Here is a 106,654-nt window from a genome sequence, read left to right as displayed (position 1 = left end):
TGATTATGGTGCTTTTTTACATGGCAGTTTATAGCCCAGCTAATTTCTCCTTCCAAAATTGATCATTTTCCATTTGATATTTTAAGTTTTTGTAGTCTTTAAATTTTTGAATGTTTTAATATCTGATAATTTTTCTAATTTCTAATGTATTCTATGAGTTCATTTCCATTTTTATTTTAAAAATTAATCTCCTTTTAAAGAAATTAAATTTGCCAATCATCAGTTTTATTCTTTAAAAATATCTAATTGCATGATATTATTAATGATTTCAAGTGTCCTTTGTTTTTCCATTTTAATCATTTTTGCCTTTCTGTTTTTGCTTAGTATATTAATTTAAATTCCTTTCTATTTTCCTTAAACACAATCTTGCTTATTGTTTCCCCTTTCCTCTTGTTAAAGGGATTCATGGCTATAAATTTGCTTAGTTAACTCATTGACTTCAGCCCATAAATTTTGCTATATTTCATTTGTGTTGTCAGTGATGAGGTAATTTATGACTTTTTTAATTTATTTTTTAGCCTGTGCATTGTTTAATGAAATATTTTATGATTCCCACATAACCTTATAAATTTTGATGGTGATACTGTTATCTACCTTTTGTTTTACTGTGTTGTGGGTCTATAAATGTAGTATTTACAGCTTCTACCTTCTAAATATTCTTAGGAGTGATCTGAGGACATGATCAATTTTTGTGAAAATTCTGTGTGCACTTGAGAAAAAATGCGTATTTCTTGCATATTCCATTAAGTTATTTCCATATGTATATCATATACATATATATTAAATCCAGTTTGTTCAGCACCCTTTTCAAGTCTAAAGCTTCTCATTTATTCTCTTGTTCAAAATTTATCATGCTGAAAATAGAGGCTTGAAATAATCTATTATTTTAATACTTTTCTATCAGTTTCTTCTGTCAGCACTGGAAATTCTCATATAGATGTATGTTCTATGCTATTTGGTGCCTAATGTATACAGACTCAATGAAATCTCATTTTAAAAGGTACCTTTAAGAATAGTATAATTTTCTTGTTTCTTTTTTCTATTAATATATATTTTTAAATAAATACCTACTTTCTGTCTTAGAATTGATACATAGCATCTGTTACAAGGCAAAAGGGCAGTAAGGGCTAGTCCAGAGTTACATGGTAGGAAGTGTCTGAAGAACTCGACATCCCATCTCCAGGCCTGACACTCTGGCCCCCACTGAGCCGCCTAGCTACCCTTTCTGTTTATATATTTGACTTTTCAGGTATTATCAAAACAACTGCAGATGTTCTTTAGCTAGACAGTCTGAAAATTTTAACCTACCTTTTCACTTATATATATATATATATTTTTTTTTTGCATGACACTTCCTATAGGCAAAATATTTGTTATATTTTTTTCATCTATCATGTGATTCTTTTTCTTTCCATGGGGTAATAATAATAAAAGACAGCTAAGTGGTATAGTGGATAGATCACTGGACCTGGAGTAAAAAATCTGAGTTTATATCTTATCTTGAATCCTTATGAGTTGTATATCCTTGAGCATGTCTCACAATGTCTGTCTGTCTCAGTTTCCTCACCTTTAAAATGGGTATAGACCTCCCAGTGTTGTTGGGAGGATCAAATGAGATGACATCGGGAATGTGCTTTAGAAACCCTCATAGTGAAAGCTTTGCCCTGGGATAGCCCAATTTACTTGTCTTTTATTTTTTATTTGACATCTCTGTTGAATGACTTATTCTAATTTATTATTATATAATGTTACTTTTCTATGATTTTTCTTTTTACATACATAGTATATGGTATACTACAGATATATGAATAGAGTACACCATAAAAACATGGGTTACTAATGGAAATGTCGCTTGGAGGGAAAGCTCTGATGTAGTCAGTAGGTTTGGATTTGAATCTTAGCTCTGCCATTTACTCCTTGGACCTGGGAGAAACCTTTTTTTCCCCCTCTCTCTAGTGTTTCTTTAGCTTCATAAAAACTCTTCAGTTTCCTCTTTCCTCATTTCATAAAATGAAGGGCTTTTTTAGTTTAGGATAGATGTGCAGCTTTAACTATATTTCCTTATACTGAACCCAAATCTGTCTCCCTTTTACTGTTTAGTTTAATTGTTTTAGTTGTGTTGGACTCTTCGTGACCCAATTTGGGATTTTCTTTTTACACCTTATTTTCTGTCTTTGAATAGATGCCAAGTACTGGTCCTAAAGCAGAAGAGTTAGAAGAACAGGCAATGGGGGTTATTTAAGTGACTTGCCCAAGGTCACACAGCTAGGAAGAGTTTGAGGTCATATTTGAACCCAGGACCTCCTATCTCTAGGCCTGGCTCTCTATCCACTGAGCCACCCAGCTGCCCCTTAATTGGGGTTTGCTTGGCAAAGACAATGGAGTGGTTGGCCATTTCCTTCTCCAGCCCACTTTACAGATAAAGCAACTGAGGGAAATGGGGTTAAGTGACTTGCTCAGGGTCATACAGCTAGGAAGTATCTGAGACTGGATTTGAAATCAGGAAGATGAGTTTTCTTGACTCCAGACCCAGTGATCTATTCACTGTGTCACCTCCCCCCCACACACACACTTTTATTCACTGGTTTTTATGTTGCCATCACCGTCCAAGTAGAGTAAATCATTCTTCTGTGTGGCATCCTGCAAAAAAAAAGTAATCATCTGGGATGTTCTTCCTCCCACCCTCAAGTTAAAAATATCTTCAGTTCCTTTAAGCCAAAGATGGCATGCTTTTAAGTTCCCTCAACATTTCCTACTGGGTCAGGACCAGATTGAGGTAAAGATGAAATGAAGTCATGGGTAGAGAGAAAGGGGAGAGATTGGTTTGCCCTCTTCCCTCTCCCTGGCAAACCCCACTCTGGTTGCCTTCAGGATTACAAAGTTCTGTTCCCTCAGAGACTTGTTGTAACAAAGAATAATACAGATAGCTTCTCCCTCTCTGAGGAGAGAAATATAATTTCCTCCCCCCAATCTTCAAAGTCTCCTTTCTTTCTTAGATACTATGAAGCCAATCACTTGCTCTTATGAATAGCTATTTATTCTAAGGGAACAAACGAAGGGTAGGGCAATTGAACTGAGGAATGAGGTATGGGGAAAGAGGGAGTGGGAGGTCCCTAAAAGTAACTGAACCCCTTCTCCCCAGGCTTTGCCTGCCTGACCCTCTGAGGTCAGTTGGGAAGATGTCCTGACTTTCTAGCTGCTCCAGCTATTGTAACAAGTTCAAGGACTCTGAGGGGATTTAAAGGAGATCTTCTTATGGTGAATGGCTTTAGCAAGGTCTTCTTCACTCTGTCTTCACTGGATACTGGGCCACACAGGAGGATGGTGCCGGCTCAGAGAACTGTTCAGGTCAGCCTCTCGGGTGAGCTTCCGAAAGAGAAGTTCCTTCCAACTGTCCAGATCCTCTTGTAACCTCTCTCCTTCCTTCAGAACTCTCTCTCCTTCCTGCCCTTCCCCATTTCAGTGGGTCCTTCAGACTGCCAAATCTGCTTCTCTCTTCTGCCACCTCCTCTTGGCATGCTTTAGTTTATCAGTGCCCCATGGTAAAGAGTCCATTGGTGACAACACCAACATTGCTCTAGCTATCGCCACTACCAATTTAATACAATATTGCATTCATTTTTTTACTGCTGTGTCATGCTGGCAACTCACGATGAATTTGTACCCACTAAGATCTTTCAGCCTTTTGCATAGTATCTAGCTAATCCTGCCCTTCCACTACCCATTCTGTACTAGAACCACCCAAGATAATACATACCAAAGTACTTTGCAAAACTTAAAATGCCATATAAGCATAAGCTGTTATTAATTTTTTTAACCTTAGAGCAAGCAGGATTTCACATTTCCCCCTCAAATTTGGCCCTTTTCTTCTGCCTCAATTTGTTTTACATCCCAATGTTGGTATTTTATGGACTAGTTTGCTCATTTACCCATCATCTCCAAGTAAAAATGTTGAACAAAATTGGGCCAAGTTAAAAAGTTATATCACCAAAAAAATCAAAGAATGGCGATTTTTATGTTTATGTTTACATATGGGAAAAATTCAAAACCAGACTAAAAATGGAATAGATTATACATCAAAAATAATATATTAAAAAGGTTTTGCAGAAATAAAAACAGTATAAGCCAAAATCATATGTACACATACATATATGCACTTTTCCACATAATGATGTGTAGGTGAAAAATCATCATATTAAATGTCTGATAAAATCTGATGTTCACAGTTTATAGGAAACCCATACAAATGTATACAGTTGTTATTCCTTTAGGATATCTATCTATAACATACACAACACATACGGCAAAGGATATAAGACAGGACCTTGTTTTCCACTAACTTAACAGATGCAAATTCAGATAAACAAAATTGGCAATTTAAAAAATTGGCAGAAAAATACATTAAAAGATTTTTTTGATTGCATCCTAAATCCATAACATTTCCCCAAGGCCTGGAGCAGTTTGCCCAATCACATTTGGCCACCAGGGAGCCATTTTTGAAAATCTGGGAAATCTGGGAGTTCATTGTACTGGATGTGGAGTCCCAGGGCTGCCTAAAGATGAGGGGCAAAGAAGATCAGCTCCATCCAAAGACTGTTGAAGCAAGAACCAGAACTGGGCTCCGAGTGAGTCATTCCACTGTTTTGTACCAAATTTTGGCTCCCTCCTCAGCCTTTTCCTCGAGTTCTCACTTGCAACAAGTCCTGTCCCCATTAGAGCAGTGCTTCTCTTTGTTTCAACAATGCTATTTAGTTATTAATAATGTCCTCAAAGTAAAGAGTAGTGTTGTTAGTAGCTCTGATAAGTCTAAGAAAAGTAATAAAGTGCCTATGTATATTCATATAAGAAATATTTATTAAATAATGGGGTTTGCTATTATACATCATTTTCAACTTGCAAGAAAGATTTTGTGTAGTGGTTGTGTAGTAGTTGTGTAAAACAAAATCCTATGGTATATCCTAATGTAGACATACACACACAGTTTCCAAAGGTAGAAATAATAATTGGAAAAAAATGTTCAAGATTAGTATTAAGTAAATAAGTGAATGAAATTTAGGTTTCATATTCATCAAACTCAAAGATTCCAAATGGTGAGAAAACTCATTGATGGAGGGGGTTTTGGAAAGATGAATCTACTCAGTCACTATTCAGATTGCATTGGCTTACATATTTTGGAAAGTAATTTGAAATTGTGAAAGAAATATGAAAATTTTCACTTTCTTTGACTTGATGTATCACTATTAGGACTAGATCTCAAGGTGTTTAGTTGATGATAAGAAAAAAAAAATCCCCATGTACAAAAATGTTCATAAGAGCACTACTGTAATGATTAAAAAAAAGAAAAAAACATGAAATAAACTCCCAGTAATTGGTTATGTAGTCAAACAAATTATGGTATATGATTGGAATGGAATTTTGCCAAATGTAAAAAATTTAGAGGAAAAATGTGTAAAAGACATGCCATATTAGGGGGCAGCTGGGTAGCTCAGTGGATTGAGAGTCAAGCCTAGAGACGGGAGGTCCTAGGTTCAAATATGGCCTCAGATACTTCCCAGCTGTATGACCCTGGGCAAGTCACTTGACCCCCATTGCCTAGCCCTTACCACTCTTCTGCCTTGGAGCCAATACACAGTATTGACTCCAAGATGGAAGGTAGGGGTTAAAAAAAAAAAAGACATGCCATATCATCCAACAGGTAGGCACCCCTGCCACTTTTTCCTTGCTTATAGCTGTGTGTAGCCTCTTTAGAATGGCTGCCTAGTCTATCCAAACTGAGACAGCCTCTCTCTTTCCTGAAAGCTCTTTCCCATTTCATTTAAAGGGTGAAGATCACAGTTCACACACAATTCAGAACCATGAACTGAACTGTAAGGGGGAAAATTTTCCCTACCTCATTTATCTAAGCTCCAAGAAATGAGCCACACATGAAAATAGTGGTATAAAGTGCTTTAGAATAAGGGAAAGAGCCAAAAGAGGCACATGCATCACTACAAAAATGTAAAAACCTAGGATGGCAATAAAATTTGAGCAGATGAAACAGTATGTAAAATAACTGTTAAAGATACATTATTAAATGTATATTTCCCTTAAGAGTCAGACTTCTGTCCTTTTCTCTCTAGACTCTCATTTGGTGATCTCATTAGTTTCTATATGTTTAATTATCATGTCAATGCAAATGATTCCTAAGTCTATATAAACAGTTCTATACTCCTGGAATCCAGTCTTCATCCTTAATTGCCTTTTGTATATCTTGAACTGGATATCCTGTAGGAATATATCCAAAAACAAGATTCATTATCTTTCCCCTCAAATATTTTCCTCTTCCAAACTTTCTTATTAATTAACATTGTCCTGTACCCAGGTTTCATAGCTTGGTGTCATCTTGTACCCACCCCATATAGCCCATCAATTGCCAAATATTTTTCAAATTATGTTCCTTTATCACCACCCACAGTCACCCCTAGTTCAGGACCCTATCATCTTTCTTGGATTATTGCAATAGTTTTCTAATTGCTCTTCCTCCCTCATGTCTCACCACACTAATTTGTCTTCTTCTCAACTGCCAAAATGATTTTCTTAAAGAGGAGTGTTGGTCATGTCACTCATATTCAAAACTATAGTGGCTTCGTATTGCCTTCAGGACCAAATGTAAATGGCACTTAAAAAAAAAGTTTTATTGATGTCTTTTTTTTTAAACAATTTATTTTTACCTGTGTTTCCTTTACTCCCAGAGAGCCATCCCATATAAAAATATTTAAAAAAAAGAAAAAACTAAATTGATCAATAACTAAATAAATCAATAAACAACTTGCTGTACTTGAAACTGATATTTGCTAGATCTCTCTGAAGTAGTTGGCAAAATATAGAGGCTGACTCACAATATCCTTGAACAAGCCTCTTGTAGCATAGCTGATTTTGTCCCCATTGGAAAACAAAAATGTTTGGGAGTCAGGGTGCAATGGTATGGTGAAATATGCATTGCTCAAATCAATCACTGTGTACCACGGGGTATCTGGTGGAATTTGTGTGATAATATAATTTGAAGAAGGTGACACTGTGTATGTTTTCTTTATAAAGTTGTTCACTGCCCTAAGATCCTGTACGAATTGCCAGCATTGTGTCCCATCTGCATTTAGCTTGTTCTTCTTAATAGCCCAAATTGGACTCTTAAGTTCAGACACTGTAGGTCTTAAAATGCCTTGTTCTAACAAGCTGTTGATAATTAGCGTTATGCCTTTTATAGCTTCTTTGTTCAATTTGTATTGAGGTATCTTAGGAGGTATACCATCCCTGACTTCTATCTTTAGTGGTGTGACTGATCTTATTCTACCCACATCATTCTGATGTTTAGCAAAAACCCCTTGTGGATTGTAGTTTGGTATTTCATACAACGATATTTTTTTTTCATCTTTTAAAATTATTTTTATTTTTAATTAAGTTTATTTAATTAATTTAGAATATTTTTTCTATGATTCCATGATTCATGTTCTTTCCCTCCCCTCCTCCCAGCCCCCTCCTGTAGCCAACAAGCAATTCCACTGGGTTTTACATGCATCGTATTATCAATCATCTTTGTCTTTTCCTGTTGACTGATAGCTCATTTATGTGAGCAACCAGTCACCTTTATACATACAATGATATTAAAGTTTGTATCTGTTCAGGCTTTTCCTCCAATTGCTCCAGATATAGCAATGGGTAATGCTTTAAAGAATGTTTGGATAAATGCAGGTATATATTCCCTGACTGTTCGCATTGCAGGATTGCCCCAATCTTACATAAAAAGCCGCATCCTAAAGGGTTATCTGAATATCCAGGAATTAAGAGGAATGTATGATCAATGGTGAAAGGACCTAGCTTAACCATTGTGCTTTTGAGCTCTGGGACTTGATGTATTATTTCTCCAGTAGCTCCAGACATTGAAACCATACCCTCTACAGTGGTATCTCCTGGGAATTTCTTTAGGACTGATTTTGAAGCACCAGAGCTTTGTATTGTTTCTTTCCCACCTTAATCCATACATATGGTTCTGGTTTTTCTGTGGATATTGAATTAATTTTCAATTTGTCACTTTGCATTGCACTTTCATCCTCTTCCATTTGTATGGTTGGATCAGCTAAATTTTCTTGGTTTAATTCATTTCCTGACTGATATTCATTTATATTTGAATGTATATTATATTCTCCTACTTTGAAATATTAATTTAAACCATAGCTATTTGTGAGTTCATATACTTTGACTTGGTCAGACCTCCCCCCTCCATTTAGAATGTTGGCCTGTCAAATTTGCTCCAAGCATTGGGCTTGGAACAAAAGGACTTTATTGCTTGCAGAAGATCTTCCTTGCATTTTCTCAGATATGCAAACTAGTGGGATTGGCAAAATCAAAATCTTCCCTTTCCTCCTCTGTGGGCCAACTAGTCAGGGAACTATCCTTACTGGTCTTATCTATGAATTGTTTGTGTTTGTGTGGGCTAAATAATTTGGACAAAAGAAAATCTGAATCCTGAAAATCTGTCTCAAAGATTTTAAAGGCCCTTTTCAGCTCCTTTAGAGCTCAGTAAGGCTCATTTAAAATTTTTGGGAACCTCTGTTTTATGGAATCAATTCCTGGGTGGAGAAGTGTTTGTGTATTTTGGAATGGACCACACCAGCGGAGTCAGAAATCTTAGCAATATCCCTAAGAGGCAAGATCTTTTAGGTGTCTATATCTTTCTTATCTTTCCCTCAGCCCCCTTCTTATTCTCTTTAGATTTCTTGTCCTTATCTTTGTTTTCTTTATCCACCAGCCCTGTTGGTTTTTCCCCATTCTCATTCAGAGCCTGTCCTTGTCCTTGCTTATGCAGATATTCCTCACATATTTTCCTGACCATTTGTTCAAGGTTGGTATCTACCACAAGAATCTGGGCTGCTTTTTTAGGTGTCATGAATTTAATGACATTTCTAATGTATGTCAATGTCTGGATTGCAGCCATAGCAAATACATAGGCTTGAGTTATAATTTGCCATACCACTGTGTTGGTAGTGAATGGCATAGTTGTTATGAAAGCCGTAGTATTAGCTATCATTCCTATGGTGTCCATAACTATACCAGTGACAGCACTATACACAATGGTGTACATCCAGTAGCAGGCAAAAGCAGCCAATACCAATACTCCACATACTATTTGTAACATCATCTTCTTCCCTTAAAATATTTCTCTCAGCCTGGGATGGTTCAGATTTTTCTTGGGGTGCCAAATTGTAATAGGTACCACTATTAAGGGAATTATGATAATAGAGAAATATTAGAGCTTTAACACTAGGAAATAAGCTAGGGGAAGACTGGATCTTGAGCACCTCCCTTTATCCTACTTCCGGTTCCCTTTTTCTTGCAGTATTCTCTGTAACTTAAAGATTTCCCCTAATAATTAAATCCCACAATCAAATGTTTAACTAAGAGGTATTTTATTCTTTTGGGTAGAGGAGGTAGGAACAGGGGAAAGGGTGAGAGGAAAATAAGTTTCCTTAATCTTATAAATTATCCCTGTTGATTGAAGATTTGAGATTAAATTTGAATTTAAGAAACAAAGTTAGTTTCCCTAAAAGAGAGATGTTGACAGCAAGAGGCTGACAGGTTTCTTTGGAACTAAACCCAAGTCTTCTCAGCACTCAGTCTCATGAATGTGCAATGACCAAAGAATTTGTTTTCTACCTTCCCTTCAAAACAGCCAGAGAAGGAAGTTCAAAACAGCTCAAGCTGCTTAACTGCTTCCTTCAAGATTCCATGGAAATGTGACTCTATCTCAGTTGATTGGCAGTTCCCAAAATTCCAAACCTCTTGCTTTCTCTGCTGATCCATCTTGTAGTTCCATTTCCTCCATTACACCATCCCATATAAAATATTAAAAGAAAAGAAAAAACTAAATTGATCAATAACTAAAAAGTCTGAAATATGGGCAGTATTTTTGTAAGATTTCTTCTCATATCTCTTTTGGAAATTATACTTTCACTTTGTAATTTTATAGAATTCACTTTTGATTTGTATAGGTATTGAGATCCATGCAGCAGTCTCTCTGAGGGTCTGAGGTTATCTCTGTCTAGGTGTGGCAATCTGGTCGAATAATGGAGACACTATGAACACTATGTGTTCAAACCCATGTATGCAGGCATCACACACAGTGCTCTGCCATAGTACCATGGTTCATTTATTATATAGGTTTTCAGGTACATACTTCTTTGACACACAATCAATTTTCTACATATGTGACATACTGCATTCTGATTGGATATTATCAAATCACCTAAACAACATTCTTGTGATGTTACTACAACAAAGAATTCTGTGATAATTTACTACAAAGTGTTTCTACAACACTTTGTGATGTATAGGAATAACATGAATAAAGTTGTTTGTACGTTAGTATCTGTGGACTTACTGAAAGGATCATGGTGCTTTTGATCAGCTTTCACTATAAATCACAATTGCTTAGGAGATGAATAACAAAACATTTTCATATGCAAAGTTAAAAGGTGACTTAAGGCAGACCAGTTTTAGGGTTTTCCTCAATTTACAAATTCTGTTTTTCTTGTGTTACTTTGAAGTGCCTAGCAATGCTGCCTGATTTCTTTGCATCAACAAATTCATTGGAGTGTGATAACTCTAAGGAAGGATTTATTATGGTGCTCAAGCATTTGGCCAGTGTTTATTGTAGGGCCTTGGAGAATATCTGTGCTTGAGAAAGGGTTATGGGCAATAATCTTTGGGCTTTAATTCTGTAATTTCAATCTTTTGGGGATAATAATCTAGGAGGATCAAAGTGAGATATATATATATATTTTTTTTTCTTGTAAGTATTTGCTCTTATATTATTTCTCCTGTACTGGGGAGAGAATAATAATCATGACAAGTCCATTAGTAGGGAAAGTTGGAGAGAGAAGTCACAGAAGGGGGATAGAGGGGGGATTTTGTTTTGGAGGGACTGCCTTGCAGTTCCTGACTTCTAACTGTGACTGTGTCAACCAGTAGGGGTCTGTTGGCTCCCTGTATATAGGTGAGGGTGTGTCTTTCTGATTACATTTTTGGTTATTATATACATTGTTTTCTTAGATCTACTTCATCCTGCATCAGTCCATGCAGAACTTCATATGCTTCTCTGATTTCATCACATTCATCATTTTTTACACCACAGTAATAGACCATTACATCTATGTATTACAATTTGTTTTAGCCCTTCCCCACTTGATAGACATTGACTTTGTTTCCAATTCTTTGCTATTACAAAAAGTGCTACTATAAACATTTTATTTTATATGGTGACTTGTTTTATTAATGGCCTTCTTCTTGTTTAAGCCCAGTAATCAAGTCTATTGTCAAGACTATGGATGTTATAATCACTTTATTTCCATATCTTTATTGCTTTCGAAAATGGTTGTACAGAAGCACAGCTCCATCAGCAATACATTTATTTGACGAAATGTCTTTAGCATCTGATAATTTGTTTGGTTTGCTGTGATTTCACTTGTTTATTTGCTATTTAAAATGTTTTATTTTTGGACTTCTTTAAAAAATCAGATTTGCTAAAGTTTTATCAAATTTATTAGTCTTTTCAAAGAACTAGCTTTTAATTTTATCATTTACAAAGTGGCTTTTGGGGGTTTGATTCCAGCTAATCTAGTCCTCTAATTTTTAATACCTCCTCTTGTGTTTTAAAAAATTTTATTGTCCTAATTTTTAAATGCACAGTTATTAATCCTTTCCTATTTTGTGAATGTATATTTGTAGGGTTATAATATCATCCAAGAAATTTTGTTTCGTCACTATAATTTTCTTCCACATTTGTTCTTTTTATTCTGATTTATTCCTTGATCCATTCATTATTTATGATTTAATTGCTAAATCTCCGTTTGTCTGTCTTTTGCTTGTACTTCCTGATTACTGTTTTTACTGTGTTATGAGCTGTAAAGAAAATGCTTTAAAATTTCTTCCTTTTCACATTTATTTGTAATATCTTTGTGCACTAAACTATGATCAATTTTTGTTAAAAGTTCCATGTGGTGCTGAGAAATATGTATCTATATATACATATGTGTATATATAGATAAATATAGAGTATTCATTAGCCATCCATTTAGAAACCATAAGCCCTTTAGCTCTAGTTTGCCCAGTGCTTTCTCTAAGTCTGTATTTCTTTTTATCTGCCATTTATCCAAAAGTAAGAGGAACATTAAACTATTCTCCCACATTATATTACTATGCATTCTTGTAGGTTAGTTAATACTTCCTTTATTAATTTGGATACTATCTGAAGCATATGTTTGCTATTCATAATGGTTTATTGTCTATAGGTTCCTTTTAGCATAACATAATTTCCTTTGTTAATTTTTGATTCTGCTTTGTCTAATAATGATTGAAGCTCCTGATTTTTTTAATTCATCTGATGACTAGTAAATTTTGTCCCAGCCCCACATTTTTATTCTATGCCATTTTTTATGTTTCTCATATGCAACAGATTGTGAAGTTGTTTCATGTCTATACCATAAATTTTTCATTTTATTGGAGTAGTTAATCCATTTACATTAAAGTTATGAAGTAGCTTATCTTCAGTTATTTCAGCTTAGTCTACTGCAAGGTAACCCTCTTCCTATACTCTTCTACTCTTAAGCTCCTCTAACTTTCCTAATTTCTTTTTTTTTTAACTTTTCCCTAGTTTTGGAGTCTCAATCTTCCCTCTCCTTCCTTTTATCTTATCTAATTTTTTCCTTTTTTTTGTTTTCATTCAGTTAAGTAATCAAGTAAAATCCCTCTTCTCTGCAATATTTTGTTATTTTTTTACTTTAATTTCTGTGCCTTTTCTAAAAAAGGGGTGTCTTTATTATTTTGCTTCCTTTTCCTACTCTAGAAAGACTATTTTAGACATATTCTTTTATTTATGGCCTTTTTGTGTATTTATTCCTCCTTTATTCTCTGTATTCCTCATGGAAATGAGTCTAAATGGGAAGGAAAAATACCATCTCTGTCCTCTGAGGGAACAAAAAACTCTAGGGTACATATTTCAAGTTCCCTCTTCTAGACAGTTTCAGTGTTATTTCCTAATAGATCTTGCTGCCAAGCCCCTCTTTCTGTTGTGTCTTACTTTTAGAAATCCCAATTTTTGCAGATGATAGAGGTTATAGAAATATTGCCCCTGGGTAGGGATTTTTCTGTGTCCCTCATTGTATAGTTTATTACCCTTTGTCTTTTTGATAGTGTGTTCTAGGAGACATATAATTCTTAAATTATTGCTAAGCACTCTGTCCTGTAAACCTCAAAATTTCTTAGACTTATAAATGTTGGAAATTTCACCATTGGGAAATTTCATACTTGAAAAATTTCCTATTGATAGTGGGTCTTGACTATTGGAATGTGAACCCCATTGGCATGGGAGGTTCCTTCTCTACCCTTCTTAAGATTACTTTAGGACAGAAACCTTTTGCTGAACAATGGAAAGGACTTTGACCTATGCTTAAGCATAGAACAGGAATTTCTTTGAGTCATGATTGATTTTAGAATTGATACAATGGAGATACTTGGAATCAATCTCCACCCTATTCAGTCCTAACAGGATTGAGTAAGGGCTGCAACCTAGATCAAAATTTAATTATTCCAATCTCTACCCTACTCAGGTTAACAGGATTTAGAAAGGGCTGTAGCAAAGGATCAAAGATTTAATTATTTGAAAATATGACCTTCAACAGACATGTGCAAAAGCCAGAGACCTCTGGGCGGTCCTGGGTTAAGCTAGAGCCTCCATTGGCACAGGGAAATTGATGGACAGGTGATTGGTAGATGTGAGGACTGAGGGGAGGGAACTTGGATGGTTTCCTTAAGGATAGGGGGGTCGGAAGACTCGAGGGGGGGGTTGAGGAGTTTGCCTGGGTGGTGGGAGTGTGCTCTGAGAAGCTTGCTCTGAAGGAAGCTGAAGGTGGGGGCCTCTGAGACTGTTTCTCCATTTTGGTCACGTGAGTAATAGGGACTGATCTCTTTTCTTTGCCCCAGCTATCTAAGGGCTTGGGCCTTTTGGCCCAGCCTAAACAGAAGGGGTATTTAAGCCCTATTCCCTTCTCTCCCTTTTTCTCTCTCTCTATCTCTAATTCCTTTCTTCCTCCTGTTTGTAATTAAACTCCATAAAAGATTGACTGCTGACTTGAGTTTTCAATTAGGAATTACATAGCTGAATTCCTTGGCGACCTTAAATTAATATATATCAGTCTTTTAAAGTGATTTCCTTGTCACAGTCCTTGAGATTATTGTTTTGCCTATCTGATGATCTTAAAATAGTTTTTTTTTTTTTTCTGGAGGTGATGGGTGGATTCTTTTGATTGATATTTTGGTTTGTGTTCAGAAATTCTAGGGAGTTTTCTTGTATTATTTCTTATATTATGATGTTGGTTTTTGATATGTGACCTAGGAGACATAATCCTGAAATCGTTGCTAAATAATATGTCTTTGAGATCAATGACTTATCTATCTGATGAATCACATTCTTTTAATATTGCTTTTTTGCTTTTCTTCCAAACTGTTCTTGACTTCCAAATGTTTATATTCCCAGTCAGTTGTGTTTTTGTTTCTTTGGTGATGCTTGCCACTGTGGATTCGGTTTCCAAGGTTGGAAATCAGCTTATTTGTCCCTGGCATTATTTTGCCAAGTGAGGGAGGGGTTTCTGAGAGATTATATTAGAGATTAGCCTTCTATTGATGGTTTGCAAGATTGTGACCTCATTAAGTTTCTTAGAGTCAGACACCAGAGGCATTAAACATGTGGCTACAACAATCCCCAAGTGCACTCAGACCAAATTAAAATATCATTGGTACATATTTAACAATTTTTTTAAAATACAAGAGAATATAATGTTAACATGTTGTTTTCTAAGTCAGTATGTGGCCTGCAGAGATCCTTATGAATGACTTTATGGACTCCATTTCTATTTGATTTCAGCACCATTGTCAGACCCTAGAGATGGGTAAGATTGTTTTATCTCTTGCAGATAATTCCTACTTTTTAAGTTTAAGAGGTTCTATCTGAAAAAAAAGTGCCTAGTGCTCCATTTTGTTGGTCACAAAGTTTTCTATAAGGCAATGAAAGTTCTTCACAATTAGGGCCTTTCCCAGTTTTCTTACATTTTACTCTCCTGTACACAATCTACATTCCTGCTACACTGACATTCTTCACTCTCAACTATTAAGTTTCTCTGGTTCCTCTCAAGATTTGGCTCAGCTCTACTGTTCTGCAGGAGCCTCTTCTGGGTCTCACCCCGTCTCAGCTGCCAGTGACTTCTGGCCTAAGGTTCCCTCTCCCATTGAACAGTCTCCCTTGTTAGAATGTAGCCTCCTTAAAGACAGTATTTCTTTGTAATCCTAGCAGTTTAGTTCAGTGATGGGCATAATAAGTTATTAATAATTGCTTAAAAGTCTGGAAAACATTGTGAGATACAGAAAGACAGAGGCAAGTGCAGTGAATAAAAGATGTACAGAATGTAGTTTATGGAAAGAATGCCAGGAATGAGGTATTTGGATTAGTGGGAGTGAAGGTGGGTAGAGAAGAGTGACTTGAATGCTAGGCCAAATTTACATTTAATTGGACAGGTAGGTTTTTGACTTTGGGAATATAAAACATAAAACAAAGCTCAGGGGAATACTATATCATGCAGAACCAATTGGTCATAAGAGGAACTTGCTGAAAATGCAGGGAATAGTCCATATCAACCTAGATCACGGGTGGAAATGGGGATGGAGATAAGAGAGAGAAAAGGAAAGAATGGGTTCTTGGGACTATTAGGCAGGCTTCCTCGGGCCTGACACATCAAATGGCAGAATAAAGTTATGAGAATCTTTACATACTTTGATTCCAAGTTATTAGGAAGTGATGTATAGCAGACACAGGACCAAACAATAATACCCTTACTCTTACTATGTTTTACCATCTTATGAACTTTAAAGAATCAATTTATTTCAAGAAATTAATTTCCCAAGTGTAATTGAGAGAAGGTTAAGTTGTAATTGAGGAAAGATTAAATCTTTCAGTATAGAGAGCAAAAGAGTGGAGACCTCCCCCTTCTCAAAGCGGGGTTCAGGGAAGACAGCTGATGTAATGGAGAAAAGGTTTGGGGATGGTAAAGGGAACAGGATCTAGGAGAGGACAGCTGATGTTTAGGGTTGGCTCAGAGAGAGGAGACGGGGTTTGAAGATTTCCCCCCTCAGCTATGGCTGCTCTCCCAGATTTGCTCTTGTCCCCCCTCCACTATTTGAGACCAAAGGGTTTCTTCTTAGGAAGATGCCTCTCCCCTTGATCTGTTCACTTGCACTTGATTCACAGCTGTAAACCTCAAAATTCCTTAGACTTATAAATGTTGGAAATTTCACCATTGGGATATTTCATACTTGGAAAATTTCTTACTGATAGTCTATTGGAATGGGAACTCCATTGGCATGGGAGGTTCCTTCTCTTCCCTTCTTAAGATTACTTTAGGACAGAAACCCTTTGCTGAACAATGGAAAGGACTTTGACCTATGCTTAAGCATAGAACAGGAATTTCTTTGAGTCTTGATTGATTTTAGAATTGATACAATGGAGATACTTGGAATAAATCTCCACCCTATTCAGTCCTAATAGGATTGAGTAAGGGCTGCAGCCTAGATCAAAATTTAATTATTCCAATCTCTACCATACTCAAGTTAACAGGATTTAGAAAGGGCTGTAACAAAAGAGTAAAGATTTAATCATTTGAAAAATATGACCTTCAACAGACATGTGCAAAAGCCAGAAACCTCTGGGCGGTCCTGGGTTAAGCGAGAGCCTCCATTGACAGGGAAATTGATGAAGAGTGATTGGTAGATGTGAGGACTGAGGGGAGGCAACTTGGATGGTGTCCTTAAAGATAGGAGGGTCTGGAGACTCAGAAGGGAGGTGATTGAGTTTTTGGTCGGTGGTTCCTGGGCTCTGAGGAAAGCTTGCTCTGAAGGAAGCTGAAGGTGGGGGCCTCTGAGACTGTTTCTCCATTTTGGACACGTGAGTGAAAGGGACTGATCTCTTTTCTTTGCCCCAGCTATCTAAGGGCTTGGGCCTTTTGGCCCAGCCTAAACAGAAGGGGTATTTAAGCCCTATTCCCTTCTCTCCCCTTTCTCTCTCTATATATATCTCTAATTCCTTTCTTGCTCCTATTGTAATTAAACTCCAAAAAAGGCTGACGGCTGACTTGAGTTTTTCATTTAGGAATTACATAGCTGATTCCTTGGCGACCTTAAATTAATATATATCAGTCTTTTAAAGTGATTCCCTTGTAACATTGTGGCGACCACGAAGGGATCAGAGAGGGGAAAGGGAGATCAGGGGGGATTGTAGTCCTGTATTCGAGTCTATTTTTTACACAGCTTAGGGGAAAGATGCCAAATAAATCAGGGTAATACAAAGGAATAACTGGCAGGGAAAAGAATGGGAGAGGATAGTGGGGGAAAAGAGGTCCCTCTCTCTATCTAAAACCCTTTTCCTTTCCTCCTCGAGTTTGGGGGGAACTTGGGCTTTGGCAGCCTGAGCCCCCTGAGAGAAAGTCAGGTTGACCGACCCTGGGTCACAGTTCAGACCCAGGGCAACAGGAGCTGAGGTAACGTCTGACAGATTCAAAATGCCTTTTCTTGGGTTTCTCCTCAGTGAGTCCCTTCAATTGGGAAATGTTGGGAGGAAAGATTTCCAGTCACAAGCAGGAAAAAGTGGGTAACCCTCAGGAGAAAGTTTTATTCCACCTTCTCTAACTGAGAGATCAACTGTTCTTCCAGCCAGAATCTCCTGCTCCTCAAGACTCCAATCTCCTGGGGCCCCTCCCCCATTGAGATGATCAGTTCCACACACTGTTCAGCTTGGCACTTTTTCTTTATGTGCCAGCCTCTATCACAGAAGTAAAGATATATTAAATATTCAAGAACTTAAAAAAGTAGCCTTCTATCAAGAAATATTCTGTATATGATTAATGCCAATAAAATTTGAGTGCCAAAAGCAAAATAACTTTCATGTTTAATACTGCAAGAAACCAAAGTAAAATTACACTTAAAAAAACACAAACAGGACTGAATGGAAAGTAACATTTCATCTGTGATGCTATAAATGTATCAGGTGTAATCTTAACTAAATATCAGTTCTAAAACCATAATACAAAATAATTTCTGGTTTGTTTGAATATTTGTGAGGAAAATTTAAGTTTTGGGGCAGTAATGAAAGGTTATGAATATTCAGGAAGCAAGTGGGGATAAGTAGAAAATGTTCAACATACCATATATACCTATATTTAATTACATAATTGTACCTTAAGTCAAATTCTACATAAAAAAGATGGTGTACAAAACATTCTGTTAAACTATTAAGTCAGATATTCTGAAAACATTTCACAACTGCTTCATTTTTTGTATAAGGAAACGCCTCAGAGGGTTAGGCATGCAACTTAGGCCCATGAAATGGTATGTGCCTTGTACCCAAACTATTTGATGGTCCTAGAAGTTAGAGTAGTGGGGAATAAGTTGCAACTCACCAATGGAGAGAAGACTTGGTTTTAGCCAGTCTTTCCTTGGGGCCTATCCATTACCCATATCTTTCTGTACTCAGGATGTGATAGAAATAGCTCCTATATAGTGATGATCCCAGGAAAATAAAGGTACATAATGGTCTCTATGGAAAACTCTTCTGGGACGATATTGAATGGGAATTAGATTTCTGTCAGTTCTGGTGTTACATCATCCCAGGCTCAGGCCCTACCTTCCCTGCTAGCCTATTCTCTACTACTTTGTAACTTGCAGATATTTCTCATGTTTAAGTTGCATGCCTGTCTCTTATCTGTGCAAAAAAGGCTAAGTGATTTGTGAAATGTTTTCATTATCCCATTCTTGACAGGACCCTTGACTGGTCTTCATCTATCTTTTTCTGAACCGATTGTGTTGGTGAGTATCTAGAAAAGTCGCATATAAATACAGTGGAAGCCACACAGATTTTTCATTAAAAACTAATAAAATATTTTAATGGAGTGTGAAAGAAAAATAATATCTGTGCCCTTGAATAAAACATTTTAGCAGTATAGAAATAAATGAGAAAACCTATAAAACTCTAATGAATATTTGAGCTAAATTATGCCACTTATATTGTTCTGATCTTTCAAATGATCAAGGGCTCTTTTAGATTCAAATTGATCAGTCATGAAAAACCAGACAAGTTGTCATTGCGTTCCGATAGTTTATTGGTGCTTCCACAGAGTATGGTCAAAGAACATTAGTACAAATCACACTTCCACGCAATAGTTTCTCCACTTCACGTCCTCTGCTAGAGAGGGCAAGTGCCTGCCACAGTGCTGTTACTGAGTTTTAAATACCATCTAAGCTCTTCAAGTCTGTAATTCTAATCAGTTTTGGACTTGATGGCCTCTTCTTCTTGCTTTCTCAAAAGAGCTTTCCTTTCTAAGTTCAGACTTGTCAGGGTCTCATGTCTTTTGACAGCCTACAGGGAAACAAAACAGAAGGGCCTCACATCAGTGACCAGTCCCACCTGAAGACTTGACTCAAGCCATTCCCTTTCATATTTTCTCTACTTTAGCAAATGGGTCTTGAGGCCCATGGCTAATCCACTCAGACATAGAAGAACATTCCCATCTTCCTCCATTTCTTCTATCTCTTATCTCTTTCTTCTTTTTTAACTCTCCTCAGCTTCGTTCTTCTGACCCATTTCTCAACTGACAGGTCGGTGGACAAGTCTGAAGTCCCTCCACCTCCCCACCTTGATCCCTAGCCATTTCCTTCTTGTGGATACCTAGGTCCTAGCCTGTATCTTGCCATCAAACTCATTCACCAAAATATCTGTGACATCACATTCTCCAGGGGTCAGCAGCAAAGAGATACCTCCCGCTCACTGACTGAAGCTTGAGAATGTTAACAGCAGTACCAGTCTATACTAGTCTGTTGCTTTCTTCCATAGGCCAGCATAGACTCTCCCCCCATGCACAGAACTCATAGAAACCCATACACAAATATAGAAACCCACGAAGCACTCAGAACAGTTTTCTTTGGAAGGAACCACCGAGACAAAATTCTGGCATTTGAATGAACTCCTGCCTCTCCAACAGGTTCGAACATAAGCCTCCTAAACTCCTTGCTCCCTTGTGAGCTGCCTTTCTCCTAAAACACAGACTTTGCATCTTCTGCATTTCTGATGGAGTGGAATAAAGGATATCCTTTAATCGTCCCTGATAATCATCTTGTGGCCTGCCCAAGTCATGGAAACTCAATCAGAAGCCACTCCCTGTCCTCTTTATAAGTCAGCCGGTGGGTATTGAAGTGCTAATCAGATGCCCCCAACAAGTGCTTGGAGCTCAGGAAGCTCTTCAAGGTGATGAGGGGAACTTCTTGATTCCTTTGGACCTATCATTGTAAAAGTTTCTCCTTTGAAGGACGGGTCTGTTTTTTAATACTCTCCTAGTTTCAATGGGAACAGTACTATTTATTATTCTTTACCTGTTTTATTCAAATAAATTTCTGTTGAGTATGTAACTCGGCTTTGGTGTATGCCCAGATCACCTATGAAGAAAGCACCCTTGTAGGAGACGGTAGGGACCCTCTTCTGGGAAAAGAAATTCTGTGCTGTGGAAGGGAACAGCTTTTTCCATTGGTTGTGTAGGACATGATGCACTGTAAAGAGTATCAGACTGGAACAGTCATTTCCTCCCTTTCCAGGAAGGTTCAGGGGAGATGGTGGTGTATACCCACAAGCCCAAGCACTAAGATGAGGAGACTTGGGTAAAATCCCTAAAGATTACAGTGTATGCTCGGAAGAGGCATAAAGACCTTCCTGAGGAGTAATTCCATTTATCTCAAGGACTTGAATCCAGTCAGAATAATCTAGTATGCAAAACGAGTGAGGCTTTTTTAGGGAATTTCAGACTCTGCCTCTTTTCGTGTCTCCTTATTTTCAACAGAACAAAAGGGGCTAATAAAGGAAAATAGTGTGCAACATAAGTAAATGCAGCCTTTGACATGTGATGGCCCTCTTCGAACCTCTCCTTTCTCTAGGCTTTCTTTTGGTCTCCCCAGCTGTTAATGCTTTTAAATTCCCTTGTACTCACTCATCTGTACATATGTAGTCCCCTCAGAAAGTATACTGGAGGGCTGGCACTGTATTGCGTTATATTCTCTAGTGCCCGACATAGAGACGTGGGGACAGGAAAGTATGTGCTTAAATGGCAGCTTGAATCTATAAAATGAGGATAGTAATACTTGCTCTACACCTCCTTCAGAAGGTCACAAAATAAACTATGACAATGTACACACAGCAGCACCGCACCAGTTATATAACACATGAAACAAGTCATTGTTCCGGGCCCCAGTTTAGACTGTCTACTGTCCATGGTCTAGCTTACCTCAATTCAGAGGAGCTTATCAATGAACTGTTTGCAGGGTGATTGGGTTTTGGGCCATAACTCTCAAAACACACCTAAGAGGTCAGGCAGTCAGGTGGCTCAGTAGATTAAGAGCTGGGCCCAGAGATGGGAAGTCCTGGGTTAGAATCTGGCCTCAGACACTTTGTAACTGTGTGACCCTGGACAAATCACTTAATCCTCATTGTTTACCACTCTTTTGCCTTGGAATTGATCAATACACAGTGTTGATTCTAAGACAGAAGGTAAGGGTTTTTAAATTAAAAAAAAAAACCTACAAAATTAAAGAAAGGTTATAGTATTTGTTGGTAGAAGGAATGCCCAGATGGATGAAATGATAAAATTCCTACAATATTTAAGAATTATTATTACCAAAGACATAAAAGGCCTGATTTTTAAAAATATTACTGAGGGGAAATTCAGAAGATTCACAGCAATGATTACAGAAGTGTGGAAATAAAAGGGTCACTTAAATACTGTTTGTATTTAAATTGTAAAATGTTTGAAGTCTTTTTGGAAAGCAATCTAGCAATTTGGTTTAAGGACCACCAAACTGTTAATGATTTCTGACTTTGCAATTTTAGGAAAATGCACTAGAAAACCAAAAATATAGGGAACATTCTAAATCGATAGTTGCAGCACTGCTATTTATAATTGCAAAAAACTAAAACTATCCCAAATAGATCACACTTGGAGAAAAGCCATGTCAACTGAACGCAACAAAACAACTTAAGACTTCTCAAAAGGGCAAGCATGTGGATTTTAGGGATACATGAAAGTACGTATATGAAATGTTACATTAAAAGAAAGAAGAAAACACACTGATGACAACTGTAAAAAGCTTGTTGTTCAGTCATATTCAGTTGTGTCCAACTCTTTATAACCTCATTTGGGGTTTTCTTGGCAAAAGTATTTGAATGATTTGCCATTTCCTTCTCCAGCTTACTTTACAGATGAAGAAACTGAATCAAACAGAGTTTAGTAACTTAACTAAGGTCACCCAGCTACTAAGTGTCTGAGGCCAGATTTGAACTTAAGAAGATCAGTCTTCTTGACTCCAAGCCTGGCACTCTATTTCAGCAAAAACCAGTTTAAAAAAAAAGATTAAAAAAAAAGCACATAAATGATTACTAGGCAAGAACTGGAGGTATAGAAATGGTTTGAAATGGTTTGGAGTTTAAAGTAGATTAGGTTCTTTCTTTTCCTGCATGAAGTTAAGTTGTTTAAAAGGTCAAATCAAACAAGTCTGGAGTCTCTCTACTGAGATGATGAAATCCAAGCTAACTGATGCTTGCCTTTGCTATCATTTTTCAACTCTTCTGTTATTTCTTCCATCAATTCTTGCAGATTAGAAAAAAATGGCTCTATAAAGAACCATACAGAGCAGACTGTTTCTGGATCCTTGTTCTACCCCAAAGAGAAGAGTACAGGGCAAACAGGAGAGACTTAATTGGTAAAGAAGTCTAATGTGTACCTTCAGATACACTGGAATATGCAACATTTAGTGGACCAATCTATCATATTTTTTTAAAACCTCTTATAACATAGTAGACACTTATAAAGTTCCTACTATGTGCTAGGCACTATGGAAAGCACTGGGGATACCAATTAAAAAAAGAAAAACTCTTTAATCTTAAAGTAACACAAGTGTTCAATTAAACACATAGCCCTAAGGATTTTAGGTTCTTTAAGTGATGAAATGTTAACAGCTCTCCTTTAAAATCTTCAAAACATTTACCTTTTAGCTACTAAATGAACCTAATTTGGAAGGATAAAGCACCCCGACAAAGAAAAATGAATTGGAATATACTAGAGAGTTTCCCGAAGTAATTTGGCCACGGGACACTTTGGGGACAGAAATATATTAAACAAAGGTATACTGAAAATGCAGAGAACATAAAGAAAATACCAATAAAGGAAAATTTAGAGAAAATGGAGATTAAGACAGTCAATATATTAGAGCAGTGGATCTTGAACCTTTTGGACTCAGGACCCCTTTGCACTTTAAAAATCATGGAGCATCTCCAATAGCTTTTTTTTTATGTGGGTTATATCTATTGACTTTTACTATATTAGAAATTAAAAGTGAAAAGAATGCTAATTTATTTTAAAACAATAATAATCCCCTTAGAAGTTAACATAAATAGTATATTTTTTTCTGACAAATAATATTCTCCAAAACAAAAAAATTTAGTGAGTAGAATGCCACTGCTTTACATTCTTCTGCAAATTTCTTTAGGTCATGTTTAGTAGAAGATAGCCAGATTATTCTCCTATCGGCTTCTCCATTCAATCTGTTGCAATGTTATTTTGTTTGAAATATATGAAGGAATTCCAGCCTCAACAGCCATGTAATTGGAAAAGGGAAAAATATTTCAGTAGGCAAATAACATTGTAATATTATAATGAAAATAGTTTTGATCTCTTGGACCCCCTGAAAGGGTCTCAAGGACCTTCAAGGGTCCACCGAGCACACTTTGAGAAATGCTTTTTTAGAAAGGAAAATATTACCAGCAATCTTCTTGTCAAACACCTATGAATCAACAAAATTACATGAAACAGTTTGGGGAACTCTAACCAAGGTGATCTCTAAGATGCCTCTGGTATAAAATCCTAGGAGTAGGCTGAACTCACAGCTCTGTGTTGCCAAAAGAATAAGATTGCAGTTTTCTCGCTCTGCCATGGTGAGCAGAAGTGAGTTATAAGAACAAGCTGAATCAATTTTCGTTGTGTGCACATATATAGTATGTATATAAAATAGTTATATTATCCAATTTACTTCTGCACACTTCTTCCTTTATTCTTTCCAAAGCTCTAAGAAAAGTTAGGTGAAGGGAGATGCATGTGTCTTGGTATTCTTGGGGTGGTCTGGACCACCAGGTGCTGGTAAGCACATTCAGGAATGAGGAAGGAACACAGAGAGCATAAACTCTAGCACTTGAACCTGTCTCATGTTCAAATCCTGCTGGGGATCAGAACTTTGGCTGATGGAAAACTGTGATCTTTACCTGTGGCTATTACAAGATAGGTCAATATCTGTTCCTCCAAGTCATTACAGAAAATAAGACAATGCAGAGGGGAAATCTCTACTTACCTGTTTTCCCTGAATAACCATAATCACACATCCCAGGATTGTTAGGGCAATCATGAGGTAACTGACCCTGACTCGAAACCTGTTTTTGGCAGCATCAAGCATCTCAAACCTATGAAAATAAGACCAGATAATTCAGTTTGTATAAAGCACCAGGCAAAATACATCAGGCCATTTTATACCAGAGAATCCTAGAAAACACAAAGCTAAAAGAGACCATAAACCCAAACTCTTGCTTAAAACATAAGTATTTTCTACAGCATGCCTGAGGTGGCCTTCCAGCCTCTCCCCTAATAACTCCAATAAAAGAAGAACTTGTTGCCTCACAAAGTATTCTATTCCATATTTGGATAGCTATCAGAAAAATGTTTCTTATATTGAAGTCACAGGAGAATATATTGAGAGCTAGAAGAGACCTTAAACTCTTTTATTTTACCGAGGAAACAGATTCAAAGGTGACCAGAAGTGCCCCAAATCACATCTGAAGTAAAAGGAAATGAAACACAGCTGGCATCTGCTCCATCACACTGTACTGCCTTTCTTTTTAAAGTCTACCTCCATATAACAGTTGATGTTTAATAATCATGGCATCTAGGTTTGGGAGAGATCTTGGGGGCATAAACTAATTCCTTGTCTAACATACAAATCACTTGTACCACATCTCTGGTAAGTAGTTTCTCAGTCTCTCCAATAGTAGGATATTATTTCCTACTTCATAAAGTAGCTCATTCCATTTCTGGGCTGCTCTGAAAGCTAGAAAGTTCTTATTGAATTGAAATCTTCTTTCCTGTGATTTCAACTCATGGTAGAATATATCTTGCAGAATAACTATTTCCTTATTCACATGCCATCCCTTCAAACATCTAAAGGCAGCTATTGTTTCTCCTGGCTCTTCTCTTCCACAAAGTGGCATCCCTGATGTTGTGGGGGACATAAAAAAGGTGAGATACATTTAAAATCTGCTTTAAAGGAGTTCCAGAAAGGAGGAAAAGATTCAGAGGCCTCTATTCATTTTCCAGTTCCAAAGATAAATAGAAGTAGTGTTTATATAGAAATATCAATAGCAAGACAAACTGAAACCTCTTTGGTCCATAGTATATTTTTCTAAGGTGACATGTTCTAGTATCTGCCTAGATAGAGATTTGTTTCCAGGGATCCCAGAATTATGCAGAAGGGTTAGTTATCTGTCAGCAGCCTCTACCCACACTGGGACCAAAGGTGTTTTCCAACCAGTTCTATCTATACCATGATATTCTGGCAGAATATAACAAAATAACAGAAGTATCAAAGTAGAATTATGAAAACAAGGATAGGTTTATTCTCATTTTGTAGGTAGTGTAAATCTTGAAATCTCTCAGACTTGTGAATGTTAAAAATTTCCCCATCAGGGAATTCTTAATTGGAACAAATTCCCTACTGAGAAACATTTCCCATTTTGATGTGAGAACTCGCCAGGATCAGAAATGGGAGGACCTCTACTCCAACCGTACTTAAGACTGCTTTAGGGGAGAAAACTCATTGCTAAACAAAGAAAGTACTTGGATCCATGCTTGTGGTGGGGCAAGGAGTTCTTTGAGCCAGGCCTGTTTTTAGAATTGATACAATGGGATGCTAGGTACCTAAAAGGGTCGGGCAAGTTTTCTCTTGATGAGATTAATTGACTCAGCTGTGTTTTCTCTTGTTCAGACTTACTGAGGATCTTGGTCAACTTAGCAGGAATTTAGATGGGCAGTCCTTTGGAAAGCGTCTACAGTGATTGGTAGATGTAGGGACTTAGGGGAGGTGACATGGGAGAAAACCCCTATATAAGAAAAAGCAAAATCTCTTGAAGATAATATCCTTTTGGAGAATCTCTGATGAGGACCGCTTGGGAAGAATCTCTTGAGAGAGGCTCTGGAGAAGGGAAGCTCTTGGAGGACAATCTCTAAGGAGGTCTCCCTGGAGCTCCTCTAAGGGGACTCTGTCCCTCTGGGGGCTCTGGAGAGAGGCCCATTGGAATAGTCTCTGGCTGGAAGACTCTCTGGTGAAGTCAGCTGAGATGGAACTGGCCTGGTGTTACTAGAATCCTTGTTTAGTCAGACCTTGTGGTGAGTGTTAAAAAACTGACTGATTTCTCTTTTAAGACTCAGGTCTAGGCCATATTGGCTTGAGGCCCTTCATACTTATTCCTTTCTTACTCTCTCTCTTTCTTTGATTACTCATTGTATTGTTAATTAAAATCTCTATAAAACCCAATTGACTTGGGTATTTGAGTAATTGGGAATATTTCCCTGGCGACCATCTTATATTTGATTTAAAACCCAAGACACTGTAGTGAAACATATTTCTGCGGTCAAAATTTACTCACCCTCTCTTATATCTAACACAATTTATATCTTCCACCATTTTAACTCACTACAGTTTAAAACCTCAACCAATTTAAATCTCACAGTAGGGAAATTGGGATTAGTAAAGAATTTACAAAATCTTGGGTAAGTCAGCAGTGAGTTTGGGCAAGAATTTACATATGTTTTATTCTTTCCTAGAGACTTACCTTCTAATGTCTTAACAATTTAGAGAACCCTTACAGAAAGTAGGATATTTCAACAAAAACTCCACAAATAATACAAAACGCCAATACGATATGATCTCAAAGTCTAAAAGAAAACACTTGGGTTTATATATCTCTTTACATAGATTATCCCATTTGATCCTACAACCTCCCCGTAAGGTAAGTGGGATGGCATCATTATCTACATTTTATAGAAGTGGAAGGTGAGATTTAATGAGGATAAGTGACTATTGTTCCTTAGCAGGTAAGTGTTAGGGCCAAGACTGAAGCCCAGGTCTTCTCACTGAACCTGGATATCATCTTCAATGGCTGATCCCAAATGACAAGGATTTATAAGATGGTTAAAGAAAAGGATAAACAGCAACAATGACAAAACTAGGATGAAGGGAAATATATAGTTATCATTAATGGTAAGGTGATAAACATACCCAAATAACAGAAGTAGATAGCAGAACGAATTAGAAACCAGAATCTAACAATATGTTGTGTCTACGAGACACAGTTGAAACAGGAACACACCAAGTTACCGGGCTGGAGCATGTGAAGTCAAAAAGGCAAGAGTAGCAATCATTATCTCGGACAAAACAAAGGCAGCCTCTAAGAGGTTAGTAGGCTAACAGACCTAATGAAAGGAGATAAGCAGGGAAACTATATTTTGCTAAAAGAGACCACAATGAAGTAATATCAAAAATTTTTACAACTTTCTCTGACAAGAGCTTTATTTCTCAAATATGGAGTGAACTGAGATAAATGTATGAAATTAAGAGCCATTCCCCAACTGATAAAAATGGTTGGTTTTAAGAAGAAATCAGTCATGTCAAAAAATGCTTGAAATCACTATTAGAAAAATGCAAAGTAGAACTCTGAGGTACCACCTCACATCTATCAGGAATGATAAATGCTGAAAAGGATGTGAGGAAAATATGTACATTAATGAAATGCTGGTAGAGTAGTAATTAGTCCAACCATTCTGAAGAGCAATATGTAACTATAGTCAAAGGGCATAGAACTGTGCATACTCTCTGACCTACCAATACCTCTACTAGATCTATATCCCAGAGATAAAAGGAAAAGGATTTATATATGCAAACGTATCACAGCTTTCTGTGGTGGCGAAGAATTAGAAACTGAGGGGCTGTTCATGAATCAGGGAATGGCTGAACAATCTGTGGTATATCATTGACATGGAACCCACCCTGTTGTGCTTTAAGAAAGAGAATGGTTTCAGAAAAACTTGGAAAGACAATGAACAGATGCAAAGTGAAATGAGTAGAACCAAGCGATCACTTAGATGCCATAACAGCAATATAATAATGATCAATTGTGAAAGATGTAGCTACTCTGATCAATACAATGATCTGTAATAATTTTACTTTCAAGGCAATTTGAAAGGACTCATGATGAAAAAAACTACCCACTTCCAAACAGAGAACTGATAAACTCTGAATGCAAATTCAGGCATAATTTTCTCACTTTCCTTATTTTTCCTGCCTTTTATTTTGGTGGCAATATAACTAATATAGAAACATCTTATATGATTTCATGTGTATAATGTATATAGCCTGCCTTCTCAGTGGGTGGGGAAGGGGCTGGAGAGAGAATTTGGAGTGCAATAATATTTTTTTAATTTAATAAAAAAGACTACCTTTTTGTAAAAGGAAGAAATATTGCTCCTGACAGTTATTCCATTAACTTTTTCTTTTACCAAGCAAGCTAGGATGAGAGCCTAGAGAAAGAAGAGATGTTCCCAAGTTTGGAAAATGCCAGCTTGTCTAAAAGTGAACATTTCAGACACTGTTAAGTTATTTTTGTAATGCTCAGGCCTCTTTAAGAAACCAGAATCGGGAGCTTTGAGAATGGATAGGTTTGCTGGTGCTTGTATGGTTTGTCACAAAATGTATTCTAGTGGAGGAGAAACATTTTATTTTCTTCTATCACATTTGAGAAATAAACTGGGATTCAAAGTGATGGATGCATTAATGTTGGCACAAAGCAGGGTGTTATTTATCACATAGTACACACAGTTTGGTATCAGCATACAGCAGAGATCAGTTAACTGCCCATACTAGAAAAAGGAGCTAAAAAAAGTGTAGGGAAACAGGTTCTGGCAAGTGACCTGGTCACTTGAAAGAAGGATTAGGTAATGTCAAAGAGGTACTTAGAATTTTTGCTGCTTAAACAGGACAATTCTGATACTGTATATGGCTGCACTTAGCATCTACCTAGATAAAGGATGTGCTTAAATTACACAATCTCAGAGAATGTTGCAATTTGAGCAAAGGACATTAGGAAACTCCAAAGGCTAAATCCATTCTATTTATGAATGAATACTAGGATTGTAGTTTTTAGAAGTGAAAGGGACTTTCTAAATAATTCAGTCTAAGGGTTTCTAACCATGGCTCCTCAATGCATCTGTGGACAGATTTCTGGAGGGTCTATTAACTTGGATGGGAAAAAATAATGCATCTTTATTTTCATGAACCTTTGGTTTTAAGTCACATTTATTTCCAAGTATATCCCCACCCCCACCTCCCTTACATCACAACCCTGTAAACCTTCCCTTGTGCTAGATTAAAAAAAAAAAGTTCAGCAAAACCAGTGTGATACTTTGACCCAATCTGACTCCATATGCAACAGTTGCCCACATTTCCAGTGAAAGAAAGTGGGAGATGCATTTTCTCAGCTATTCTCTGGGGTCAAGCTTAGTCAATACAATTAATTATACAGTTCTGATTCACTATATACCCCTCCCTGCCATTTATACTCTTGTTGTAATGTTTACTTGTCCTCTAATTTTGCTTACTCTAGTTTTTCATTAGTTGAAAAATATTCCTATGTTTCTATGAATCCTTCATATTTGTTTCTTATAGTGCAAAAATATTCCACAATATGTAACTCAGTTTGTTTAGCCATATCCTAAAAAAAAAGTTCCATTGTTTTATAAAAAGGAAACCGCAAATCAACAAGTATTTAGTAAAGACCTCTCACTACCTGCTCAGAATTGTGCTAGGCTTCATGAAAATTAAAAAGTATCTCATGATTCCTAGCCAGGATAGCTGCCTGAATGGAGGCTGACTGCCCAGTTCTCACATACACAACAAATTTCATCTGTGCCAGACTGAATCCAATTAGAAACCACGGTGCACAGATTTTCTTTTGAATGTGTGCTTATTCTTCTTTTGGAGTTTTTCTACAAATCTCCAAAAAAATATATTAATCTATGTTTTTTTCTTTGATTTGCTCATTTCTCTGTTAGTTCCTGAATTAATGGCTTCACGCCAGAGCTCTTGTCCTTGCTCCACTTCTGAGTGCTGTCTTCATCTCTACTAGAATCTCACTCTGGGTGCCTGAGTTCTTTTGCTGACTTCTACAGATCAAAAAGGAAGCAGGAAAGAAGAGCAAAGAACCTGAATCTAAGAGGGGTGCCTTAGATTGCTTCTCAGCTGGGGAATGGCTGAACAAATTACGGTATATGAATATAATAGAATATTATAGTACCATAAGAAACAAGTAAACAACTTAAATAATCCATAGCACTATGAAATGATGCAGTCAAGTGAGCAGAATCAGGAAAACCATTTGTATGAGTACAGCAACACTGAGCGGATGGGGGAAGGGGGTGAAGAACAACGAACCATCGACCATGTGTTCAGAGAAGTTTCTTCATGTTTAAAATGAAGTAAGTGAGATGATCTCAAAGTTCCCTTCCATTTTTGTAGTTCTGATGAAAGGCAGTAGGACAGAAAAAGCCCTTAATCTTGCCGATTAATCAGCTCAACAAAAAAACTGTCCCATCTGACTAGAAAGCTAGTCAGTTACGTACACTCTGTGAGCCTGTTTTATTGTATGTAAAGTGAAAATAACACGTATGTTACCTGCTACAGAGTTGTGAGAGTCATAAGATGTGAAAATACAGAAAAATATAAAGTGAATATACATGAAAGGTCTGATTGTTTTAAAAATAAAACTACCGCTTTGGACCTGGAGGAGACTTACATGAAATCATACATCAAATGAGTTGGCATAAGACTCACTCCCAGGAGTCTTTCTGCTAAGCTTTACACTCTATTCATCCATGTCTTTGCTAACTAACTTTTGGTAAACTAAAGTAACTGGACTGATGGTGTATCATAATTTCACTGAACCTCCATTGCCTCATATGTAAAATGGAGTAAATAATATCTGCACTCTGTCTCACAAGGTGGGTGTGAGAAATGTGTCATGTAAACCATAAAGCCTAAATAAATGAATTTGTTTCTATAAGGACTCGCTGTGAAGGAGTACAAGAGATTGGGGACACAAGGAGAGTTGGGAAGGGGAGAGAGGAGGCTTACAGAAAAAAGGGAGATAAAAATAGTAGGCTCTCGTTTCTACCATCAGATTGCCCTTCCAGGACCCATCAGGGATCTAGTTATAGAAACTTTTGCCTCAGAACATGGTTTAGATTGTTTTCCACAGGCCAGGGGAGCTGTGCTTTTTAGTCCACTGGTACTAACATTAGCAGATATTCAAATGTGTGATGTGGAGGATACTTTGTACAATATATGAGAAGGAGCCTTGTTGGAGAGCTGGGAGCTGGGAGTTTTATCTACCACCTTCTTATAATTCTGGTTCAACACTCACGAGATTGTCTCTGGAATTTCATCTTCCTTTTTGAAACGGCCTGACCAGACCATTATCTTCTTTTCCCAGGGAGTGGGCTTATGTAATGGCACTCTAGTTTTATAAATATCTGTGGAAAATAAGTTAGAAATCTCACATTACTCAAGTTTAAGGCACTCTAATTTAGTAAGACAGTGACAGATAAATGTTCAAATAATATTAGCTGTGCTTGTATATTTTAAAACATATAGACCAAATGTTAATTAGAAAGGACACTTAGCTTATCCAGAGCTAGCCCTTGGTTGAGAAGAATTTCCTTAGAAATAATTTCCTTCTTGGGGGCAGCTGGGTAGCTCAGTGGATTGAGAGCCAGGCCTAGAGATGGAAGGTCCTGGGTTCAAATCTGGCCTCAGACACTTCCCAGCTGTGTGACCCTGGGCAAGTCACTTGACCTAGCCCTGACCACTCTTCTGCCTTGGAGCCAATACACAGTATTGACTCCAAGACAGAAGGTAAGGGTTTAAAAAAAAAAAAGAAGTTAATTTCCTTCTTCGAATTCTCAGTGAAACAAATGGCCTATTTACCAAACAAAATGTCTATGTTATAAAAATGGAGGGGAGAGTGTCAGAGGGAGAGCAACAACAGAAGCTCAAGATCATGACTAATAAACCTCAGGTTAGACTTGGGAGCTCAGAATTAGAGAGCTATAGAAACTTGGATTGCTATTTAATTCTTCATGGGTTGATGTATTAGCTTCCCAACTAGACTGTAAACTCCTCAAGGACAGGGCCAGTGTATTACCATTTCTCTACATTCACCTTAACACCTGATGTAATGCTTTTATACTTGGCAAGCAGCTAGTAAATTTGCTGATTTTGTTACCGTGGATTTTGTCAAAAAAGTGGAACAGAAAAATTGTTGCTTCAATAAAATTAATTCAGCAAACATTTAGTAAGTACCTACTGTGTTCAGAGTATGGCATTAGGTGCTAAAGAGATACAAAGTTAAGTAAGATATCCTTATCATGATGAAGTTTATTTTCTAGTAGGAGGGCTAAATGCAGGCAGATAACATATAATACTATATAAAGATATATAAAGTACAATAAGAAGTACCAAATAACTATCTTAAAGAGGACAAAAGCAGACCTTTCCAGAATCAAGCAATAAATGCCAAAAGGATATAACATAGACATAATTCTCATTAAACAAAGAAACTCTTACCAGAATCTAACAAAAATTTACCTATCTCCTGGAGAATTTTAATATTAGCTTATCACAAAAAATATCTGAAAGGACGCCACTGGAGCTTCAGAGAATGACCAATTAGATCAGATCCACTGATCCTCCCAGCCCTAGGTGTTCTCTCTGACAGAGGACTAAGGAACATTTTGTGGAAGGGAATTGTCCTCTGAGGAATTAACCACAAAAAACAAAAAGTCGTCCCTATGATAACTTACTGTGGTTCTAGCACCCTTGTGGATTACCAAAATCTATCAATCTTTATCATCAACTCAAATCACTTATGGTGATGAAAAAGCTTTTAAGTTAGCCACCAATTGTGCTGAGAGTATTTCCCTTTATATGTCTTAAATTTATTCTGTTCCTACCTCCATGGACCATCCCTGCATCTTGATTTTCCAGGAGTTAGAGAACAAAACCGCAATAATCTTGATCATGCCTTTCAAGAGTTTTTACACTAGTCATACCCCTTTTCAGGTCAGGCCCTAGAATTAGTATTGTACGCCTTTGTTAGATATATTTTTATTGTGTCTTTTAACTACAGCTTCTTCCTCCCTCTGAACAATCTGATTGTTCTACTATGGCTTTTTTCAGGTAGGGCTCAGAGGACTGTCTATGGTCATCTTGACATGAAGACACAATCATTTGCACAATATAGGATAATGACAATCTGTTTGTCACAGAATGTGGCACATAATTGAAAGCACTAACAAACACTTGTTGGTCGTTTCTCGTGTACTTTCAGATGATTGCACGGCTGGCATGTTACAGTGAGGTGTAAATCTGCCTGGGACAATTAAAATTCAGAATAAGAGAAAGAATCCTGTTAGGAGAGATTCATTCATTTATCAAATTATTTAATAGTTTCCCACTATATAAACAGTTATGGGAGGCACTATGCAGGGAAATAAAAGACATGGTCCCTGCTCTCACAAAGCTTACAATCTAATTGAAAAGGCAAGCTACATATGCACATATGAAAAGTAAAACAAGTAGGAATCAAAGGTGTGATATGGAGGATCAATGAGAAAGTTCATAGGAAGAAGAAATCACTCTAGGCTGGGATGCAGGACCTGATGTGCAATTTCAAGTGTGGATAAAGATTTCAACTAATAAAGATAAGGGAAGCATCAATGGTATGTGTATTAGAGGGGAATAGTGAGAGATGAGGGGAACCAAATAGATGTTACACCAGGAAACAGTTTTGAAAGAAGGGGGCTGAATTCAAAAGGACACACCTTCCTTCCTGTTCTCCTCTGCTAAGCAGCCTAATGGAGTTTGCCTGACATATGGTGAGCCAGTTCCTCCCTCTAATTACAAAATCTTGAGAACAGTTTCTTTTCTTCAAAAAGGAAGAAAATTGACTTCCCCTGAGGGAAAAGGTAATAATCCAGCTGGTCTTTACTGGGCAAGACTCTCTTTTCTTCAGCTCAAGGTAGGTAGAGAAAGGTAAGAGCCAAGAATTTCTTCAGCCTTCCTCTTTTCAAAAAGGTCAGCCAGAGAGAAGTGAAGTGGTGTGGAGATCAGACCACTCCAAGCAGAAGTGTGTGTCCAAGCCAGCTAGGGTTAACTGCCTTTCCTTTCCCAACCTTCCATAGAATCCTCTCCTCCCCCAATGGGTCTGGGTTCTATCTGCTTTCTTGAGCTCTTCTTCTTTTGCATTGCATTTCTTCTGTCTGTGCCCATTTCTCTCAATCACATATGGGAGCAAATAAGTTTCAAGCTGTGGCATAGTATTCAATTCAGTTCCATAAACAATGATAAGAGTTCTGGGTGTGTATTAATTAGAATCTTGAACCCTTGAACTTCATCCCCCAGAAGTCCTTCAGTATTTCCCAGAATTCCTTTCCTCTCTCCACCATATTTGCCTGATCATGTTTGTATATAATTCGGTGTAAACCACAACCCCTCTCTTTTTCTCACAAAAGTGCTGGTAGTTCTTTTTAGTTGTTATTAATAAACTTTATAAAATATAATACTTTAGTTATTGTATATTAATTTTAAAACCCACAGGTGGCTCGATGGATAGAGAGCCAGGGCTGGAGACAGGAGGTCCTTGGTTCAAATCTGACCTAAGACACTTCTTTCTATATGACCCTGGGTAAGTGACTGAACCCTAACTGCCTAGCCCTTACCCCTCCTCTGCCTTGGAACAGATACTTACTATGGATTCTAAGACAGAAGGTAAGAGTTTAAAAAAAAGTCTCTAATTGGGCCAGATCTATGATTTAATTTGTTTCAAGGAAGTGTCTTTGGAAGGACTCCCTCTAACAGTACAGAGCCGCCATTGTTTGGCATTTCTAGTCTTAGTTGCCTCAACTTGTCCAGGGTTGTACAATCAGTAATGTGCCCAAGGTGGGAATTGAACCCACCAGGAGTACTCTATTCCCATGATATACTCTTCCTCCTAACATCAGAATGATCAGAATGGAATGTGAGCTGTTATTGCTATTACATATTCTTTTTTTTTTAAACCCTTACCTTCCATCTTGGAGTCAATACTGTGTATTGGCTCCAAGGCAGAAGAGTGGTAAGGGCTAGGCAATGGGGGTCAAGTGACTTGCCCAGGGTCACACAGCTAGGAAGTGGCTGAGGCCAGATTTGAACCTAGGACCTCCCATCTCTAGGCCTGGCTCTCAATCCACTGAGCTACCCAGCTGCCCCCGCTATTACATATTCTTAATATAAATGCTCAGAAACTCAGAGGAGGATGAAAGAAATTCAGAAAAAGGGAGATGTTTGGGGTTAGATGAATTATCTGAAATTTAAATATAAAAATGGCAAGTTAAGTAATATGCTGAATCTTAAAATTTGAGTTCTGAGAATAAGTCAAGGGTTGGAGGGAAAGCTCTGGAAATCACCTGGGGGGATAACTAAAATATATGAAAAATGTATTCTTCAAAGGAATTTTTAAAAAGAGAGCTAAGGACTGAGTTTTCAGAAATACTTCAAATTAGTAGATGGGAAAAGAAGCCAGTAAAGGAAAGAAAGTAACAATGGAGATAGAAGGACGGCTAGATTAATTAAATGCCAGGAAAGTCACGGTAGAAAAAGGTTTCATGAAAAAGAGTAGTCAGTTTTCCTAGAGAGGTCAGAGTAATACCTGGGAAAAGGTTGTTGGAAGTCCTCAGAGAACTTTGGAAAAGTGATTTTAGTAAAGTAGGTAAGTCGGAGAGGGCCTTGAGTGCCATTCAAGCTGAGGAGGTATAATTGTTGGAAGCCCTCAAACACTGGCAAGAGAGGTGAAATGAGTGAAGTGTTGTTTTTGGTTTAATCTAATAGCAATGTGCAGGAAGGATTTGAATAGAAAAAGATTAGAAACAAAGAAACTAGCTAGGAGACTGCTATAGGGCCTAGATTTGTTTCTGTGGTTCTGAGTTAATAGTTCTCAGTATAGCAAAATATGTATTACTTATATAGCCTAATCCAACATTACCTGCACGCTGAGATGATGCTTTTGATTCTTGTGGTTTTGAACAAAATCCTCTCGTCATCTTCAAACCTCCTTTTCTGGCTAGGCTGAAAGAAGGGAAAACTTGTCTCTCACATAACCTCAGATGGTTTCCTGGAAAAAGGAGGGGAGGAGATGTATCAAAGAACTGGGGGGTTTGGAATTGTCCTCAAGAGGAAAACGTCTATAAACAACATAGTCCATTAACAATGATGTATGAGTTTTGTTTAGTTTATAAAACATGGAATACAATGAAGTGTTTTTATAGCGTGTTTGCTTCTCAATATTCTCACCACATTTTATAATCCTTATATCCTTAGCTCTTTGCTATCCATGATAATGTCATAAGCCAACAATTTACATCTTCTGGAGAAGAGAATTGGAAGAACCCATCCTTCTCCAACTTCACTGACGAAGTTCGTGCCTCTCAAAATTTACAGCGAGGGAAACTGAGCATAAAATCCAGTCAGATATTCCTCATTCCAAAATGGCCTTTTCCATTGAAAGAAGTTTTTAATAGCCTGAATCACTCTTGGGGGTGTGGTCTTGGGTCCCAGGGCATATGATTGGAAGCAAGTGACCTAGTTTGGACTATAATTATCAAGCAGATGGGGCTTCAACATACAGATCCAGTAGCATTTCTCTTCTTCAACCTATCTCTTTTCTGCCCTAGCAACAAGGGCATAGCCCCCAAGATGGTTTCTGATAGCATGAAATTCAACGTTTTCCTGAGATCTTACTGCCATAATAATTACAAAACTGAAGATAATTTTAAAATATAACAATTACATTATCATTCTTGTGATGTTTGCTTTCACTTTATAGAATTAGGGAAGAGGTCCTATAACTTTCCCAAAGGAAATGATATTGTTTACCATCCTTCTTTGTAAACCTCAAATTTCCTTAGACTTATAATTGTTGAAAATTTCACCATTGGGATATTTCATACTTGGAAAATTTCTTACTGATAGTCTATTGGAATGGGAACTCCATTGGCATGGGAGGTTCCTTCTCTTCCCTTCTTAAGATTACTTTAGGACAGAAACCCTTTGCTGAACAATGGAAAGGACTTTGACCTATGCTTAAGCATAGAACAGGAATTTCTTTGAGTCTTGATTGATTTAGAATTGATACAATGGAGATACTTGGAATAAATCTCCACCCTATTCAGTCCTAATAGGATTGAGTAAGGGCTGCAGCCTAGATCAAAATTTAATTATTCCAATCTCTACCATACTCAAGTTAACAGGATTTAGAAAGGGCTGTAACAAAAGAGTAAAGATTTAATCATTTGAAAAATATGACCTTCAACAGACATGTGCAAAAGCCAGAAACCTCTGGGCGGTCCTGGGTTAAGCGAGAGCCTCCATTGACAGGGAAATTGATGAAGAGTGATTGGTAGATGTGAGGACTGAGGGGAGGCAACTTGGATGGTGTCCTTAAAGATAGGAGGGTCTGGAGACTCGAGGGGGGAGGATTGAGTTTTTGGTCGGTGTGGTTCCTGGTCTCTGAGGAAGCTTGCTCTGAAGGAAGCTGAAGGTGGGGGCCTCTGAGACTGTTTCTCCATTTTGGACACGTGAGTGAAAGGGACTGATCTCTTTTCTTTGCCCCAGCTATCTAAGGGCTTGGGCCCTTTGGCCCAGCCTAAACAGAAGGGGTATTTAAGCCCTATTCCCTTCTCTCCCCTTTCTCTCTCTATATATATCTCTAATTCCTTTCTTGCTCCTATTGTAATTAAACTCCAAAAAAGGCTGACGGCTGACTTGAGTTTTTCATTTAGGAATTACATAGCTGATTCCTTGGCGACCTTAAATTAATATATATCAGTCTTTTAAAGTGATTCCCTTGTAACATCTTCCAGAATAATTCAGAAAAGGTGTTTACAGTGTTGAAATGTAGGAAAAGACAATCTAATGGTCTTTTAGTTTTAAAACTGTGCCTTCTCAAGCCATTTCCCAATTGATAAATGGGAAAGGGACATGAAAAGGCAATTTTTAGATAAAGAAACCAAAACTATTAATAAGCACATGAAAAAGTGTTCTACATCTCTTATAATCAGAGAGATGCAAATCAAAACAACTCTGAGGTATCACCTCACACCTAGCAGATTGGCTAACATGACAGCAAAGGAAAGTAATAAATGTTGGAGGGGATGTGGCAAAATTGGGACATTAAGGAAAAAGACTTGTTAAAAAATATTTATAGCTGCGCTATTTGTGGTGGTAAAAAAAATTGGAAAATGAGGGGATGCCCTCTGATTGGGGAATGGCTGAACAAACTGTGGTATCTGTTGGTGAAGAAATACTATTGTGCTCAAAGAAATAATGAACTGGAGGAATTCCATGTGAACTAGAATGACCTCCAGGCAATCAAATGTAATGGACTTCTCTATTAACAGCAATGCAACAATCTAGGATAATTCTGAGGGACTTATGAGAAAGAACACTATCCACATCCAGAGGAAGAAATGTGGGAGCAAAAACACAGAAGAAAAACAACTGCTTGATCACATGGTTTGATGGGGATATGATTGAGGACGTAGAGTCTAAACAATCACCCTAGTGCAAATATTAATAATATGGAAATAGGTCTTGACCAATGACACATGTAAATCCCAGTGGAACTGCATGCTGGCTATGGGAGGGGGGTGAGAGGAGGGAAAGGAAAGAACATGAATCATGTAACTGTGGAAAAATATTCTAAATCAATTAATTAAATAAAAATAAAATAAAATGCTGCCTTCTCAACAAGGCCCACTGTTGATTACTACCCTCTGCTCCTGGATACTTTTTCCTTTCAAGATTTTCATGATATTACTCTTAGTTCTCCCTGTCTGACTGCTCCTTTCCAGGCTCCTTGGGATATTTACCTATGTTAATCCAACTAATTGTGGGTATCCCCTAAGACTCCATCCTGAACCCCTTCTACTATTCTGCTATCTCACTTGGTGATTTTATCAGCACCTATAGGCTCAGTTATCATCTTTATGCAGATGATCTCCTGGGCTACATTTCTACCTCTGGTCTCTCCTCTAAAATCCAGACTCACATCACCAACACCTTACTGGATGTATCTCATAGACAGACATCTCTAACTCAACATGTGCAAAATCCAACTCATTATCTTTTCCCCCAAACCCACTATCTTTTCCCAATTTACCGATTATTACTTTCGAAGCCACCACATCTTCCCAGTCATCTATGTTCACGTTTGATGTAATTAACTCCTCAGACTCGCCCCACATAATTGATCTGACAAATCTTATGGTTTCTACCTTCACAACACATCTTCCATACTATTCCTTCTCTCAATCCACAGTACCACCTTATGTTCATCATCTTTCACCCAACTAACTACACTTGTCTCTATGCTCCCCATTTCAATAATTTAGCTGCTAAACTGAGAGTCAATAAACTGGTTCCCCATTACACCTAGCATCAAATATAAAGCCTCTTGTGGCTGGCTATTCATAACCTGGCTCCTTCCTACTTTTCCAGTCTTCTTAGTACTTTTCCTTAACACTGTTTCCTTGTACAAAACACTCATCTCCTATTCCCTTGCCTTTGCACTGGATGGCCTCAATGCTTGAATTCTCCTTCTCTTAACCTCCATCTCTTAAAAAATGGCTTCTTTCAAGATTCAGCTAAAACACTGTCATTCCTGTAGGAAGTCTTACGACTCCACTCCATCCCCTAGTCATCATTTAAAGACTTACACACGTCCTAAGAATACCTTCTATCTACTTGTGTGAGTGTATGTGTCTCCTCTCCTTAGAATGTAAGCTCCTTCAGATAAAGTCTGGTTCTTGCCTTTCTAAGTGCTTAGAGCAGTGATTGGAACATAAGAAACAGACCTGATCACGTAGAAGTTTTACTTACCTGCTATGGATACATTTAGCATACCCTAATGACATGCTTTTAAAATTTAGCTTTGATTAAATTAGCATTTTCTGCGACAATGAGTCCCTTTATTTATACCCCAACACCTAGTTCTAAACTCTTAATCTATGTTTCATCTTCCTCAGGGAGAATGGTGAAAAAATAATATATTATCAAGTTAGGGATTATAGAAACAGATTTTCATCTGGCTTTCTGCTTCTCTTTCCCATAGTTGCTCTTACTTAGACATCTATTTAAAATGAATTAAATTCTTTACTAAACTCTAGCTTTTAGTTTGCCTACTCCTTAAGGGGGAAAAAAGCCCTTTTTACCTTCCAAACCTTTAAAAATACATCTGTTTAGTCCTCACTTTGGCAGCAAATAGACTAAAACTGAAAGGACACAGAGAAGATTAACATGGCCCCTCTGCAAGGATGACATGCAAATTCGTGAAGTGTTCCATTAAAAAAAAAACACTATTTCTTTAAAAGAAAAAAAAAGAACAATTTTCAAACATACATAATGATTTCTTCACCACCACTTTTCAAATTATATTAAATTAGTAATTACCTACAGACTGATTAATTTTATATCAGCTCTAATTTTCTTTAGCTCCTTGACCATATATGATCCCCAATTTATGTCTTGGTGGCATATAAATCAGAAGAAATTAGAATAAAAAGTCCTTTTTAATAAATTGAAGTGGAGTAAACCAAAAAGTAGAGAGATGAGAATCATCCTAAAGGGTCTTCTTTCTCACCAATTTCCCTAGAAGGGGGGGAAAAAAAAGAAAAGGAAATGGAAAGAACAAGAGCCATTCCAGTGTTCACCTGAAGTGACATAAGGTGCTAATAAATATAAATGCTTTAAGGGTGTTTTCTAAGTATTAAAAAATCTGCCATTCTATACTTGGAATGGATTCTCTTTTAGCAAATTAACATTGGAGCACTTTTAGAAAGCATTGTACTCAGAATATTTTGAAAAGATGATTGCTATGGTTGTTGTCATCACTTCCTTTTGACACTTAGTCATAGAATATTAGGTTCTGAAGCTGGAAGGAACTTTCGAGATCATCTAGTTCAAAATTCTCATTTTATGGATGAGGAAATTGAGTACCTGAGAGGTTGTGACTTGCTATGGTGACTGAGGTAAATAGTTGGGCCAGCAAGAGAATCTAAGCTCCAATTTCAGTGTTCCTATGCAAGCTTAGAAAAAGTCATCAGTGTATTCCTTCAGTGTAACTGTGATGAACTGAGGTTAAGTCCTGTTTAATCTCTTACATTTAGTTCTGCAATGCTAAAAAAAAATTATTTTAATCATTTCTAAAGGGATGACAATGACTAATCAAAAGAGATTCTTTGAAGCCTCCTTTAAGGCCCTTTACTCCTATCTGGGTGTTTGTAGCAATAGGGCAGAGGTCAGGTGGATTGAGTTAATTCAACCCAAGTGGTAAAACTCAGGAATTTAAAGAAGCAAAGTATTTCCTAATATATGTGCAGAGTTCTGAATCTATACATAATCAAAAGGGTCAGAGACTCTAATCATGTCCTGTATTCTGAAAGAAGCAGGGCAAAGGGACTAGGATTACAAAGTCGTATTCACATTCTCTCAAAGAAAAAAGAAAAACAAAACAAAACAGAACCAAATCTGAAGAAAACTCCCACAGTGACTTAAGGAAGCTAGGCTCACATGGGCATTGTATGGAAGTGTCAGTTCAACTTTTGAGAAATGGACTCCCATCAGAGAAAGATTGCAGAAAGAAATCTATAGTTTAATGAAATAACTCAAACTTACATAGTCTTTTAAGAATCAGAAAGCACTTTAGGCATAATGATTCCTTGAGACAGGCAACATGAGTACTATATTACTAACAAGGAAAAACTGAAGCTCAGAAAAGTTACTGGATTTGCCCTTTGTCACAGATGTTAGGGGTCAGAGACAATAGTGGAAATCAAGTCTCCCAATTCTACTATCAATGCTATCAGGGGTTTTAAAGCAAGTTAATCTTGGATGAAGAAAGTCTATGGACAGGGAGAAGAGAGGTGGACAGCTTACCAGAAGTATGGAAAGATAGCAAGTAAAATATCTTTTTATTTCATTTCCCTCCTTGTTCTAAAAATATAGCCTATTTACTGGATTTGTTTTTCTTTTTCAGAGTGAGCATCAATTTAGCAAAAAGGACACTAGATTTGAGCCAGGAGGTCAGGACACGAGTTTAAAGCTTGCCTCTTAAGAGCAAGTGAATTTAGCTTCGAACCTATTATCTCACCTATTTTCATACCATTCACTTCACAGGGATTTTACAAAGAAAGCATTCCATAAACTTTAAAAGGCTGTGTGAATGAAGGTTATTTTCTTAAACATTGGAACTGAGTGGCTACAATAGCTGTTTCCCGGTGAGCTGATCTATTAACTTGGAAAAGCGGGACTACCAAATATGGTAGTCAGTTCATATTTTCTAGAATAAATGAGCCAATGTGGAGAAGCTATCAGCCCTTTTCCTCAGTCAGCAAGACAATTTTATGATAGATAACAATATCTACTGGACCAGTGGAGTGTTTTGTTGTTGTTTTTTATCTTTACCTTTTTGGAAATATTTTATTTTTAGACAAATTTAATTTGATTAAATGAATCTAAACAAGCCTCTTTGTAGTTGTCCAAACAATCCTTCTAAGGCAGTTATGACAAGTCACTCCCTAGACTGAAAACATGCAATGGCTTCTATCATCACTAACTTTAGGCACAAGATTTAGCTTTAATCTAAATCTCCAGACTTAATTTCATTTTAAGAAATAGCCGTTTCAGGAGCAGCTGGGTGGCTCAGTAGATTGAGAGCCAGGCCTAGAGACAGAGTTCAAATCTGGCCTCAGACACTTCCTAGCTGTGTGACACTGGGCAAGTCCCTTAACCCCCATTGCCTAGCCCTTACTGTTCTTCTGCCTTAAAACCAATACACAACATTGATTCTAAGACAAATGGTAAGGGAGAAGAGAGAGAAAAAGAGAAAGAAAGAAAGAGAGAGAAAGGAAGGAAGGAGGGAGGGAAGTAGGGAAGGAAGGAAGGGAAGGAAGGAAAGAAGGAAGGAAGGAAGGAAGGAAGGAAGGAAGGAAGGAAGGAAGGAAGGAAAGAAGGGAAGAAAGGAAGGAAGGAAGGAAGGAAAGAAGGGAAGAAGGGAAGGAAGGAAGGGAGAGAGGGAGGAAAGTCCTTTCATATATTTTCTAAACTAGATTATCAAATGTTCACCAAAATCAATAGTCTATCTCTAAGTTCCAACAAATACTTGGACCAAACTTTATCATCTTCCCCCTTTCATATTTCTTCCTTTTAGGTACCCCACCACCAACTTCAGAACTTTCCTTTGCCTCTATCATACTTTACCTTGCTGCCTCAATCTGTTCCAACACTCCTAGGGACTTGAGGATATTTTTTAAAGCCCTAGTAATATAGAAGCAGCTAGATGGCGCCTTGGAGAAGGAAATGGCAAAACACATCAGTATCTCTGCCAAGAAAACCAAATGGGGACCATGAAGAGTAGGACACAACAAAAACAGATTATTATATACATAAATTACAAAGTAATATATAAAGAAACAATAGGTTATTCGTTATGCCATGTGTACCTCACATAAAGGGAGACAAAATCTAGCTACATTTTGTTCAGTTTTTTTAAACCCTTATCTTCTATCTTAGAATCAGGTAGATACTAAATATCATTTCTAAGGCAGAGGAGCTCTAAGGGCTGGGTGACTTGCACAGGGTCACCCAGTGGTCATGATTTCATAAATGGTAAAGCTATTGATCAATTTTCCTGAATTTTTTCTTCTCTTCTTCCTCACTTAAAAAAAGGTTTTTTTTTTTTTTTGTTTAAAAGGGTTGCTGTCAGGAAGAAGAAAGAAAAAGGAGAAAACCTAGATCATGGATCATCAAAGATTATAAATTTTAAAACCTCACCTTCCATCTTAGAATCACTATTGTGGTAATGGGGGTTAAGTGACTTGCCCAGGATCACCCAGCTAGGAAGTGTCACATTTGAAGGTCACATCTGAAGCTAGGACCGACCTCCTGTTGCTGGGACTGGCTCTTAATCCACTGAGCACCCAGCCACCCCAATAAAATAAATTTTTAAAAAAGAAATGGTAACATAGTCATCATTCCCTCCCCACTGTAGTGTTCAGGGGAATTAGGCAAGGGACAGTAAACCTAATGTCTTCATATCTCATTTTATAATTAGGGAATCATAATGACAGGAAGTGGGGTTCTGGGAATCATAGTTTTTGCTGGGGATAGTAGTTTTGAGGGTAACAGATTCTAATTTCACAAAAGGCAGAGGGACTCAAGTGGAGCTGCTCCCCTTTCCCTCTGCCTAACAGCCAAGGGGACTACACAAGGAGTAAGGTGGCCAGCTCACAGGCAGCAGAGCAAAGCCCTCAGGCCACCCCCCCCCCCCATACTTTCTGAGGACATTCCTCCCTTTACCTACCGCTTACCCAGAAGCCTAATGGGAGTTCTTCCTCCTCTGTGTGGGGTAAGGTAGGGTAGAACATGGCACTCAGTCTGGGGGGTGGGGCAGGGTCTGGCACTCCATCTCTAAAAGGGTTGCCATCACTACACTAGACTTTGGTTTCCCAATTTATAAAATAAAAGTGTTTGGCCTAGATCAGTGGTTCCCAACCTGAGTCTCAGAATTGTACCAAGGAGTTTCTGTGAGTCCACATTTTCTTAGTCAATGGATACTTACTGTACAACTATGATAATGTGAGGATCTACACAATTTTGGCCACTAAAAGGGCTTTTCATACTCATATAGGGAGGGAATGAAGAGACTAGATGATCTCTGAAGCTCCTTCCCCTTCTTCATCTATGATTCCATGACCTATAGCCTATAAACTCTATAGAGAAAGGGCATATATTCATATAATCATTATTATTTATGAAAGCCCTATGAAGCAGACCTACCAATCCCAATGCCCTAAGGCCAAGATAAGTTTTTAAAAAATAAACTCAGAGGGACAACTGGGGGGTTCAGTGGATTGAGAGCCAGGCCTAGAGATAGGAGGTCCGGGATTAAAATCTGGCCTCAGACACTTCTTAGCTGTGTGACTGAGCAAGTCACTTAACCCCCACTGCCTAATCTTTACCACTCTTCTGCCTTGGAACCAATACACAGTATTGGGTTTTTATGAAAATATTCAATTAAATTATAACTAGATTTAATATATATTTTGGGGAGTACTGGAAGTGAATATTGGAAGTCTTCATTTCTAAACCTTTCTAGTTAGTCACAGGACCCAAATCAAAATCCATACAAAAGAATTATAGGCATATTTAATTAGTTTAGATATATGTACTTTATTTATCTTTTGATGCTGTTTGCAGAAATTGACACAGTTCAGACAGAGGAAGCATGACCAAAAAGACCAGCAGAAAAAGAATTAAATGTGTGTTTTTGGGAAGGAAGAGTAGTCTATGAATATGTGAAAAAAGTTATATGACACTTATAGTTCATTTTGAAAAAAATAAAAATAGTTACATCTGCATGAGTAACTCTAATAACTGTGAATTACAGGTTCATAAAACCATATATTGAGAGGTAGAAGACACCATAAAGACACCAACTCTATTCATACTGAGATAAGGAAACTGTAAGGACACATAGGTAACTGCCAGAAATGCAATTGAAACTTGGCTTTGGTCACCCCAAATTCATTGATTCACTGTGCAATAGTGCCTCCTTGCCAGTCATCTAGGCACACCTTCAAGTTTTTCTCACTGAGACCATAGATTAGACATCAGAGGCTTTCTGTATCTAATTGTTTAAAATCACATTCAATGTGCTAATTACAAAAAAATTACATTAAAATTAAATAAAATCAACATAAAGGACTATATTCAAGAAATAATTTAAGTTCTATGTAATCAAAAAGAAAACCAAGGAGGGAAGGGGAAGGGAGATAAGTAGGTGGCTCAATGGTTGAGAGTCAGGCCTAGAGATGAGAGGTCCTACATTCATATCTGGCCTCAGACACTTCCTAGCTGTGTGACTGTGGACAAGTCACTTAACCCCATTGCCTGGCCCTTAATGTTCTTCTGCCTTAGAATCAATTGAGTCTAAGATGGAAGGTAAGGGTTTATTAAAAAAAAAAAAAAGGAAAGAGAACAAATCACTCAACATAAAAAAAAAGACTGATATACTCAACATCAGAACTTCTGAATTCGATTTGGGAAAATAAAAAAGTTCTTGAGGCAGTTTGAGTGAGGAATTTAAAATCCCATTAAAAACGGAACCTCTCCACCTTGAGACTGAAGGAAGGTACATCTTCAACTTGCCCTCCACTCCCTGAGTCACTCTGCTCTGAGAGCTGCTGTCTTTCTTCCTACAGCATGTTAAGAGTTCAGAAGAGGAACTGTCAACCAAGCATGTCCCTTACTGTGGTGACTGAGGAAAAGGAGCTGATCCTTTAGTGAGAAGTAACTGACTCTTCACCAAAAATCCAATACCACTCTGTATTTAGTCAAGAAGTTGGAGAATCTCTCATGAACTTTTGTGATCCCAAGCCTGGATTGGGACCAAGTTTGGGAAGAATGACTTACACTCAAGAAAAGATACAGAGATACATACGGAAAATCTGAGTTGGAAAGATCCTGAGTGAGTCAATTCAGAATTCAGTAAGCTTGGATGGAGTTTTGCAGGGAAAGGGTGAAGAACAAAAGGGGGAAAGAGGGTTCAGACTTGTAATTTCACTGGTATAAAGGTATACACAATGAAGAAACCATCAATTCATCAATTTGGCAAAGGTTCAGTAATTTATGTCTTTAGAGATTTGCCGAGGACCCTGGAGAAGTTAAGAGAGTTCACAATCTTTTCAACACACTTTTAAGGACTTATTACCTGCAGAGTCAGAAACAGAATGGCTCACAGAACAGAGGACCATTTCGGTGTCTGACACATACTAGCTATCTGACTCGGGCAACTAAGACTGATTACAAATTGCAGACCCTCCTTCCCTCAATATGCAGAATACACTTCAATGTGTGCAGAGGACACCAAAATGAAAAACAGTTGTTGCCCTCAACTTTACATTTTAGTGGGGGAAGAGAGGATAATCTAATATAATCCCCCAAATTAATCTGGCTCCAGAAAGTTGTGAAGCTTGAAATAATATATCTATTCAACTCATACATGTTGGTCTGCAGTACCGAGAGGCATAATACCAACCAGAATAAAAGGAAATAAGGAATATTTTGAAGCGAGGCAATTGAACGTATTTTATTATAATCAGTACTTTGGTACTTTCTTATAAACTCTTTTTCCCTACTGTATGGAAGGCCACAGTACCATGGAGAAATGTGGGCAATGCTGATCTAGTCCAATCCACCACTCACTCATGGATGACTCTGGAAGTCATTCTCGGTGCTAATGATACACCCTCAGCAAATGGGGTTAAAATTATAGTTGTGGCAGTGGCAGATCTGCGTGAGAAGAGGAAGTTACCTCACAGGCAAATTCTCCTCACCCATAAAATCAAGGGTGAGGTCAAAAAAGTCTTGAATACTCAGGTTATTACTTTTCTCCATGGCACAAGGTCAAGTGGCCCAAGTTAGTGAGTCAATCAGTGGTCCACTATGTGCCAGGAAATGTGCTAAGCACTAGGGACCCAAAGAAAGACAAAAGCCAGGCTCTGCTCGATTGGAGCTTAATAGTCTAATGGGGAAATAACCTATAAATGGCCATGTCCATATAAGGGATAGATTGGAGATAATCAACGTAGGAAAGGGGCACTTAAAAAATGAGATTTTAACTGGGACTTAATGGGAGCCAGGGAAATCAGGAAGCAGAGGTGAAGAAAGAGCATTCCAGGCCTGAGGGGCAGCCAGAGAAAACACTTAGCTGTGGGGGCAGTGTCTTGTCTGAGGAACAGAGATCTATGGCACTGGATGGAAGAGTTTGTGAAAAGGTGTGAAGTATAAGCCTGGGGGTGCGGGGGCAAGAGGGGGAAGGGAGGGGTAGAAGGGAAGAAGGCATGAGGTGTTTTGAACACAAATAGAGACTTTATATTTGGGAGGTACAGGAATTTATTAAATAGGGGAAGGGTGAGGGGAAGGTGTCATGGTTAGATCTGCGCTTTAGGAAGATCACTTTGACAGCTAAATAGAGAATAAACTACAGTAGAGGGAGCCTTGTGGTGGGGAGAACCAACCAGCAGGCTACTATGGTAATTTTGGAATGGGGTGATGAGGGCCTGAGCCAGGGTGGTGGCAGTGTTAGAGAAGTGACTCAATTTGAGAGATGTTATGAAAGTCAAATGACCAGATTTTGGCAACAAACTGGGTATGGAGGGTGAGAGTGAGGATTTGAGATGACACCTAGGTCAGGAGCCTGGGGGACTAGGGAATGGTGGTGCCCTTAATAATAATAGGAAAGTATGGAAGGGAGCAGAGAGTTTGGAGAAAAGAGCAAGTTCAGTTTTAGATATATTGAGTTTGAGGTATCTACAAGATATCTAGTTCAAGATGGACAATAGGCAGTTAGAGGCAGAAGAACAGAGGTTAGCAGAGAGGCTAGGGCATCAGTATATAGAGAACTGAATTCCTAAGAATTGGTGACATCACCAAGTGAAATAGTAGAAGAGAAGAGCTCTGAGGAACACCCATGATTAGCACGTATGACCTAGAGATCCAGCAAAGGAAACTGAGAAGGAACATCAGATAAAGAAGAAAAGTAGGAGAGTAATATCCTGAAAACTTAGAGAAAAGAGGTTCAAGAAGGGTGATCTTGAAGAGGAGTGCAATCCACAGCATGAAAGGCTACAGACAAGTCAAGAAATATAAGGACTAAAAGGCAACTACATTGCAAGAGTGTCATGAGCACTTTGGCATGCCCCTTTTTGTTAATAAATGTGTGGACTAACTCTCCTAATGTGTTCCTATCACATTTCAACTTGTGAATCCCCTGACAAAAGACTCTACTTCAGCTCTAGCTTCTGCACCTTGGAAAGTGAACAGCAATAGTTGAATTTCCCATGCTACTTATTAAAATGGAAGGTAACTATCTTGAGAGAAGCTAGTGGCAGAGTAGATGGAGTATAAGGCCTGTAGTCCCAGACTAATCTTCCGGAGTTCAAATCTTGTCTCAGGTATTTACTAGCTGTGTGACACTGAGCAAGTCACTTACTGCTGTTTGCCTCAGTTGTTTCATCTGTAAAATGAGTTGAAGAAGGAATTAAGAAAAACCATTCTAGTATCTACTCCAAGATAACCCCAAATGGGGTCAGAAAGAGTCAGACACAAATGCACAGCAACTCTGAAAGGTTTTGTATTTGTGTCCCTAATGCCTACACAGTACTGGCCATAAGGCATTTAATGCTCGTTGACTGAAAATAGGATTTCACCATTATTTTCTATGGATAGACACACACACACACACAATCCAGAAATACATACTTGAAAGAGTAGGAATTTCTATATACTTTGAATATCTCCTACAGTATCTAGTAATGCTAAGCACACAGTAGACAATCAAATATTTGTTGTGGTTAATACACTGTTAAAACATTGTGATTAAAATATTTTTCATGGTTTCCTTAGAGTAGAAAGATTAGATGGGGCAAAATAGATGGCTAAATAGGAAAAGATAAAAGCAGAAATAAATTAGGTGATAGAATGTGAGCAGGAAGATGGTAAAATAAGTGCCAAGATACTAGATATTATAGTACTTTTAAAAATCTTATGAATTCAGTGTTTTTATATAGCAGCTTACTTCTCTGTATATAATCTTCATGCTAGGTTGAAACAATCCTGGACTGACATTTCACTGGTTTGCATGTTGCTTGCAAATAAATGATTACTCCATGACTGGAGAGAAGCCAGTATAAACTGTGAGTCTTAAGAAAAAAGAAATCAGAGCGTGGGAATCACTGGTCCCAAAAGTAAAAAAAAAAGGTGAAACTACTAGAAAAAACCTCTAGACAATTTAAATGGAGAACCTATTAGTTCTAGTACTAGAAGGATATTGTTTCTTATACTCCCAGTCATCAATATGTAATTTTCTTCTTTAAAAAAATCTTTATCTGCTGTCTTAGAATTGATAGTAAGTATCAGTTCTATGCCTAAGAGCAATAAGGGCTAGGCAATGGAAGTTAAGTGATGGCCCAAGATCACACAAGCTACGAGATGTGTCTGAGACCGAATCTGAATGTGAACCAGGATCTCTCATCTCCAAGTCTGGCTCTCCTACCTACTGAGCCACCTAGCTGCTCCCATAATTGCCTTCTAACCACTAATAAACAGATGTATACAGTCACCAATACACATACTATACTGGAAAGGCAAATAAAAGTGGGAGCACATATCACTAGTGGTTTGATTACATGCCAAATGCAGATGTGTAGGAGACTTGTGAGCAGATTATGCTAGGTATTCTTACTTTACACTTATTTACTGCAATCGTCTTTACCACACTCATCTGGAGGTTTTAGTAAATGTAACTTTCCAGAGTGAAAACCACAGAGGGAAGAAAAGTTATTACAGAGAGAATCTTATTTTAATGAAGAGGCTTTTCACCATTCCCCACGGTAGCATGATGCTCTGTTTGGATCATAAAAAATGTAAATGAAACCTTTCAGAGACGTATTTATTTACCAATCTCTGTCCAAGGGAGGTTAATAGCCTTTATGGAAAAAACCTATATATAGGATGATATCATTACAGTTTTTAAAAAGTCACCTTGGCCTTGGCCTGCTCGTCCATTGTGCTGTACGAGATAGCTTCACTGGCCACATATCTGATGATCTCCTTTGGTTCCTTTGCCACTGTAACAGTGCATTTCTTTTGCTCAACTATTATACAGACGTGTGGCAGGCTGAACATCTTGTGATTCTGAAATAATAATGTTCAACCAATTCCCAGAGACTAGCTGAGCTTTACCTAGATGCCCAATTTGTGCCTTCATTCTTTACTTTAATTTTAAATCTCAGTGAGACCAAAAACAAAACAGCTCTTCAAGAGACTAAAGAGAGGGGAGGTTGGGGGTAGAGATCAAAAAAGTCTTCAAGCAGGAGGCAATAAGGAATTTCATAAGAGTCAATATTTATCTGTAGGAGTAGACGGAAATGGCATGCATAGGAACAACACCTAACTTTCTACTACAAAGTTCCACTACTCTTCTACAGAATGAGGTTGCCATGTGTAATGGTAAATAGGGTTGACCTTGGGAGTCATGGTGGCCTGAGTTCAAATCCTGCCTTGGACAAGTCATTGAATCAGTCTCAGTTCTTCAAGGGTTGAAAAGGCATAACAAAAGTCCCATTCTCCCTGTATTAAGTGAATATCAAATGAAATATCTGTAAAACACTATGTAAATGCTAGTTATTATCATTCAAAATGAGCCATTAAGGTTTTAACCTCATTTCAGGGCAGCTAGATAGAGCAATGGATACAGCACTTGGTCTAGAGTTAGGAAGACTCATCTTGGATTCAAATCCTGCCTCTGATACTTCTAGCCAGATAACTCTGGGCAAGTCATCAAATCCTGTTTGCCTCAGTTTCTTCATCTCTAAAATGAGCTGGAGAAAGAAAGAGCAAACCACTCCAGAATTTCTGCCAAGAAAACCCCAAATGGGGTCCCAAAGAGTGAGATATGACCGAAAAGACTTTGTTTCTAGCCGCTGTACCTTCAGAAAGAAGATACTTTATTACCACAACATCCCTGCTTTATCAGTAGCAGCCCCATTAGTAATATGGACCAAATAATTGTTCTACCTAGCAGGTCCTGAAAAGTCGGGGGTGAAGGGAATTTGAATTTTTGAATTCTTGGACTTCAGTTTTTTGCACATTCGAGCAAAGCTTACCGTTTTCCCATCATTCTAATTCAGTGGGGTAATTGATTGTTATCTTTCTCAGATGAGGGCATCTTTTAAAAATATCCAAACTCATTTAGAGAGTTGTCATTTCTAATTCTACTACACAGAATTATTCAATCAATCTCCTTTGACTCCTATAGGTCACAATGAAAATCTTCCCTAAAGCTGATTGCAAGACCTTGGATTTCTTTGGAAGAATAGGCATAACTGGGTGAAATGGGGCTGCTCTCTGGTTTTGCTCACATGCTGGGGGTGGCAGTGGAAGGAAATCATTGAAATTTGAGTGAGAGATTCATTGTTGATCTCCAGCTATTTCTTCTTAGATAGGGAGTCTTTAAAAATGTTTTATTAAATTATAAATAGTGAAAATCAGTACAACTCAAGTTGCTTAATAATAATTTACATTTAAATTCATTTCATTCATTAGTACATACATCATAAATTAAAAAGAATAAAAATCATTTAATTCAATTAAAGTATAAATTATCTTTCCCAGTCACTTCTTTTTAAGTCTTCATGAGAATTTGATCATTGTTGTAGTTTGTGTATATTTGTCTTTTGAAGAGCTTGAGAGGACCCAAGAACAACCCCATACACAATGAAAAGAAAACTGCCTGGGAGTCAGAAATCAGTGTTCATTCCCAGTTCTGCCAAAACAGTGACCATGGACAAGTCATTTAGTCTCTCTGGGTCTTAAGTTTCTATATCTGTAAAATGAAAGATTGGACTAGTTGATCTCTAAGGATCCCACTAACATTAGCCAAATGTTTTTGTAAGCTAAAGAGATTCAATTTTATCTTCTAGTCTAGACAATGAGAAGCCACCAGTCTTTTTATGTGACCAGCTCTCTGCTGTCAGGACTCTTGCCCTCGGTCTCAGAAGCTGAATGGATCACCTGAAAACAAGGACTCTGAGGATAAGGACCAGTGTTCTTGGAAAGATCAAATCCTGGGGGTAGGTAGGTGTGACTTAGTTTGAGTCACCTCAAATAAGAATCAGGCCTAGGGACAGGAGGTCCTAGGTTCAAATCTGGCCTCAGACACTTCCCAGTTGTATGACTCTGGGCAAGTCACTTGACCCCCATTGCCTAGCCCTTACCACTCTTTTGCCTTGGAACCAATACACAGTATTGATTCTAAAACTAAAGGTAAGGGTTAAAAAAAACAGAAAAATTACCAAAAAAAAAGAAGAAAAGATCAAGTCCTCATCTAAGGCACCTCCCTTTCTCACTCAAAAGAGTTTCTTTGTTAACATCTAGTTTTTCTGCCAGATACAGAGACCAGTTTCCTGGTTGATGACGAGAATGGATAATGAAGCCCCTGGAGATATGGCATTGTCATAACTAGTCAGGAATGGCCATTAAAGACAGGAGTTTGAGGGTAAAGCTCAACTTACTAAGCTCATTTTGTGGGAGGAAAAAGTATTAAAGTCATGTATTTATTTAGCAACTTATTTCTTAGAAACTCCTCTCCATGTTCACAACCTAATCTAATAAGTTTTCCTTGAAGCTGAAACCTGAACACAGGGGCATCTTGAGTATTGCCTAGTTATTGTATGACCTATACCAAAGATGGAGAACTTATGGCACAGGTGCCCTGTAGGCCCTTGGTTATCCTCTCTCCCCACCCTCCACCCCCAGAGTTTGTTACTAGAAAGGCAGAGGGACTCAAGTAGAGCTGCTCCCCTGCCTGACAACATTTTTTCACATCACCCACCCCTCTGCTCAGCAGCCAATGGGAGCACAAAGTGAGGGAGGGGAGGGGGAAGGAGGGCAGCTAACAGGTGGCAGAGCTGGAGGGGAGCAGAGAACATAGGCCACTCCCTCCCGCCTCTCTACATTTGCTGGGGACATTCCTCATGTGACTCACCCCTCCGCCCAGCAGCCGAATGGGAGCACTTTCTCCCTCTTCTGTGTGGGGTAAAGGCATTAAGGGAGTGTGGGGGACAGGGCACAGGCAGCATGTGAGGAAAGGAAGGGCATAGCACAAGGCCTCTGGGAGGACGAGAACAAACACAGTAATCACTTTGGGGAGTGGGGTGGGAGTGGGGCCTGGCACTTCCATTTCTAAAAGGTTCGCTATCACTGACCTACACCAATGATTCTACCACTATGATGTACTTCCTTGCCTGACACCAAGCCCTAGGGTCTAGCTTTATCCTATTATTGTGATCTGAATAATTTATTGCTCACAACAGGACAACTATTGCCTGAATCACTGTGTTACCTAGCACATTCCTGTTATCAGGATCTGTGCTCACTTGTGTTCTGATTATTGTGCGTATGAAACCCCCTGCCCCTTTTATGATTATAATAGTATTAGCCTTTATGATTATTTTCATAACACACTCATTAGTTTTGAGTTAATCATCAAATAATATAGTTTGCTTCATATGAATTAGCTAAGAAAAATACAGTTTAGGGTGGTATCAAATCTTGTTTACATCTTGACCTTAAACCTATAACCCAAGAGTTTCCACATAGCCCACCAAAACCCTCTTTTTGTATAACAAGATGGTCAAACAGGCACCCAATTGCTGACTCCTAGCATTTAATAATACTTGTCAGCAGAAAAACAACTAGCCCCCAAGCCCCTTATTGCAGAGGCCTTGAAAAGATCAGCTATAATAATAAACATAAGTTACCACCCATAGTGATTTTTTTACACTTTCTAGCTTAATCAGCACTTGCAACATTAATTAAGACATGCCCATTTGTTGATTGTATTTGCTGTCATTGTGGTTTCTTTTGCATAAAAAAAGGCTATCTCCTATGGTCCGGGGTCTCTGGTTCTGATGGGACCAGATCTAGCTTTATTTTGAGGTGGGCCTCCTCTCAATAAACCTTTTATTTAGCTTAGAATTCTGTATTGGTATGGTAAATTTTCACTACATAACCATGCTGACTTTTTAGCCTGGCTGGCTCTAAATGATGCCTACCATGACTTATGCTAACATTCTCCCAACCAGCCTATGACTGTTAAGTCTGAATTAACATTGGGGGAGATAACATCATTAAGATGGCTATCAGACAATTACTCTAGTGATAGCATATAACAACCTTGGTGAATGTTTTTCAATTTCATGTGTTCAAACTGCAATTTCAAGCTGCCTATAAGCCCCCAGCCTTACCCCAGAGAGCAGAGGGAGGAAGTGCTCATTTTGGGAAGCTAGACAGAGGGGTGGGGCATGCAAAAAAATGTCCTCCAGCACTGGGAAGAGGGGGAATGGAACAGTGCCAGCTCGGCACGTGTGCCAATACTTCGTCAACTCTGGCATATAAAATAGATGTAAGAAGTTATTTCCTCTCAAGCAGGAGATAAAGAACTGAACTAGGTAGTAGCTGTAGAATTAAAAAGGGATGGAAGTTAGTAAAATTGGAAAGAAAAAAATGGACAGAAGAGCTAGATTATGGGTTAACTTTAGAGAGTCAGCCTGAGAAAACAATCTTTTCATGGGAAAAATTTTTCAGAATTCCAAAATGACTTCTGCGAACCTTTGGAAAACAGCCCATTCCTAAAAGCTGGGGACTACTTGTACTGGAGAAAGTCTGTTAATTAAACATATCTGACCCACTAAAAGTTTAAGGAGTCAAAATACGAATCCAGACCACTACTTGGCAATCCTTTCTGGCTTCTTCATTAATGTCCAAGTTTACTTTGCACAATGCTAAAACTCTTTCCTACCCTAACCTCACTATTAATTCCTAACCCCTCAAGTTTGAACATTTGATTTACCTTTTCTCCTTCCCATGAGATAGCCAATAAATTAAAATAATCTAAGATCCTTCCTTTACAATGTCTTTAGGTTTGACTGCCCTTTAAATATTTCATTGGATTCATTGCCCTGGTCTACACTCTTGTCACCTCGTGTCTAAATTATTCTAATATCCTTGTTGTCCATTTCTAGTTTCTTCCCATTCCAATTCACCTTGTACAAAGCCACTAAGTAAATATTTCAAATACATTTATCACTCCTATTAAAATATGTACACTTGACTTCTTTATCAAGCAGGACTTAGGGAGGAATGGAGTTCTGTGAGGTAAGCATGAGGTTAAATGACTTGGGCCTAAAGTCATAAAGTTGTTAGGTTTCTATTGACAAGATTAGAAATTAGGTGCTCCTGAGCTTATTATATTCCTCTACCTTGGTTGATTAGTATTGGTCATTAGAACATTAAAAACAATTTTAATTCTGCAGGTATGTTTGCATTAAATGACTAGAGAATCCGTCTCATCTAAAACAAAAAGGAATAGGGACTTGTGTGTGGTCAAGGTTAGTGGCCTACTGTAATACTATAGAGGGAGCAAAGTGAAAAGAAGATTAGATAAGTGAATGGATTTAAGAGTCAACAATGCTTGTTGGACCCTAGACAAAAGCCTACATTTCTTTATTTTTAAAATAGGGATAATGCCAGGCTAAATTGCTGTTAGGCTCAAAACAGCAAATCACTTAACAAATCTTATGGGGCTACATAAATGGCAGCTATTAATACTTTAGAATTAGCTGGGGTTGGCAGGTAGATGTCAAAAAGGATATTTTGAGGTTCTCTATAAAGCCACCACTGTATGCCATTAAAACTTTTAAACACTAGTCATAATTGATTATGGCCTTATTTCTATGAACCAAAGGAAGTAATGCTAAAGTTTCATAGTAAGTTTGGTAGTACTTCCACTTTAACTATTATCGCAAAACAGATTAAATTTTAAGGGAGATTCTAGAATCTCTTCTAGAACTCAGTTTCTTCAGGCAAGAGAATGACCCATTTAATAGTTTTTAGTTTCTATATTTTTATATGTGTTTTAAGAAATCAAATTCCTGTTTCTTTAGTTTTTCTTAAACCATTACCTTCCTACCAGGAAAGCAATGACCAAATTATATCAATGCCAAAGTTTTTATTTTTTGAAAATATTCCATTTAATTCTTTTCTAGTTAACAACTTAAAGGTATATTTTCTTCTTTCTGTTTATACAGACATACCCAAAAGCAAAACTACTTAAGGGGTAGAAGTCCTAGGTCAAGAACAGCTATTTCTGAAGCCACTTACCAAATTTGGCACCTAAAAGTACCCACTAACTTAGCTTTTCACTTCTTTTTCATGAGACATGGTTTGGGAAATTCAAACATTTTGCTTTCCTTACTCTCTCATAAAATCTTGGGGCAATTACATAACCTTAAAAATCCATCTAAATATGGTCTCAGTCACTTCCTAACTGTGTGACCCTAGGCATGTCACTTAATCCCCAATGCCTAGTCCTTACCGATCTTCTGCCTTCGAACATGTTTTTAATATCAATTTTAAGATGGAAGGTCATCTATTTCAACCTCCAATCAAATGCTGGGATCAATTCCCTCTACAACCCTGACAAGTGGCCCCTGACTGAACAGTTAGTGATAAGCTCATTAACTCAAAAAGCAATTATTAATGAGCAGTTCAAGATTTCTAATTTAAAATGAACTGAAACCTGCCTAACCAATACTTCTATTCATTAATCTGAATTCTACCTGCTGGAATCATACATCATCATCATAATAATAATGGTGTTTAAATAGCATAGTAGAAACGCTTTATGTATGCTATCTCATTTGAGACTCACAACTCTGGAAATAGGTGCTCTTATCCCCATTTTACAGATAAGAAAACTGAGGCAAATGGCATGACCTGTCCAAGTCCTAGTTCTAGTAAAGTAAAGCTAAAATTGAACTCCAGTTTTCCTGACTGCAGGCTCAGAGTTCTTATCTACTTACCACTCTGGCTTCCCCCATAAATCCAATCTTCCCTGTGGTCCTGATATGCCCTACTACTTTTTTTTTCTTTTTCTTTAACTCTTACCTTCTTCCTTAGGATTGATTCTAAATATTCAGTCTAAGCCACTAGAGTGGTAAGAGCTAGGCAATTGGGGTCAAGTGACTTGCCCAGGGTCCTATAGCTAGGGAGTTTCTGAGGCCAAATTTAAATCCAGGACCTCTCCTCCCTCTCCAGGAATGGCTGTGCCCCACTTATTCTTGATGAGTGACGGTCTCCCTAAGTGTTTTCTCTCCTAGAGTCAACAAAGCAATTCTCTTATGAAATGGTTTGTTCTCTCTACCCATTTTCCTGACCATCTTCCTTTCTGCTGACTAGCTCTTAAGGTCTCTCTTAAAATGTGACACTGATGACTGGACAAGAGACTTTAGACTTGGTTTGCTCAGGGTTCAGCTGGGCTCTATCACTTCCTAGCTGGCTTATAAAACCTCTCCAGCTTTTGAGGGAACTGCAAATATTCACTTGATTATATACAGTCTTTATCTCAAGGAAGCCAAAACACTTATTCTCGAAGCTTCCTGTACATGCAAATTGTTCTTTTTTAGAAGCTTCAAGATTTACAAGGACCTTTTCTTACATCTCTATTTAGTAGGTAATTCAAGCACAGGGGTTTCCATTTAAGGAATGCATCAAACCAGTCGCACAGAAGAGGTGACCAGCTTAGGGTCGCACAGTAAGGAACTGGCAGAACTAGACTAGACCCCCGGATTTCTGAATTCAGGTTTCTTCGATCCTTAAAAAGGGAAGGAAAGAAGGACGAACAAAGAAAGAAGGAAGAGAGAGAAAAGGATGAGGGAGAAGGAAAGAAAGAAAATTAGTTTATTGAGGCCTTTTGTTTACGCATTGGTTACAGACTTCTTCGTCTCTGCCTCTCACCTTTAAAGAACCTGACCACACACACACACACACACACAAACGCCAAGCAAACACAATCGATTCGGCGACCTCATCTAAAGATATTCTCTATTCGGTCTCCGTGGTTCCTCCACACCTTACAAGGACATAACGACAGCAGAAGGTAAACCACTTGCCCCACGCAGCACCCGAGGCCCCCAGCACGAGTGTGAGGCCCCTCAGTAGGCGGGGGAGGAAGAGGATGGCGAGTAGGGTGGGTGGGCAAGGGGGCTCCGACCGCTCTCCGTCCCTATGGGGAGACGCGGCGGAGGGCCGGCTCCAAGGGAGGCTACATGTCCGTCCGCCCTCCTCCTCCCCAGCCAGCGCCCCGGATCTCACCCGCCGCCAGGTATAGGCCACGGATGCTCCCCATAGCCGCGGGTAAGTACAAGTATTTCCACTTCGCAAAGAATCAACCTCGCTGGAAGATGCCTCCGATCCGTAGGGCTCAAAGTCACCGAGGCCTCAGGGACTTAGATTAGGAGCTGCCCGCGCTACCGCCTGCACCGCTTCACTCCACTCATATGGCCCTCAGGCGGGGCGGGACAAGGAGTGGCTTAGGCTTTGGGTCGGTTTTGATGCTCCGCTCCGGCACGTAGTCTATGTCGATTTCTGGCTTATAATTAGTACTAGTGCCTCTTTTAAATGAGATTTTTTTAATTGCCCTTGTCTCCACTTGCCATCTGCATTTTTTATCTCCGCAATTAGTAGGTGAACTCCTTGAGATGAGGCTTTTGCCTTACTCCAGTGCACCATACAGTACCTTGCACATAATAATATCTTAATAAATATTTATTGACTAACTTTCCAAAGTGCTTTTCACCTCCAAAATTATAACAACAACAAGGTGATTTTTCTTTTTAATTTATTTTTTAAATTTTATTTAATTAGTCAATTTAGAATATTTTCCCATGGTTACAAGAATTGTGTTCTTTCCCAACCATCCCCCTTACCCCCTCCCGTGGGCGACTCTCAATTCCACTGGGTTTTACATGTGTCCTTGATCATAACCTATTTTCATATTATTGATGTTTGCACTAGGGTGATCATTTAGAGTCTACATCACCAATCATATCCCCATCAACCCATGTGACCAAGCAGTTGCTTTTTTCTTCTGTGTTTCCACTCCCACAGTTTTTCCTCTGACTGTAGATGGTGTTTTTTCTCTTAAATCCCTCCTAATTGTTCTGGGTCATTGCATTGCTACTAATAGCTATTTATCTCTCTTTTTTTAAGATATTTTGTTTTACCAATTACATTTAATAACAATTTTCCACATAAATTTTCTTAATCGATAAGATCCAAATTGTCTCCCTCCCCCTTCCTGGGGATGTTAAGCAATTTGATCTGGGTTATACATGTATTATGTAAAATCTATCAATATATTGTTCATTGTTGTAAGAGAATGCTCATATAAAATCAAAACTCCAAAATAAGAACCAAAAATAATTAAAATAAAAAATAGTATGCTTTGATTTACATTGCTGTTACTAGATACCATGGTCTCCTGATTTTGCTCATTTCACTTTGCATTAATTTTCATAGGCCTTTCCAGCTACTTCTGAAATCATCCTGTTAATCATTTCTTATGGCACAATAGTATTTCATCACCATCAAATATCACAATTTGCTCAGCCATTCCCCAATTAACGGACTTTTCTTCAGTTTTCAATTCTTTGCGGCTACAAAAAGGGCTACTATAAATATTTCGTACAAATAAATCTTCCCCCCCTTTTTTTAAACCTCCTTGGGATACAGATCTAGTAGAGTTATTGTTGGATCAAAGGGCACACACAGTATTATGTCTCTGGGGATAGTTCCAAATTACCTTCCAGAATTGTTGGATCAGTTCATAGCCCTACCAACAATGCATTAGTGTCCCAACTTTGCCACATCCCCTCCAACATTTATTCCTTTACTGTTGACAACATGGAATCAAGAAACCCCAATCTTGTGGCCTAGTGGGATCTGGAAACCCCAGGTTTTGACCTTGTCACATGAGAGTTCCTCTCTGAGAGAAAGTCCTACTTCACTGCCTCTTAGACTAACAATATAACAATAGACTTTAAGATTTGGCACAGTAGGTAGTGCATCAGTCTCAAAAGCTGAAAGTCTGGAGTTCTGATCTCAGAAGGAGGGTGTAACATACAGGGAGAGGCTTCTGGGAATCATCCTTTCCTAGTGTCCATCCTAAACACACACACACACACACACACACACACACACACACACACACACACACACACACACACACCTCTCAAGTTCTTCAGTTCTTTGGAAAAATCTCCTTTGGAGGGGCTTTTCCCCCAGACAGTGTTCCCAGAGTCCTAGAAGCTTTGGCTCTGTGTAGTATATAGCTCTTGACTCCGTATAGTGGCTGATCTGAGCATTATCTTCCTTGTCCTGATTAAAGACTGGTTCTTTTTAACTACTTTAATGATTCTGTTTTTTTCAAGTTTGACAATACTTTTCGTGTTATGTACTCTGGTACACTGACAATTATTGAAGCCCCCCCCCCCCCCTTTTTTAAAGAATTAAACTAACTTTGTTACTTTGAAAACTGATTTCTCTCAGCAGTCCAGTAATGAGACCATTCCTTACTCTCTCAAACTGTCAGTAGGCCTTGAATCAATGAAGGTGCTTGTTAAGTGGGACAAAGGTGAGGGCAGACAAGACTAGGAGGAGGGTGGACAAAAGTTGGAATGGAAGACAAATGAACAAGAAGACAAGAGAAGAGGGTCCGCAATGAGGACAGATACCTTCCTGGGCTTGAGCTTTCTGCGTCACGCCCCCCTCTTCAGGCTATTTTTGTTCAGGCTTTGCTTAGGACAGCCTCGCTCCTCCGTGATTGGCCTCAGCTGGGGTCCTCCCGCATGTCCAATATGTCGGCGCCCACTGGAAGTGTGAATTGTGAGGAGTTCGCTGAGTTCCAGGTGAGGGCCCCCTTCGCACCAAGCATATCCCAATTCCCGGGTCCATGGGGCCTTTATCTTTGCTTGGGTCAGAGGAGTGAGCCGAGGTCTGCCAGGGTGGAAGAGCGTAGCGAGAGGTCCTATCCTGGGGCCCGTGGAGGTCACGGAGGGGCGAGGACGTCGTCCGCGGGAGATTTGAGGACCGCCCCCGTGGAGGGAGAGGAGCGGGGTTGGGGTCCCAGTCCGCGTGGCTCGGGCCCCTGCCAGCAGCGAACCCTTCTAGGCCAGGACCGGGGCCAGTCGGAGGGTTTGGGTTCTTGAGGGGAAGGGGGCAATCATGAAGTCCCATCCCCCAGGCTTGATAGTCTGGAACCAGGATGGAATGAATGAAGATGATTGTGAGAGCCCAGCCTGGTCCTATCTCCTTCCTACACTAACCCCTGTCCACCCCCCCACCTCCCTAGGCTAGTGAGAGAAGAGCAGGACTGAGCTGGCAGGGAGAGGAAGGCAGGAAGATAGAAAAGAGAGGGAAAAAGTTTGAGAAAGAGAGGGGAAAGAGGCCAGAAGAAACAAATATGAGAGGGAGGAGAGACAGAGGAGAGGGGAAGGGGAAAGAGATTTTTATGTGTTTAGTTTTGTTCTCACTGAGGTGTGTCTGTATTGGGGTAGGGTTGTCCCGTCCAGGTTTGGTACTAGTTGGGTTGTTGTGTGAATTTGAGAGAAATAATGAGACTGTGTGTATGTTGTGCGTGTGTGCATGCGCACGCATGGTACTAGTTGGGGAGTGTTTTGGGTTTGTTTGGTACTAATTGGGGTGTAGATATATGTGTGTTGGTGAAGTTGGCTATGTTCATGTTAATTGTGGCATGTATGTTTAATACTATTTGGTGGTGGTGGTGAACTTAATACCAGTTTAGAGTCTTAATTTGGTACTAGAGTAATTAGTTTGTATTTGATAATACAAACAAGTAGCCAAAAATAAAAGCCAAAAAAATGCTACTTGTAAGATTAAATCCCAGAATATGATACAGATTACTCAGGCAATGTGAAGGTATTTTGGAATACACCGAAGAGTATCCAGTTAGGTTTTGTTTTTAAAACTCCATGCCTTTTAATCATAGCAATTTTCCTAATCATATAAACTTTTGGAATGATGTTTTTAAATCTTTTATCTCCCTCATACAATGAAATTAACCACTCTAAAGAGAAGTGTTTATTCAAGTGTTTGAGTTAACAGTAATCCAGTCTTGCTAAAGAAAAGTATGTATTGGATCTAAAGTTTAGATATTCAGTTCACTAAATATTAGTGCCAAATATCTTGTGCAATAATACAACTGGATTTGACCTTGGAGGCCATTTGGGCTACCTCTGTGTTTTGCAGATTAGACTCTTAAGGCCTTTCACTTAGAGATAGAGGCAACTAGGTGACCCAGTGTTTAAAGCCTAGCCTGTAGTCAGGATAGATGGACCAAAATTCAAATTCACCCTCAGATACTTCCTAGTCTCTTAAACGTGAAACAGAGATGATAATAGTAACACTTACCTCTCAGAATTGTTGTAAGCATCAAATGAGATAATTTTTATAAGGTGCCTGGTATATCATAGTTAATAAATGCTTATTCTATCCATACATTTTAAAAAGATAACGATCCAATTTTAGTAGGACATATAGTTGCAGTGATTATTTTACCAATTATAAGATTTAATATTTTATGTATATAATTTCATAGGTATAGGGAATTTCAGAGTAAGGAAACCATTAGTCAGTATGCAAGGGAAACTGTTAAAAATGCAACTGCCTTAAAGAGTCCTCTTGGGGACCCTTGATAAGCCTAAATAACTGACTGCCATTATATGTCAGAAGCAGAACTTGAAACCCTGTTTTTCATAACAGAGCAAAACTATCCACAGTGTATACATTTAATACACAAATGGAAATGATGTTTGTAGGTTATTTTTATAGATTATATGCCGGTATTTTTGAATCATCCAAACTTAACATGTATTCTGCCCTCTATTACCAGTGTCTTCTCTTTAACTGATTTCTTAACCATGGTCATTTTCTTAAACTGTGCCTTATATAAGTTAAGTATGTCACATAAGCATGTTAAGAAGTAATCTTCACCTGATCCAACCTTCCTGCTTTCCAGAATGGCTGGACCAGTTCTCTGTATAACAATGTATAACATTGTTAATTAGTTTTTCCTTTTCATGGGTAATAGCTTTGTTTACCCTTTCATCTAATGTCTTGTAATATACATTTGAATGGTCACTAAGCTAAGAGTACCCTCTAGTCTTTTTGAAATTGTTTTTAGGTGTAAAATTGACTGACACATTCAAAACATTCTTGTAGCTTCTCTAATAAAATACCCAAACCAACCAAGTTTCTCTAGTCTCGATATTTGAGTATTCCAGAGATTCTGTTCTGCTTTTTCAAAATTCCAGGTTCATGAGCCATATGTTGACTTTTCTGTTGGAACCCAGAATCTGAGATCTGGAAGAGCCTTGGGTATCATTTAGTCCAATTTACTTCCCATCTGTAGGCCTGTCTACTGAGCTATCTAACTACCCACCAAAAACATTTTTTAATATATATTTTTAAATTTTGATCCAAATTCTCCCCTCCACTGTCCTTGAGAAGGCAATTTTATATAGATTATACTTGGGCAAGAAAACAGAATAAATAAAAGAAAAACAAAGTTTTTGCATTCAGACTTTCATCAGTTCCAAAAAGTTTTTATTGATATCATGAATTGTTGGTGCTTGACCTGAAATTATTTTTATCTGTGGATCTGTGGTTTTTTTTTTTCCCTCAAGAGAATATATACTCTTTGAGAGTATGTCTTTGTATACTCAGTTAGCATAGTGCCTAATAGAGCAAAGGCATTGAAAAAATGGTTGTCTAATTGAACCAGATCTTTTCTATAATATAAGAGTAATAAATTTCCATTACAGCAAAACAATTATGACATGCTTAAAAAAATTTTTTTTAAACCCTTGCCTTCCATCTTACAATCAATACTGTACATTGGTTCCAAGGCAGAAGAGTGGTGAGGGTTAGGCAATGGCAGTTAAGTGACCTGCTGAGGGTCACATAGCTAGGACATGTCTGAGGTCTGATTTGAACCCAGACCTCCAGTCTCTGGGCCTTACTCAATCCACTGAGCCACCCAGCTGCCCCCATGACATGCTTTCTTGATGACACAGGATTTGGAATTTACCTGTCCTAAATAGTCAGTGACTTATTCAAGGTCATAGTAATTCTTGCTAATAATCTTTTTTATAAGGAGTTATTTCTCCAATGTATTGGTTATCTATAAAATATTATCATTTCCCTGACCCAGGGATTATTTTCAGTTGAAGAGTCATTACCAAGATTCAAGTGTCTTATGGAGAAGAGAAGCCAGGTAAAAAAGCAAACACTAAACTGTTTCTAGTTAGGGCAGTCTTTATTATGGAAATTGAGAGGGAAGGGAGGAAATTTTTAAGATAACTTTGAAGTTAAGTATTGATAGGTCTAGAGCCAGGAAAGTTCATCTCCCTGAGTTCAAATCTGGCCTCAGACACTTACTAGTTGTGTGAGTCACTTACCCCTATTTGCCTCAGTTTCCGCATATGTAAAATGAGATGGAGAAAGGAAAAAACTTCAAATGGAGTCATGAGTTGGTTGACAACTGAAATAACTGAACAAAACAAAAAAAGTTCAGTTTGAGTTCCTGTTTGCAAAGAACTAATGGCAAGCCTCACCCATATGATGCAATTCAAATTCAATTGCAAAAATTCAAATGCAAATTCACAGATATGTAGATCCCTTAATTTTAATTGGAACTTTGGGACTTTTTTAAAGGTGCTAACTTATTTTGTCCAACTCTAATTTTCTAGACAAGGATACCAAGACCTAGAGTTGTCTTGCCCAAGCTCATAAAGCTAGTGTGTGAGAGTGCTAATATTTTGATTTCACTTTCTTTTCTTTTTTTTAAAAAAACCATTATTTTCTGCCCTAGTAACTACTCTAGGACAGAAGGGCAAGGGCTAGGCAAACAGGGATAAGTGACTTGCCCAGAGTTATATAGCTAGCTTGTCTGCGAGCAAATTTGAATCCAGGTCCTCCTGACTCCAGACTTGGCTCTCTATCCACTGTGCCTTATAGCAGCCTCTGACTTCCCTTTCAAGTAATCTTTCTGGTACAACACTTTTTGCATATATATCCTTAAAGATACAACACACAATAATAAGCTACATCATAAATCCATAAAGAAACACATTCTGTATGCTAATTTATATTCTCTCTTTGTTCCTTATATACTGCTGCTGGAAAGGAGGTAGAAATACCTGAACACATGCAGTTTGTACAAAGAGAGTTGAAAATACCAAGACTGAACCTAGGCAAATCTGGAAGGTAGGGGAATTTGGGTTTCTAGTTTGCCCGTTGGGTTTTAATACCTTTTCTATCAAAAAAAAAAAGAGAGATTATCAGTTATTAACCCTTTGGTATTAATCCTTTAATATCCTAATCAAGTTCTATCTGCATTCTAGGAAGGTTTTTAAAAATCTTCTAGTAATGACCTCCTCTCAGATCTTATAGAACAATATTGTACAGCTCTAGCATGCTTATGTTTTTTGTCTTCTGTTATTATACAATTATACTGGAAGCTCTGAGGAAGAGAAAACATAACATAGGGAATAGCATAAACAAAGGTGCTGAGGTAGAGAACCAAATACAAGGTAAAGCTACAGGTATACTGTGTTTGGAATGTAGTATATTAGAGGAGACAAGTTATAGAGTTATAAAAAGTAAAGTAGTGGCAGATTGTGGAGGCAAGACATTTGATGTACTAGTTTAGACATTGAGATTTGGAAAAGAGTTAAATAACCATCTACAAGAATATCAGATATTTGGAAGATAGTATATCTTTAGATATGGTTCCTATAAATAAAAAGGAAGATAACCATAAAGGAAGAGTTGGAGGAGGGAGAAGATAGAAATAGGAAGTATTACTTGGGGACTATTGCTGAAGTTCAGAATGGTCATAATAAAGGCCTGTCCTAGGCTGATGGCCATAAAGGTGAAGGAGCAGATAGGAAATCTACTATGGAGGTAGACTTAGTATAGGTTTGGAACTGTTAGGATTAGTGTCAGTGAAGGAGAAGGATGAGTCAAAAATAATACCCAAGGTTCAAACTGTGACTGGAAGGTGATACCCATAATGGAAATAAAGTCAGTGAGGAATGATTTCAGGGAGAATGTAGTAGGCTTGGTTTGAGGTAATGATAGGATATGGGGATGGGGGTATGATATAGGCAACTGGAATTATATATCTAAAGGTACTTTAGCCTTTGGGTTTAGAACTGGGAGAAAGAAGCAAAACCATGTGTATTATATATATATATTAAAATTCTGTCTTTGGTTCCTCTATCTGTTTTTTTACCCTCCTTCTAAGCTATTAGAAGTTTTTTGGAAGTTAAAAAGAATTTGTGTGGTTTTAAGTAAAAAAGCCTAATTAAGGCTTTTGGCAATTATTGATCCATTTTATTGTCTCTTCAGTCTTATAGTATTTTTGTTGGTTTTTATAGTATGGTTTCTATATTTCTTCATAAAGTTTTCCTTAAAATAGGAATAAATGAATACTTTAGATTCACTCCAGGCTTCTTATTTTATAGATATAGAAACTATGGCCAGGGTATACTGGTGAATGACATTCCCAAGGTCACACAACTAGCAATTGCTAGTCAAACTCATGACTTAAGACCTAGCATACTTCACTGAATTATAGTGCCTGAACTTAAGTAGTTGTAACAAGTGAGTCAGTTAATTTTTATGTCTCTATTGTTTGAGCAGTTTCAGGGACATAAAATGGGGAAAGGCCTGTAATAATCCCAAACCTTAAAATAGTAGTCATCTGTTGCATAGTTCATGCAGACTTCCACTATCTTTCCTATTGAGGAATCCTCCTGAATTTAACTATTTTCTATGTTCCTAGTTTAGATTATATAGAGTAAGGTACTGTTTTCTTCATCCCTTTTTAAATTTAAAGTCCTTTGCAAGACTGGACAAATTTTTAACAGCCCTCTTTAGATATACCCTATCATTGGTGAAGAGTTCTTCATTCCTGTATTTGAAACCTTAGTACAGAAATCCAAATAGAGAGCCACAGAATTTCAAAGTTAGAAGGGGAACTCAGTGGTCAGCTGGTTCAACCCACTACACCTAAAAACAAGAATTCCTTCTTCAACATAACTGACAACATGGGTGTAATGAGCAAAAGATGAAATGACTGAGGAAACAAAGGTTTGATCTTCGGAGCCTATCAATTTATTAAGTAATGCATGCCAGTTGCTTAGCAACTGGGACCAGGCCCCTTCCTTAACTTAGGGCTAGATTCCAAATACAGGGGAGAGTCAGAATTTTTACATTAAAAACAATCAAATAAGACCAATTTCTTAAAAGGAAAAAATGTAACATTAGATAATTTGATTTCTCTTTGGATGAAAAGATTAGGGACTTTTCAAGTTGGGAGAGAGTGAGTGAACAGGTGCAATTCCCTGAATGCAGAAAAGGATGTTCCTCATTTCCTCCCCAAGTATCTATAAACAAAGGAACATGGAAACAATACCTGATCAATATGGGGCCAGATAAAATATGTGGATTGCTTGAGATACACAATGATGAGAAAACTCCTTAAATCAATCTTAGGAACTAGATTGTTTCTGGATAACATTACCTAAGTTCTTGGTTAAGGATCTCTAAATAGCAGGTACAGGTGGTTCAGTTTCCCAGCCTTGCAGGGATAGGTCCAAAAAATGTAGTCAGGTTTTCTGTCAGTTCCCACAGCTGAAGAGAGTTTTCTCACAGGACAGAACTTGAACTAGGTCCATAATCACAAGTCACAAGGTAAAATGAGTATGGTTCACTCAGTTCCCACAATTAACCACTTAATATGGTAATCACACCTCCTTCATGGGTGTCCTGAAGACCTCCAGTGAGAAGGAAAACCACTGAATCTCATGGTAGCTCCCCATTGCACTTAGGAAGTATTTCTTTACACTAAACCTAAACTTGTCTTTTTGCAACTTCTAACCTTTGCTTCTACTTGTTTCCTAAAGAAAAGCAAGACTAATTCTTCTTTCATCTAATAGCCCTTCAGATAGTGAATGTAACAATCACGACTCCCTTCTTCAGCCTAAATACCCTAATCCTTGTATTGCATGGACAAGAGGCTCTTCCACATTCAGATTGCTCTAGGTGGTTTCCAGCTAATCAGTGTGGTTCAAAAAATGCTCTCAGAACTGAATATAACTCCCGAAGTATGACCAATGCTTATGCCTCTCTTAATGCCTAGGAAGGCATTCAGCTTTCTTGCCTGCCAAATCGTGTGTTTTACTTGTGTTGAACTTGTTATACACTTATGCTCAGATCTTTCTCAGAAGAACTGCTTTCTAGCCATACCTTTTCACATTAGGTCATCTGATTTCTAAGTGGATGAAAAGATTAGAAGACTTTGCAAGTCAGGAGGGGGTATGTGAACAAGTACAGTTCTCTGAATTCCAAAACAGGTGTCCCATCCCATCTTGTATTTGTGAAGTTGATCTTTTAATCACATGTATAAGACTTCACCTTTATTTCTGTTGGATTTCATCATATTCAATATTGTCCATTGTTCTAACCTGTTGATATTTTTTCTTGATTTTTTAAAATTCAGTGGTTTAACCATCCCTCCCTGTATATTCTACAGTTTTATGAAGCATGCCATATATTCCTTTAACTATATAATTGATTAAAATGTTAAACAAATGTTAATCAAGCATAGGTCCCTGGGAAATCCTGTCAGAGTTGCCAGGTTAAAATGGGACTATTAATCACTTATTCTTTGGGTCTCAATGCACAATTAACTCCAAATTTATCCATTTGTACTTCTTTTCTATTTTAGCTCTCTATTTTTTAACAAGATTAGAATGAAATTCTCAAATATTTTGCTGAAATCTAGGTAAATTATATCTATAGTATTCACTTAATTTACCAGGTATGTAACCCAATTTTAAAAGAAGAATTAAGTTAATAATGGCACTACCTTTTTTTTTTTAACCATTACCTTTTCTTTTGGAACCAGTCTTAAGACAGAAGAGAGATAAGTGCTAGGCAATTGGGGTTGAATGACTTGGCCAGAATCACATAGCTAGGAAGTATCTGAGGCCAGATTTGAACTCAGCTCCTCCCAACTCCAGGCCTGGCATTCTATCCACTGAGCCACATAGCTGGCCCTACCATCTCTCTCTCTTTTGTTTTTAATTGAAAATTTTTATTTAATTAATTTAGAATATTTTTCCATGGTTACGTGATTCATGTCCCATACCCTTCCCTCCCCACCCAGTAGCCGACACTCAGTTCCATTGAGTTTTACATGTATCATTGATCAAGATCTATTTCCATATTATTAATTGCACCAGGGTGATCATTTAGGGTCTGCATCCCTAATCATATCCCTATCAACCCATGTGTTCAAGAAGTTGTTTTTCTTCTGTGTTTCTACTCCCACAGTTCTTCCTCTGGATGTAGATAGCATTCTTTCTCATAAGTCCCTCAGAATTGTCCTGGGTCATATCATTGTTGCTAGTAGAGAAGTCCATTACATTAGATTGTACCACAATGTATCCATCTCTGTGAATAATGTTTTCCTGCTGCTCCTTTCACTCTGCATCAATTCCTGGAGGTCATTCCAGTCCCCATGGAATTCCTCCAGTTTATTATTTCTTTGAGCACAATAGTATTCCATTACCAACATATACCACAACTTTTTTAGCCATTCCCTAGGTGAAGGGCATCCCCTCGTTTTCCAATTTTTTGCCACCACAAAGAACAGTTATAAATATTTTTGTATAAGTCTTTTCCCCTATGATCTCTTTGGAGTATAAACCCAGCAATCCCCTACCATCTCTTGATAAAGCCAGTGCTAGATCTCTTTCTCTCTCTCTCTGTCTCTCTGTGTCTCTCTCTGTGTCTCTGTGTGTGTGTGTGTGTCTCTCTCTCTCTCTCTGTCTGTCTGTCTCTGTCTCTGTCTCTCACTCTCACTCTCACTCTCTCAGCCAAGCCTGTCATTTCATCAATATAAGGAGCTCCTGATTTGGGATCTCCTCTACCAATGTGGATGACCTATTGTTGGAAGATGGGAAAGGTAGGGAGGAGCCAGATTGTGAAGGGTTTTAAATATCAAAGGATTATTTGATCCCAGAGAAAAGAAGAGCCACTGGAGTTGTTAGATAAAGGAGTGACATAAATTCAGTTTATTTATGGCTATGAATCAGTGAAGCCCATTAGCCTAGTCTTTGTGGACTCCCTTTTTTCTCTATCTTGTGATACCTCTACCATTATCCAGTTTTTCAAAGATACCTGACATTGGCATGGAGGGGTGGCAGAGGGAAGGGAGCAAGAATTTATTAAATACTGTGTGCCAGAAACTTCACTATTCACAAAAATCTTATTTGGTCCTCACAACAACCCTGAGAGATAGGTGCTATCATGATCTCCATTTCGTAGTTGAGAAAAACTGGGGTAGACAGAAGTTAAATGACTTCCTCAGGGTTACTCAGCCAGTAAGTGTCTGAAGCAGCATTGTAATTCAGGTCTTCCTGACTTCTGTGCCCATTGTTCTATCCATTGTGCCACCTAGATCCCCAACAGAGATCTTAGCAACTGTTCATTGGTTCTTTCAATATCTGAAGATACAATTCATTTGGAAAAGATGATTTGAATTCAACAAGAATAGTTAGGCATGCTATATCTCCTTACTTACCTTGGTTATCAACCATATTGATTCTCTTCCTTCCAGACTAAAAAAAAAACCATTATTCTTGGCAGGAAAAATGAAAGGAAAATAAAGAGTTGAGTAGCTCTTCCTAGTCCTATCCCTTTTATCATCTTTTCCCAAAGAGAGCTAAAGAAGAAAACAGATTATCTAAAGCACCTATTAAATTTGCACTTGATTTCTAAGTAATGTTTGTCTTCAGATGAATCCAGTGAAATTAAATATAAAAGTCTAGCTTGGTCAGGATTTTATAACAGTTCTTCATAGATTCTTCTGTCAGTATATTTTGTTGTCTCTGGGATTACCATAAGTTGGTAGTGGTCATCAGATATAATCAGGACTTAAAACCAGATATAATCAGGTTTCTACATCCAGAATACCAATCAGCAGCTCTCTAATGTGTAGGATTTAATGTCCAATACTCCAAGTATTATATTTTATAAAGTTTATTAATAATCACTAGAAGTAATGGGGGAAAAGGTAATTATCTAACAAAATAAAACCACGTGACCAAGCTCTCCTTGCCTGATTAAAAGAACCTCTGAAGCTGATAGAGCCAGAGGTGGGGCTACACCCAACTTATATCCTCCCTCTGTCATCACTATAAGGATGATATTAGAAATTAAGACTTGTTATATTAGTTTAGAGATAAGAAGTAGAGAAGCTGACTTGAGAAAGAATTGTTAGGAATTATATACTTTGTATAAGGATAGTAGTGTTTATGTAGAATAAGGAAGATTTGGGTTAGTCAGATCAGGAAGGGTCAGTATAGCCTGTGGAAACAAGAGAAGTGCTTCCTTATGGAACCAGGGAGTTTTATTTGGGTGGAGTTATAATCCTTTAGAGTTAGAAATCCTTTTATATCCTTATTGAATCAATAAATAGTTTATTTTTGTATAACAAGAGTCTCCTTAACTTCCTTGTACCTGGCCCTGAAGAGAAGTTCACTTATGAGCTTCACTTAATTTATATAAACTGAAGATACTTTCTAAACACAACAAGCAGAGTATGTAATCAGTTTATATCCATAATCAATTCATTGGTTATTATTTTTACAGCATGCAACATGAGCAGGAAAGTGGGATACTGGGAATTGTAGTTCAAGGGTACAGAAATTAATTACACAAATGTTAATGTCATATCAACTAATAGCAGTACTTTGTGGTAACAAATTTTGCAGCAGAATCACCAAATATTCTTTTTCCTGTCTTCTTTCTCTAATCATTATGGAATAGTTTATTTTCAAGTGGTATAACAAGTACCCTAAGAGAGAGAACAGTCAAGGGACAATGTTGATTCAAAAGAATGAGAAATCTCATCCTTTTCGGGGCAGTTAAGGAAGAAGAAACCATAGAACAGGTGTTATTTAGGATGGTTCTTGAAGGGTGGGTAGGAATTCAATATACACAGGTTTAATATAAAGCTAGCGAATGTAGGGAGTTTGAGAAATGGTAAATAATATATTAGTATAATGAAAATAGTGTTATCTTGGGCAAGCCATTTACATTTTCTGATCTTCTGTTTCTTCAGTGGGAATAGAGATAATAATAATATTCTTTAAGTATTTTATCGGATTTAGAACCAAAGGAGACCTTACAGATCATCTAGTCCAACTCTCTTATTTTATAGAAAGTTAAGTGACTTGGGGATAGAAGGCTGGGTTTTGGAGTCAAGAAGACCTGGGTTCTGATCCTATTTCAAACACCTACTAGCTTTTTTTTTCTGGGCAAATAAAATTAACTTTTTTCAGTTCCCTCCTCAATGAAATGGGGATAATAAATAGTACCCACTTTATAAGGTTATTGTGAGGATCACATAAGATAATATGTGTAGACTGTTTTATAAACTTGAAAGTCTTATATGTTAGATATTATTTTACATATAAAAATTTACATAAAAAATTGAGGTTTACAATAGTTAAATCTATAAGGTTACACAAGCTCTAGACAGTACAACTGAGACTTGAGCCTAGGCTTCCTGACTCCATATCTGATATTCTCAATGGTATAGGTACCATACCATTGTCATGTAGATTTATTTATCTTGAGGACCAAAGTAGCTATGGGTGCAGAGACCTTGACTTTAGCTCCATATGAGGAAAAACTTAGTAATTAAAATTGGATCTGTCCAGAAGTAGACAGGATCACCTTGAGAGAGATGACAGTTTTTCTATCACTGAAACTTCTAACAAAAGAGAGAAGGCCACTTATTTGGTATGTTGTATAGGAGACACATATACAGATTGCACAGGGTGTACATAGTGACTTCATAGTGACTTCACTTAAACAAAATGATGAGGGTGATTGAGATCAAAAGTCCTAAAAAAGGGTAACCAGGTGTCTCAATGGGTAGGGTGCCAGGCCTAGACTTGGGAAGACCTGAATTCAAATGTGACCTCAGATGTTTCCCAGCTGTGCAACCCTGGGCAAATCATTTAACCCTTTTTGCCTTGCCTTTGCCCTTCTGTCTTAGAGTTGTTACTAAGAGAGAAAGTAAGGGTTAAAAAAAAATAGTATGGAAATTCAACATTCCAGTTCAGATAACTTTATTTGTAGGGAAAATTAATGCCAGTTAAATTTGAAAACATCTTTCTAAGCCAGCAAGTATAGCTTTTGGATCTCATTCTAGTTTCTCTTGCCTTTTTCCAATTTTGAAATTCCATTATTTTACTAATAATTACCTACCTTAAAGGGTTGTCACAAGTTTTCTAAACACTTTGTAGATTAGAGACACTTATAATGTGGTGCTGACTATAAATGCTATATTCAGAAAAGGATGAAAAACATTTGTTAAAGATGAGGAATTAAGATAATGTGTGTGTTCATATGAATTAATTGAAATTAAGTGTAAAAGTTCATATTAATGTTATGCCGAATCCATGAAGGCACTCTTCATAGAGGAGAGTTTTAAGCTTGGTATTGAAAGTTAAACAGGATTTGTGGATAGGCAAAAGTTTGTTCCAGACCACAGAAATGGTGTGAGCAAAGTCTAAAAGGCAGAAATGAACAAAGCATGCATTCAATGTCCTGAAGCCAAAGCAGGCTTCATTTAGGAATTTGGTTTTTAAACTTTGCAGGGTAGCCTTTATTTAATGATTTGGATTTGCAAACTCTTCTAAGGTTGTTTATGTCAAGGCTAATAAAGACTGAGAAAAGGCCATTGGACTTGGCAAGCATTAATGAAATGTTGAGGAATGGAGTCCAGATTCCAGAGTATAAAATATTTGATTTGTGAAATAGGCAGTGCATAAATGACACTTGAGAAATTTGGCAATAAAGGGAAAAACACAAGATACTAACTTCAGGGAAATATTTTTTAGTTATATTAAGTTAGATAACTGATAACTTATCAAGTACATTTCTAAGTATCATTCCCAGTTTCTAAGAACTGTAAAATGGGAGGGGAGAGATAAAATGCAATGTAGCTGATTAACCAGAGAAATTATTTAAACACAGTAGAATAAAAGGATACCTATCCCTTTTTTCACCTTGGTGAATTTAGTGGATAGAGCTCTGGACCTGGAAGCAGGAAGAAATGGGTTCAGATTTTCATCTTCAGTCACTAGCCAATTACCAGTTCTATAACCCTGGGTAAGCCATTTAACTTCCATCTGTCTCAGCTTTTTTCATCTTTTAAGATGAGGATAATGGGACCTATCTCCCAAGGTTGTTAGTGAGAATCAAATGAGGGGGAACACTTATAGTTGATGTTTGAGTGTTTGGGATTTTTAGTTTATTTTCTAGGTATTTCAGAAATTCAAGGAAGAGATAATTGAAGGGAGTTAGACCAGTTCTTGTCCTAGAGAAGAACAACGGAACTTTAAAGAACAATTCTTTTCCCTTTCCTCTCAAAGAGCATGTCATAGAATAAGTTCTCTGAATACGTATTAAAATTTTTTTGATCTATAGGATTGTTTTAGAGAATTTGAGTTAATCCTATTCAAAATGCTGTCTGACATCTTTACAACTTTTAAGTAGGCTTTTTTTTTAGCTGATTTTTTTACTTGTGTTTGGATCAACCTTTTGATTTTTTTTAAAGAATTAAGACAGATGGGGAGGATTTTTTCCTTACAAACAAAAATTGACTTATTGTAAGTATTCATTTTAGAAAGTAGACATGACATATTGTATGGTTGCTGAAGAATGAATGAAAAGTTAAGAACAGAGGATTTAGAACTTTATCAAATAAATAACCAACCATAATACAGTACAGAAACCTTTCAAAACCAAACATGTGAGAGGAGTTCATGATTGAAATTCTATCGGGTTATCATATTCTAATATTAAATATACTTCAATATTTTAGCCACCTCTGATTTTGTTGGTGTGGATATACTCCTCTCCTGACAAAACTTTAAGCACATACCTCTCTAACTCAGTAAATAATCTTTAAATGTTTCTCTGTGGCCTACCAAAATCATCACCTTGGGGAAGCCAATCTGGGGAGAAGTCTCTCCAAACTCATCTGATTGAGTTTGGTCCTTGCACAAGAGACTCATCATTGGCCTGGGCTTTGAAGCCTTTTTGGTTGTTCTAGGACCTACCAGAGCTTCTACTCTACTGCCATATCCTTTGCAAACCCAAGGTTTGCTTATTGCCACAATCAGCAGAATGTTAGTGGGAGATCATCAAATATGACTCTTAACTAACTTTAAGCAACATTCCCCCACTCTCCACCCCATAACAGATATTTCCTCTGTTTGCCATAATTATCCCAGCCCTGATAGAGGACTCAAAAATGTCCCCTTTCATTATTGTTACGTTATTGCTCACTTGCTCTCTAACTTTTCATTCAGACTCTTCTTTTATTTTTAAATACATATAGGAATTACTCAAGGTGATGAGGACGATTGATGACAGAATAGTACATGAATTAAACACTACGGTTCCAACAGCTTCCTTTGCAGGAAAAATTGATGCCAGCAAAACCTGTAAACAACTCTATGAGTCTGTAAGTGTATCTTTTGCATCTCCCTTTCAAGTTTCTCTTTCCTTTCCCTTGTGGGCAAAATAAGAAACGAGTTATTTAATTCAGCTATGGGGGGAAAATGCAACTTAACTTTCTTCAGACTTCCTTTTCCATACTTGAGAGTAGGTTCTGGTCCAGTTGGTGCTGGTTTGGAAGAAGTTGAAGTGCCAGAACAGTGTTCATTCTATGTCCAATACACCTAGTTCTTGACATGGCTATTGGATTGGTGGTTTTTTGTTTTTTGTTTTTTGTTTGTTTGTTTGTTTGTTTTTTGGTAGTGGGAAAGGAATTTTCCATCATTTTCCTCGAAGGTCTTACATTTTTGGTGAATGGATAAATCACATACATGATTTAAAAATTAGAGAATGACAATAGGAAGTATATAGTTCAATACATTTAATATTAAGTATAACAATATTTAACAAGCATGGCAAGACATTTGGAAGAATAATCAGGAGCCAGAGAGGTAGAAAAGTTAGATTGAAATTCCTTACCTTTACCTCTAGTTTCTTCCCTTACCCATCACAACAGGAAATTGCAGCAACCAGAGGAGTAAGCAAATATGAGTCCTTCTTATGAGCAGTAAAAAGGGAAAGTAACCTACTTCTGGGGCTTCAGGATGTTCATGTTTAAAGGGCCCCTACCAAAATTAAAATTAGATGATAATTTCTGTATTTAGAATCGCAAGAGAAAAAAATGATGCTTTAAAATATTACTTTCTGACGTTTTATTAGCTTTTATGCTCTTTTTTGAGCTTTTTCTTTGGTTTTGAAAGGTATCATTTTCTTCAACCAATTTTTTTTTTAATTTTGAAAGCATTTTCAGTTTGGATGATGCACTAAGGACAGTCCAAATATTGAATTTAGTTTTCATTGATAGAAATAATTTTATTTCTTTTTTATTATTGGAATTATCACCTATTGTTACTAGGTAGTTTGGCAAATCTAGTCAGGAATCCAGTCAGAAAGACTTGGATTTGAGCTGTAAGAAAAAACTAATTTCAAGTATTAAATCAGGGTGAGGGGGGAGGAGGCACTGAGAGGTACCTCAAGATTTCATGTAACTTGAGGTTACATAGAACCTTCTCCCCTAAGAAACCCTTTCTTCCTTCAGGGACCCCTCACCCTTACAAAGATTATCTGACTGTGTTTATTTAACGAAAGATGATTTAAAAGCAAGTCCAAAAGGGAAGGTATTAGGGGAGAGGGAAATAGGGATTACCCTATACCTTAGCACAGATTGGTTCTCAAGTTTCAGCTTTTGAGCTGAGCCCAGACCTCACAGGCTTATGGAGGGTTTCTTTTATTCCTATTCTATACTATATCTATGTTAGTTTTCTTAAGTTCAAAGTCTTTAGGAGTAGACAGCAAGAAGAAAAGAGATTCTGACCTTCAGAGCTGGTTTAGCCTGTCTCTTCAGGCCAGTGCCCCTAAAGAACCGGCATTACAGTTCAAGCAGTCCCCCTTCAATCCATTTGTTTGATGGCATGATCCACAGGAATCCAAGTAGAGCAAACAGTTGGGAATATCCCAGGAATAGAGGTAGTTTCAATCCCAAGAGAACTCCTTCCAGTCCTGAGGTCCAGGAAGAAAAAGAGTCCTCGTGAAAGCAACTGTCACTCTCCCAAGTCTCTCCCTTCCCCCCCTCCGACTGCCTTCGTTGTCAATCAATCTTCTCTCCAACATTCCAAACCTTTTCTGTGTAATTTTCTCCACAGAGCCCTGCTCCTGCTCCAGACTGACTGTGTGACCATGGACAAGTCACCTAACCCCTCTCAGTGCTCTAAACAGTTCTCTAGGACTATAAGATATAGAAAAATTGTTAATGTACACAATAGAGAAAATTTCTTTCCAAGGAACTACTTACATATATGAAATCACGTCTTACCAAAAAAAAAGGAATGAATATAAATAATTATTGCATATTATCTTGTTGACTAAAATCTATAAGAATTATCTTTCTACAAACTTGTTTTTTTTTTTCCATGTAGCTATATTGGTCCAATCTGGAACTATCTGGCTAACCTGGCCACCCATCGTTTCTTTTAACTTTGTCTTTGTGTATGATACATATATATATATATATATATATACACACACACATATATATTTATCATATGCACATTCTTGGAATGTCTACTACTTTTATAATAACCATTGATGATATCATAGAATAAAGAAGTGGAGTTCCTTGAAATTCATTAACCCATCTCCTCATTTTAAAGAATTGTTAAATATAGATTTAGGTGAAATTACCTGTCCGAGATTACACAGTGGCAGTAACACATCCAGAATTCAAGCACATATCTTCTGGCCCTTTGGGAGATGTTCTTTCCATCATTTGACATGTCTGTATCCTTATTGTCTTGGGTTAGAGAGGAATTCCTAGTCCAAGTGCTTGTGCTGATATTTACAATCGAATATTTGCCTTGACTCAGGCAATAAATAGACCCCTGTCACAACTTTCCCCTCATCCTTTTGACTTCTTAACCTCAGAATTGTCCTTGACACTTCTTCAACATTCCTAGGGTCTGAGAATAATGCTGTTTCAAGAACAGAAACTCCAAAATTATCTGATGCCTCCCTCATAGTTCCAGTGAGCAGCCTTGAGAGAGGAACCCTGAGGTATAGGGCAACCATTGACATTTGCACTGTGGTCTAAAGGATGCTCAGGAATACTATAATTGTAGTCCTGCCTGTGTGGGTTTTGGATTTTTTTTTTCTAATCTTTACCTTTCATTTTAGAATCAGTAATGTGTATGGTTTCTAAGACTGAAGAGTGCTAAGGGCTAGGCAATTGGGGTGAAGTGATTTACCCAGGGTCATAGAGTTAGGAAATGTGTGAGGTCAGATTTGAACCAGGACCTCCCACCTTTAGGCCTGACTCTCAATCCACTGATGCTTTTTTTCTTCAAAACCCGTTCTTTTTTCTTCTCACTTTTCATTTTTTATTTAATTAATTTAGAATATTTCCCCATGGTTCTGTGATTCATGTTCTTTCCCTCTCTTCTTCTCTCCCCCTTCTCAGAGCTGATGAGCAATTCCACTGGGTTTTACATGTATCATTGTTCAAAAGCTATTTGCATATTATTAATATTTGCAACAGAGTAATCATTTAAAGTCAAAACCCCCAATCATGTCCTCATAGAGCCATGTAATCAATCTGAGATTTTTTTAAAAGATGCCAACTTTTTATTCTTGCCCTTACATATTTAGGGTATCTAAATTCAGGACTAGGGGAGGACTTTGACAACTTTCTACTACATATACTTTTCAAACTCATATTCCCCAGATCTATTGTCAGGCAATCCCAATCGCCCTAAGTTAGTGATGTTATCTCTAAGCAGTTTGATGATCTTCACTTGTTCATCAAGTAGTTCAGATTCCAAGAAGCCACAGAGATGTGGATGTGCCCCCTATTCTGCATATAGGTTAAAGCAGAGGTTCTTAATTAACCTGATCTGTTGGTAAGTTTCAGGGTGTCCAGGAACTTGGATAGAGGAAAAAAATTATATCATTATTTCAATATAATTGATTCTCTTTGTAATCCTATTTATTTTATTTTGTGCATTTAAAAACATTCTATTTCATCTAGTCTGCCAAAGAGTTCTATAATACGAAAAACATTAAAAAAAAAACACAAAAAAAACCCCTCCCTGTACTACAGGGAAATTCATAGCTATCTTTATTTGCATGTCTGGCCACATGAAGTATATATCCTAAGATACTAACTAGTAAGCTAGCTATATGTATTTGTGTGTGCATGTGTATGAAAATGCATATGTTTATGGTTATTTGGATTTGGTTAAGATTTATATAAATTGCATTTTTTTTTTAATTTGTGGACTAATCTGTGTAACTACATCTGTGCATAAATCTATATGATAAATATATCTATCTTTATGACTCTGAGAATGCCTTGCCATCCTGTGTCTTTAAATAACTGACACAATGGCACTAGGATGGGTGAGAATAAGAGAGCATCTGTGGAACTGAATGTAGGTACATGTGAATTTTGTGTCTGTCTATTAGGTATGTGTTCTGTTATTGGTTTTTGAACTGACATTCCTTTAACCTTTCCTTTCTGCTTAAAAATACTAAGCCTTTGGGGCAGCTGGGTGGCTCAATAGATTGAGAGTCAGGCCTAGAAATGGGAGGTCCTGAGTTCATATCTGGTCTCATATATTTCCTAGCTGTGTGACCCTGGGCAAATTAGTTAGCCCCCATTACCTAGCCCTTACCACTCTTCTGCCTTAAAACCAATACATAGTATTGATTCTGTGGCAGAAGGAACGGGTTTAAAAAAAAAAAGTACTAGGCCTTGTTCTTTAAGGTCAAATATGCTTAAGGAGTTCGTTTTTACTGTACCTATTTTGGGTTAAAAAATCTCCTAATGGTATACTTCTTTATGGGGGACCATTGGGAGTATGTTTTGAGGATATGATCTGTACCAACAGAAATTTTTTTTTATATTATCTTAATGTGAATGAATATAATCTGACTAATTTGATTTTAGCCAAAACATCAAAAAGTGATAAAGAATAAATATAATATTGATAAGATCTTGGTTGCTTGGATGCACTTATCCTACCCTAAATACATGAATCTTTTTTACACATTTATACTTTTCCCCCTAGAATAAACATGAATGTTAAACTAGCCCCATGAACTTTTAGAAACACTTAATAAATGTAAAATAATTTCTGTTGACATTAGTATCCTTGTTGCTCATGATTGAAATATTCCCGAGTACATCTTTTCTTTAATATAATGCATATTCCAGAATAAATATTTTTGCTTTTGAAATATACATTGCTTCAATGTGCACATCTTCCTTTGTTGCTATCTATTGTGAAAGATTATTTCAAATGGATTTTAAAAAACAGAAACATATTAATTGTTTTTTTAAAAAGATTGGTTGAGGGGGCAGCTGGGTAGCTCAGTGGATTGAGAGCCAGGCCTAGAGATGGGAGGTCCTAGGTTCAAATCTGGCCTCAGACACTTCCCAGCTGTGTGACCCTGGGCAAGTCACTTGACCCCCATTGCCTAGTCCTTACCACTCTTCTGCCTTGGAACCAATACACAGTATTGACTCCAAGACGGAAGGTAAGGGTTTTTATAAAAAGATTGGTTGAACAAAGGTTCCAAAGTAGTAAATGTTTGGGAACTAGAAGAAGGCTGATCCTACATATCCTAAAAAGAAAATTGTATAATTGAAAATCCGTTACCCTAAAAAAAGAACTACATTTCCTGGGAGCCCACTTCCTGTCATTACGTATTTCCTGTAAATGGGGTAAATATTGAGTGGGAGGTCATTCCCCTCCCTCTTTGGCATGATGACATCGAGATTGGTGGCAGTGGTGAGTGGGGATTTTGAAATGGATTGATCAGCCATGGGCATGTAGTCTTTATTTTGTATCCTCTTCATTCCTTGATTTCTACTGATCATTAATAAACCTCCTGAAATATAATATTTTATTGAGATTTAATTTTAACTTTTACATTGATGGAAACCACTAGTTGAACGAGAACTTCTCAATTTTTTAAAGATAGCCTAGATAAATTTTAAGCCACGTTTCTCCTGCCAAAGCTTTTCTCCCACCCACCTACCCTCTCTTTGGAGCTGCTGCCTTGTTCTTTCCCTACTTTTTTCCTGGTCGCCCTCCCTACAGACCTGGCTGTTTTCAGTTTGAGGACTCTTGCCCATCTGCTTGAGCCCGTGTTTATGTTCCTCATTCCTTGATGCTGCCTATCCTGCTTGCTCCTAGTCCTGCTCTGACTTTGGCCTCAGTCTTGACTTCGTTCCTACTGGTAGCTGCCACTGTATCTTCAGAACTCACAAACTTGGAGCTGCTCTCAGGGCATTGGTAAAAACCAGGGTTTATTTTCCTTAGGCAATGATTAGCTTCCTAACTCCCTTTCCACCTGGCTGGGGAAACGAGTGTTTAACTCAGGGGGAAGGGAAGAAGGAAGTTACTTTTCCAAAAAGGAAGTAAATTACAAGCATGGTGTACACTATGAAAGAGCAATACCTTGCCTATTTCAAATAGCCTCAATATAAAGTTCAGGAGTGCACTGATCCTTTCACTTATCTTGCCTGGATTCAGGGGGAAAATTCATCTCCCTACAACCCTTTGCCATTTGGGCCTGCCCAGTCTCTAAGACTCATCCAGGTTGAGATTCCTCAAACCCATGTTCTCCCTCACTATGGGAAATATCACAGGTCTGACAAAAGGAATTTGAATGGATAGAGAAAGGAACTTTAAAGAGACTGGAGGTGAAAATCTTAAGCCTTTTTAAACTCCATTGTTTTATGAAAGTCTCTGTATTTTATTGTATTTTGCTGATTGTCTGATTTAAGATTTCATTTTGTTTTAAGTTCATACATTAATGTATTCGATACTATTCTGTTACACTGAATCAGTTTAATCTGCTGTTTTAACTATTAGATATGTTCTGTTACTTTTCCCCTATAACTACTGAACAAAATATTGTAAAATATTGTAAAAACCCATAATAAAAAACAGCCTTTTCTTCCATTTTGACTTTGTAAATTGTCACATAGATGATAAATAGACTTCATCAAAACTGGTTACAAAAGAAATTTTTTTCAGCAACTCTGACTGATCATTTTGCCTACCTCTGAGTTATTTGTAACACGAGGTAAAGGGTCCATTTTATTTTATTAGCTGAAGTGAAGTACAATTATAATTCACTACCTCCCGAATTTGTAAAAATGTGAATGGATGGGACATAGCAGTTTCATACTGGAGCTGGGAAGTTGATCCCAGGGCATGGTACCCCTGGATGGCTCCCAAGAGGGAGCATCTCTCATTTGTAACTCTTCAGTTTAATTTAGTTCCATAGAACAATCTAGACTTCTTAGTAATGTTCTAGACCCAAATAAGTTGTACTTTGTTTAAAAATATCTCAACCAAGGTTGAAAGATTTACTATGCCTGAAAAACCTGACAAGTATCCATTAGCTTTAAATGTCATACAGCTGACTCATGTAAAATATGGTAGTGAGTTTATTTGCTAAGTCATTAAATGGGCTATTATAACTTTAGGGATTTTGATACTTCTTGAATGTGCATTACCTGTTGTACTATTGTTCTTTATAAAAACTGTTACCTTGTAAACAGTGGATCATGTTTTTGCTTGTATGTGCAATATACTATTTCAGTTTTATTTTTTCTCTCCCTTTTGTATTTGAAGCACATGTCAACAATATTGAGAAGATTTTTCTTTAACATTTTTGATTTTGCAGTAATATAAGTTTAAAATACATTTGCCCTGATGTCAATGCATACCCAAAAAGCTTTAGACTATAAAAATTATGCCATTGATTGTTTAAAAAAAAATTATGGGACTTTGCTTAATGATTCTGTCAGATTCCAGGAGAAGGGAATACAAAGAGAGCCATTACACAGTGCCAAAGAAGCACAAAACTACTTGTATAGTGCCAGTAGATCAAAGGTCACAAGGTCAAAGAGACCAAACCAATCCTATGTGGATTGATGACATTCTACACAAAGAGCACAAGGACTTAAATGTGTGAGACTCGAGGTTGTGGCTGTTTAACATGTGTTAAATGCAGGCCTTCCTTGTACCACTCACTAAAATATATGACATCGATTATTCTGGCTCCATCCTGGCTCCCATTTGCTCCTATAATCTAGTCCCTTTTCTCTCATATTATGGAAACTTCTGTAGTCTTGGCTGCAAATGGATAAGTGAAATATTACTGCATTTTGTCCTGCAGACTTGTAAGATAGAAATCACTTTAATTGGGCCTGATTCAAGGACCTTGTATAGGTTTATTTTCCTTTACTTAAAATTTTTATACATAAGACATTGATAGTCTATATTTTATCCAGAAGTTATTTTTTCTCTTTTATTTGGATTTTCTTTTTTGATGTTTTTTATTTCTCTTGTCAATTGATTCATATACCTCATAACTCAGCCATGCATCCCCAAGTGATTCCTATGTTTTTCAACACCCTCTTCAGGGGGAGAATGAATAATTATTTTAAAATGCAAAGTTTAAATTTTTTAAAGAATAATTTTAGGATAAGTAACATGCTACCTCTCGAATCCATAAAGTGAACTGTTTGGAGAAGGTACCATGAAGATGCCTCCACAGACCACACACTGCATCAGAAGATCCAGAGTGAACTTTGGGATGTGGTGATTTGAACTGTGTGGGGTTGAATGCATTTATTTTGTATGGGTACTCATGCCAAAGGGGATTGCCTCCTAACTGGCTTTTTGTCAATGCACCTAGAAATCATTGGTTTTGTTCTTTTCCCTTTTATCCTCAAATTACTGCAATTTAAAAGTTGATTATGTTAAATGATCAAATTGGGGAGACTAGCCCCCCAAATCAATCATCAGGGGGAATGTATAATTGAAAATCTGTTACCCTAAAAATGAACTACATTTGTTGGGAGCCCACTGACTTCTTGTCATTATGTACTTCCTGTAGACAGGATAAATATTGAGTAGGTGGTCCTGGTTGCCCTCTTGGGTGTACAGCAAGTGTGGTAATAGTGGTGAGTGGGGATTTTGAAATGGCTAATCAGCCAAGGGCACATGGTCTTTCTTTTGTATACTCTTTATTCCTTGATTTCTAATGATCTAATGATAATAATAAATCCCTTAAAATATATATATTTTTGTTATTGAGATCTAATTTTAACTTTTACAAAATGCTGTAATTTTTTGCTGTCTTTATCCCACTTAAGGGTTAGAGAAGCACTGGCATAAAACAATGACCAAAAAGCAGTAAGTGAAAAATTGAGCCCCAAAATGGTGTGTGAGTGGGAGTGGAGAACCCAATTCAAATTTGATGGATAAATGTGTAATAATTTCTTTTGTCTGGTCTTGAATACTATTTCTTTGTTTTTCTCAAAAAATGTCTTCATTCTGATTTCAAAACTATTTGCAGAAAACTGGATATAGGACTTCATTCTACCAGTCATTGAGATCTTTTCATCTTCCTTAGGTTTTCTTTTTAAACCACCTCAAATCTAGTTGTTTAGACCTTTAGTGGGGTTGAATTGCTTATCATGGCAAGCCTGTTGGCCTTCACAATTTTTTTTATCTGGGGGCATTGTATCAGTATCCAATTGCCCCCATCTGGTTGGGAACGGCCAAGGTAATCCTGCAGATGTTTTATATAAGTGCTACACTCCTAGGTGATATGCCATTTATGACTTGATTTTACATAAACCTAGGCAGAGAAGCAGGATAAAGAGCTGTCTTGTGAGGAGGTCAGAGTTCAATCCTCACCTGACACAGAGTGTGCAAGTCACTAATCTCCCAGTGCCCCCAGGCAGCTAACTAAGAGTATAAATTGCAGAACAGTTGAGATGCATATTGTTAACTTCCTTACAGTAAAATAATAATAATAAGCTTAGACACTGAACCCTAAGAACTATTCGTCATGACACAAAGTTCCACCAAGGGAAGAAAAAATCAAAAAATTTAAGATAATAGGAAGTAGGGGATAATATCGTGAAGTGTGGCCTAGCAGAATCTTTTAAATATCTCTTACTCCTCTCTATCCCTCTTCCCCCAACCCAAACAAGAGAAAATTATACAAAAAGAATTAGATGGAAAGAAAGGAGAGAAATGAATGCAGGGTAATCAAAGGAAAAAAAATATGAAAAAGAAAGGCAGAGCAAGGAAGAGAAGATAGAAACAAATTGTATAGAAACAGTTATTGTTTTTTCTCAGCCTTTGATTATTGTAGATCATCAGAACTTCCACATTTTTAATAATTGATCTTTTCTATTTATTAATATAATAGTTTCAGCAAATTTTTCTATACTATAAAATTAAGTTTTAGAATTTTGGTTTCTTATTGTCTTTAAATGTAAAGATGTTTTTAATTTTTCTGTTTCTTTTTCTTTTAGTTGATGGAAGCTCATGCTAGCAGGGAAAAAGTAATAAAAAACTGCATAGCTCAGACATCAGCAGTAGTAAAGGCTCTTCAGGAACGGAGAGAGAAGGACTCAAATGATTTAACATTATTAAAGCAAATTAGAAAAGAGCAGACAAAGGTAAGTAGAAACACAGTTGTATTTTTTCCGTTTAATGCATTTTAATTTCCATTAATAAATGTAAGCCTATAATGTAAATGAAAAAAGAAAACAAAGTACTCCAAGGTTTTAAACCCATAATCTTTGAAAACAACTAAGCATTATAAAAAAGTGATTGTGAATGATTGTGTATGTGAAGTTATGTCTCTGATGTTTATTTATCTATCACCTAAAGCAGTGGTTCATAAAGTATGGTCTGGTAATCCTTTGGGGTCCTCACCACACTTTGGAAGTGAAGTCAAAACTATTTTCATAACACTTGGACATTCTAGCTTCTGAAATAATAGCTATAAACCACATAAACAAAAGCTTTTTTGGAGGTCCTCAATAATTTTTAAGGATATAAAGGAGTCTCAAGACAAAAAATATCATAACTGCTTATCTAAAGAAATAGAATCCGTGTATGTTAACTTTAATAAATTGTTAACAAAGTTGCCCTGTGTATTAACATCAATTTTGTTGTTATTTACTGTTACCTACATAGTTGGTTATGACTATGTATTTTGGTCTTTTAGTTGTTCTTCATATTCATTATTTCTTATAGAGCAATTGCATCATACTATATAAATTTGTTCAACCCTTCCCCCAGATATAGGTTCATAATTTGTTTTCAGTTTTTTTGTTTTACAAATAGTGCTGATAGAAATGTTTTTATACAGATAAATCTTTTCCCTCCATCTATTATGTCCTTAAGATACAAACTTAATAATGAGATTGGTAGGCCAAAAGACGGGAACATTTCAGTAATTTGTGGTACAATTCTATATTACTTTATGAAAAAATTGAAACTGCTTAGAGCATCATCTACAATATATTAGAATGCAGATTTTTCTGCAAACATCAGCATTGGATTTTATCATTTGCTTTCTATTGTTTGGTGAGTATAAGGCATTATCTCAAGACTTTTGTAATTCTTTCAAATTATTAGTGCACTTACCATTTTGTAATACTTTTTAAGAAATGTTTTTCAAAGATCAACTTATCGTAAAGAAATTGAAAATTTCTTAACATTTCATAGATTCTTAAAGCTGGAACTGACCATGCCTATTATCCAGGTATTTTACCTAGTTATTGACTCCTTCATTTTGGGTTCCTAATCTCTTCTTTGGTTCAGGTCAAACCTACCTGGACCTGGAGACCAATTTTGGTCCTTGGCAAGAGTATGTAAGGAGGCTCTCTACCTTATAAACCCTTTGGTTTACTATTTATTAAGTTCATTCTTGGGTTTAGTGTCCCATATTTGTTAAGTAGACTTGTGTTACCTAGAGCTTGATTTCTGGTCGCTCAGATTCTCTGGCCTATGTTTCTGTTCTCTGTCTCAGCTAGTTCTGTTACTCCAAGTCAGCTTCCTTCCAATCTGGAAAAAATTCCTGGTCCCTTAAGCAAGGCTATCCTATTGCCAACTAGGTCCCTGCATGAAGCTTGAGTCTTCAAAGTAGTCTTTTATCAGTTGTCTACCCATTTGTGTATAAATAGCCAACTGGTGGTACAGGCAGGGGCATAAATTAAATAAAAATTAATAAATATAAAAATAATAAAATAATGGGTGATGCAGCTAGCTCCCTCTAGTGTTGTTGATTTGAAGAATTTTCCAAGATACTAATGTGTAGGTTCCTCATTGTATCCTCAAGCACAGCAGCATTTAAAAAAAATAATATTGGAATATATCACATAGGTTTGCTTAATCCCCGTTGGTGATGGAGAATGGGTCAGATAATCTATTCATGTTGAAGCAACCAAGCATACCATAATAAAATTTGTTAATTGAGAATAGCTAGTCTTACTTTAAAGATGTCTATTTCTAGGTATATTAATAATATACATTAATAAAATTTTTGTGTTTTCTTTATGATTTTTTTTTAAGGGACTAAAATATCATTAGGACAGGGAAATCTTGGTGAGAAAACCCCCTCTGACCATTACACATCAATAAATACTTTGCTGTTAAGATTTAGTTGCCTGGGGCACTGAGAGATTAAATAATAATTACATCATACAGCATAACAAATATCAGTTTTTCAGAGAACTTTGGAAATATGTGGGTGATGGGATAAGGAAAGCAGAAGCAAAAAAATAACTATCAGTAAAGAGAACACTGAATGGTAATACAATTCAGATCTAATGCAATGAACAGCATAGGTACAAAATTATGAAAGGTAAAAGCACATGTGCTCTGTCTGAAGTAGTAAACTACAAAAAATGGGATGTGATGTACTATTAGTTATTATAACCTGTTTTTAGGTAATTTGCTTAATTGTTTAATCACTTCAGATTAAAATATATCAATAATGTTTATATTATATGATCAGGAATTTGTGAATGGCCTCATGAATTTAATTAAATTATTACACTCAGCCTTCTATCATAATTGATCTAAGCTAGCTAACAAGATAATATTGTTGTGTCACATAGTGGCACTGACTAGCTAGCTGGTTGGTTTTTTAAAATTGCTACACTTTTCACGTGAGGTGCATTGACCCCAGAGCCTAGACCAGTGTTGGTGAAGGTTTCCAAGTTCATGTGCCCAAACCTCAACTTCAAGCTGCCTGTGAGCCCCCAGCATTACCCTAGAGAGTGGAGGGAGGAAGTGCTCACCTTGGGCAACTGGACAGAAGGGTGGAGCATGCAAAAAAAAATTACCTTGGGCCCTAGGAAGAGGGGGAATGGAGCAGCTCCTCCACCCCACACCCCACCCCTGCTGGCTTGGCAAGCATACTAATAATTTGCCAACACTGGCCTAGATCGTACATTTATTGCTATAATCTTACTGTCTACCAACTTCATCCTAGCCATAGCAGTAGTCTACTTGTATGATCTCTTCTAACCATTTCAGTGATAAAATGTCTGCTAAAAGGGAAGAAATGATATTAGTAAATATAGTAACATTAACTAGGTAATAGGAACACTTAAAAAACAAGTGCATTGTGTTTTATAAATTAAAAGTAAATATATTCCTTGATTTTGAGGCTTTAATTTTGGTTTTTATAACTATATACCCCTTCCTGGTTTTCTTTCCTACAGTTGAAATGGATGCAGTCAGAACTGAATGTTGAAGAAGTAGTAAATGACCGAAGCTGGAAGGTACCACACAAAACAATCTTTGACCTGTTTGTTCTGTTTTATTTGCTTTCATTTGTTGACAGTTCTCTATTTAGTCTGGCTTGATTACAAAATAGGGGGAATGAATTGACACAGCAAAAACAAAGAGAGAGATACATTGAAGAAGAGCCTGGTTCCTCCAAGGATATGAACAAAAGCTGTCATTTTTAATCTTTCTCAACATCTTTAAACCCTTACCTTCAATCTTAGAATCAATACTAGGTATTGGTCCCAAGATAGAAGAGTGGTAAGGGCTAGGCAATGGGACTTAAGTGACTTGCCCAGGTTCACACAGCTGGGAAGTGTCTGAGGTCAGATTTGAACCTAGGACTTCCTGTCTCTAGGCCTGGCTTTCAATCCACTGAGCCATCCAGCTGCTCCCCTTTCTCAACATCTTAATGGAGTCAGTATTGTTTAGGAGTTGAGTTCAGATAAGTCCGAAAAACATTTTTACAGCAGTTGTTATGTGCTGCCAAAAGATATAAGATTATATTCTTGATACATTATCTCTTTTTGGCTGGAAAGGTGTTGCTTATGCAGTATTTCTTTTTGGAGGGGGAAATGGGGATCTGAGACTGGGTCTCCCAATCTCACCAAGACTAGAAGAAGGACAGGGACTACTTCTGAGCCCAACCCCACAGCTAATTATCGTGGAAATTTTGATCCACTCTTGTGGACCTGGACTTTTTCCTTCTTAGGCAGTTCCCAGCTTTTCCCATATTGGTTATGGACACCTGATGGATTTTAGCCCCATTGCTATTCAGAACTCCCATCACACTTAGCTGTGGTACAGAATTTCTGACATTCTTGACACTAATTTTAATTTTACTTAGTAGGGATATTTATTTTATTATGGATATGACTAGCCCCGTGCCTTAGAAACATTTTTGTGATTAGCCCTTTGTCATCCGAGATGTATGACTTTTCCCTAAATTTACTTATATAAATAGTCAAACTTTTATAGCTCCTTATACTGTAAGATATCTGATTACAAAACCTTTATTATAAGCTTTCCCAGTTCGGAGTAATACCAGTTCAAGCCTATCCTTACTAAGGCTCAGAAGTGTTTTTTCACCTGTTTTTGTTGAAAATACCATTTGACATTTATTCAAAAGCTACTTTTAAATGAATTTTTGGAGATTAAATTTTGAGCTTTGGTATATGGATACTGACATTCTCCTTTAGTAAAACTAGCTTTGTTTTCTGAGTCAAAATTATCTCCACTATTATAGCAACTAATTCTTATCCCAATTACCAGAATAGATCTACAGCAGTGAACTTGGAGTGAGAAGACCTGGTTCTAGTCCATCCCTTGTCTCTTAAAGAAACCTTGGGCAAATCATATAACCTCTTTTTTGTCTCAGTTTCATGGACCTTTTCTTAGAATAATTTTTTTAAATATATAAAGTAAATAGGATTGCCAAGGAAACAAAATGTTGTTATTATACATATTGAAATAATTATAATATTTTTTTAAATTGACAGGACCCCCCCCCCAAAAAAAAAAAACTGTTAGAATAAATTATCTCTAATTTTCCTTCCTTAGAACTCTGATATTCTGTGATTAAAGAGCTAAAGACTTGGGGGCAAAAAAATATATATTTTTGGTAAAATGGACTGCAGCATCACATAATAATTCCTATACATCAAAGAGAAGCAGGAAAATAGAACTCTTAAATGCAAGAGCACTCTTAATTCCTACCCCCAACTTATTCTCCCTCTTCTGCCTGAAAAGTACCCTGTGTTTTAGTCAGTCAATCCATAAACATTTATTAAGTGCTTGCTCTTTGTCAAGCGCTGTGCTAAATACTAGATATATAGAAAGGCAAAAAAACCAGCGTCTTTTCAAGAAGCTAAGGAGCTTTCGGGATTGTTAATGTGCAAATAACTGTACAGTACAAACTGTATGCAGGACAAATGAAAGATAATCAATTGGAGGAGGGCACTAGAAAAAGGGAAGATCTGGAAAGGAAGATGTAAGAATCCTAAGCATAGGAGACAGCAGATACCCAGAGTTGGGATATGGAGACTTGTCAGAAGAATAGCAAAGGAAAGAGATATTGCTGTGTCTTAGAGTAAAAAGACTAGAAAGGTAAGAAGTGGCCAGATTATGAAGGGCTTTGAACAACAAATAGAGGATTTTACATTTGATCCTGGAGGTAATAGGGAGCGGTTAGAATGTTTTATGTAAGGATGTTTTATGTAGGCTGCCCACTGGCTAACTACTTCTTTTATGTTTTCTAGTTCCTTTGCTTTTACTATTGAATCCTTTTTTGCTTCTCCTTTTTTTGCCTCTTCTCTTGCCCCTTTTAAGTCTTAGCTTATATTATACTCCTGACACTAGTATCATTTGATTACCTTTGTCATCAAAGATGACCTCCCCAAATTTTCATAGATAAGTAATCACCCTTAAGCCATTTGGATATGAGTCATTTTGTTTACAGTTAGGAAACAGAAGGAAAATTTTAAAAATGTTTAAATGCTTTATTGATAACATAATCTAAAAAAGTCCATTAAATATTTAATACTGTACAAGTACTCATACAGGAAATAAACATTTAAATATCTTTTCTGAATTGTCTGCCAAATGATGGACTGGACAAATAATTTTAAAGGATTTCATGCCCAGAAGAATTGTAGCTTTAGAAAAGTGCTACAAATATTTTTGGTATTAATCAGAACCTGGAAGTGGATTATTATATCAAATTTGTCTAAGTAATGGCATTCATTCTACTTGTATTTTTTCTGTTTTTTTTTTTTTAATTTCACAGGAGATTATCAGAACCATGATAGCCAAATGAGGGCCTTTCAACAGGCATCATACTTTTAAAAAATCTCAGGAGGAAATAAAGCTTCCTAATCTTAAAAATTCTATATTTATATTAATTTTAACTAACATTAAAATTCCACTTGTACAAAATTGTTAGAATGTACTTTTTATTATGTTAACTGAATACATTTTTTTTTTAAACCCTTACCTTCTGTCTTGGAGTCAATACTGTGTATTGGCTCCAAGGCAGAAGAGTGGTAAGGGCTAGGTAATGGGGGTTAAGTGACTTGCCTAGGGTCATACATCTGGGAAGTGTCTGAGGCCAGATTTGAACCTAGGATTTCCTATCTCTAGACCTGACTCTCAATCCACTGAGCCACCCAGCTCCCCCCCGAATAAATTTTTGTATCTAGTTTTATTTTTCCTTAAGAGATATTGACATTCATTACCGTATTTCAGTTGTCTTATAAATGGAAATTTTGTTTTAATTTGGAAAATTTTATTTAATTTAGAATATTTTCTAATGGTTACAAGATTCATATTCTTTCCCTCCCCTCTCCCACTAATCCCCTCCTGTAGCAGACACACAATTCTTCTGGGTTTTACATGTGTCATTAATCAAGACCTATTTCCATATTATTGATATTTGCACCAGGGTGATCAGTTAGATATATCCCCATCAACCCATGTTACAAATGGAAATTACTGACTTCTGCTGGTATTTCTCCTCCCTAACCTCAGTATATTTTTTAAAAATAAAACCAAATCATACAGACTTTGTTAACCAGTTGAAAATAGTCAAGATTTTTTTTTTTTAGTAAGGAAATATCTAAGACTGTGAAACTGGAACAAGACCAGAATTTTTTTTGTTTGTTTGAATTCCTCAGTTTTACAGGGGACAACTCAATGACTTTTGGTTTTGTTTTAAATAACTAGGTATTTAATGAACGCTGTAGAGTTCACTTCAAACCTCCAAAGAAGGAATAAAGAAAGAAGCAATTTCTAAAGGAAATAGTCATACCTAAAAGCTGAGCAAGACAGACACAGGAAGGGCAGGATGCTTAGAAGGATGATTTCTGAGCCAACAGACCAAGACCTTTTTGTTGATTTCAAGCCCACTTCACCAAGACCTCAAGTATAAATAATTCTAATAATTATGGAGAAATCAACTGCTATTTTATACTGAATCTGTGAAAAAAATGTTTTGTAACTATTAAAATAATTTTCAGACTGAGTGTACATATTTTTTATTCCTTTCCCATACTGAAATAGTGAATCTCCTTTAAAGAAACATGAACACAATTTCAGTTGCTGCAGTCCAGTCACTTGTGTTATAACTTCTGTGGGGAAATGGTTAGTAGGATGGAATATTGAGTATCTTTGGGATTTTAAGAGTTGGGTTTTATTTGATGTATTAATTTATCTTTTTATTTTTGCAAGGATTTGTTGGTCATTAATATAAAGAACATTAATTCAAAGTAGTCCTGTAAAACTCAAATTACAGAATGTTGAGGCTTGCAGGTCTTTTTAAGATCATCAAATCCAATTAGAGTATACCTGCTACTTGCAGTGATCTTTGGATAGAGTATTTAAATTCACTGTACGTTTCTTCATTTCATCATGCTATATAAAAGTCAGCTGTTATTAGACCAATTCAATAGGGAATTTTTGTAGGGAAACAGGCCTTGAGAGGCTATAAGTGACTTCTGTAGGTCACTGCTAACATATAGGCAGATAAGCAGCCCTGAAATGGCCTCCTTGACAAGCCCTCACTGAATAACCTCATCTACCTCTAGTGTCAATCAACTCTCACCTGTGGATCTAAGAAATTAGAGCATGTGCAGTGGCCATACCCCAGCAAACTTCCCCAGGCAGTCTGAGCCAGGTTGAGGGTAGCTAATAGACCTTAAACCCAAGTCAGTGAATTAGAGGGATGTCTGCCCTAAGTATATGAAAACTTAACCGCAGTGGAATGGGCAAATGAGAACAATTTGTTCCACTAGCCATGAAAGCAGCTGAAACAGGTGCTGTGGAGTACCTGGAGCTTGGTCAGATATGGAAAATGCCACGGTCATCCACTGCATCCCAGGCCATTGCTAGTGGACTTCAATGACTGGAAGAGAGAGTGTGACCATGACTGTGCAACTCTTCCTCACTTGAATCTAATCTGTGCATAAGTCAAAATATCATTGATCCTCTTCAAAAGGGCAAACGTGGAACTAGTGAATAGCAAAGTTGTGGTTCAAACTTATGTTTTCAGATTTCACATGTAAGTTCTTTCTACTCTGTCAGTGGTATCAAACTCGAATAGGAACTTATCCCTGCCACTGCATATTGACTTAGGAAACCCCAAATTAACATTATGCTGTGCTATGCTTTTATTAAACACCCAATTACATTTTAATCTTGTTCTGGCAGAATTTTGACACTTTTGCTCTGTAATACTCCATTTTGTTTTGATGACATCTCAGTTTTCTTGTCTAATATTGCCTTTTTAAATAGATTTAGAAATTGTTCTGTTTTGGTTGTTCTTGCTGTGACTTTCTGGGTAAAGGAAATAGTAAAATTTAGGTGATGAGGGAAGTTTATGTGATTAAAGGGAAGTAATGCTTCCAAGAGAGTATATAAGGCCTCTAGGTGGCACCCTGGGGAGAGCCCTTGGCTTGAAGTCAGGAAAACCTAAGTTAAAATGCTTTCTTAGATAATTAGATCAACTATCTCATATTGGGCAAGTAACTTTTTCCTGCCTCAGTTCTCTCCCCTCAAATTAGGATATTGGTCTCAGCCTCTGAGGCTCCTCTGTGATCTTATGAATCTCTGGTATTAGATATCAAAAGTCAAAGACAATTGTAACATGATAGAAAGAGCTTCGGTTCTGGAATCAGGACCAGGATTTAAATACTACTTCTAGCCCTTACTCTGCTTGACCTTAAGCTTGTCATTTCCCTTCCCTGGGCTTCAGTTTTGTCATTTGTTTCAAATGAAGGATTGGAGTTGATGGTCTCTGAAATCCCAAATTTAGATTATGGTCCTAACCCAAAAGTCAGCTCTTAAGATTTTAATTAAGTACCTACCATCTACCAGGGACTTGAGATACAAAGACAAAAGCAAATGGATCTATGACCTTAAAAGGCTAGTACTGCAAGAACAATAAACTACACAAAGTAATCTGAGGAGAGATCCCTGGGGGATTACGGAAGATTTTGTGGAGGAATTGGTACCTTGGGAACCAGACTCAGGAAAAGAGAGAGAGAACTATGAAGTGCATTATAGGCATGTCAGTAACCTATGCAAATTTGTAGAAAATGGAATGCCAGGATTCGACAATAGTTCATCTTTTACCTAAAGTATAGAAGTGGTAAAGCAAACAGTAGTAGGAATCTAGGTGCCCAGAAAGATAGATTGAACTTGACTGAACAGCCTTAATTGATGGACTAGAGTTTGTACTCTTCCTTAGAGGAATGGGGTTGAAGGGTTTTGAGGGGCTTTTTAAACCCTTACCTTCCATCTTAGAATCAGTACAATGTATTGATTGCAAGGCAAAAGAGTGGTAAGGGCTGAGCAGTGGAAGCTAAGTGACTTGCCCTGGGTCATACAGGAAGTATCTGAGGCCAGATTTATTTAAGGAGAAGAGTAACCTGTGCTTTTGGAAGATTATCTTTACAGATGAGTGGGAAATTGACTATTGAGGGGGAAGCCTGGGAAGAAGGAAAACCAGCCTATTTAATGCCAATGGGAAGTGATAAGCACTTGAAATAGCCTGGTTGCTATATGGGAGGGTGGAGTAGGATGGAAATATTTGGAAGTGTAACAAGTTTGGGCACCTGATTAGATAGAACAGAATATATTAGAACTGTGAAACATCCCCTGGGCCTTGAGGGCTTTCTTTCAGTATTGATCATCAAGTGTTCTAGTTGTCAATCACCACATTCCACATCTTCACTTCTGGGCAAGTTCTCTCAACTAATGGACCTTCTGGTGTGCCTTTCAGGAATGATCCTGGGTAATTGAGGCAGTTGCCAATTTGGCAGCCTAGTATATTGTCTCAGAAACTGGCCCTTTTCTTAAAAGTAATTACCTAAAACTTGTGTAAAAGAAAAACCTAAAATAAAACTTAAACCCCCCCCCCCCCAATTAACATGTAAGTCGTTTCCAACTTTTTTTAAAAAAGAATTTTGAATCCTGAATTCTTTCTCCTTCCCCTACCCCATTGAGATAGCAAGCAATCTCATCTAGATTCTACATGTGTAATCTTGTAAAATATTTTTCCATAGTAATCCTTTTGTGAAAGGAAACCAGAACAAAAGAAAGTGAAAAAAATTTGCTTTGGTCTGAATCCAAACTCCATTAGTTCTTTTCTCTGGAAGCAGATGGCTTTTTTTTTTTAATCTATCCTTTGGGATTGTTTTAAATTATTGTATTGCTGAAAATAGCAAAAGTTATTCACAGTTCTTCATTGTATAGTATTCCTGTTCTGCTTATTTCACTGCTTCAGTTTGCATAAATCTTTCCAAATTTTTCCTGTTTGTCATTTTTTTCTTTTTTTTTAAACCCTTGCCTTCCATCTTGGAATCAATACTGTGTATTGGCTCCAAGGCAGAAGAGTGGTAAGGGCTAGGCAATGGGGGTTAAGTGACTTGCCCAGGGTCACACAGCTGGGAAGTATGTGAGACCAGATTTGAACCCAGGACCTCCCATCTCTAGTCCTGGCTCTCAATACACTGAGCTACCTAGTTGCCTCCCTGTTTGTCATTTCTTACAGCACAATAGAATTCCATTATAATCCTATACTATAACTCACTCAACCATTGCCCAATTAATGGGTGTCCCCTCGCTTGCCAATTTTTTTTTGCCCCCACAAAAAGATCTTCTCTAAATATTTTTTTATATGTAAGTCCTTCCCCTTTTTGTTTTGTTAATCTTTGGGATACAAACCTAGTAATGGTATTGCTGTGTCCAAGGGTATATATGCATTGTTTTATAGCCCTGGAGGCATAGGTCCAAATTGTAGAATGGTTAAATCAGTTCATAACTCCCCAACAGTGAATTAGTGTCTCATTTTTCCCACATCCCCACCAAGTTTTGTCATTTTCTTTTTCTGTTATTCTGTCTATGTCATAGAGTCACAGCCAATTTGATAGATTTGGGGTAGTACCTCAGTTGTTTTAATTTGCATTTCTCTAAGAGTGACAGAATTTTTTTTTCACATCATTATAGAGGGTTTTAATTACTTGAGAACTACCTGTTCATATCCTCTGAATTTATCAACTGGGGGATGACTTGTATTCTCATTCATTTGAGTCATTCTATTTGTTTTTTAAACCCTTATCTTCCATCTTGGTATCAATACTGTGTATTGGTTCCAAGGCAGAAGAGTAGTAAGGGCTAGGCAATGAGGGTTAAGTGACTTGCCCAGGGTCACACAGCTCCAAAGTATCTGAGACCAAATTTGAACCTAAGATCTTCTTTTTTAAGGCCTAGCTCTCACAATCCACTGAGCAACCCAGCTGCCCCAATTTTTCCATGTTTTTGAGAAATGAGACCTTTATTTAGAGAGACTTGTAACAATTATTTGCACTATTATGATTATGGTATATTACTTTATATCCTGTTTCCCCATTTGGTTTCTGACCACCACATCCCCCAATTTGCCCTTGTTTGTATGAGCCTCACCCCTCCTCTCATCATCTATCTCTCCTATTTTTCTTGTATGATAACATAAATTTCTATATGCAATTGATTGTGTGTTCTTCCTTAGTTGAATCCATTCTAATGAGGATAAGGTTCACATCCTCTCCTCCCTAACTCCCCCATCTTCTCCACCACTGTAAAAGCTCTTTTGTACTTTTACGTTCAATAATTTATCCCATTCTATTTTCTCCTTTTCCCTCTTCCCAATGCATTCCTCTTTCTTATACCTTAATTATATTTTTCTATCATCCCATCATATTTATCTCACCCTTGCCTTCTATCTATGTATATTCCCGATTACCTTGATAATGATAAAGTTCTAAGAAGTTACAAGAATCATTTTCCCCATATAGGTGTGTGCACACTTTAACCTTATTGAATGTCTTTTTATTTTTCTTATTTACCTTTTCATGATTCTTTTGAGTCTTGTATTTGAAAGTCATAGTTTTCATTCAGTTCTGTTCTTTTTATTAGTAATGTTTGAAAGCTCTTTATTTCTTTGAATACTCATTTTTTTTCCTTTGAGAGATTATGATAAGTGTTTGGGGGTAAGTGATTTTTGGTTGAAATCTTAGTTCCTTTACCCTCTGGAATACAGTATTTCAGGCCCTCTTACCCTTTACTGTAGATGCTGCTAAGTCTTGTGCCATCCTCAGGGTAGCACCACAATATTTGAATTTTTTTCTTTTTGGCTGCTTGCAGTATTTTCTGCTTAACCTGGGAGTTCTAGAATTTGGCTATGATATCCTCAGGAGTTATCTTTTTGGAGGAGTGATTGGTGGATTCTTTCAATTTCTATTTTCTCCTCTGGTTCTAGACTATCAGGGTAGTTTTCCTTAATAATTTCTTTTTTCTTTCTTTCATTTTTTAAAATTTAGAATATTTTTCCCTGGTTACATGATTCATCATTCCCTCCCTCTTCTCTCCCCCCTCCTGGAGTTGACAAGCAATTTCACTGGTTTATACATGCATCATAGTTCAAAACCTATTTTCTTGTTATTCATATTTGCAGTAGAGTGGTTCTTTAACATCAAAACCCTAATCATATCCTTATCAAACTGTGATAGATCATATGTTTTTCTTTTGCATTTTTGTTCCCACAGTTCTTTCTCTGGATGTGCATAGCATTCTTTCTCTTAAGTTCCTCTGGATTGTCCTGGGTCATTGCATTACTGCTAGTAGGAAAATCTATTACATTTGATTGTGCCATAATGTATCCTTGATAATTTCTTGAAAAATTATGTCAAAGCTCTTTTTTTTTTTTGGCTCATGGCTTTTAGGTATTCTTCGAATATCTCACCTAGATTTATTTCTGGATCAGTTGTTTTTCCCATGAAATATTTTTCTTCTATTTTTTCATTCTTTTGACTTTGTTTCTTGATGTCTTGTGGAGTCATTAGCTTCCATTTGCCTAATTCTAATTTTTAAGGCATGGTTTTCTTTTTCTTTTTCTTTTTCTTTTTTGAACATTATTTTATTTGGTAATTTTCAAACTTTATTCATTGGAAACAAAGATCATTTTCTTTTCCTTCCCCCCCCCACCTCTCCAATAGCCGACGCGCGATTCCACTAGGTATCACTTGTCCTTGATTCGAACCCATTTCCATGTTGTTGGTATTTGCATTAGAGTGTTCATTTAGAGTCTCTCCTCAGTCATATTCCCTCAACCTCTGTAGTCAAGCAATTGCTTTTCATCAGTGTTTTTACTCCCATAGTTTGTTCTCTGCTTGTGGATAGTGTTTTTTTCTCCTAGATCCCTGCAGATTGTTCAGGATCACTGCATTGACACTAATGGAGAAGTCCATTACATTCGATTGTACCACAGTGTTTCAGTCTCTGTGTATAGTGTTTTCCTGGTTCTGTTCCTTTCACTCTGCATCACTTCCTGGAGGTTGTTCCAGTCTCCATGGAACTCCTCCACTTTATTATTCCTTTGAGCACAATAGTATTCCATCACCAACAGATACCACAATTTGTTCAGCCATGCCCCAATTGATGGGCATCCCCTTGTTTTCCAATTTTTGGCTACCACAAAGAGTACAGCTATGAATATTCTTGTACGAGTCTTTTTCCTTATTATCTCTTTGGGGTACAAACCCAGCAGTGCTATGGCTGGGTCAAAGGGCAGACAGTCTTTTTATCACCCTTTGGGCATAGTTCCAAATTGCCCTTCAGAATGGTTGGATCTATTCACAACTCTATCAGTAATGAATTAATGTCCCTACTTTGCCACATCCCCTCCAGCATTCATTACTTTCCTTTGCTGTCATGTTAGCCAGTCTGCTGGATGTGAGGTGGTACCTCAGAGTTGTTTTGATTTGCATTTCTCTAATTATAAGAGATTTAGAACACTTTTTTAATGCTTATTGATAGTTTTGATTTCTTTATCTGAAAATTGCCTATTCATGTCCCTTGCCCATTTTTCAATTGGGATATGGCTGATTTTTTTTGTACAATTGATTTAGCTCCTTATATATTTGAGTAATGAGACCTTTGTCAGAGGTTTTTATTATAAAGATTTTTTCCCAATTTGTTGCTTCCCTTCTCATTTGCATTGATTTTGTTTATACAAACCTTTTTAATTAATGTAATCAAAATTATTTATTTTACATTTTGTAATTTTTTCTAACTCTTGCTTGGTCTTGAAATCTTTCCCAGAGATCTGACAGGTATACTATTCTGTGTTCACCTAATTTACTTATAGTTTCCTTCTTTATATTCAAGTCATTCACCCATTCTAAGTTTATCTTGATTTAGGGCATGAGATGTTGATCTAGACCTAATCCAGCAAGAAAACCTAATGGGATCCAACAAATGAAAACCCTTCAAAAGTTGATATTGTCCATATCCTATCATAGCAACTAAGATTTCCATTCCCAATTTTTGTACTCCTTTAGGATGGAAATTAGTAGAAGGAAATGTTGGTGTAATAACAATGCTTCTTTATATATTCCGGCAGACCTGGTATATTAAGGAAAATGGAGGTTCAAAACTAACCCTGGAGAATGCCTATAGTGGATGAGTGGGAAAAGAGTAAAAGAACTTGGAAACAACTAGAGAGATCAAATTAGTAAAGTCAGTCTAGAGACTGCCATTTGCAAAAATCAAAGAGAAGAAAAGGGAGAAAAAACACTCTTAAGAAAATGAATTCATAGGACCATGTCTAAAAATAAATGCTTGTACTTTGAGTTTAATTGTCAATAAACAAGGTAAATCAGGTGCCAAGCATTATGCTTAGCATCACAATGAAAGGCAAAAACAGTCCTGCCCTCAAAGTGCTCACATTCTAATGCAGGAGACTTCATACAAACAACTATATATTTACAGGGCGTATATAAGATAAATTGGAGGTAATCTTAGAGGGAAGGCACTAGCATTGAGTGGGATCTGGAAAGGCTTTTTGCAAAAGTGAAATTTTAGGAATTTGGACCAGAGCGTGAGGAGATTACGCTGGTTGTGGAGGCCAGCCAGCAATAACAGTTACAAAATGGAAGATGGAACCTCCATTTTCCTTAATATGTTTGAAGAACAGCAAGGTTAGTGTTAGTGTTTTGTGGAGTGTGTGTGTTTGGGGTGGGGTGGAGGATAAAGGTAGGATTTAACTGCAAGAAAGTAAAGGGAGGGAGAAGGTCATGAAAAGCTAAAGCTATCTTTAATCGAGAAGGTAATAGGGACCCATTGGAGTTTGTTGGGTAGAGTGGTGCCATGGTCAGATGTACACTTTAGGAAAATTACTTTGGCAGCTGAGGAGAGGATGGACTGGAGTTGGGAGAGACCAGGCAGGAAGTTCAAGGGGAAAACTTGTTGAAATAGTTCAAGCATGAAGTGATAAAGGCCTACGCAAGTGTATCCTTGCATAGTGTCAGAGGAGAAAAGTGGATATATGTGAACAATATATGAAAGGTAGAACCAGCAATAGATTAGATAGGAATGTCATGAGAAAGAAGTAGAGTATGAACTCTACACTTGCAAACCTGGGTGACTGGAAATATGGCAGCACCCTTGACTTAGGAAGTTTGTAAGTGGGGAGGGACTGAGAGAGGAAAATACATTCACTTTTGGATATTTGAGTTTAAGATTTTTTCAAGATATCCACTTTGTAATGTCCAATAGGCACCTGGAGTTTAGTTAATAGGTTACCTCTCCCAAGGGCTCATTAACTCTTTTTTTAGGAATTGGTTAATGTGCTTCATCATAGGTCCCCTGGAGTCATGATTGATAATTGTATTGATCAAATGTTCTTAAGTTTTTTCCTGAAAAAAGTTTGTTTGTTTTTTTTAAACAGTGATCCTATCCTTGTATAAATTGTTCTGATCATGTTCACTTTACTCTGTGGCATGTCATGTTATCCAGCATTCTCTGAAATGATTTTTTCCAAAATTCGTTAAGCTATTCCCCAATTTTCTAAGAGGAAATAAATTTAAGACACTTCTTTAGATTCTAGTTATTTTCTTTTTTCCCTTTTAATACTCCTTTCAGAAATAGAAAGTTTGTTTTGTTTGTAATTATTCCCTTTCCAATATGTTTTCACTTAATACTACTATACCCTATTCCCATTGGTTTTCCAATTGACTGATGTATTTCTATGGTTAAATTTTGTGTGTGATCAACCCTACTTTGTTCATTTCACATAAAGGTAAGATAGAGATAGAGATAATATAAATCTTTGTTTTGAGCTTATCTGCCAGGGAAAAGATAGGTCAGCCAGATGGCTCTGGGATAAAGCGCCAGATCTGGGGTCAGGAGGTCCTGGGTTCAAATGTGGCCTCAGACCTTTCCTAGCTGTATGACCTTGGGCAAATTATTTAACTCCCATTGCCTAGGCCTTATTTCTTATATCTTGGAGCTAATAATTAGTCTCAACTCTAAGACAAAAGATGAGGATTAAAAAACAGAATCCTCCATTGTTCATATCAGTTAAAGATAAGAGTTAAGTTCTTAGGATGCTAATTTCTCACCCACCCCTTCTTTTGCTTACCCTAATGATGAGAAATAACAAATTATATTCTCATCTTCATCCTTACCATACATGTATTCCTTCTTCACTAGTGTGAAGATTAAATTTAACTCACTCCTGATTGTGAAAATTAAAATAATTAACTCTCCCCGATTGTGAAAATTAAATTAACTCCCCTGCCCATTTTTAGATTTAATCACCAAAAGTGTAAACACACTACTTAGAAGTTGAGTAGGGAGATCTGCCCATTTTTAGATTTAATCACCAAAGGTGTAAACACCCCATTCACACTTGGGTAGGGGAGATCTGTGACCCACCTGTGTGATAGTGGGTGACGAATCAGAATCTACTGACTGCCTCCTGGGCAGTCCTAAAGGACAGGACTTCAACTGTGATTGGTAGATGTAAAATTAGAGGAAGGCATAATGAAGTGATATAATTGAAAGTGTCTTTAAAAGGGAGTGACAACTTCCTGAGTAAGTTCAACTGACCTTTCTTTGGAGTGGAGGCTGGTGGAGAATCTGCTCACTGGACCTGAGACGTGGTGAGTGAAAGGCTGACTCCTTTCATATTGGATTTTCTGAAGAGACTAGTCTCAGGAGAGACTTCCCCAGGTCCTCAGCTTTTCTGAGGCCTAAGGACTAACTCTCCCAGCCTGGGTTGAGCCAAGGGCCGGGAGTAAATTACTTAGTGCTTAGGCTAGATATCTTACCCTAACCTCTCTCTGATTTTCTTACTTCACTCTTTCTATATTTTATAAATAAATTGTAAATAAATCTCTTTGGAATTAATATAAATTTCTGGTGGCCCTATTTTTTTTTTTTAAACCCTGACCTTCTGTCTTGAAATCAATGCTATGTGTTGGCTCCGAGGCAGAAGAGTGGTAAGGGCTAGCCAATGGGGGTCAAGTGACTTACCCAGGGTCACACAGCTGGGAAGTGTCTGAGGCCAGATTTGAACCCAGGACCTCCCATCTCTAGGCCTGGCTCTCAATCCACTGAGCTACCCAGCTACCCCTGGCCCCCTTTTCTCATTGGTTAGTTCCTCTTGGAATTTCCATTTTGAAAAAGGGGCAAAACTAGCCATGTTCCTTTCACTCTCCGAGCTTCAAAGCCACGTTCCTGCGTGGATATCTTGCCGTGGTCTCTCCCCACCTTTGCTTCTCATTCCCATTTTCTGCCTTTCAGAATGTTTGGGCCAATTCCTGTAAAAGTGTGTACACCCTTCTGTAGCGCCTTACAGCATTGTGATCTTTGTCAGACTGATGGGTAAGAGATGGGCCCTCAGAGGGATATCAATCTGTATGGCTCTTATGATTATGAAGAGTATAATTTGAAGCATTTCCCCACATGGTTATTGATGGCTTGCATTTCTTTTAAGAGCTGTTTATTCATAATAGGAGAGACAGCCAGGCATTGTGGTAGATCACTTTATGACTTCATCTGCTAGGAGATGGGCTGGCTCTGGAGTTGTCATACTGATGCATAAGCAAAAGCTCTTTGAGGTCTTCAGTCATTTTTTTTAAAAATAAAACCCTTACCTTCCGTCTTGGAGTCAATACAGTGTATTGGCTCCAAGGCAGAAGAGTGGTAAGGGCTAGGCAATATGGGTCAAGTGACTTGCCCAGGGTCACACATCCAGGAAGTGCTGAGGCCAGATTTGAACCTAGGATCTCCCATCTCTAGGCCTGGCTCTCCATCCACTGAGCTACCCAGCTGCCCCCTCTTCAGTCATTTTTAAGAGTGAAAGGGGGTGCTGAGTACAATTTTTGAGAACTGCTGCACAAGACCATACTTCTTTGTGCACTCCTGATAAACGGGATTTCATAACATGATCTCAACTTTTAAAACAGATCCAAAAAGGCTTCCACTTTAGTGATTATTGCTGACATTTTCAGAGTGTTTAGGGATTTTGTGAAATAACCGTAAGTTGCAATTTATATGATCATGGTCAATAGACTACATAGAGCTTATGAGGGAATGTAAGAAGTCATTGATTCCTTGTGAAATACATGGGGAACAACTGATAATTCAGTTCAACAAATGTATAGTAAGCATTTCTGTGTACTAGGGTAGATAACCAAAAGAAGAAACAAATCAATCCCTCATGTTAAGAAGATTACATTCTACTGGAGGAGTACAGCATATATGCAAGGTATAAAAGGTGAGAATGGAGAAAATACTAGTATAGTGGGAGAAAGTTCTTCAGGAGACCCCTGATGATTTAATTTCTTGCAAGTCCATCTGATGGAATCACAGAAGCCAAAGGGCTCCTGAGAATCAGCAGTAAGGTGGAAGACCTTAAACAAATGGCATGGGTGGATTGGTCCTAGGTTCAAATCTGGCCTCAGATACTTCCTTGCTGTGTGACCCTGGGCAAGTCACTTGACCCCCATTGCCTAGTCCTTACCACTTTTCTGCCTTGGAGCCAATACACAGTACGGATTCTAAGATGGAAGGGGAGGGTTTAAAAAAATGACTATTTTGTCACCATTTTATCAGATATGAAGAAATTCTTTGGTCAAGCTTGATGGCATTATTGGGCCATTGGCTGACAGAAGGATTCCCAAACCCCTGGTGGCCATTAAAAAAGCAAGACACTCCTGGCAAAAGTAATGCAAGAGATATCTCTGAAGAGTTTGATCTCTGAAGGAGCTATGGAAGAGCCACTCAACTTGACAGAATAAGGAACTCTTTCTTCTTTTGAGGAGAGGGGAGGCATTTCTGTCTCTCTTCCCCCTTCTCCACTGGTCATAGTGTCTGATAGTGGAGCTTCTCACCCCCAGGGGACTTTACACAATCAGGAAGCAGGCTCTGAGGGGAGATGAGCCCCTCCAGAAGAAATATTGTGTCCACTGTGAAGACATCAAGAGAAGAAAACGTATTTCAGAATCCAAGGCAAGAAATGTGAATCTCTGACTTTGTATGTTCTCTAATTGTGTGCCCACTCTTTCCAATGATGTAGGGTTCTGTGGGAGTGCATGCTTCTGGTTTGTGGGGGGAATGCTTTATAGCTGTCAGTCTTACAATACCATCTTGGTAAATACTCTTTCTTTGAGCTAATTGTGTCAGATGATTGGCTATTAAAGGCAAAAGCACTGGTGGGGCCTCATGAGGTATAGTTTAGGAGTGTGGGCCCACAACTACCTTAACTTGAGATGAGTACCTCACTCCCCCTGAACCCTTCAAAAGGTGATTTTCTGGGCATCCTATGAGGTAGCTAAGACTTTGCCGGGTTCTGACTAATGCAGCCATGCAGCAGACAAATGAATCTATTAGAGTGTAGGAGGGAAATGTTACCATGGTAAGAGAATGCTTCCTAATCTTTCTAGATGAACCTGGCACATCAAGAAAAATAAAAAGCCAAAGCCCTCCCCTGGTGAACGTCCATAGTGAACAGCAGAAAGAAGCACCAGGAAAAGAAACTGGGAACACCAGCTAGACAGCTCATCATAAATCTGGGACACTGAAGTGTCATTTGGAGAGGTGTGGATACAGGAAGGATACAGTGTCGAGGTGACCGTGTTATAATGGATGCCCTAAGTGTTCAAAACTTCTCTTAGTGA

General features: G+C 37.5%; 2 protein-coding genes and 1 non-coding gene across 5 annotated transcripts; 2 read left to right on the top strand and 1 right to left on the bottom strand.

The window, feature by feature from the left end:
• Window positions 1–19,214: 19,214 nt before the first annotated feature.
• On the bottom strand, window positions 19,215–59,397 carry FAM162A (family with sequence similarity 162 member A). The gene is made up of 5 exons (XM_001371652.5): window positions 59,128–59,397; window positions 36,341–36,469; window positions 31,685–31,793; window positions 24,514–24,622; window positions 19,215–19,489 (listed from the first exon to the last, which is right to left on the bottom strand). Exons 1-5 carry the CDS (start codon window positions 59,159–59,161, stop codon window positions 19,391–19,393), a joined length of 480 nt encoding a protein of 159 aa, XP_001371689.1. The 5' UTR covers window positions 59,162–59,397; the 3' UTR covers window positions 19,215–19,390.
• LOC130454126 (U6 spliceosomal RNA) lies at window positions 40,600–40,702 on the top strand. The gene has a single exon (XR_008911810.1). It is a non-coding gene; the product is annotated as a U6 spliceosomal RNA (small nuclear RNA).
• A 2,186-nt stretch (window positions 59,398–61,583) lies between the features above and the next one.
• On the top strand, window positions 61,584–93,675 carry MIX23 (mitochondrial matrix import factor 23). 3 transcript variants are annotated; one of them, XM_007493783.3, is made up of 6 exons: window positions 61,621–61,721; window positions 66,020–66,099; window positions 76,325–76,450; window positions 86,387–86,533; window positions 89,594–89,653; window positions 93,378–93,675. In XM_007493783.3, exons 3-6 carry the CDS (start codon window positions 76,340–76,342, stop codon window positions 93,426–93,428), a joined length of 369 nt encoding a protein of 122 aa, XP_007493845.1. In that variant the 5' UTR covers window positions 61,621–61,721; window positions 66,020–66,099; window positions 76,325–76,339; the 3' UTR covers window positions 93,429–93,675. The 3 variants fall into 3 exon arrangements, with proteins under 3 accessions (XP_007493844.1, XP_016288985.1, XP_007493845.1); XM_007493782.3 differs by lacking the exon at window positions 66,020–66,099 and having other exon boundaries at window positions 61,584–61,721; XM_016433499.2 differs by lacking the exons at window positions 66,020–66,099; window positions 76,325–76,450 and having other exon boundaries at window positions 61,613–61,721.
• Window positions 93,676–106,654: the final 12,979 nt, after the last annotated feature.

This window comes from Monodelphis domestica, chromosome 4, assembly GCF_027887165.1.
Source record: "Monodelphis domestica isolate mMonDom1 chromosome 4, mMonDom1.pri, whole genome shotgun sequence".
Taxonomy (NCBI): Eukaryota; Metazoa; Chordata; class Mammalia; order Didelphimorphia; family Didelphidae; genus Monodelphis; species Monodelphis domestica.
Note: the sequence above shows the minus strand (reverse complement) of the source record. Positions and strands in the feature narration are given on the sequence as shown.

Coding starts and splice junctions, on each gene's coding strand:
- MIX23 (XM_007493782.3), top strand. CDS start 61,662: ATGTCCAATATGTCGGCGCCCACTGGAAGTGTGAATTGTGAGGAGTTC. Junction 61,722..76,324: donor AGGAGTTCGCTGAGTTCCAG/GTGAGGGCCCCC, acceptor AAATACATATAG/GAATTACTCAAGGTGATGAG. Junction 89,654..93,377: donor TAAATGACCGAAGCTGGAAG/GTACCACACAAA, acceptor TTAAATAACTAG/GTATTTAATGAACGCTGTAG.
- FAM162A (XM_001371652.5), bottom strand. CDS start 59,161: ATGGGGAGCATCCGTGGCCTATACCTGGCGGCGG. Junction 36,470..59,127: donor TGGCCTATACCTGGCGGCGG/GTGAGATCCGGG, acceptor TCCTTTTTCCAG/GAAACCATCTGAGGTTATGT. Junction 31,794..36,340: donor AGCATCATCTCAGCGTGCAG/GTAATGTTGGAT, acceptor TATTTTCCACAG/ATATTTATAAAACTAGAGTG.